This window comes from Dasypus novemcinctus, chromosome 1, assembly GCF_030445035.2.
Source record: "Dasypus novemcinctus isolate mDasNov1 chromosome 1, mDasNov1.1.hap2, whole genome shotgun sequence".
Taxonomy (NCBI): Eukaryota; Metazoa; Chordata; class Mammalia; order Cingulata; family Dasypodidae; genus Dasypus; species Dasypus novemcinctus.
In genome coordinates, this window is record NC_080673.1 from 18,704,739 (window position 1) to 18,848,917 (window position 144,179).

Here is a 144,179-nt window from a genome sequence, read left to right on the forward strand (position 1 = left end):
TCACAGTATGGGTGGAGTACATGATTTGTATTTCCATCCATTCCAGTTAAAAGATGTTTTCTAATCTTGTCCAAGAAACTCTTCATAAATTGTGCCTGTTCTTAAAATATCTAAAGAGCCTATATTGACACTTTCTATTTGCCAGTCAATGATAAATACCAAGTATGTCAAGTTTCATAAATGGTGGTAATCAATACTATCATGAAGAAATTACCAACAATAAATTTTAAAATGTGAATTAAATATCTAATTTTAATGTCTCATAATGATTTCATCATGGCCAATTTTCTATCGGTCTAATACAGGTTTTCAGTTCTTGATAGAATTATATCTTTAGTGTCTTTATATGGCAAAGACAATTCCAACCAAAAGTTATTTATTTTTATTATCTTATGGATAAAGGCTTCATAAAATATAATTTTTCATATTTAAATATGTATATATTTGGCTTGATTTTTTCCATGTACTGTTTGATTTTTTATTACCATATTTTAATGTTTTAATTCTTGTTTCTTGCTTGACCTTGTTGAGAAAACTAAACTGAATAAGTAAAAGGTTGATGCTTGTTTCCTTATAAAGAACACTTTTATTAAATAAGTAAATAGAAATAAAATTTCTAAACACCTAATTTCTCTAAATATGATTAAAATTAAATTTTATTATTTGATTGATATAATTTAAAAACAAGTTTTATAAATAACAGAACTTCCACTATTCCTAACCAAATAAAGATCTCTTGAATACCATTGTTTTTGACTTCAGTAGCGTCTATTATTCATACTTTGCTAATATGTTTATTTTATGTAAAGTAGCAAAGGAAAGCAGACTTATTTAACTCTACATCCAATTAAGGTGATGATTAAGAATTCTTTATAAACATTCATCAATTAAGATATAGATTTTGAAATTAAAATCAAAATTTTCAAAGTTTGTGACTCACTTTTCATTATTCAAATACAAAATGAAAATAGAAATAGCCTCAGGACCAACTAATTAAAATCTAAGAGTGCTTGGGAAAAATGAGATTCACTTCAAATATATTTCAAGCAATTTGTAATCATTTTCTTTTCTGCATTTTAGATAAATACAAACAAATTAAGATTGACATTTCTGGAGAATGACATTCTCCAGCTGGAAAATAAGCATATAATTTAATAGGAAAAACATTACAAAAGTTCCGCTGATTTGTTTATGTGTTTTGTTTAATTTTCTTTTGGTATTGGATCTCAGCATGAACTAGGAGTTTTACTTGAAGGAGAAGGACTCACATAAGATACTAAAAGAGTTTTTTGTTCATGATAAGTTCACCTTATTTTTTTTTTCAAGGAGGTACTAGGGTTTGAACCCAGGACCTCTTACATGGAAAGCAGGCACTCAACCACCGAGCTACATCTCTTCTCCATCACCTAACTCTTATAGATGCAACTGATCATAGAAGAACTATTTCATAAATTATAATAATCTGTGTGGATATAATATTACTTTAGTGATTTATGAACAATAAGGACAAATGAAACAGGAAACCTCAAAGAATGGTTGAAAGTGGTAGAGTTTATTTTTAATATAAAGGAAAATAAAAACATGCAATCTAGCTGTTTCTTAAAATATGAGATGTTTTGTTGTATTAGTCAGTGTTCCCTAGGGAAACAGAACTGATAGAAGATACTGTCAATATTGTGAGATTTTTGTAAGAATTGTCTCAGGTGACTGTGGAGATGTGCAAGTCCAAATTCCATAAGGCAGGTTGCAAGCTGGGGACTGCGATGAATGTTTTTGATGAACTCCCCAGGAAAAGCTGACTGGCTGAATTAGAGATGGAAATTTCTCTTCTTACTCTGAATTCATTACTTCTCCTTTCAAAGCCTCCTTACTGATCATTTAAGTCCACAAAATGTCCTCACTGTCAGTACTTGTTTGATGAAACAAGTAGGCATATAACCTAGCCAATATGAACTTAGCTATCACATTTGTGAATATAGGTTAATACACATTCAGTTTATATTTTAGAAACTCAAATTTACTAGGTGTTAGGAACAGAAAAAGAGAATAGAATGTAATGGGCCATGCACACGGAAAATTCCAAGTTACAATTGGATTTGTGCACAGTTGGAATCAGGGCCACGAAGGTTGCCTTTATTTTATTGTCTCTGTTGGCTTTATTTTCAAGAAAATGGACGACAAAATGTGTAGCCTAACATCAACGTTGTTCATAACAACACAATATAAGAGTGTAACTGCCCTTCTTAATAGCTCTAGAAACAAAGGTCCAAGGATAATAAACATTTGGCCAGCTCAAGATCAAACACCCTTGAAACAAGTGAGATCACCAAAGGATTAAGAATTCTGATTGGCAAGACCTGAGGCATATAATAAATTCTACAGTTCTGGCTCCAATGGAACTTCATAGGAAGGGAGGCAAAGAAGGTATTTTCTTGAAGAACTTAGGCAATAATAAAATCCACCCCCCTCCATTAGTTGATATAAAAATACTAGACATGCTGACATCATGTTGGAAATTTTATAATAAAGTAGAATTACTGAAATATTAATTGCTTATAGTCATTGAACACTTGAAAAAAACCTGGAAAGAATTATTATTTCCTGATATGGAAACTCAAAATTATCCTTGTAATAAGTGATCAAGTAGAGAATAAGTAGAGAAATCTACTGTTAAAAAAACATCAGGTAAGGAATTTGAGAAAAACTTACTCCACTTTTCCTCATATAATTTTTATTTATTAATATAGCATCAATATCATCTAGAGAACATTTTTCCAAATACCCCACATAAAAACATTCCCTGAATTGTTTAAATGAGGGGTCACAAATTTAAATGATTATAAGAAATAGATAATTGAAATTAATAAAGCATAACATTTATATATTTTGAAGTGTTCTTTGACTATTAAGGCAATAGCATAGACATATATACAACATATGCATATAAAATATGGTCAGCACTTTTATTTTTTCAAAAATCAAGTCAACAAAAATTTTATTGGCCATTTCCCACATTTAAATTATTAACAGATAATCTAAATGTTATAAATATTTTAAAAGCCTTTTACATGCCTCCATTGTACAAATTCTGCTCTAGATGTTTACAAGCTATATCTAAATACCTTATTTTAATTTATGCCTCTTTATATATTTACTCTACAGTATAATGAATCATAAATAAAATGTATATTTGCCTATAAAAATAAATGACCAGGGAAGCGGACTTGGCCCAGTGGTTAGGGTGTCCGTCTACCACATGGGAGGTCTGTGGTTCAAACCCCGGGCCTCCTTGACCCGTGTGGAACTGGCCCATGTGCAGTGCTGATGCACGCAAGGAGTGCGGTGCCACTCAGGAGTGTCCCCCATGTAGGGGAGCCCCATGCACAAAGAGTGCACCCCGTAAGGAGAAGCTGCCTAGAGCGAAAGAAAGTGTAGCCTGCCCAAGAATGGCGCTGCACACACAGAGAGCTGACACAACAAGACAACGCAACAAAAAGAAACACAGATTCCCGGTGTTGCTGATAAGGATAGAAGTGGTCACAGAAGAACACACAGTGAATGGACACAGAGAGCAGACAGCTAGGGGGGCAGGGGGAAGGGGAGAGAAATAAATAAATAAATAAATAAATCTTTAAAATAAATAAATAAATAACCAGCATATATTAATTAAGTGAAGCATTAATTTCTTTAAGTAAATCTATATGATTAGTGATTAATAACTTCGTTCAAATAAATGATCACTTTTGCTTGGTGATAGAAATATTTTTTAAACTTAATTTCAAAAGATAGATCAATGATAAGCATGGAAACATGACTTTGGGGAATATACCTCAGGGTTTAAGGTGAACATAGGCACAGAATGAGAATGTAAGGGGGGGAGTGGGTGTGGCTCAAGCAGTTGAGCTGCTGCCTCCCACATGAGAGTTTCCAAGTTTGGCTCCCAGTGCCTTCTGAAAAAAACAAAACAAACAACAACCAAAACAACAAAAAATCCAATTCAGAGGAGCTGATGTGGCTCAATGGTTGAGTGCCGACTTCCCACACGCAAAAAAGAAGGTCCTGGGCTCAATCCCTGGCCCCAGTACTTAAAAAAGAAACAAACAAACAAAAAGAATGTAAGGGTAAATTTGCCTGGGAAGAAAGGTACTAGCAGGTTTGACTAAAAGAAGGGAGTAAATAGTTGATGTAGGACCTTAGAAAAGAGATATTGATTTTGATACTATTCCAAAGAACATTTGGAACTCCTTGCTATGTGAATTAAGAAAGAGAAGGTTTAAATGTTATGCTGAAATTATATATGAGGAATATAGCAGAAGGAAGCAGTGCAATTTCTGGAAACAAAACTGTTTCAAAATGAGAGAATGTTTTGCATTATCAACATTTCTCAGGTCCTGCAGATGGGAGTGCTTCAGAGGCACTGCAGCTTACACTGCACTGAAACCTTTTTATACACACCTGTTTCATATCTTGAACGCATAATGTACTTGACAGGGACAATCTAATTTATGTTAAATGAACCAAAATCATTCCAAATACAGTGGCATACTAATGCCACATAAGCTCTGTTGGCTTTTGAACAGCACCAATTTTTCAAAAGCATAAAATCCTTACAAATGGCCATCGAGTTTACTGGCAAAAAGAAACATTGTCATTAATTACTGAAATTATCAGTATCATACATCATGAAAATGCTCCTGTGCTCAAAGATCACAATCTTGTATCAAAAAATATGCTGGTATCGTGTTGAAACACATATTCTGAAGATCCTAAAACCTTACATGGGAGATAAATACAGGCATCTCTTAAAGAGGTTGTGGGTTCAGTTTCATAGCACTGCAATAAAATGAACATCACAATAAAGCAATTACGTTACAGGACTTTGTTTTTTTTTTTTTGGTTTCCAAGTGCATCTAAAGTTATGCTTATACTATACGGTAGTTTATTTAGTGTGCAATAGCAATATGTCTACAAAGACAATGTCCCTACCTTAATATAAAAGTACTATATGCTAAAAATGCTATCATTTAAGCCTACAGCTAATTGTGATCTTTTTGCTGGTGGACAGTCTTGCCTCAGTGTTGATGGCTGCTAACTGATTGAAGTGGTGGTTGATGAAGGTCAGGGTAGCTGTGACAAATTCCTAAGACCACGATGTTTGCTGAATAGACAGATTCTTCCTTTCATGAAAGTTTTTCTCTGAAGCCTGGGGTGCTGTTCATGTCATTTTACTCACAGTAGAACTTCTTTCAAAATTTTAGTCAAACTTCTTAAAACTTGACACTGCTTTATCATCTAAGTGATTGTAATCGCCTAAATATTTTGTTGTCATTGCAACAATGCTTCCAGCATCTTCACCAAGAAGAGATTCCATCTCAAGAAAGCACTTACTTTGCTTTTCTATAAGAAGCAACAGCTCATTCGCTGAAGTTTTATCATGAGATTACAATAATTCACTTACATCTTCACACACCACATCTAAATCTAATTCTCTTGCGATTTCTACCACATCTCCAATTACTTCCCCCCCTAAAGTCTTGAACCCCTCAAACTAATCTATGAGGGTTGGATTCAAATTCTTCCAAACACTTGTTAATGTTAATAATTTGTCCCTCTCCCACGAATCACAAATGTTCTTAATGGCATCCAGAAGAGCGAACTCTTTACAGAAGGTTGTCAATTGACATTGCCCAGATCCACCAGAGAAATCACTATCTATGGCAGCTAGAGACCTAAAAAATTTATTTCTTCAATGATAAGACTTGATATCAAAATTGCTCTGTGATTGTGGAGTGCAAAATGGATGTTGTGTTAGCAGGTATGAAAACAACAGTAATCTCATTGTAGCTCCCCATCAAGGCTCTTCAGTGACCAGGTGTGTTGTCAATGAGCAGTAATATTTCGCAAGGAATGCTTTTGGTTTGCTTTTTTTTCCTGTGCAATAGGTCTCAATAGTGGGATTAAAACATTCAGTAAACCATGTTGTAAACAGATGTGCTTCACCCCGGCTTTGGTGTTGCATTTATAAAGCACAGGCAGAGTAGATTGAGCATAATTCTTAAGGTCCATAGGATTTTTGGAATTGTAAAGGAGCATTGGCTGCAACTTAAAGTCACCAGTTGCATTAGTCCCTATCAAGAGACAGCCTGCCCTCTGAAGCTCTGATGCCCAGGCATTGACTTCCCGTCTCTTGCTATGAAAGTCCTAGTTGACTTCTTCCACTATAAGGCTATTTTGTCTACATTAATACTCTATGGCCACCTTAGCATAGCCACCTTCATCAATTATCTTAGCTAGCTCATCTGGATTAACTTGCTGCAACATCTACTTTGGCACTTGCTGAGTCACTTGCACTTTTATGTTATGGGGATGCCTTCTTTTATAAAACCTCATGAATCAACCTCTGTTAGCATTAAACTTTTCTTCTGTAGCTTCCTCACCTCTCTGTCTTCGTAGACTTTAAGAGAGATAGGCATTGCTCTGAATTAGGTTTTGGCTTAAGGAAATGTAGCTGGTTTCATCTTCTATCCAGACCACTGAAAATTTTTCCATATCAGCAATAAGGTTGTTGTGCTTTCTTATCACTTGCACATTCACTGAAGTAGCACTTTTAAAATTTCCTTCAAGAACTTTTCCTTTGCATTCATAATTTGGCTAACTTACTGGTGCAAAAGGCCAAGCTTTGAGCTTATCTTAACTTTCAACATGCCTTCCTCATTAAACTTAATCATTTCCAGAATTTTATTTAAACTAAGAGATGTGGGACTCTTCCTTTCACTTGAACACTTGGAAGACATTGAAGGGTTATTAACTGGTCTAATTTCAATATTGCTGTGTTTCAGGGAATAGGGAGGATAGAGGGAAAGGGGGAAAAAAAGGAATGGCTGATCAGAGGAGCAGTCAGAACATACACAACATTCATCCATTAAGTTCGCTGTCTTATAAGGGCCACAGTTCATGACACCTCAAAACAAAACTGGTCACAGATCCCCACAACACATATAATAATAATGAAAAAAATTTAACTATTGTTAGAATTTTTAGGAAAATGTGATGCAGAGACATAAAGTGAACACATGTTGGAAAAACGGTGCCAAAACACTTCTCAACACATGGTTGCCACAAACTTTCAATTGGTTAAAAAAAAGACTCTGGTAATCTATATTCCAGTTTCTGACTATGAATTTGCTTAGTCTTATGAGTACTTATTTTATGTCAATGAGGTCATACGGTATTTGTCCTTTTGGATCTGATTTATTTCATTCAATATTATGTCATCAAATTCATCAAATTTTATTCATGTTGTTGCAATACTGTCACAATATTGTTGTAGCAATATTGAAATTAAGCCAATTAAGAGCCCTACAATGGCTTCTCAGTATTCATGTGAAAGGAAGAGTTCCCCATCTCTCACTTTAAATGTCACATATATCAGAATCTGACATTTTGTTTATTCACTCATCTGTTGATGGACACTTGGGTTGCTTCCATCTTTTGGCAATAGTGAATAATGTCACTATGAACATTGGTGTGCAAATATCTATCAGGAACCTGCTTTCAATTCTTTTGGGTATAGACCTAGCAGTGGAATTGTTTGGCCTTGTGGTAATTCTATACTTAAATTTCTGAGAGACCACCAAACTGTATTCCATTGAGGCTGCACCACTTTACATTTCCACCAACAATGAACAAGTGTTCTTATTTCTCCACATCTTCCTCCAAACTCATTATTTTCCCTTTTTTAGTGGGTGTGAGATTGAACCTCTTTGGGGTGTTGATTTGCATTTCACTAATTGTAATGATCTTGATCATCTTTGCTGTTCTTATTGGTCAGTTGTATATCTACTATGAAGTCTTTTGCCCATTTTTAAATTGGGTTGTCTTTGTTAAAGGATTTCTTTATATATTCTTGATATTAATCTGTTATTGGATATGTGGTTTCCAAATATTTTCTCCCATTGTGTAGGTTGTCTTTATTTTCATGGTGAAGTCTTTTAACTCAGAAAAGTTTTTAATTTTGATGAAGTCCCATTTATCTAATTTTTCTTTATTGCTGATGCTTTTGATATTAAGTCTATGAAACCAATGTCTTACCCAAGTTCCTGTAGATGCATGTGTTTTCTAGGCATTTTATATTTCTGTTTCTTATATTTAGGTCTTTGATTCATTATGAGTTAATTTTTATATGGTGTGTGGTATAGCACTATCTACATTCTTAGTCATATGAATATCCAGATTTCCCAGCACCATTTCTTGAAGAGACTATACTTACCCATTGAATGGACTTGACATTCTTGTAAAAATAAATTGTCCATGAATATGAGGATTTAATTCTGAACTCTTAATTCAGTTCTTTTGCTTGATATGTCTGTCCTTATGTCAATTCCATGCTGTTTTGATTACTATTGCTTTGTAATAAATTTTTAAATCAGGAATTGTCAGTCCCCCCATTTCATTTTTCTTTTTCAAGATGGTTTTGGCTATTTGAGGGTCACTTGCCCTTACATATAAATCTGATGGCTTGCTATCCATATCTAGAAAGAAATCCATTGGAATTTTGACTTAGATGGCATGGAACTGTAAATTGCGTTTGAAAAAATTGACATCTTAAAAATATTTAGTCATAAAATCCATGAACATGGAATGTCCTTTCATTTATTTAGGACTTTGATTTCTCACAGCACTATTTTGTAGGTTTCCATATACAAGTCCTTTACATCCTTGGTTAAATTTATTCCCACATATTTGACTTAGTTTCTACTGTAAATGGAAGTTTTTTCTTGATTCTCTCTTCAGATTGTTAATTACTAGTGTATAGAAATGCTACTGCATTTAATATGTGCACTGCCACTTTGCCAAATTTTTTATTAGTACGGTTGTTTTGCATTTTTCACGATTTTCTAGATCATGTCTTCTGCAAATGGGTTTTTAGTTCTTCCTTTCCAGTTTGGATGCTTTTTATTACATTTTTTTTTCCTGATTCTTCTGACTAGACCTTTCAAAACAATGTTAATAACAGTGGTGAAAGTAGGTATCTTTGCATTGTTCCAGTTCAAAGGGAGGGGGATTCTTTCAGTTTTTTACCATTGGGTATGATGTTAGATGACAGTTTTTCATATATGTCCTTTATTGTGTTCAGGAAGTTTCCTTCTGTTTCTAGTTTTCCATTTTTTAAATAAAAATGTTTTGCTGGATTTTGTTCAATGCTTCTGCATCAATCAAAATGTACAGGGAGATAATTTTTCTTGGGAGCAGACTTTAAATAATGAGAGACAGGATACTGGACAAACTGATAGAAAAATTACTCTTTCTTCCCCCTCCTCCTTGACAATGTACTGTACTAAGATATAGTTCTTCTTCACGACCTCTCCTGAAATTGCCTCATTGTGAAAAAACAAAACAAAACAAAAACCATTTGTGTGTTTTGAGAAACGATGGGCTTCTTATTAATGCTTCTTTAAATATTTGCTTTTCGTTTTATTCCCTGTCTCTTTCAGTTTCCTTTATTTTTCTTTCTTGGAATATGCCCTCAAATAATACAGTAATGTATTATTTTTGTTTCAGGTTCTATTTTCTAGGGACCTTGAGCCAGAGCGTAAAAGCTAATAAATCAATAGGAAGAAGGCAAAAGGGGAGGTCTAAGAGTCCAAGAGAGAAAAGGATTTTTAGGAGAAAGTGATCAACTAAATCAAATTTGGTTGCTAAGAACTTGAATGATATGATGAGTGGTAACCATTAGATTTGTAAATGTGGAAGTCATTTTTGATCTTCATAAGAACCATTTCAATTAAGGAAGATTGAAATTATATATGACTATAAAATAAAATTGACCTTCAGCTTTCTACGCATAGTAGATATTGTTGGTTTTCATTCAACTCCATTCATATGCAATAGATTAAGATAACAGAACGAAGTAAATTTGCTAGTTCATAATATCTGCAAATGGAAAACAATCCAAATACTCAATTACAGGTGACTAGATCAAGAAGCTGCAGTGTATTTTTATAGTGGGGTAATGCTCAGCCATAAAATTTACAAATTACTGACCTAGTAGACAACATGAAACGCCATTGACTAAAGATACTGAAGATACTCGATACAAATAATACCTAATACTGATAGTTCAATATAGTCAATATATAGGAGGTCCTAGAATATGAAAACTAATGAGTGGTGATTGAAGTCAGTTCACATCCCTCACAAAAGACATGTTTAATTCCTAACCTGGTCCTATGGTCCTATGGATATCAACCCATTTGTAAATAGGAGCTTTGAAGATGCTATTAATTAAGGTGAGGCCAAGATGAAAAAGGTAATTCTTGATCCATGTTACTGGAGTAATTATACGCAGAGGACATTTGGATGCAGTCAGTTAGTAGAAACCAGAAGCAGAGACAGAGACAGACTGCCTTGGGAAAGCCATCACCAGAATGCTACAGGCCTAGGAGAAAGCATGGCCTTACCACCACATTGATTTTGGACTTCTGGTTTTCAAATCTTTGAGACAACAAAATTGTGTTGATAAAGCCAACCAGTTTGCGGTATTTGTCATAGGACCCATGAAAAACTAAGATAGGATGGAAGTAAAAGGGTTACTGGAAAGAAATGTGAGGGGACTCTTCTGGAAAAATGGAGATAGTCTATACCTTGTTTTGGATAATGGTTTCATGGGTATATGCAATTGTCAAAACCATTGAACTGATCACTTGAGAGTCAAACATCTTTTTGCATATTAACTATATCTCGTTAAAAATATGAAACATTTTTTCTCTTTGAATTTTTTTCTCTTTGAATTTCTGAAATCAACAATGTTAATTGTTTTTTGGAAAAGTTCACATTATCTTATTGATTTTGACTCATCCTTTAAGAATGTTTAAGTGACTATTTTTATGTAGACTTCTATTTTTTATTTTAATAACTCAGAGCACTATTATTATTCTGGCTTTCTGACATCTTTCTATTCTCTCTCTACCATGCCAAAGGTAGAGAAATTAACTCTCTGGCTTGTACAGATTTATACAGAGCAGTAGGCCCATATACTAGATTGCACATGTCTGTGTTAATATGTTACAAGATGCCTAGCTGCAATGTATGTGAACTTACACCTAGCTATTTCTTGACTCTTCCACGTGTGGTGGAGATCTCTTCATGTGTTTCAAAGGTCCTGATTCTTCTGGGTTTCCCATGGACCTCTGCTTTATTCTGTCACTTAGGGATCCATTCATCTGTAATTGGACAGGTATGCTTCCTGCCTCAAGATATTATTAAGAAAGATCTAATGTGAAATAAGCACTCTCTCCAACTTAACATTTTTCCAACTCACACTTCAATCCCTCCCTCATCCCTGGAGAATTTAGGAAGAACATATACAATTTCTTTTTGAAAACAATATTCTCTCCTTAGGGATATCTTTTCTTTACAGGATGTATGAAATGAGTATGGAAAGTATATTGCCATTTGAACCCTTATATGAACAATAGATTTTTCTATAGATATTTTATAGTAGCTTGTCTCCATCTTGTCTATCACTTTGTGCACCAATGGCATAAGCAAGAAAGTGTAATTACAGATATTTCATTTCTTTTACCTGAAAGTCTATATCATTATAATTGAATTTAGTCCCCTTCTTTGGTAATCATGAAGGTTGATTCAAATACGTCAGTGTTCCTTCCAGGTACGTAGCAGAATTATAATAACATAATGCTATGAAGTTAGTTATAGATGTGTGACTTCCTTTGGCCAACCAAATATGAATTGGAGTCACGTGAAGTACTTCTAGATATGGTGCTTTCTATCTTTCTACCATGATGAGGGGCAGTATGACCCAGAGTGATCATTTCACAAGCCTGAGTAACCAAAGGAGGATTAAGTGGAACAAACCCTACAGGTGGCACAATAGACATGTACCTGAAATAAAGTAATGCTGTTTAAGCCACTGAGATTTTGCATATTTTGGTTGCCACAGCATAGTCAGGAGACCATCGTGACTAATGAAATTTGTTTTAGTGCTTTGAATCTCAGTCTAGCATTATTTTGTTGCCTTTTTCATTCTATATTGCTCTAGATAATGTCAGTAGCTCATAAGAATCATACTTGCAACTTTTCCCTCTGGCTAGTTGCACACTAATTAGTTTCTTAGTGCCCTACTTCTCTAACCAGCTTGAAGTAGAAATCAATAAATAGCCTTTATCCCTGCTCAAACATCAAGACACAAGAAGAAAAATCTATCTGAATCATGATGTCATAACTGGCAGGCAGCAGGAATTTTGCATACTGAGTCCATTGCTCCCCTTTTCCAGGAAAAAAAGAATCCAGCATATTTAGCAACATTCACTTGGACTCCCGGGTCATTTGGGACCTTTTGAAACAGCTGATACAGTGTTGAATTCTTTCATCTCAGGGGGCTGAAGCTCACACTGTGGCAGAAGTTTGTCTGAAATCTGAGGGATAGTAAAATGTTTGTTGTCAAAATGCTTGAGAAATGGTATATATCTTCTGATCCTATGCCACATATTCCAATGCCTTATCAGTGAACTAACTAGAAACGATCACTATTTCTTCCAGATTTGGGCCTTCAGATTCCAGGGCAGGAAGCTAATGCAGAGTAATCCACAAGATTTACAGCTCTCAATAGTCTTGCAGGAAGCTTCCTTATTCTTGTCAATGCAATGGGCACAGGTTTCAGCTGGGTTTGACAAGTGCATTCCTATGGGACACATAAATGCTTCAGCTCAAATTATTTCTAAAATTCTTTCACAACCCTCATGGCTTATATCAACAAATTTTAATCTCAAAACTGGTCTTCAATAGAAACATTGCAATGCTCAATCCAGCATTAATGAAATCTAGAGAGTTCCTTGGAGAAAAGCTGGCACCTGGGAAATATTTAGTGCTCCCATCCATTGCTTATTTCAACTTCCCAGAGCCGATCATGCAATGGCTATTTGTTGAGTACAGTATAGTTATCAATTATCAGGAATGAGGCCTTGGTATCAGCACAGCATGCTAAATTAAATATCGTCTTACTAGTATTACCTGCCTACAAAGCCCCAACTTTCCTTTACCATTTTAAAAAGAATAGTATTATTTTCTTAAACATAGGCACAGCTGAAAAGGTCCTTTTTATCTTTGCTCTTGATCTACAAATAATATCTTTCTAGCAAAATGGTCATATGTGCTATGTAATATATTATCATCATTGCTGACTTCAAATGATACTCATTGTATTCAGTTCTTGTCAATAATGTCCAACTTTAAAGCCAGAAGTCATCTTTGTGGAAAAATGAATTTCAATAATATTAATAATTATCTAAAGATTACATTCTTATAAAATATTTAACAATACAGAAAAATAAAGTGAAGACAGATAATTCTATCACTTAAGGATAAATATCTATAAATATGTTGACATGTGTTCTTTTATTTCTTTATAGATATATACAGTCACAGATACGCATGAATAAATGAATAGATATAAACAGACACTTTATTTTTAAAGTAATCATTTTTAATGATTATCGTGATAGTAGTCTATGATCTTAGATTTGAATGTGTGTTACCAGAAGAAATCAAAATTAGCAGTGACAATGTGTGTCAGAAACGGCATTCTCCCAAAACTCTTCCTACCATGTGACCTTGGCTATTGGTTCCTGCCCGTTTTCTGAACTGGACTTTTCCTTAACTTCCTAAGGGATTCTGTGAGCCTTAAAATGTTTTCCTGATAATAATGTGTTTTTTTCTGAGCAATTTAATCAAACTGAAACACGATTCGCATCAGTCTTATTGTATTTCCTAAGTTGGCTTCTGTCCTATTCTGACTTCTCAGTTCAGTGTTTAGAGAGTGGGATAAAATTAAAAGGAATGAAAAATACTTAATATTGCTTTCTCCTCAACTATCTTACATTTCTTCCCCATTACTCTCATTTGCTATCATTAAGCACATACTTAGCAGCAACCCAAAATTCTCTTCCCTACTCATTCCTACTAACAACCCTGTCCTTTTTATTACTGTACATGACCCAAACAATGCAATAGTTCATATTATAAAAATACCCAAAAGAAGAAAAGTCATAACACCTACTAAGCATGCATTGTCTTATAATATCCTTACATGATAGAAACTATGGTGCCCACTTTCTAGATGTGAATACAGAGTAAGAAGCGATGATTTGCTGAGATTCACAAATAAATGACAAAGCCAGAAAATGTTCTAGAGTCTTCTGATCTTAATTTAATGTAATTTAAACTTTATCACCACTTTTCCCTTAAATTTTGCATGTTTAACTTTGTCTTCCCTTATAAGGTAAAATCAAAAGGAAAGAGAATATGTGTGAAGAGATAACAGATGGAAATCTTGTAATTCCTTTTCTATTTGCCTGGTATCATTAACATAAAATCATCAGTATATTGTAAAGGTCTGAACCTTATTTTGCTGTTCAACATGTTATGCTCTAAAAGGGACTATGAACAGTAATCCAAGACTGAAAGCTTTCTACAAAGCATGACTCTGAAAGAAAGTCCTTTGTTCCCATACTGTCTCAGCTTATGAAGATCCCTTTTTTTGCAGCCAGTCAATATCTGACTTGCTTGGATTATTATTACAAACCTTGGGGTAGTTCTTAAGTTAAGGCTCTTTTCTTATATCTGGAGAAGTATGGGTGCCTGAACAGGAGTGGCTTTTTATTCTACTAGTGCCGTGGGATTAACACCCCCTCAGAACCGTGAAGTTATTTTCCCTTAGATACATTGCTATAAATAAATGGTGAGCCCCTTCAATATTGTGGAGATATTTTTAAAGTATATTATGGGTTGAAAAGGCTCAGAAATAACATCACCATTAGTTACTGCATCTCTTCTATGGTAAATATAAAGTGAATTCTCACAGTTTTTAAATAAACATTTGGACAGGCTTACCTGTAAATTGGGAACTGAAAATCTATGAGTCCTCTACACATGTAAGGACATTATGGAGGACTTGATGAGTAAAACACTGGTATCATTTTCAGTTACAACACTATGTCAGTGAGTTTCGTGGTACACTGTTAGTGGAAAAATGTAATTCATATTACAACCATTTAAGTGACAGACATTTACAATTTTTATTACAATTTTTCAAAAGATAGAATTTTTCACAATGTTCTGGTTCATTGTGCCTTAATGGTATTTATTTCACATTATGAACACTGAGTGAAAATGCCCATATTTTTATGTAGCAACTAAGTTAATATCAGGCAAAATAGTTAATTTTCAAAAAATATATAAAACTTAGCTTTCTGCAGAAAATGGCAAAAGAAAATTTATTTTCTTCCAGTGCATTCAATTTAAGCCCCCTACCCCCCCCAACAAAACACAAAAGATAAAATATGTGTGCATCCACATAGACAAACACATACACACACACCAGCCACAATTCAACATTTTAAGCTTTCAGGAATACCCAACAAATAAAATAAAATAATAGATGGATTAAAATTAGGCAAGAGAGAAGAGGGGTGTAGGTTAGTAGTTTCTGCTCCTGTTCTCATGTACAATGCCCCAAGTTCAATACCTGATATCTCCTAAGGAAAAAAAAATATTAGGCAAGAAGCTGAAAGCTAATACATTTTTTTAGAGCTGTGAGGATTATATATCCACTAAAACTACATGGTTATGAAACATGCCTGGCAATGTTTTGATAAGAGTTATAACAAAACAGGAAATTCTTCCAGGGATCCAGTTTTTCATTGCATGTTAAACCTGTTTATTATAAATACCCTGAAATATGAGACAATATATGAGGTGGACTATTACAGTGAGAAAGAAGGGGAAATGCAGTATGCATTACTAAAGGGACTTCACTGTGAGCTACATCAAGCTCATAAATACAGATAAGTGGGTACATGAACACATCATTAAAGGCTTAAGAAATTATAGTTTCAAAATACTAAAGAGAACTATAGTTTCAAGTTGTCTCAATTCTCTCAATATTCTCTTAACTCTACATTTTTAGTAAATTTCTGTTTCAGATTAAACTATTTTCATTCAGAACGCATGTAACTAATTAGAAATCAGAATGGGCCTTATGTGTTTACATAGACAAAGGATGGATGAATAAATGAATAGAGGAATGATAGGATAAGTAAGGAAAATCATAAATAAAAGAAAGTAAAACATTAAAAGAAGAATTACCCAGTAACATATGGGTAGAATTCAGTCAAATAGGTAATAGATACTTTCAAAGTAAAACAGCCTCAAATAAAAATATATAAATAAGCAAGTTATGAAACGTTAAAAAATATAAAGGCTAAATGAAGGGATCTCAGGTCCAATGTTTAATTAAAGTTAACATTTAACAATTTCAGAGGTGAAAGCCATTCTCAAGAGCATCAAACCCTAAATATATTTATATGTGCATGTGTGCATGTGTATTATTTAAAACATAACCTATAATATTTGAAAATATTAAAGAATTACACTTATTTAAGTGTGATGATGGCATTTTGGATAGTTAAGAAAACAAAGTTCCCTAAGTTATAGAGATGCATCATGAAATATTTATATATGAAAAGATGGCATCCGGGAATTGCTTCTAAATAACCCAAAATGAGTAGGTGATAATTTAACTGGAAAATATATTTCAGCAATTGATAATTATTAAAGTCTAGAAATAGGGCAGACATTCCTTATATTACCCTCTCTACTTTGAATCTGAAATTTTTTTTCTTTCTTTTTTTTTTTTGGTTAGAAATTTCTTTTTTTTTATTTAACTTTTTTATTTTTAAAGAAGCTTTAGATTACATAAATGTTACATAAAAATATAGGGGATTCCCATATGCCCTATTTTCTCCCCCTCCCACACTTTTCCACATTAACAGCATCCTTCATTAGTGTGGTACATTTGCTACAATTACTGAACACGTATTGAAGCATTGCTACTAACCATGAACTATAGTTTACATTAGAGTTTACACTCTGCCCCACTCAATTTTGCTGGTTATGACAAAATATACAACGTCGTGTATCTGTCACTGCAATGCCATGCAGGATAACGAATGTCCCAAAAATGTCCCATATGATACCTTTTCTTCCTTTCCCCATTCCTCAGAACCTCTGGTGGCCACTGCCTTATACCAATGATAACAGTTGGTTGAAATTTTCTATGACAGAAAAGTTGAAAAGAAAGAACTTTGAAAACTTTGGACTAAAAAATATTCAGGGATACAGAGGACTGACAATGTATACACAAACAAAATGGAAAATAAAAGCAACAAAAATGATGATGCAGAATATGATACATATGAAATACAGGCAAAAATATCTGGCATACACAAAATTATGTTCATTGTATTAAAGCAATAGAAAAGCTATTCAAAATATAAAAGAAAACTCATCTTAAATGTACTGAAACATTGAAATATTTGAAACCATGGATTCAAGGGCACATCCTCTATGAGGGCAAAAAGACACAGAATGATTGACAGCTAAATATTTATCAGCACATTTCCTGCAATATAGTAAGGAAGAACACCTGTGGAAATCCAAGCAGAAAAATAACTACTATAAAGTAATCTATAAATGGGAAAAACTGGCTAGCCTCATATTTTCCCTTATTAAGTTTTTATGAAAGAAAATTGTACAAAAACAAAGTTCTAGATGAAAGTGAATCTGACTCAAGAATGTCTATCAAACACGGTGATAGCAAACATATTTAGGCTTTTCATAATCCTAGGAATGTAGTATCTTTAAGCACATCTTGAAACAACAACAACAAACCCTTCCTGTTAATGAAATCTAGCCAATCAAGAAATAGATCAAAGTAAAGAACTCAGGTATAGAAACATAGTAAAAACACTGGTTATGAGCCCTTGTTTTAGTTTCCTGGGCTACTCAAGAAAATATCATGAAATGAGTCAGGTTAAGCATGGGAATTTATTCTCACACAGTTTGAGGCTGGGATAAAATCCAAATAAAGGGTACACTCAAGGGAATGCTTTCTTCCTGAAAACTATGGTGCTCTGGAATTGACTTCTCCTGACCTCTCACTTCTTTTCCACATTCTGCTGAATTTTAACTTCTACTTCAATGGTTCCCTATGTTTGAATTTCATTCTCTTATAAAAGACTCCAGTAAGACGATTAAGAACAACCTGATTGAGGTGAGACACACCTTAACTGAAATACCCTCATCAAAAGGTTTTACTTATAATAGGCTCACACCCACAAGAATGGAGTAAGTTTAAGAGCATATTTTTCTGAAGAACATATGGCATCAAACCACCACAGCACTGAATACATTAAAATATAGAATGAAGTAAAATAAAATCAATGCATGAGAGTTACAGAAAAGATGGCAAATTAAAATGTTAGTAACTGAAAGTATTTTCTAATAAACAATCAGTGTATACGTTTCAGATGAGAAGGGCAGAAGTTCAAATAACCTCATATTTTGTAGCAGGAAGTTAGAAGTCAATGTCTGGAATTGAAATTTGTCACAGGGGAAAAAAACATATTTCTAAACAACTTATGTTTTCTTCACACTTTGTGTTAGAGGAGTCTTGGAAAGTAATACTTTTGTCTATTAATAAACATATAAACTTCAGCAATTTCTCCAGTTTTACTTCAATATCTGTTGTTTCTGACAATTCCAAATAGAAATATATATTTCATACTTTAATTGCCATGGCTATATTGAGAAATATTCCATTTCAGAGCAATGGCTCCTGCCTCTCTTTTATATACTTCTGTGTTAAAGCAACAACCCTGAGCCGTGTATAATGGAAGGATTGATTGAGATAATATTTATCAAATGTTGTCAAATATTAGTTCTAAGAGGTAGGACATCATGCGATTGAATTTTCAGTTTGTTGACTTTTTAAAAAAATATGCATCAATTATTTACAACTTTTCTTAAAATTTAATCTTCACAAATTTAAAATATTGTTACTAATGATATAACACCAATGTGTTTGATCAAACTGTTGTCTTTATTTTGAGATACAGTTTTTATAAGATAAAAAATTAGTACAGTTACAAAATTTAGCTGCATTTAACTGAGCATCTGAGGCCTTAACCGAAGTGTTGTTGTTTTATTCTTTTTACTGGCTATTTCTTGTGTAGACCTGACGTTTTTCACTGCTATTAAGTCTTGTTGCAAACAATTTTAGTGATTTCAAGGTCCATCATTTAGTCAACTTCCACACCACTCTTCTCTGAAGCTGACCTTCTCATCCTGCATAGCCCTTCGCTGCTGTCAATCAGCTACACTTTATTGTAAGCTTGGATTGTTGTGGTTGACTTTCGAGCCCTTGATTTCACTCCTTCTTAGATGTAAAACTAGATCTAGGTTATCAGTCATGGAAGAAATTGCAGCTTTTTCTAACTCTATCACACTTCTTTAAACACCAAAAGGGATGGAATAGCCAGTCACTCATGCATAATAAAAATTTAGTTGGATGTAGTTGCATATTTCCCTTTTAAAGTCATATTATTAAATATGTGTCTAGCAAAAAGAGACAGTAAAATCTTATGGGTATCTTCTCAAGAATCATCATTCAACAATTTTTTCAAAAGATTGTCAGATATTCCTTTATTTCCCACACTAAACTCACATTTTATCACTTCTTCACTTCCGTATGTGAAACCAAGTAAGTACATGCTCTCTGGTCCATTTCTATTCTGGGGGAAAAAAAATATTTTTAAATATGGATAGAAAGGAAGAAGTATACCATGGTAGGAAACACAACAACATCAAAAAATGAAGAGAGTTGACATAAATTGTAAGCTATATAATGTTCTAGTTTTCTGTACTTATCAAGTTATTCAACTAGAATTTAAATAAGGTATTCAAGTAATGATAATGATATTAGGAGAGGGGAGCTTTCGTATTTAAATTAGCCTGAAGCCTGTCACCTTTTCTGCTTCCCTGGTGATCTGGTTCCTGTGCAGCAATTGATACCCAGGCTCCTGACTTCATTTCTTGCTTTCTTATTCTAACAATTTTTATCCCAATACACTTCCTGGTTCTTTTCTGCTCTAACTCAAAACCACCATAAGACTTTTTTTCCTACTCCCAATTTACAGCGACTCATTTCTGATGGACTTTCAGGTTTTCCTTTACTGCTTGGTCACTCCCTAATCTGTACTATTGGACGTAGATTCATGTTCTCAGTTAACCCCTAGTCCCTATATTAATTATGGTCACTGCGGAAGTAGCTCAGGAGGAAATTAAATTGCAAATATCGATTTTTATTTGTTTGCATTGGAAAAAGTTTTCCCACTGTATATCCTGTTGATACTCTTTATTGATATTGATATTTAATATATATGTGATATGTTAAAATGAAGTAATCATGTATTTAATCAAAAGAGGCCAGTAGACTATAGACAAGAAGGCACTGCATAGACTTTAGTGCTATTGTGCTATTAACATTCAAGAAAGTGAAATGACAACATAGTCAATCTGAGGCCGTGTACTTGATGAGAGACCACCTTGATTCTCTGACAGAAACAAAGGCATGCTGATGTTGGTTGAAATCTCTTCCAAGTGATTTTCCCATGGCACTGAGTTGAGAGAAATGAAAGGATACCAATCCAAGGGCTCTACCAGCAATGAATTATTCAGTGTACATACTGATTCACTTAGAGTTTTTATAAATCATGGGTACAGGTCTTCATACGAACATTTGTCTGGTGAGATGATCTGTAAGATGGAGCTCCTCCAATTTATGTGTTTAATAACCGTCCTTGATTTAGTGAAGATTAATTTTTACAAGTATAGAAAAGTAGTATGATGAGAAGCAGAACTCCCAAACTGCTAAGCAGGTTTTATTTTTGAAGAGAAACATGAAAGCACTTAGAGCACAGTGAATAAGTTCAATAGGTATATTTCAAACTTCATTATTTCACAGAGTTGAGATTGTTTGAACTTTAAAAAGCTGCCACAGGCATGTAACACAAATTCAACATATAATTGCAACAGGCAATATATTTTACAAAATTTAATAATGGGTGAAATTGTTCCAATTAAAACTTAATGAAAGCCCAGGTTTGCATGCAATCCTGAATCAGAGCACTCATATGCAAAAGCCCATATATTATGGATGGCTAAAGCAAAATGGATAAAGGGAAATAATCTGACACTTAATGAGAGTAAGGATATTTTTTACACCTAAATGCAGGTAAAATAGATTTCTAAAAATCCTTCCATTTGATTAGAGGCTTATTGGTAGTTCTTCCCTTTACAGAGAAAATCTGATTTCCTTTCCATATTATTTTATTCAATTTGAAAAGCATCTAAGTGTTAATTTCATAAAAGGAGCCATGCTAGACCCTGAGAATGGAAATGTGAAAGGAAAAATATTGAATTTAATGAGATTTCTATGGTATCACAAGTAATATTTGAGCTATGCTTCTAAGAGTGTATTTTTTGGGTAGTTTCAGATGAAATTTCAAGATGATGGTATAAACAGTGCAAAAGAAGAAATGTAAAATAGAAGGAAAATTTTCAAGAAATGGTGATACGTTCAGTGTAATTGTATTATACAATAGGGGGAGGAGTGATAAGCGAGGCATAGGCAGTATTAAATGGAAGACTCGAAATAACTATACTGAGTGATAAAAAACAAACAATTAAAAAAAGGGTGTATGCTTGTGGCAGTTTGAGGTTATTTATTAATTCTAAGAAGAGAGATTATGTTTGTAAATTGGTCTGTTCCTCTGGGTGTGATATGCTTTGATTGATATTAGAATCAGCTGAGATGCCCCTGATCAAATTATATTAATATTAGGGCTTTGATTTGACCAAGTCAGCAGGATCTAAATCAGGTTGAGCTATATAAATGGACACTCACTCAAGAAGACACACAGAAGTAAATGCATGGGAAGAGAGAACTCCAAAGATGCCAGAGAACTTTGCCATGCATGGAAGAAGACACAGGAGAGGAGAGAACTTCATCGTTTTGGTCCTTCCATGTGACAGAAAAAGAAGAAGGCTGGGGAAGAGAGACATGCCCTATGCTAGTCTGTAGCTGAAAGATAGGAAGGCTGAACACTCACAGAGATTAGCAACCATCTTGCTTCAACAGGTGGCCACTGACTGAGAAGAGAACCTGGAGTTGGACTCTTTAGGGCCTTGTAACTGTAAGCTTTTATGCCAAATAAATACCCTTTATAAAAGCCAACAGATTTCTGATACTTTGCATCACTATCCCTTTGGGTGACTAATATAGAATTTGGTACCAGGAGAGTGGGGTAGAGTCTGATGCAATTACCAAAAATGGTTTTATAAATGGTAAGGGATATTTTTTGAAGGAATTATGAGCTGCTTGATAGAAAAGGCCTAGGCTGCTTTGAAGAGACTGTTGGTAGAAATATGGAGCCTAAAGCCATTTCTGATGAGGCCTTAGAAGGAAATGATGAATCTATTATTGGAAACTTGAAGAAAGTTGATCCATGTTTCAAAGTCGCAGAGAACTGAGCAATATTGACTCCTTGGGTTTTATTGAAGACAGAATTTGAAAATGGTGAGCCTGTACATTTTGTTAAAGAGCTTCACAAAGGAAATCAGAGCTTCTCCTTGCAGCTTATAGTAAAATGTTAGATGAGAGAGATAAGCTGAGAAATGAATTATTGGGCACAATGAAACAAGAAACTGATTCCAGAAATTCCGTGCTTCTGGAAATCAAATCACCAGATGAGAGTGCCCCATTAGATGAATTAATTAAACTTGGAAATTGTAAGCCAGGATGGAAATGCAGTTATTCAAGAGAGATTTGTGTCAAGTCTTGCTGTCTAATGGCTTAGATCCCTGCTTCCTACATGCTTTACCATCAAGCTTTTTGAGAAAACTTCATGAACCAAATCTCTGTCAGCCTGCACTAAAAGGGACATGGAGGGGTGAGATGGAAGACAAAACAGCTTTAAGAGGAAAACTATGGAAGCTGAGGTCTATGATCAAGACATCACCTTGGGCCAAGAGAGGGACTCCACCTAAGTGTATGGAAATTTGAAGAGGGTGGAAGTTCCAGCCTGTTGTTCAGGGACAATTTTCTACCCTAGGCTACAGAGAAGTTGGAGCACATTTCCCAAGGGTTGGGGAGAGTGAGGTTGGCACCTCAGTGCTCTGAGACTGGTGGACTTGTTCCCCATGGATTAGGTCTCCACCTCACTCTTTTGAGAATATTGGGCCTGTATGCCAGAGATTAGGGAGAATGTTGCCACCAACTCACTGTAATAAGATGGTTGAGACTCTACCTAGAGATTGGGTAAAGTGTGGCCACCGACCTAATGTTCTTGGAGGGTTTAGCCACCACACAGATGCTTGATGAGGGTTGGACCAAGAAAATGTCCATTAGGCAAGCCTGTGGAAAAGGTGGGCCCCCTTGAGGCCCCAAGGAAGAGAAGAAACTATCATCTTAAGAATAACTCTCAGTCTTTGAAATCTAATGAAGTATATCCTGCAGGTTTTCATAACAGTTGGGGACCTGTGATGCATGTTTCTCCCTAATTCTCCTAACGGTAATACAAATGTTTATTCTATGTCTGTCCCTTTGAATATTGGAAGCAGATAAATTGTGTTTTAAGTTTCACAAGTCTTCAGCCAGATGGGATTTGCCCCAAGACAAACTGCATTTCTATAAATAACTGTGATGTATTTTTGTACTAACATTGCTAACTAAAAGGATTTTAAGATTTTTGAATATTGTAACGTCTTTTTGGAATTCAGAGGGTGACATGAGGCAGTTTGATATTATTTATGAATTCCAAGAAGAGAGATTATGTTTAATAGTATTAGATTCAACTGAGATGTCTTTGATTAAATTATGTTAAGATTAGGACTTTGATTTGACCACATCAGTAGGGTATAACTCAGGTTAAGTTTCTACCCATTTATGGTCAGTATAAAGAGACAATCACTAAAGAAGACAATAGACACACAGAAGTAGGTACATGGGAAGAGAGAACTCCATAGGTGCCCGAGGAAATAACTTTGTCATGACATGGAAGAAGACATGGAAGAGGAGAGAACCTGATGTGACAAAAAGGAGAAGGCTCAAACAACTAAAGCCCTGGGAAGAGAGACACGCACTATGATAGCCTGTAGCTGAAAGAGAAAGGCTGAACCCTCACAGAGATCAGCAACCATCTTGTTTCAACACGTATCAGCTGACTTCAGTTAGAACAGAAACTTGAATTGAACTCTTTAGGGCCTTGTACCCCAAATAAATATCCTTTATAAACCCAATAGATTTCTGTTACTTTGGATCAGCACCCCTTTGGCTGAAAAATATAGTGCTCTAATAATTGTTTTGATTTTGATATTATAAAAAATGTAAACTAACCTTTAGGGGAATGAAGAAATTTGGGGACAAACTATATATATTCATGTTTGGGGTTGTGATGAGGTTTTCACAGGCATATACATGCATCAAAATGCAACAAATTGCACACTAAATATTGCAGTTTAGCATATATAGTTATGTGTCACTAAACTATTAAATAAAACAATTATGAGGGAAAGAAGTCAAGATTTATCTATTAAAAATTATATCATCTTTCTGGTTTTTATAATGGCATATCATACTGTGGAAGTCCTATTTCTTGTTTGCTGAGAGTTTTTATCACGAATGGGTATTGGATTTTGCCAAATTATTTTTCTGCAAATTTGAAGTGATAATATGTTTGTTTTTTGTTATTTGGTGTTTGTTTTTTTACAAACACAAAATTTCCCTTCCCCCTTCCTATCTCCTCCCCCCTTCCTGATAAACTTTAATCTGCAGATTTGCTATTTCTTATCATTTCTTATAAGTGATACCATACAAGTTTTGTCCTTATTTGTCTTGCTTATTTCACTAAGCATATTTTTTCAAGTTTTTTCCATGTTGTACTTTCTCGTATCTTTTTTTTCTTTCAGTCAAATAATATTCCATGTGTGTATATACTATATTTTGTTTGTCTATCCATTTGTTGATGTTGAGTTGGTTCCAGCTTTGAGCTTCTGTGAGTAATGCTGCCGTAAAGGTTGGTGTACAAGTATCTGTTTGAAACCTTGTTTTCATTTTATATACATATTAATGAGATTGATGGGTCAAATTGTAACACTATTTTAAACTTTCAAGCAATTGCCGTATCAATTTCTGTAATGGCTACATGATTTTGCATTCACAACAATGAACAAGAGTTTCAATTTTTCAAACACTTGTTATTTTCCTTTTTTTTTTTTTTTACTAATAGCTTCCTTGTGTGTATGAAGTGGGTATGAACTCAATGTTTAATTTTCATTTCCCTTATGATTAATGATGCTGAACATTTTTTATGTGTTTATTGGCCATTTGTATATCTTCTCTGTAGAAATGTCAGTTCAAGTCTTTTGTCCATTTTTAAATTGTATGCCTTCTTGTTACTCCATTGTAAAAGTTCTTTGTATATTCTGGATATTAAACCCTTATCCAATATATGTTTTTAAACCATTTTCTTCCATTTTGTAACTGATAATATGGTTTTTACTTCTTAGTAAGTTAACATTAAGTTGTTTCTTTTTTAAGATGTATTTATTTATTTATTTCTCTCCCCTACCCCTTCACCCTAGTTGTCTGTTCTCTGTGTCTATTTGCTGCGTGTTCTTCTTTGTCCGCTTCTGTTGTTGTCAGCGGCATGGGAATCTGTGTCTCTTTTTGTTGTGTCATCTTGTGCGTCAGCTCTTCATTTGTGCAGCGCCAATCTTGGGCAGGCTGCACTTTCTTTTGCACTGGGTGGCTCTCCTTATAGGGCGCACTCCTTGCGCATGGGGCTCCCCTATGTGGGGGACACCCCTGCGTGGCAGGGCACTCCTTGCGTGCATCAGCACTGCGCATGGGCCAGCTTCACACGGGTCAAGGAGATCCCAGGGTTTGAACCGTGGACCTCCCATGTGGTAGATGGATGCCCTAACCACTGGGCTAAGTCCATCACCAACATTAAGTTTTGAATGTTAAAAGAGACTACTTTCCATAGATTGAACTCTGTGTAGTGAGGTAATATATGGATAGATTCAATTTTTTAAAGTTTTGTTATGAATTTTTGTATCAAGTTTCATAAGTGAATCATCTTCAGTTTTCTTGCAATATAGTATCTTGTTACCATTCTGGTACAAGGTTAATGCTGACTTCATAGAATGAGGTAGGAAAATTAAGTTTTTAAAATTTAGTTTTCTGGATGAATTTGGATAGGATTCGTTTTATTTCTTCTTTAAATGTTTGTTAGAATTCACCAGGTAAGTCAACTGGGAGTTTGCAAGTTGTACTTGTCTGATGTTTTATATCTATATATTCTACTTTTTGTAGGTTTACAAGTACTCACAGTATCTATTTCTTTTTTATTAGGGAAGTTGTGAATTTAGAAAACAATCATACATAAAATACAGAATTCCCATATACTACCCAAACAACAACACCTTGTATTGGTATGGAACATTAGCTTTAATCAGTGGTGCACTTTTTTTATATATTGTACGATTTTTAAATAGTAGTTACCTCTGTAAAAATCAATGAAAGTTTATTAAAATAGTTGTATTTATTGTCCATTATTTATATTAGGTGCATTTTCCCCAAATATCATCATATAATTACCACTTTGTATTAGTATCATACATTTGTTATAATTCATGAAAGAACAATCTTATACTTTTACTATTAACTATAGTCCATGGTCTACAATAGGGTTCACTGCATTGTATAGTCCTATGTTTTATCTCTTAATTTTTATTCTAGTAAAATGTGCATCCTAAAGTTTCTTTTAACCACATTCACCTATATAATTTGGTGCTATTAATTGCCCTCACAATAATGTGCTACCATCATATTTTGTCACATGTATCAGGACTTCATTCCTATCTATGGCTAAATAATATTCCGTTATGTATATGACAAATTTCATTTATCTGTTCATCAATTAATGGACACTTGGGTGGCTTCCATCTTTTGGCAATTGTGAATAATGTAACTCCGAACATTGGTGTGCAAATAACTGAGTCCCTGCTTTCAGTTTTTCTGGGTTTAAACTTAGTAGTGGGATTGCTGGGTCACTTGCTATTTCTATACTTGACTTCCTGAGGAACTGCCAAACTATCTTCCACAGTGGCTGCACCATTATACATTCTCACCAACAATGAACGATCCTATTTCATTCCCTTCAACACTTCCAGTTTTCAGATTTTTTTTAATAGTGGCCATTTAGGTAGGTGTCAAATGATATCTCATTGTAGTTTTGACTCTCATTTCCCTAATAGCTAGTGATGTTAAGAAATTATTCATATGCTTTTTAGCTATTTGAATATCCTATTGAGAGAAATGTCTATTTAAGTCTTTTGCCCTTTTTTTAATTGGGCTGTTTATATTGTTGGGTTATAGGATTATTTTGGTGTATTCTAGATATTAAACCCTTAACAGAAAGGTGTTTCCAAATATTTTCTCCCATTGAATAGGTTGTCTTTTCACTTTCTTGCAAAGTCCCTTTGAGGCACAAAAGTTCTTAATTTTGAGGAGATCCCATTAATCTAATTTTTCTTTCACTGCTTGTGTTTGGATGTAAACTCTAGGAAATCATTGCTAACAGTAGGTTTTGAATATGCCTCCCTAAATTTTCTTCTAGTTTTATAGTCCTGTTTCTTACATTTATGTCGTTCATCCATTTTGAGTTAATTTCTGTATAAAGGGTGAGATGGGGTCATCTTTCATTCTTCAGCATATGGCTACCCAGTTTGCTGAGCACCATTTGTTGAAGAGACGATTCTGTCCAAGTTGAGTGAACTTGGCAACTCTATCAATTATCAATTGGTCATAGATGGGAGGGTCTATTTCTGAACTCTCAATCTCATTCCCTTGGTCATTGTATCTATCTTCCTGACAATACCAGCTTTTTTGACCACTGTAGCTTTGTAGCATGCTTTAAAGTCAGGAAATATGACTCCTGCAACTTCATTCTCATTTTACAAGGTATTTATAGCTATTCAGGGGAACTTGCCCTTCCATATAAATTTTTTTTTTAATTTCTCTCCCCTTCCCCCCTCCCCAGTTGTCTGCTCTGTGTCTATTCACTGTGTGTTCTTCTGTGTCTGCTTGTATGGTCAATGGCACTGGGAATCTATGTCTCTTTTTTTGTTGCATCATCTTGCTACGTCAGATCTCCATGTGTGCAGCACCACTACTGGGCAGGCACTCCTTGCTGCGCATCAGTACTGCGAATGGGCCAGCACACCACATGGGAAAGTGAAAGATGTGATGATATGGTTCTTTTTTTTGGACAAGATGTTCCCAAGTAAAAAGCCATACATCCTTTGAGAAGGATTTAGAACTCATTAACAAATATTCTTGCCATGGATATTTGCCATGGATCATTCTTTACATGACCCTGGTGTTGTGGTACCAGGCTTCTCCAAGTCTTGTTCTGAAAAGTCTAGTTTCAGGAACTGACAAAGGTAATGGCTTTTATTTGGGTTGAAGCCCACAGTTTCATGATTGTCCATTCTAGATTTCTTACAAGTATGTTAAATCCCATACCATGGGAAAATGTTCTCATATTGAATTATTCTCCTTTACCAAACTTTATGTCATGTCTGTCCAGTCCATATATGTTTTCCTGGCTCAAACTAGTATATGTTGACATGAACTCATAGATCTGCCAGGGCATTGATTAATCACCTCATCCTTTAATTGTTTCTTTTTTTTTCAATTCATCATTAGCACTAGGAAGTGCCACTGGGTTCTATAACCTTTGTAATTATTTCCCTAGTATTTCTTAAATGCTTGATAAATCTCATTCTTTTCCACCAGTATATCATCAGAGTGCTCCGAAAATATGAAAGTAAATATACTGCATCACTTACATAAATCTATAAGGCCTAGAATAATTCTCTCTATTCTTTATGGATATAATCAAAAGCTTATGAAAATAACAAATTGAATTAGAAGATAAAAACAAAATGGTTGACAGTCCTTGTCATTGGAAAGGGAAACAGAGTGAGTAAACTGGGGAAGGAACCAAAATAATCCCAAATTCCTCTATTTTCACTACGTTTACATGAAAATATTAAGCCAGATAGTGTTAGAACAAAAATTTAAATTTCAGTCTTCCTGAAGGCAAGGTGAATGTTACAATGTTTAGTAGCCTCTCAAAAATATTTTCTAAACTACATCTCCCAAAAAAACCCTTTCCAATTGTCCCTTTAATCTCGTGGCCACCAAATGAAGTCATATCCTATCATGCTTGCTTGAAAGATTTAATATTATCCCTGCTCTATTAGTTACCTGCTCCAATCCACCTTAAACATCAATATATTATGAAAATATAAACAGTCCCCAAACACACAAATTAATAATATCATGCCCCTGTTAAAACCCACCAATCGTCCCTCATTTCTCAATAAATCATGTACAAAAGACAAAAAATATAAGAAAATAGATAATCAACAATCCTGGATATCAAGCATTCATCTAAAGGAACCGGGAAATGCGGTAAAGAGAAAAGAGAGGAAAAAAACAAAACAAATTGCATCTTTAATCTTAAATTATGCTTATTTATTCTCTTTTTAAAAAACTTTGCAATTTGGAGAGATAGCATGCATACGTATTATAATTAGGGCAAACATATGTTCTGTTTTGCTTGGAGCAGTTCTGGTTGACCCTGTTATCCTAGCATAATTATTAATAGAGTTTCTTTTCACCCTCAAAATTTTCCCAGTTTGGACTAAAAATTACATATTCATCTTATATTGAACCTTGTTTTTTGTGACCTAAACCTACTTGAACCCCTAATTATGTGAAACCATTACATTTAAGTCCCAACAGACATTCCCCTCATAAAATTTTTTGTGAAATACAGCACTATGTTAAAGAAACATCCTTGAGACATTCAAAAGAAAAAAAAATGGGTACACTGCAAAATAGTGAGAATAAACAGGTATCAGAATCTCATCATTAGCAGAGAATGTTACAAAATGGAGCAAGATGCTCACAACTCTCATAGAAATTTATTTTCAGCTTAGCAATATATTTCAATAATCAGGTGTAAAAGCAGAATAAAAATGTTAGCAGAAGTGTGAGAAGACAAAATGTATCTTTTTTGTACTGCTCTTTTAGGGAATTATTTAAGGATATTCTCCATAAATCAAAGATTATTCATGGGCTCCCAGAACTATGGATCCATAAAGAGAGAGCTAGAAGACTTCAGATAGCAACTGGGTCACAGAGAACATGCAGCATGGTTTGGACTATAGTGGACAAAGACTTCGAAAAACTCTAAGGAAATTCCGAGATTCAGTAGAATAGACAGTGAGGTTGATATTTCAGAAAATCATGAGAATAGGTTATCCCTTAGCACTGCAGTCATAGACAAAACAAAAACAGAAATGTAATATGTGGATTGACTTTGTACTGATAACTAATGGAGAAACTGAGAATACTATTATTATAACTATTTCAGGGTAAAGAGAAACAGGAGAGGTGCAAGGTTGTATAAATTAAGCTGATCTCACCTACCAAAGAAGGTAATATATATGATGTAAAGTATATAAAAGAGTATAGAGAAGTTTACATATATTATTCCCAGGTATGGAGGTAAGAATTAGATGACAATGCCAGGAAATGAAGTGGTTGTCTCTGAAAAGAGGCACCATACATTGGAAGATTTGGGGAAGGAACTTTTGCACATTGTACAATTTTCTAAATTACATAGATACATTTTCTTGATTAAAAATAAATAAATAAAAGCCAGCTAACAAAACTATTGATAATAAGAGAGAATATTAAATATTGCCAATGCTAACTAGTAATATAGCTTGGTTTTCTGGTTTCTGTAATCTTAGAATGCAATCATATGGTTCAGAAATCATATAAAGCTGTGGCAGAGGGAAGGCTTACAAGATTAATATTAATCTAATTAATTTAAAGACTCAGTAGATTAATATTCATTCATGCATGTATTCATTTGACAAATATACATGGGACATCTTCCATGTGCTAAGCATTGCTCTAGATGACAATTAAAATGGAAAACAAACAGGAAAATCATTTTTTTTTCTTAATTTTGAATACCATACTTTAGTGAGGGTAGTAGACGAGTAAAGGTAAAACAGTAAAAAAGCATGGTGAATGATAGTAGAATATTAGTGAGATGGTAATAAAGGAATAAAAAGAAACATAAAAAAACTAATTTCAGGATCATAAACTATTTTTCTGTGGAAGTAATAATGGCATTGACATATATCACAGTGATATTAGCAAACAAATATATTAATTTCCCTGAATGTACTATAATAATGATATTCTAAAATTAGTCTCACTTATTCATGTACTTTCTACTTTATTAAATGTTCTTCAGTGGGAAAATAAGTGTTTTCTATTTTAATTATGAAATAAACAACTGATTAGTTAAAGTAGTTTTCAAACTAAAAAGTTGAACTTTTATTCAGAAAACAAAATGATAGATTTTAGTTGATTCATTAAAGAAAAGTGACACACACTAGGAAAGGAATGAAGAATTAATCTATTAAAAGAAACATTACTAGCAGAGAAGAAAAGCTACAGTAACAAAACCAAAGGTATAGTGAAACAAAATGAGACAGTATTTGAGTCAAGAGAATATGTGAACCTTTGGGAAGGCAGAAAGGGAGGAAGGGAGGAAGGAAGAAAGAAAGTGAGGAGCGAGGGAAGAAGCCTGCTGGAGCCACAGTGGTTATGGAGTAATATTCTAGGTTAGGAACATGGAGCTGCTAGGACATTCATGTGTAAAATCTCAGATAGTTCAGAGAAGGAATCATTGTAAATAGTTGTGGGATGTAAGCCATCTGAGGCAGGCACAGGCACTGAGAAAGTTTCTGACAGGGACAAAGTAGGCAGGACGTTTTGAGAATTGACAGGAGAGGATAAAATGTAGGTGGGACTGTTAGAGACTTGACCAGCTCAGATTTAGACAGTTCTCTGTACCAGCTGCTATTCTATTAGGGAAAGAACAAGAGCCCTGGCCTTGGAGGTTAAAAGCAGAAGATACACATTGGAGCATAAAAGAACAAAACTTGTGGCTGGGTGAATGCTGACTGGCAGTGAAGGAGGTTGGAGGAATTAGGATGATGATGTGTTTCCCAGCTAGGTGGTATTAAAATTATGTTACCTCTAACAGATACAGAGAAGACAGAACAGGAGGAGCATAATAGGGGGGAAAAAAGAGAAGCAGCAATATAGAGTGATCTTTAAAATTAAGCATCACATCATTTATATCATGTTTATGCTTAAGAAATTGATCAATGCAAGTTTTCCAAATCTAAGAAGTTTCTCAGGACTTCTACTATTGATTTTATTTATTTTTCTTAACTTCAAAGGCAGAATTGAGTTTTAAAGATACTCTAAAAACATATGGGTTTATTTGAGAGTATTATCTTATAATTATCAGTAGAAAATTAATGTAGCCCTTTTACTTTGCTACCTGTCTTATTATTTTGAAAGTTTAATTATAAGTACTCTTAATCTTAACTTTCAGATTTTTTCTCTGGTATTATAGGCCCAAATGAAACTTGCTTTACTTTACTTTGAGGTTTTTCTTTTCATTCTGATGTCATCTGAATTATTGAAAATTGCATCTTGAATGTACATTTAACAGAAGGTTTTAGGGCATCTGAATCTTTACAGATGTGATAAATAATTCATTTTGATTTCCTTTCCCTGGCTATAGAAATAATCCTGGTTATTTACAGTTCACTTAAGAAAGAAGGTAAGGGATAAGTGAATATCCTTGTTCAGAGGAAATGTACATGGAAGTATTATGTGTTCAAGGTGTACAATGTAATCATCCTACTCTCATATGCTCAAAAAAATGGATAGATAGGTGATAGATGAAAGATAGATAAATAGATAATAGATAGCTAGATGGACAGATAGACATTGAATGATGCAGCAAAGGTTAAAATTGGAGGATCTCAGTATCTGGAGGGTGGGGTATGTTGGAGTTCTCTATATTGGGTTTACATTCTACTATTGTTTTTTGTTTCCATTATCTTTATTAAAGAAGTTGTAGGTTTAGAGAAAATCATATAGAAAATGCATATATATTTTCCCTCATTAATATCACTTTGTGTTAGTTGGTAAAGGTGTTACAACTGAGGAAAGAATATTATTATAATTGTACTATTAACTTTAGTACATGGTTTGCATTAGGGTGTGCTCTGTGTGTTATACAGTCCTTTGATTTTGTAAAAAAATTGTATTGTAGTAATGTACATGCAACCTGAAATTCCCTTTTGACCACAGTCAAATCGTTGAGTGCTGCTGATTACGTTCACAGTGCTGCCATCAGCACTGTCCATGACCATAACTTTTGATCACCTGAAATAGAAACTCATTATGATTTGGGAGTTAATGCTTAAAGGTTTGTATGATTTTTGAAACTCTCCTATAAGCTTTGGGCTTATTAAAAAATGAAAATTTATAAGAAGAAAGAAAAATAAAACCTGTCTTATTAATTTTCATATGAAGGAGCAAATTATTTCTACCTTTATCACCCCACCCTCTCCATGGTGACTCACTTGGACTTTTAAAGAAAGGAGCTATAGGTGTGGTATATTTTGGGGGGGGGGAGGGGTTAAAAGCCCTTTTATAAAGCCATTTTTCAACAAAACAAAAGTTTAAAGATTCAGAAAAAGAGTAACTTGCCTCATATGTCCCAAAAGGAGAAAAAAATAAGGGGACAATGCCAATATGCTCAACAATAAAGGGCCCCTTTTCTTATTTTTAATACAAAATACAATAAGAGTATACACATACTTAAAACAGAGCTCAGGAGCAGACATGCAGTCCTGAAAACCCTTCAATAAAAGCAAATCGGGAGTTTGTTTTTACTTTTGTCTATGCAGATACACAGAGACTAGGATTTGTAAAAATTAAGTATCACAAAAGATCACACAATTCTACCAATGCATGTTGCGTCTATAGTTCATGAAAATGGTCAACAAAATCATGTTTACTTTAATACCATTTTATTTCAATTAAAAAAAAAAACTTTGAATAAAGTGGTTCCATTCAAACTTTAACTTCCTTAGTACTGTGCTGCAGATTTCATCAGCATTACTAAGGCATTGCAAGAATAGTCAACCTCCTGGAGGCTGGTCTACATCTAGCAACAGAGCAGAATGACAAAAGGGATGCCCCATCTGAGCCCATGGACTGATTAGTACATTTGAGCAGGTGCCTCTCTTTTATCAGTTCTGTTCAGAATGCGAAAGCTAAGAAGGAAAATCGAGGAAGACTGGAAGTTTCAGAGCTAGCAAAACGAAAAGTCTGAAAGATGAATTCTCAAGGCAAATGACTACTGAGAACTTGGCTGCTGCTTGACCTGACAAGTCTTACCATCTGTCCTTCAATATTGCAGGCATTAGGTACATAAGGTTTACTGCAACATGCCATGGTAAACAAATGATGTAGAGCTTTTATTTACAAATTTTGTAACAAATATTTTTGGAGGATAAAAGAAAAGAATTCACTAATTTCCAAAAGACAAAAGTTTGCCGCACTCCACAAGCTCAAACAAATGTCACATGATCAGTCTTTCCACTTGCAAGGCAACAGGCAGACTTACATAGCTGTGGCATTTTTTATTGCTATTTTTTCATTTTATTACCCAAAGTTTGATATGCTCATTTTGTTTTTTTTATTAAATTATGAAATTTTTCAATGTACAGAACATATGTACACAATACATAAAAAATACATTGAAAATATCCAAGGAAAATTACCAATCCTTTTTATCATTTCTAGATAAAATATATATCACTACTAATTATTATGTGTAAATCTTTGAGGGCAAAGGAAAAAGCTTTAGTGTAACACTTGTATATAAACTGAAGTAAACATACCCTTGAAATTCATTTATAAAACCTTAAGAGAGAAAGTATGAAAAAAGATGTACTTTAAAATTATTCAGGGGAACTGATGTAGCTCAGTGGTTCAAAGCTTGCTTCCCATGTATGAGTTCCTGGGTTCAATCTCTGGTACCCGCTTAAAAAAAAGAATCATTTTTATTGTAATATATCTGGATCTTACTGCTTTTTTGAGAAGACAAATGACTTTGGCAATAAATGATTGAAATATAAGAGGTGATATAAAATTAATATACTTACTAATGTCTGGTTTATATAAACCTGTATTCAAGGGAAATAACTGAAGTGGGTTTTTGAAACATTTACCTTGAGTAAGAACAGAAAAATACTACAATTCAAATGTCTCACTGCCCCAAAGTTAAAAAAAAAAAAAAAAAGATAGAGCTTTGTAATTTTAAATAATACAGTTCTTCTTAGCCTAGGTCTTTTGTTGTTGTTGTTCTTAACATATGTGATAGAAAATACTGGATTTAGTGTTTCTATTTTATGATCTTTGAATAGTAATTAATATTTTACTGTTATAAAACAGGCATTTGCAAAATCACCTGTTCACTCAATTTTGTTTTTAGCATAGTTGCTTTATGTCCTCATTATGAACTTTCATAATTTGTGTAAGAATGGCTTTTGTTTTAACATTTTATTACAGAATTTTCCAAAGACACACGGAAAGAGTAGTCAGTGAAGCACTTTGTGCTCATCTATGAGCTGTAACAATTGTCACAATTTAATCTTGTTTTTCTCCATTTTCACTGTAGATTTTTAAAGAAAACAATTTATCTTACACTTAATTTGTTTCTCTAAAAAGTAAATGATTTTTCTTTTTTAATATAACCATGATGACATTTTTACCTTTTCTATATTAAAAATAGTTCCTCAATATAAAATAATTGCGGTCACCCCTCGGGCTGAAGTGTGGTTTGCTGGCCTGGCAGGGGAGCAACCGCGGCAGGCCAAGCCGCTGCCCCCATAATAGGGTGGCTGGTCGGACTCACCGCCACCCCTGAAGGGAGCTTGGCATGGGCGCAGAGTGCCCTCGGGTCTCCCCTTCTCGGCAGCCATGCTTCCGCGGCTGCCCCTCCTCCCGGATGGTGCCACACAATGCCTGTGGGGTGGCACCCTTCTTCTTCTTTCTCCCTGCGCAGGCGCAGGGCGGAAAATTCCAGTCTGCCCTTTTCCCCTCCCCCGACAGCAGCAACAGCCAGGCGTGGGCGGGAAACTCAAGTCTGCCCTCTACCCCAGGAACAGCAGCCACCAATCACTAAACCCTGCCACTTCCCCCAGCAACAGCAACAGCCAATCCCTAATCACCACCCCTCCCCCGTCCAGTACCGCTCACTGACCTTTCGCTGGCAACCAATCAGAACAGGGCGTGGCTTTGACCAATCAGCCTTCCCCAGCCCCTATAAAACTGTTGCCTCTCCCTTAATAAAGTGGACTTGCGTGTTTACCTTGTCTCCGTGGTAGTTCTTCTGCCGTGCGCCCTCCAGTCCTGAGAGCCCCCGACAAGGGCCTGGCCTCCCTTGTCCTCAGTTCGTCGCCTGCTTCTCCAGGCGACCCCCTTGTCACCGGCTTCGCTGGGCAACCCCGTCAGCCGAACCGCGCAACCCCTGTGAGACCGACCCCTCGTCTGCTGCCGGACCGACCCCTCGTCCCAAGCGGGACCGATCCCTCATCCCAAGCGGGACCAACCCCTCGTCCTGAGCTGGACCGACCCCTCGTCCGCAGCCAGACCCCACCTCTACCGACCGATCAAACCGTCGCATCTGGCGCCCAACGTGGGGCAAGGCAACCCCACCACAGCCTCACTCCATTACCTGGCGGCCCTCCCCCGCTCTTCTCACCGTGGGGCTTCTCTCATGCAACATTGCTGCTACCTGAGCCTTGGCTACCTCATATGATCCACGGTGGTCTGGGAGAATCGCTGGATGGCTTTCTCCTTCCATGTCGGGGGCTTATACAGACCTGCTATGATTAAGAGGAGCCTTGGATTTCTCGGGAGCGCATGATTGCACGTCTGAAGTAACCCTACCACAGCCCTACACCCTCCTCTCTTCTCACTTCTATCTTTTCGCTCTGCATTGCTGCTCCTGAACCTTGGTGACCTCATATGATCCACGGCAGTCTGGGAGAATCGCTGGATGGCTTTCTCCTTCCATGTCAGGGGCTTATACCGACCCGCTATGATTAAGAAGTGCCAATAAAACTCTCAGGAGCGCGTGCCTGAGCACCTCCACCCCTGCCTTCACCTCTGCCTCCTCCCCTCCGCGCTTGCTCCCCTTTGCCTTGCTCCACTGCTCGTCGTTTCGCCCTCCCCTCGTCGGGGCCTTCTCTTGGCCCGCGACCACCGTCGGAGCCCCACCGGCTCTGACCCCTCGTCTCACCGCGCACCTCGGCTCCCATCGCCGCGCTCTCAAGGTAAGGGCCCCTTTTCTTATCGGCTCCAAAAGGCCATTAGCAATGGGTAACATCCTATCTGCTAAGCAAGCCCCACAAGTTCGGGCCCTCGCCGGTCTCCTAGACACTCACTGGTGTAAGATCTCTTTGAAACAGCCCCAAGTCTTCTGTAACCGCGGCCCCCCATGCCGCCATTGCTCTCAAGCAGCTCCAGCTGCCGCAAATAATATCTAACCCATGTTCAAATTTTCCTATATATCAAAAATATAATTTTTGCAGGTGTTTGTTTTGTTATCTATAGCTCTTATTCCAGTTAATGTAAATTATACAATGAATATGGGTGTAAACAGTTGTGCCGTGACGTGATTGGGTTCAGCAGTACTGGTCTGTGTGCTGGGGGTTGGATCCGACTATCCATGGAACTGCGGGGAATGTCGGGGTAAGAAGCAGGTGAACTCTGGAGATTTGTAGGTCTGTGGTTAAGACTATAAATATTGTTTTGGGAATGTTCTTTTGGCAAATATGGCAGGGGAGGGTTACCGATGTAGAGTGTTGGATGTGAGGATGGTAGTAACTAGGGCAGGCTTCTATGGAATGTGTAAGTGTTCATCTTGCCATAGTGTGTTATATCAATGGGTAGAGACCCATGGAATAAACAAGAAGATATAAACTACCATCCCGGGGAGTCCTGCTATGTTCTCAATTAGAGGGAAAAGAATTTCTTGAGAACATAGGCAGTAGCTGACAAAATAAAATAGACAATATGTCAAACCCTCAATATTACTGCAAGTAACTATGACTCTTATTCTTCAAAAATTGAAACTTAGTGGTTGTCATAGGTTCCAAGGGAAGGGGGAAGGAAGAATACAGTAGATGGAACATAGGGTATTTTTAGGGCATCAGAATTGTTCTGCAAGATCTTGCAATAATGGATACAGGCCATTTCAGATTTTGTCAAAACTTACAAATGTGTATGATCCAAAATGTAAACCATAATGTAAACCATTGACCATGGTTAGTAGCAATGCTTCAATATTTGTACATCAATTTTAACAAATGTACCATCTACACATAAAATATTATTATAGGGGAGAGGGAAGAAGGGGAAGGGCATTGGGTATATGGGAACCCCCTATCTTGTCTATGAGACTTTACTGTATCCTAAAGCTTCTTTGAAGATAAAATGAGAAAAATAAGACACTTGGGGAATATATGAAAGAAAATGTCACTGTACGTCACTCAAAATAGAAATTCAATACTCTTTAAGCCTTCCTATGCCCTAATCCCACTTCATCCCCTGGTAACATATTGTTACATTCTGACTGTATGAGTTTGCTCATTCTAATTATTATGTATCAGTGTGATCATGCAATATTTTTCCTTTTGTCTCTGACTTTATTCACTCAACCTGATAACCTCAAGGTTCATCCATGTTGTTGCATGTATCAGAACTTCATAACATTGTATGTCTGAATAATATTGCATTTATAACAAATTTTTTTACCCAATCATCAGTAGATGGACTTTTCTGTTGCTTACTACTTGGCAATTGTGAATAATGACACGATAAACGTGCAATCCTCTGCATGTGTACAAAACATATATAATATTGTTGGTTTTATAATATTATAAAGGAAAAATTTCGCATGTGGAACTAGACACTTTACATCTTGTAATATAAAAAATAATATATTTTTTAAATTTTAATAATTATTTATTTACTAATGGCTCTATAACTAACCTTGGGAATGAAATTATGCAGCTACAGGCCACTTTCTGCTTTCATTTGTAACTTGTACCTGAATTTTCACACATGTGACTGTATAACATACTAATGAGGAGGGTTTCAGCTGTAAATATAAAATGCACTCTAAAATGTCATCTGTAATTAAAAGTATCCTAAGGTCCTTTAAATGTATGGTTTTAACATTTTTATTGGAAATTAATTTAAATTAAATATCTTTATATTAGAAAATATTTGAGTTTTCAAAAATCAATGTAAGAAATTACTCTTTAATTGCATTTAATTGCATTTAAATTGTATTTAATTGTATTTAAATTGCATAATGTGGGTGGGGGTAAATGGGGACTTCATATTTTTTTAATGTAACATTTAAAAGAAAATAAAGAATAAATAAATAAATAAAAGAGGGAATAAATAAATTGCATAATGGTATTTCTCTAAAGTATATTCTGCCCTTAGAGATCAATTCTTTGAGTGATTTACCATGGAATTAGTGGAAGGAAATAAATATATGTTGGCATTACGGTATGTTTAGTTTTAAATTTTTGCTTAGTGATTGGATATTTTTTACCAAATTAGTTTCATATGCCTAAGTTTTGAAGGCCACGTCTTAGGTTGAAAATTTCTTAGTATTTTATTGAATATTAAAGTGTTCAGGAAAACTGTGAATTGAGTGGGAAAGTTGGAAAAACTCAAGACAAACCTGATTTATATGTTCCTCTCTTTTCTCACATCTTGAAATGCTTATCTATCTATCTCTATATATCTATCTATAATTTCCTATTTGAAAAGAACAAATTCTCATTTTCTGTTTCATCAATGCATAATGGGAGAGAGCATTCTCTGGGATTACAAAGGGGTATAGAGTGTTAACTAGGACTTAGAAAATAAGCAAACAATGCAGGGCAGGCTAGATCGTTCATGTACAAGCAGAATATAATGAAAGGAAGCACCAGAATATAAGTGTGACATATCGGTAGAGAGGGTACATGAATAATCAACATTGCTGACTAAACCCCATAAAATCTTTGAGAACTCATCTAATTTTCTCAACAAATACGCACTGAGCATCTGCAAGTGCCAGGCATCTTTATAGATGTTTATCAAGGCCATTTACTGCTTTGGGAAGAGTATAGTTTATGATACCATCTCTGCATTATCTCCCCTCTTGGGAGGGTTGTTAATTTTAATTTATGCCTAAGTCATGCAGGCAGGCAGCTGCATGCCGAGGATTTAGTGGGGTTCAGGGCCCTGGACCCCACTATCCACCGTTACTCAGCAGCCTAAGTTAACCATAGGACAACATTGCATCCACATTCCATAGCAACAGTGTAAAAGACAATAGAATAATAGGAGTAACATATACACAACACTGAACATTAATGAGGGCACAGTTCCCACTTTGTGACACAGTTAGAATATTAAAAGCCATCCTCTTTTGTAAAACTACCTTTATAGTACTCTCCATCCACTTAAGGAACGTAACCAGAGATGTGGTAGATACCTTTATTATTTTAGGGGTCAGTGACCAACCTAGCCAAAAACTCAAAAGGAGAGGCACTATACAGTGTACTGAAGGCCTGAACACACAAGAGAGTTTGACAAACTGAAGTCTAGCTCTTTTAATTTTCATACACTTTCTAAATAGTTTCAATGTAATCTACTAGTTAAAACTCTTAACTATTTTTAGTACTCTACTTTTTTTAAAAAGGATTTATTTTTATTTTATTTATTTATTTATGTCCCCCTTTGCAGCTTCCTTGCTGTCTGCTCTCTGTCCATTCACTGCATGTTCTTCTGTGTCTGCTTGTCTCCCTTTGTTGGGTCATCTTGCTGCACCAGCTCTCTGTGGGCACAGGCTGTCAGCTCTCTGTGAGCATGGGCCATCAGCTCTCCATAGACTCTGGCCAGTTTGCCTTCACAAGAAGGCCCTGGGACATGAACCCAGGGCCTCCCATATGGTAGACGGGAGCCCAATTGATTGAGCCACAGCTGCTTCCCAGTACTTTACTTTTTACTTCTATAGTTTTACGAAGATTATGCTAATTAACAGGTACTTTACTTTAGCAGTATAGAAACTCCTAGATTTCTACTTAATAATGGTTTCCCAGAATTAGTTGCATTATAATTTTTCAGTTTAGAAAATAATTTTGCAAACTTGCTATTACCAACCATAACCACACAAACTAATTACTTCATCTCAAGACAACTTTCACCTTATAAAAGACATTCCCTTACTTAATGTTACTTTCTGCAATGCCTTCTAAAATTTTCTATGTTTATTCAAGCTTTGTCTTACATGTTTTCACCATGATTTTATGGGAACTAGCCATCTTATCTTAGGACAAAGCACATTCCTTTTAACAAACATTAAATTTTAGTCAGCTTTGACTATGAATTCATTTCAATTTAGGCAAAAACAATTTTTTAAAAGAGGTTTGTAATAATTTCATTAGCCAAAAACTTACAATTTTCATCATCTTAAAGACTCAACACATGTAAAGTTAATTTATTTTATTAGCATCCTATAAACCTAGGGAGATTATACCCAAGCTAAATAAAATTGAAATCATACCTTATGGAATACATGGTGTTTTTTCCTTCCTTCAGAGGAAGCCAAACCCTATTTTCTTTAATAAAATAATAAAAAAGTTAATAACCTTAAAAGCTTACTGACTGCTAGGTTCTGTAATATATTATAATTGTTTAATTTGTTTAATCATAATTTACAAAAATCTTTCCATAGCTTTCAAGGACTTTTTCTTTACTTACTGAAATTTGGCTGTTGGATTATTGGTGTCATCTCAAAAGCTGTTAAAACTTTAATGGGGAATTACAGCACAGACTATACAAAACAAGGTTTATTCTGTAATATCCTTTCTGTCCCTATCATTTGAAATTCCAGGGTAGGTGGGCCAAATTCTAGGCTAAACTCATATCTCCCCTAGATTTCCACACTCAACCCATCCCCTTAGTTTCCTCAATTGGTTTTACTGGAATCCAGTCAAGGTTAAGAGAAGACTCTGGGAGTAGGATAGGCTATTGAAAATTATGGAAGAATTCAGGATAAACTTTTTTGTTTCTTTCCATTAAATAGTTTCTCTATTCAGATTTTATGTAAATTTTTATTTTGTTTGGCTTTTTTTATTTGGACTTCAGGAGTATTCACTTACCAATATAAGCACTTATTTTGGCCATGTGAATAGAGCTTTTATGAGAATTTTCATTTGTTAATTTAATATTACTACCTGGAGACATGAAAATATACACTGAACAGACAAACACAAAAAGTATAAAACACAAGAAGCATAAAACTCACTGATCTGACTCATATTCTCCCTCCTTTGGCATGGCTGTGTCAAGGTTCTCTGTTATTTCACATCTCTGATTTTCACTGCTTTTAAGATCTCTGGAATCAGTGTGGCCTGTAATATGCAAGCTCATTCTTGGAAATGCTTTTATTAGTTACCAGCAACCAGTTAGGAAGTCTTGGACAGTATAAATGCATTTAAGCACTAATTTAGCAGTTTAGTCAGACAGATAATTAACATATATTCTGGATTACTGTACTCCTCAGAAGTACAGTTAGACAAACTCAAAGTTCAGGCGTAAGCTATTGGTTCAAAACTGAAAGTTGCTTTTAACACCTTGACAAAAATTCTGATCAAAATAAAATGTGACTATAATTTAAAACATTGTCAAAATAACAGCCCATTTAAACTCTTTCACAGTTTACACATATTGTAAGCTTTTAGTTTTGTACTATATTTTTAATTGCAGGCTTGCAAAAGCTGCTAGAATTTTTTTAATAGAGTTGTTCTGTTGAAAGTTACTAAACTTTAACAGCACCAATTTCATTAATATGACTATCCAGACCCAATTAGAATTAACATGAAAGCAGAACAGAGAACATTAATGCTAAGGTTTTTTACTTTTCCAGCAGCTAAACTAATTCTATCAGCCCCCACTAGCCCACAGTCACACCATCAGGCAGCAGGAAGTTTGTGGAGTTGCTGCAGAATGTTTTTCCTATCTTAGTTAACTCCAATCAGCATTTTTGGGGCATCCCCATACTCATGTGAAGTCCACAACAGTCAAACAAATGGGCAACCCCGTATTCTCTTAGCAGTCTCCACTCACCCAGGAGGGCATCCACCTCTCCCCACAGTACAAGCCAGTCCTGGAATACCCCCCAGATTCTCCTTTCCCTGAGCTCATGCTCGCTACTGCCAGTAGTCCTTCGGTCTTCTGGCTCATGGCTCACAATTGTTACAATCCAACTCCTGAAGGACACGGTTAGTGAGGCTGCAAGAGCAAACAACACCCCTGGCATTTGGTGAGGCATAAGCCTTATTGGAACTTAGGGACAGGAGAGAATCTTTAATGTCAAGCTGTCAAAGAATGAATGAAGTTAGTGCTCCACAAGAAGACAGGAAAAATGAGGGATGATATAAGGGGCCTTGGAACAAGGACATTCCATAGGGTTATGAGGGGAGAATTCCTGCTAGGGCTCTGTGACAGTGCACATGGGGTTTGGTGATGTTTTCACTACACCCTTAGGAAGGATATTTATCAGGGACACTTACTGCTTCAAGAAGATTATAGTTTATGTTACCATCTCTGCATTCTCGCCCCTCTGGGGAGGGTTGTTAACTTTAACTTATGCCTAGGTCACACAGGTAGCTTCATGCCGAGTGGGGGCCTGGACACTGAACCCTACACTTGGTCTTGGTCCACTGGTGGGTGTGGCTCCACTGTAAATAAGATCTTTTCATGGTGTTACTTTAGTTAAGGTGTGGTTCAACTAACTCAGGCTGGACTTTCATACGGATTCCTGGAGTCCTTTAGAAGCAGAGTGAAAGTCCAAGGAGGGAGAAGACACTGCCCTGAGCACTGCCATGTAACAGAAAAGCCACAGACCAAAGTTCACCAGCAGCCAGCCCCAGCACACTCAGAGTCTTCAGCAAGTAGGCATTGTCTTGCTGACACCTCAATTCTGGAATTCTCCTAGTCTCAACACCAGGAGCCAACAATTTCCCATTGGTTCAGCCAACCCATTGTATGGTATTCCTTAGCAGCTGGGAAATTAAAACAGCAAGTGTAATGGCCATTGCAAAGGAAACAGGAGGCTTGCATTCTTTTACTTTTCTTGTCATGATTAACCAGATAAGCTGTGAACCTCATCATCTCTCTATGTCTTGGTATTCTCATGTTTCAAAAAAGGGAGCTGAAATAAAGGTCATTTACTACGGCTTACACAGGAAGAAAGACGCGAGGGTTGTTACCGGTCCGTGAAGAGAAAGACTTCCGGGGTTCAGCCACCACCACTGATGATCTTGACCTAGGACTGTCTGACACTGTGCAAGATGGCGTAAGCCATTGCTTCCCGTGCCCCAAGGTTGCTACTTCCTGCCAATAAAGGAAAGGAGTCTAAGTCCCAATTATCACAGGAAACAAAAAACCAGTTGCACAATTACGATTTTTCCCCTGATGCTGAGGTTCTGATTGGTAGAGAACATGACAGTGAATCACAATCTTTTATTGAGTTACCAACAGTTCAAAAAGGAAATTAAATAAGACACACAAAAATAGTGAAAACAATGAAGTATTTTCAAGAAGTAACTTAAGAGTTTCATGAAGCCTAAAAACACCAGCCACAGCTGACATTAGTAATGGCTTTTAGAAAGAAAAGAGAGAAATAATTTTCTTACCTGTTGGAGGATAATAAATCTATCTTAGAAACTTTGTCCCCAAACACTTTATTATAATAATATTCAAAGGCAAAGCAAAATTGGTAAGATTTTTACAAAGACACTGTATAATCACCCGCCAGGTTCTACAATTAATGTTTTGCCATTTTACTTTGTTACATATCTCTTCACTATCCATTCCTTATTCATCATTACTCCATCTTATTTTTTGTTACATTTCAAATTACAGGCATTAGTGCATTTCTCCTTTAATACTTCAGCATGCATGTCAACATTTAGAGCTTGATATCTGCTTATATTTTATGTAAAATTTATGCACTATAAAATGTACAGATATTAACTTTCTTTCAATGAGCTTTGACAAATGCAAACAATTGTACATTTAGAGCATATAATGAGAAAATGGGAGAGTAAATCATAGATTTTTTAGTGCTTAGCCAAAAGACTAAAACTAATAAGGGAGTATAAGAAACTGAAGTCCAATATTGAGCTTTTACCAGGAAAATGACTCTGAAGGATTTTTCTTACTGCATCTCTGAAATTATTTAAACGACTTAACATGATCTGGAAAGAAAGCAGTTGGAAGCACAGGAGAATGAACTACAGGTGCACAGAAACCAGATTACCAAAATAGCAACAGTAATGAGAAAAGACACTGAAATTTATGCACTGCATGATTGAAAGGAAGAGCAATTTTTTCAACTTGCAAAACAAAATAAATCATTGAGAGAAATGCTCCAAATAATAGAAAAAACATTCTTTAATTTCAGAAATATGATGCAAATAGTTTAAATTTCCAAGATTTGGTAACTGTGATATGTATCTATGGAGGACGATGAAGAAATTCATCTTATATGCTTTTCCAGATACCATTTTTTTCAGAAATATTTTACAAAGATGTTAGTTTTTAAGGTGATATCACTATTTTATGTGTAACTTATTTTAAAAAGTTCTTTTAGTTTTTAATTGGTTTCAGTAACTGATAGTTAAGAAGTGTATAAAATTTACTGTAATTCCACTTCAGGAGTTTTAAAAAGTAGATAATGTTTTTGAAGAAAGAAAATGCATGTAGGAAAAAATTATTCAGTAGATCATACTAGTTTTATAGAGGATTATTTTAAATAAAGAACCATTATTGAAGACTGATTTTCCCCATAGGTTCTAGTTGAATTTTAGAATATTATATCTGTCATCTATCCAACAATACTGAAAATTTCATGAAACCAGAAATAAATGGCAATTTTAATGTGAATTGAGAAATGTCTATTTGTTACTATGGCTAATAGAAAATTTTTCACGGTTAACATTTGGTCTTTGACAATACACTGTAGCAATTGTTATAAAATAATGTTTCATGAATAACTACTTTTGTAAATATAGCTGTGCATTCATCGATCTATTCTTGAGCTTCTTGGATGCAATTTTAACTTCAAGAATTTAACATGGTGAGGTAAGACGTCCCCTGGAAAAGTATCCCCTCAGAATCAACTGATGAAAGGACAAATCCCACGTGCTTTGTACTCTGGAGGACAAAAGAGACTGGTGAAGAATTCCACAAACACTGAATAGAAGAAAAAGAAAAATAATCACTAAAACGACGTTGGCCATTTTCAACCCTGACATGCTAGTCTGAACCATTCCCCCTGCACTCTTAAAGCTAATCCATTCCTGTGGGGTAAACCTACTACAAGTAGAACCTTTTGAATAGGTTACTTCATTAAGAAGCTGAAAGCAATGAAACCTGGAAGAGAAGGGAGACACCAGCAGACCCTGCCGTGTGCCTTGCCATGTGGCAGAGGAGCCAAGGGTTGCTGGAAGCTTTGGGAAAAAAAGCATTGCCTTGACAATGCCTTGAATTGGACATTTTCTCGGCCTCAAAATGTAAGCTAATAAATTCCTATTGTTTAGGCCAACCCATTTCATATTATGTGCTTTAAGTAGCCTAGGAAACTAAAGTATTATCCTTTTTCTGGCTAAATCATTGTTGTTGTTGTTTTTTAGATTGGCTTGAAAGTTTGAGAGAAATAAAACTATTACTGTGAGTTATATGGCAGTCTTAAAATATATTAAATTAAGCTAAGTGTTGTCTTGTATTTAGATATGGATGGAACTGAGGGCTTTAGAACTTTTTCTAAGATATATTTAAATAGATCAAATAAAATCTGGTAGGTGTTAGGAATATGGCAAAAAGCAGCTAAACAGTAATGTAGTACAGTAATAAAGCATTGCCATAATGACTCAGGGACAAAGGCAAATTTGTGAGTACTGTGAAATTATTAATGTTTTTGTACATTAAATGCAAAAGAATTTGATATTTGAATCATATTGATGATTAGTCTGTAGCTTGACCCAAAGCATAGAATATTTTCTACATCCCAGAACCTCTATACACCTCAAATAAAACAAAAACTATAAAGAAATAATAAAAGAAGTGTTGACAATATAAAAAGCATGGATTATATAGATTTTTTCCTCTTCAAAAGAAAATTTTGAAATAATAAACTGCTAATTGCTTTCACTACAAGTAAAACTGGCTCAGTATTTGTATAAATAGGATATCAAATTAATGAAAACTTGATGTGTTGAACTTATATTCCAAATTCAGTCTCTTGTCTTAAGTGGATAAATGACTCCAGGGCAGAGATTTAGTTATGAGAATGGCATCCTCTGGGCTCTGCGTGCTATCCCTCTTCTATCTGTTCTATCTTCCACAGCCTCTGAGCTGAGACATTAAGATATTTGAAAACCTGATGCTCTCCCATATGAAGCTGAAATGCCCAGGTGGATTTAGCAGTGATCCCTTTCACTGTGAATGTCATAGGTTTGCATGTGCATGTAAGTTTTATTGTTGTTGTTGTTTTTGAGATACTGGGGCCGGGAATTGAACCCAGGACCTATGTGGGAAGCTTGAGCTCAACCACTGAGCCACATCAGCTCACCTGAGATGTGTTTTTTGTCTGCTTGTTGTCTGTTTTTTTTTAGGCAGCACCAGTACCAAACCCAGAACCTCACATGTGTGAAGTAGGTACTCAGCCACTTGAGCCACATCTGCTCCCCGGTCACGGGGTTTTATTTGTGCTCGCTAGGGGTGTGTACAGCTTCTCCTACCTTTTTCTTCTTCTTTTCCAGGTACTCTCTCATTAGCTTCTTATTCAAAGTCAGTGAATGCCAGGCAGTTGAGCAGTAGAGAGATGATTGTTTTTTTTTAAACAAATCAATTTTATTAATACAAATAAAGCATACAATTTAGCCAAAGTGAACAATGCCAGAGGATAGCTTTTTGTTGTACTTTTTATTCTTTAACCTGAATGGTTGGTACTAGCTGGGATTGCTATAGTGCAGTACTTGAAAGCTTCTCTTCCTCCACTATAGTGTCTGTAAAATCATCCTATTACCCTACTCGGTTTCCCTTCAGAAATAACTCCCCCTTTATCTTCTGTCCTTGGAGTCTGCAGGGACATTTGAAAATCTTACATGCAGACCACCTCCAATTACAGAACTTAATTTTGTTTTGTTAGAGGCACTACTTGGGTGGTCCTAATCACGAAGTCATGTACCTTAGAGCTTTCCCTTTGTTTTTCCGTCTTTAACAACTCTTTTACAAGGTCGTGATGGCAATGATCTGTAAAATTTCCTTTTGATTTCCCTCCTCTGTTGTGCTCATTTAGCACTCTTTCCCCTTTGATAATAGATTACTGTGGCCCTGTTTTTCAATTAGAATTTTCTGATTAATTCTTCATGATTTAGAGGATCGTTATCTTTTCAAGGAATCTGATTCAGTTAACCTAGAGTAACCTCAATTTTGTACACAACAGAAGTAATGTTTTCTTTACTTCTACCTTTTAACACAGTCATGCTTAGATGATCTTTTTCTGGTAACCTGAGGGGAACTTTAAAGGGGGATTTAGGTAAAACATTGTAAGAGCAGACAGCTAATTGGAAACTCAATAAAAAAATTTAATTGCCATACCCTACAACAATAAAGAGGTCAAACAAATCCTTAGTGTATTTTGTCCGCAATCCATTTGCATGAGAAAAGATCAATAGGAGGTAATATAACAAATTAATTTAGAAAGGTGAAATTGACTTATTAATCCTCATATTACCATTAGGGCTGGTACTGTTGATGGAACTAAAACTAAACTAAAATTGATAACATAGATCATAAGAAAGTACCTAGTGAGGCTCTCTGTACCACTGACCTCTGTAAAGCTTTTGAAATTGTTTCTTCTCAGGGCCACCTGCAAATTCAGATTTATTTTTGATGATTTTTGGAATAGGGGTCAATACGGTTCTTAGAGGAGAAGAAAGGTTTTACCAAAATGCCAACAGAGCTACGAGTCTCTAGCATCCTTATTATCAGGGTCTTGAAAAATATTATGTCTTATAGATTGAGTGTCCTGCTCAATTACTCTGGTCCTCCTACAGCGCAGCAATTTTACAGATCCACCTGGTCTTGAATTTTAGTTCAGATTTTTGCTGAAAGCTCTCTGTCACAAGGGTAACTCTGGCCTCTACCTCCTTCTAGGCTTCTTTCCCCGGGGTGGCAACAGTAGTGATATCGTGAGCATCCTGTACTGACTTGCCCTCAGGGAGTTTGAAAGTCCACTTCCTACCTCATTAGATGATGCCAGTACACCCGTGAGGTCAAGTATCCCTGTGACTCTTAACAATGGTCTATAATGGCAAATAAGTCCTCCCTGGCATGTTGTCCTTCACCCATAGCCTTTACCTACACAGTTATAGTTAAAGATTCATGAAACCTTGTTTAATCACCTGATAGTTTGGCGTTAACCTCCAAGAAATATCTGCCTTATACACCAGCACAGTAGGGCTATTAAAAAATTAACTAGTGCTATCAAAACTCTGATCTCAATTATTTCTTTCATCAGAGGAGTCCACATCGTGGAGTTCTGTATGACTCGAGGTTTATCATTAGGAAGTGAAGCCGGCTAGTTTAGGGAATGGGAAGATGGCTGGCAGAAATACATGGCCAGAAACACACGGCCTTGGAATTCCACCTGGAAGTCCTCTGAGGGAAAGATCCCCCTACACCAGAAAGTGGCTGCAAGAACCCCTGAGAATTTTCCTTAGTGATTTGGGATCAAGGAAAAGCCTGGATATTCTTAAAGGGCCTTATCCTTGGGCCTCCCCCAGGGGGGAATTGACAGGTGGAGTAATCAAAACAGCAAACAATTGGGACCCCTTCCCGAACATTAGCAAGTGGGAGGAATAATTAATGGTTTAAAAAGCAAGCACAGATATTAAATCATCCCTTTTTTCCCTTCTCTGCTTGGACCAGTCTGCAAGTATGCTTGGGAACCCGTAATCAGTTGTTTTCTCCCCAATCTATTCTCTTCTCTCATTTCCTTAATAAACTTCTGGCCTAACTAAACCTGAACCAGCACATTCTTAAATTCCTTTATGTAACATAGCCACGAACCTAGAGGAAATGCAGCAACAGAAGGACTGAGACCATTCTAAAGGTTCCCATTTAACAAAGGAAACTAAAACTGGGTTATGGGGATCTTAGTATCATCAATGAGAAGAATGAGGCGGCATGCCTGTTCACATAGAGCATCTATCCCAATATGCATCATGCAGGTTAAAGTGACAAGACTACCCAATCATCTTTCCAGTCCCACTTTCCAAATCACAACTTAATTCCTACCTTGGATTTTCCACCACAGCATATTGATATTCATTCCGGTTTTGTCCTTCAGGACTTCTTTTACTCTGCCTCATAAAGATTACTGTACATTGCATTCCATATGTAACAATGAAGAAATTTTTCATACCCTCACTAAAGTCATTTTAACCAAATTTTGCATATCATCTAAGATCAGATTTGGGTGAGCAGATCTCGACCTCTCAGTCAGTCATTTTCAGAGTCTGTGGCTTTAATAGAGAATGCAAATCTACCCCCTTGTTCAAAAATTCTTAAATTATATCATCATACTTGGATTTGAATTTCTCCAGACTAGGGTAGATAGAATTTTGGTTGTTGCTTTAAGGGTTGAGTGTGGGGCTAGAACCCATCTCCCAAATTTTGTTAATGCACTATCAATCCTTTTGTAGATATTCCACCAATTCCCTATTTTTCTTTTTACCCCATTCTTCAAAAGCCATCTCCACAATTCAACCTAGTTAATTTGGCTATTGTTTTCTCACATCCTTACTTTTTTTCCCTCCCTTTTGTACCCTCTTTATTTTGCAAATCAAAGAACCATTTTGCTTTTGGTATGCCAGTACCAGATTTCAAATCAGGGCAGTGTAATTCAAGAATCGGGAAAACTAAAGGTGTCTTTATTAATCCTATCAAAGGAAATTTTCAGAAACAAAAGTGGTGTACCTGAGTACATGGTTTCATTGATCAATGATTCATTCATTCATTCAGGAAAGACCTATTGATAATGTATTCTATGCCAGGCTCTGGGGGAAAAAAAAACTTGAATAAAAATGGTTTCTTATCTAAAGGGTTTTATAGAATTTTTGAGGAGACAAAGAAGTACATTAACATTTATAGTCCAGCAGTATAAATACTGTTGTAGAGGTATTTCTGGTATCTTAGAAGACCGAAGAAGTAAAGCATCCAAATGACTGTCAAGCAGGATATAGTATGTAGTGAACCTGGGACTTCCAAGGATGAATTTCCAAGGATGAATAGAAGCTACATTGAAATAGAGGAATGGGGAAGGCCTATTCTAGACAAAGAACACAGCATGGAATCTTCTAAAAGCAGGGGAATTCTGGGAAAATTAAAATGAGTGAGTATGGCTAAAATGTATTCAGTGTTTGAGGAAGTGGCTGGAAAATTCTAAATATGTAGTCAAGGCATGATCAGATTTATCTCTTAATAAAAAATGTAAAGCATAAATAGTATAGGTAATAGACTTGAATCAGAGAGTTGAAATAGGAGATTATTTTATCAATAAATGAGAAATTTTGGTGACTTGACTTGGAATAACTGTAAGAGTGGAGGAATCCCAACTTATAGAATCTGGTAACTAAGCAGATATGGCAGGGTAAAATATATGGAGGGGGCAAGGATTATCAACAAGTTTCTAGCTTCCTAACTAAAATTGTAGAAAATATAATAAGTTGGCTTCTGAGAAGGAGTTTCGTACATGTTGAGCTTGGAAAACCCATGGGATACACAGTGGAGAAGAACTCATTAAAAAGTTATAAAATAAAGACTAATATCAAAGTCTGATTTGAAGGATAGATTTGGGTCATAAGGAGAAAGCAGTGCACATAACACGAGTTTGGATAAAGTTGCTTAGGAAGACAGTACCCATAAGAAGAGAGGAATATTATTGTTTTCGATTAAGTTTGAACTTGCAAGGAGATTGTAAAGAATGGTTATAGAGACTGGGGAAGAAAAAGGAAAAAATATGTAAGATCAAGGAAGCAGAGGGGAATGAGTATGTCACAAACCTCCTCAAGTTAAGGCAGTGGGAATATGCAAAGCTCTCTGAAAACTGTCAGGCCTTTAACCAGTATTTTAAGTTAGCCATCTTACATGTATGTGTTCAGTTAATTTATAATGGTGAAGAGCTTTAATAATTCTCTCATATTATTAAGAAAAGTAAATGAAAACCAACTGCTGTTGAATTAATGTCTGTTTTAAGATATACGAATTTTTTCCATTGCTTCAAAATTTTATTTGAATAAACTTTAAATTGTATTAATGTTTAAGAAAATAATGTATATCTAAAATACTTTTATTACAAGCAGATAGATCATCTCAGTTATAATTGACTTCAATTTGCATATTTATGACTTGAAAGAATGATAAAATATGTTTATTCAACCTTGAGTATTTGGCACATATTTTCTTAGAGATAAACAAAGTAAGCTTAGGATTTTGAAGAAAGCATCTGACCTATTATATTTTAGCCATCAGTGAAATCTTATCTTTCAAATGAAAATTAATATTTTGGAAAACTTATTTCCTACAACCTTGAACTTGTTATGAGCTTCTTAACACATAATGTCTATTTTTATAAGATTAATGGTGATATTAACAAGTTTGATTTTTAAGTATTATATAATATCAACATTTGAATGATACATAAAATTCAATGAATTAATATTTTCCAAATGGCCAGTGTTTGACATTGTGAACCAAGCAATTACAGGCTGAGCTATAAGGCAATGACAGCATTTTTATGAGGTGGTAGAATTACAATTCTAGGAGCACAAATTCAGGTAGCAACCCAAATTGTTTACCGTTTTGGGGTTTTCAATCAAAAGTTTTTAAAGGAGAAAAGAAGAAGATTAAATATGTTTTTTCTTAAGAATTATGATTGGTGGAAAGTTGAAGCTTTTTAAATGTTCTTTAAGATGGTCAGTTGTTTTAGTTCTTTATCTTGCAGTTGGTTTATCATGTCTAAGTGTGCTTAGAATTCTGAGAAATATTGGGGTTTGTGGTTTTGCTTATTTCAGCAGTTTGTGATATTTGACTATGTGCATAAAAGTAACTTCCTTAATGGACTCCTTTTCCTATTTTAAATCTCTTAGCCAGAGTGACTCTATTTTGTTATATTTCTTTTCACATATCTGCCTTTTGAGCATGCTTATGTTCTGAAAGCATTGCTAATCAACACTTGGTCTTAATTTCTTGGCACCAGAAAGCCTCAACCCTGGGAGTTATGTCTCACATAAGGGTAAAGAAGTAAATTTATTTGCAGAGATTGACTTAGAGAGGGGTCTTGTTGATCAACAAAGAGGTTTTCAGGGACTGACTTTTAGGCATTAATTATAGTTAAGCTTATCTTTTTTGGAATTTTTATAAAAGAAGAAAATGGAAAAAATAGAACAAGTTCTCAGGGAATTGAATGACAATGTGAAATACACAAAAATACACACTATTGGTGTCCCAGAAGGAGAAGAGAATGGTAAAAGGGAAGAAAGAATATTGAGGAAATAATGACCATAAACTTTCCAACTCTTATGAAAGACATAAACATCAATATCCAAGAAGGACAATGCATCCCAAATATTATAAATCTGAATAGACCTACCCCAAGACACCTGCTATTTAGAATGACAAAAACAGAGATAAAGGGAGGATTCTGAAAGCAGCAAGAGAAAAGCAAAGCATCACATATAAGGGAAACTCAATAATAATATGTGCTTACCTCTCACCAGAAACCAAGGAGGGAAGAAAAATGTGGTATGATATATTTAAGGCACCAAAAGGGAAAAACTGTCAGCCAAGAATTCTGTACTTGGCAGAACTGTTCAAAAATGAAGGTGAGTTCAAAGTTTTCACAGACAAAAACAGGTAGAATATGCTACCAAGAGACCAGAATTATGAAAGATAATAAAGGGAGGGCTGCAGCCTGACAGAAAAATATAAAACAAGGACTAGAGACTTGGAGAAGAGTATAGAAATGAAAATGATTAGGAAGGGTAAATTAAAAGCGAAAAAGACAGACAATAGTATAATATGACAATAGAAAGCCAAAGAACAAAATGGGTGAAGTAAGTAATGCCTTTACAGTAATAACATTGAATGTTAAGGGGTTGTATTCCCCAATCAGATGACAAAGAATAATAAATGGATGAAAATATATGATCCATCTATTTATTGCCTACAAGAAACTCACCTCAGAGTTTAAAAGTGAGGTTAAAAGTGAAAGGCTGGAAAAAGATATTCCAGACAAATACTAACCAAAATTGAGCAGGAGTAGCAATACTAAAATCACACAAAATAGATTTTAAATGCAAAACAGTTATAAAAGATGAAAAATGTCATTATGTATTAAAAAAAAGGCAAGTCATTAAGGAGAGTAACTATATTATTTCTTAAATAACTATATATTTAATAACTATATTAAATATTATGCATCTAATCTGAGTGCCCCAAGATAAAAGAGGCACACACTGGCAAAACTGAAGGGAGAAAAAGATGTCTCTATAATGATAATTAGAGATGCCTATACACCACTTTCAATATTGGATAGAACATCTGAACAAAGGACATTGGGTAGAACAAAGAAACAGAGGACTTGAATAATATGATACTACAGACATCTATAAAATATTGCATCCCAAAACAGCAGGATATACATTCTTTTCAAGTGCTCATGGATTCTTCTCTAAGATAGACCATATGATGGGACACAAGACAAGTATCAACAAATTTTAATATACTGAAATTACACAAAACACTTTCTTTGATCATAATGGAATGAAACTGGAATTAATAATGGATGGAAGAAGGGAAAATTTGTAAACATAGGGAGATTAAACAACACACTCTTAAATAATCTGTGACTCAAAGAAGACATTGCAAGAGAATTCAGCAAATATCTTGAGATGAAGGAAAATGAGAACACAACATATCAAAATCAATGGGACACCAGAAAGGCAGTGCTAAGGGGAAAATTTATAGCCTTCAATGCTTACATTAATAAAGAAGAAATACCTAAAATTGAAGAGCAAGCTCGACACCTGGAGGAACTCAGAAAAAAAACAAAACACAACACATTAGTCCTAAAACAAGCTGAAAAAAAGAAATAGTAAAGATTAGAGCAGAAATAAATGAAATTAAAAAACAAAACAGAGAGAGTCAACAAAACCAAAAATTCATACTTTGACAAGATCAATTAAATCAACAAACCCTTAGCTAGACTGACAAAAGATGAGACAATGCAAAAATAAATGAAATAAAAAATGAAGTGGGGACATAACCACTCATGCTGCATAAATAATAGAGATTACAAGAGGACACTATAGACAACTATATGCCAAAAACTAGACAATGTAGACAAGATGGACAAAATCCTAAAAACACACAAACCACCTACACTGACCTTAGAAAAAATAGAAGACCCCAAGAAACTAATCACAAGTGAAAAGATGAAACAGTCATCAAAAACCTCCCAAAGATGAAAAATCTGGGATAAGATGGAGTCATAGGTAAATTCTACCATTCATCCAAAAATGATCTTGTACAAGCTCTTCCAAAAAGGTAAACAGGAAAGAACACTACCAAACTCATTTTGTGAAGCCAGCATCACCCTAATACGAAAACCATAAAAATACTATGAAAAAAGAAAATTACTGACAAATATATATAATGAATATGATGGGAAAATCCTTAACAAAATACTTGCAAACCAAATCCAAAATACTTGCATTAAAATAAAAGAATTATACACCACAGTCAAGTTGGTTTTATCCCAGGTATCCAAGAATGGTTCAAAACAAGAAAATCAATTAATACAATAAACCACATTGATAAATTGAAGAAGAAAAACCACATGATCCTCTTGATTGATTCAGAAAAGGCATTTGACAAAATACAGCACCCTTTCTTGATAAAAGCATTTCAAAAGATAGGAATAGAATAAGTTTTTTCAATATGGTAAAGTGCACATATGAGAAACCTATAGCTAGCATTGTACTCAACAGTGAAAGATTGAAAGCTTTCCTGTTGAGATCAGGAAAAATACAAGGATGTCCACCTTCACCATTGTTATTCAATATCGTGCTAGAGGTTCTAGCTAGAGCAATTAGACTAGACAAATAAGTCTCCCAAATAGAAAAGGAAGAAGTAAAACTTGCCACTAGCCACTGATGATATAATCCTATATCTAGAATCTCCTCATAAATCCACACCAAAGCTACTAGAATTAATAGATGAATTCAGCAAAGTGGGAGAATAGAAGATTGATACGCAAAAGTCATTAATGTTTCTGTATATAACTGATGTGTAATCTGAGGAGGAAATCAGAAAAAAGATTCCATTTATAATGTCGACTAAAATAATCAAATAATTGGACATAAACTTAACCAAGGACATAACCTATATTTAGAAAACTACAAAACATTGTTAAAAGTAACTGAAGAAGGCTTAAATAAACAGAGAGACATTCCGTGTTCGTAGATAGGAAGACTAAATATAGTTAAGATGGCAATTCTACCCAAAGTGATTTACAGATTCAAAGCATACCAATAAAAATCCCAACAGCCTTCTATGGGAGAAATGGAAAAAAAAAAAAAACAATTATCAAATTTATTTGGAAGGGTAAGGGCCCCCAAATAGTCAAAAAGATCTTTAAAAAGAATGAAATTGGAGGACTATCACTTCTGGACTTTAAAACATTACCTAGCTACAGTGGTTAAAAAAAAAAAAAAAAGCATGGTACTGGCATAGGATAGACACATTGACCAATGGAATCAAATCAAGAACTCAGAAATAGACTCAGATCTAAAGACAAGTGATTTTTAAAAATGTATTTACTTTAAAGAAACTTTAGATTATGTAAATATTACATTAAAAATAGAGGGGAGCCCCATACCCCCACTCCCTCCCTTCCCACATTTTCCCGCTTTAACAACATCCTTCATTAGTGTGGTACATTTGTTTCAATTGATGAACACATATTGAAGCATTACCACTAAAGGTGGATTATAGTTTACATTATAGTTTATACTCTGTCTCATGCAATTTTGTATGTTATGACACAATATATAATGGCCTGTACCTTCATTGCAACCTAATACAGTACAATTCAAAAGTCCCCAAAATGCTCCCTTATTACACCTATTTTCCCCTCTCCCTTCCTTTGGAGCCTCCTGTGGCCACTGACTCCACAAAGACTGTCAAGCCCTCTCAACTGGTTCAGAAGAGTATAATCAATGAATGGTGCTGGGAGAACTGGACATCCATTTCCAAAAGAAAGAAAGAAGACCCATATCTCACAAAATATACAAAAATTAACTCAAAATGGATAAGGACCTAAACATAAAAGTGTCAATTATACAACTCCTAGAAAAAAAAGTAGGAAAACATCTTCAAGATCTTGTGGTAGGTGGTAGTTTCTAAAACCTCACACCCAAAGCATGAGCAACAAGAAAGAAAATAGATAAGTTGAACCTTCTCCATTTTAAACACTTTTGCACCTCAGAGGACTTTGGCAAAAGGATGAAAAGGCAGCCAACTCAATGGGAGAAAATATTTGGCAATCACATATCCAATAAAGATTTAATATATATGATGTATAAAGAGATCATACAACTCAAAATAAAAAGACAAACTGTGTGATTAAAAGATGGGCAAAAGACTTGAAAAGACATTGTCCAAAGCAGATAAACAAATGGCAAAAAACACATGCAAAAATGTTCAACATCACTAGCAATTAGGGAAATGCAAATCAAAATTATAATGCGATGTCATTTCATACCTATTAGACTGGTCGCTATTATACAGTTGGAAAAGTGTGACTACTGCCCATCAATAGATGAATGGATAAACGAAATATGGTATAGACATACAATGGAATATTATTCAGCTGTAAGAAGAAACACATTACCATCACACGGGATAACATGGTTGAATCTTGAGGACCTTATGCTGAACGAAGCAAGTCAGGCATTGAAGCTGACTCCAACTTTTGGGAATAGTGAATAATGTCGCTATGAACATTGGTGCGCATATATCTGTTCGTGTCATTACTTTCAGTTCTGCCGGGTATATACCCAACAGTGGAACTGCAGGATCAGATGGCAGCTCTATAGTTAATTTTCTGAAGAACCGCCGAACTGTCCTCTACAATAGCTGGACCATTGTATGTTCCCACCATTCCTCCACATCCTCACCGACATTTATAGTCCTCTCTTTTTAATAGCCACCAGTCTAATTGGCGTAAGATAGTATCTCATTGTAGTTTTGATTTGCATTTCCCTAATAGTTACTGATGATGAGCATCTTTTCATGTGCTTTGTAGCCATTCCCATTTCTTCTTTGGAGAAGTGTCTGTTCAAATCACTTGCCTGTTTTTTAAATGAGTTGTTTGTCTTTTTATTTTCAAGACATAGGATTTCTTTATATATGCTGAATATTAGGCTCCTATCATATATATGGTTACCAAATATTTTCACCCATTGGATAGACTGTCTTTTCACTTTCTTGAAAAACTCCTTTGAAATGCAAATATTCTTAATTTTGAGAAGTTCCCTGTAATCTATTTTTTCCCACTGAAGACACTTTTCACATTTTATTTATATTTCAAGACTAACTTTTACCTCAAAATCACATAATCCATACACCTATTTCCTTTTTGTTGCTTTCACTTAAACTTAAATGCATGGTTTGTTAAACAAAGACTGTAAACAAATATTTACCATGTCTGTTACATATAACACACAAGAACGGCTTTTAACAGAAATTCATCAACACCCCCCTCAACTTTTTTTTATTATAAATACAGGAATGAAAACAATCCTGAACATATTTTTGATATTACTAGTAGTCAGTACCCACACTGCTTCAAAAATTAACACAATTTGCAGCAATATTCATTGTACCTGCTTCTTTAAACTATTTAAACTGCAGCTCTTTCCCTAAGCAAGTGGATAAAGCATGACATTTGTTTTTCCTTCTTGAAATTAGTTTACAGACACATATTCTTCCACAGCACTCTGACACTTCTTGTCATTTCATCTTGCAAATCTGAATTCTACTTTGAGTACTTGAGGTTTAGGCTTAAATGACAGTGCCGTGATAAGAAAAAAGAATTGTGCTGCATTTTTCCTCCTGTTACCTGAAAACATAATGGGTATACATATATTAAATATATTCTTACAAATGTCCAGGTCATTTTTACCAGCTGGAATTTTTTTACTTAATGTGTGGGTATTTTGCATTGTGATACTTAATCAAGATATTAACTTGAGTAGAAAGTTGCTATTTAAGACAAGTTTAAAATCTGCTAAAATTAATTGCTGTATGTTTGTCCTTCTGGTGGCTGTGGAAGCTTCATATTTTCTTTGGACATCATTAGACATCCAAAAAGCTATATGAATTTTGCCACTGTGCTAACACTGGTATGATCCATGCATCCACCATTCCACTGGAATTATTTATTCCATTCATATTAATTTTTGTTATAAATCTAGATTATTATAAATCTAATCCAATTTTGTTAAAAATCATTGTTGACAATGATGTGATGGAGGAGCTTCTGAGTATTTAGGTCCACATTCTAGTTTCAGGCTATATATTCTGTTTTTGTAATTTGTCTGTAGAGACCACCATCTTCTTGTGCAGTCCAATGCCCCAGTTATCTATGGGTTTTTTTGCTGCTCATGCTTTGGGTGTGAATTTCATGGAACTATTTCCTATTACAAGGTCCTATAGATGCTTCCCTACATTATATTCCAAGGTTTTTATGGCTTTGGTTCTTATATTTAGCTCTTCGATCCTTCTTGAGTTGATTTTTTAATAAGGTGTGAGATGTTGTTTCTTTCTCATTCTTTTGGATATGAATATACAGTTCTCCAAGCACCATTTGTTGTAAAGGCCATTTTGTTCCAGCTGAGTGAGTTAGGTGGTTTTGTCAAATATGAGATGACTCTATATGAGAGGATCTATATCAAAACACTCAATTCAGTTTCATTGGTCGGTATGTCTATCCTTGTGCCAATACCATGCAGTTTTGGCCATGGTAGCTTTGCAGTATGTTTTAAAGTCAGGTAGTGAGATTCCTCTGATTTATTTTTATTTTTTTTTCAATATGTCTTTGGCTATTCAGGGTCCTTGCACTTCTAAATAAATTTCATAGTTAGTTTTTCCAATTCAATAAAAAATGCTGTGTTGATTTTTATTGGAATTGCATTATACCTGTAGATAAGTTTGGGCAGGATAGACATCTTAATGATGTTTAATCTTCCTATCCATGAACAGGGAATATTCTTCCATTTATTTAAGTATTCTTTGATTTCCTTTAACAGTGTTGTGTAGTTTTCTGTGTTCAAGTCATTTACATCTTTAATTAAATTTATTCTTAGGTATTTGATTCTTTTAGTTGGCATTGTAAATGGCAATTTTTTCTTGATTTCATCCTCAGATTGCTCATTATTGGTGTACAGAAATGCTACTGATGTTTGTGCATTAATCTTATAACCTGTGACTTTACTGAACTCATTTAAAAGCTCTAGAAGCTTTGTTGTAGATTTCTCAGGGCTTTCTATAAATAGGGTCATGTCATCTGCAAATAGTGAAATTTTGACTTCTTCCTTCCAGTTTGTATGCCTTTATGTCTTTTTCTTGCCTAAGTGCTCAAGCAAGTACTACTAACACGATGTTAAATAGGAGCAGTGATAGTGGGCATCCTCGACTAGTTCCCAATCTTAGACAAAAAGCTTTAATATTTTACCATTGTACGTGATGTTAGCTGTGGGTTTTTCATATACACCCTTATCATTTAAGGAAAGTTCCTTCTATTCTCATTCTTTGCAATGTTTTTATCAGGAAAGGGGCCTGTATTTTGTCAAATGCTTTTTCTGTGACTATAGAGATGATCATGTGATTTTTTTCTTTCAATCTGTTTATGTGGTGTATTATATTGTTTTACTTTCTAATGTTGAACCATCCTTGCATAGCAGGGATGAAACCCACTTGATCATGGTGTATAATTCAGTTGATGTGTCATTGAATATGGTTTGTAAGTATTTTGTTGAGGATTTTAGCATTTATGTTCACTAGAGAGATTTGTCTGTAATTCTCCTTTCTTGTGGCATTTTTGTTTGGCTTTGGTATTAGGGTAATGTTGGCATCATAGAATGAGTTAGGCAATGTTCCTTCTACTTCTATACTTCAGGAGAGTTTAAGCAAGATTGATGTTAGTTCTTTCCAAAATGTTTGGAAGAATTCACCTGTGAAGATGTCTGGTCCAGGGATCTTCTTAGATGGGAGGTTTTTGATGACTAATTCAATCTCATTACTTGTGATTAGTCTGTTGAGTTCATCAATTTCTTCTTTTGTCAATGTAGGCTGCTTGTGTGTTTCTAGGAATTTGCCCATTTCCTCTAAATAATCCTTCTTGTTGGCATATAATTTTTCAAAGTATCCTCTTATGACACTTTTTATTTCTGTTGGGTCAGTGGTGATATACTCTTCTCATTTCTTATTTTTTGTATTTGCATCTTTTCTCTTTTTTTCTTTTTTCTTTTAACTAAGGGATTATCAATTTTATTGATCTTCTCAAATAACCAGCCTTTGGTTTTGTTTGATTTTTCTAGTGCTTTTTTATTTTCTATTTCTTTTACTTCTGCTCTAATCTTTGTTAGTTATTACTTTCTACTGCTTTGGGTGCTAGTTTGCTGTTCTTTTTCTAATTCCTCCAGTGTGTAGTTAGGTTTCAATTTTAGCTTTCTTTATTGATATATGTGTTTATGGCTATGAATTTCCCCCTCAGTATGACTTTTGCTGCATTGCATAGGTTTTGATATGTTGGTGTAATTTTCATTCATTTCAATGTAGTTACTGATTTCTTTTATAATTTCCTCCTTGATCCACTGTTTGTCTGGGAGTGTGTTGTTTAACTTCCATATTTTTGTGCCTAATCTCATTCTCTGGCCCTTATCGATTTCCAGCTTCATTCCATTGTAGTCAGAGAAATTACTTTGTAAAATTTCTATCTTTCTGAGTTCATTGAGAATTTATCTGTGGCCTAGCATGTGGTCTATCATGGAGTATGATCCATTTGCACTTGAGAAGAATTATATCTCACTGTATTTGGGTGTAGTATTCTGTTTATGTCTACTAGGTCCTGATCTTCTAATGTATTATTCAATGTCTTTGTTTCTTTATTGATTCTCCATTGAGATGTTCTGTCTAATGTTGACAATGATGTATTAAAGTCTCCCACTGTAATTGTAGAGGCACCTATTTCTCCACTTAGCCTTTCCAGTGTTTGCCTCATGTATTTTGAGGTGCTCTAGTGAGCTGTGTAAGTATTTATGATTGTTCTTTCTTCTTGAAAGATTGCCCCTTTCACTAATATATAGTGTCTGTCTTTGTCTCTTAAAATAGTTTTGCATTTAAAGTCTATTTTGTCTGATATTAATATAGCTACTCCCACCCTTTTATGGTTGTTGTTTGCTTGTAAGATTGTTTTCTAGCCATTTACTTTCAACCTCCTTGAATTCCTGAGTCTGAGTCTAAGGTGGGTTTCTTGTAGACAGCATATAGATGGGTTATATTTCCTTATCCATTCTGCCAATCTGTTTCTCCTGACTAGTGGGCTTAATCCATTAACATTCAGCATTATTACCATCAAGGAATTACTCTCATTAACCATATTTTCTTTGGATTTATGTATGTCATATGATGTTTTTATTTCTCTTCTTCTCTTTTATTTTTTCTTACACTCTCCTCTAACTCTCTCTCTTTTGTTTTTTTGTTTTTTTTTCCCTTTCAGCCTGCTCTTATGTGCTTCCAGTATATTTTTGATTCCTTGGATTGTGCCTTTCATCACCATCATATCCATTATCTTTTAAGTGTTCTTACAATTTCTTCAGTATGTTCTCCCAGTGTCTTTTTAATATCCTTAATCTCTTCCTCCACTTCATTAAGTTGGTTCATATTTATTTGAACAGCTCTGATTAATTGTTCCATGTTCTGCATCTCCTCCTTGGTTTTAGTTTGTTCATTGTACTGCTCCATGTCTGTCTGTTTCTTAGTATGGTTTATACTTTTCTGTTGATGTTTAGGCATCTCTTTATCTTGATGGCTTTATTTAGTTGATTAGCTTCTCTCTCTACTCTAAGGTTTTATTTAGTTATTTGTGTGTTTGGTAAGTTTTCTCTTTGACATTTTGCTCTTCTTATTCTATTTCCTTGCTGTCATCTATGTTCCTTTGAAAGGAAAGTTTAGCAACACAGGAAGGGAAAGAGGTAAAAAGAGAAAAAGGATAATAGTAATAATAGTAAAAGGTGAAAGAGGAACCATATAAGACACAGGAAACTGAATAATTAACTCATGTAAGAAGTGAAGAGGAATAAGAATATAAAAGTGGGGTACAACAATGAAATGAAAAACTGAATGCATAAAAATATCTAAAATATCTAGAATTAAATTAACAGGCCAAAATGATAAGAAAAGAAGGAAAGAGAAAAGACAATAAGAAAAAAAAGTTAAGAAAAGAAAGAAAAAAATGAATTGAGGAGATAGAAATTAAAACAAGAAAAATTGTAGACTAAACAAGAGAGGTGGAATGCAAGAATAAAAACAGAAAACAGAAGATAGGAAGATGAAGGAAGAAAAACAATTAGCATAGGTAGACAAAACTGGTATATTTTTAAAAAGGCAAAACAATGAATAGGGAAACACAGTGAAGGAGAAACAAGACAGCAACACCTAACTGAAAAAAAAATGGAGAAGGGGAGAAAGAGGGGTAAAAAGGAACAAAAAACAAACAAGCAAGCAAGCAAACAAAAATTTAGGAAAAACAACCTTCCCTGAGGAGCTTCTCAGGGTTCCAGGGTTCATCAATTACCCTGCAACCTGCCCTCTATGGGTTTTGAATCAGGTTTTAGAGAGTAAATTAAGTTAAATTTTTAAAAAAGGAATCTTTTTTTAAAGAAAAATAAGAGCACCAAGAGAAGATAATACAAAAATACTGTGTATATGTTCCCTGTCCTAAAATATCAGCTGGGTGTTTGATAACCCAGTGGATCACTACTCTAAGGAGAGCTGGGAATAAAACCAGGGACCTTGTATATTCAAAGCAGAGACTCCTCCACTGAGCTAAATTTTCTCATTGGGTCAGTTAGCTACAGAGCTATCCAGTCACTTTCCTGTGGCAGGTTTGACTCTTTGGAGTTGCGGAGATTCCTGCTGATTAGGAGCCTGTCTGTCCCTGCACACTTTCTATTCTTATTGCTTTCTCTTCTAGGGCAGCAGGACATGTTAGCCTGTGTGATTGGATCCCATCTCACCTCTCCTGGTCAGGTTGAGTTCCCTTCTGAAATTCAAATGGGACCCTGGTATCTGAACTCACTGCAGAGAAATGATTCTCAACCCTCTTCCAAACCTCCCCCACCTTCCAGAGGACCCTAAATAGGCCCTTGGAAGGCTATTAATTGCTTCCACTGTCCACCTCCCTTAGGGGAGTTGGATTTTAATAGTATTCAGCACCATACTATGCAATTGTCTGCCTCCACCATCTCCCACTCCAAGTCCTCTCTCTCAGCTTGGCTAGGTCAATCAGGCTGTCTGAGAAGATCTGCCTCTCCCTTCTTCCCATGGCCACCTCTTGCCAACTGGTATGCTCCCTGAAGTTCAAAGGGGGTCCAGGTAACCCAACCCACAGAAAGGAAACTCCTCTCTACCCTTCACCAGAACTTTCTTACTTCCAGAGAATGCTCCCCTCCACACGGTGGCTGGTGGGAGTCAGAGGGTTCACAGCAGCTTTTTGCCTTGAGGGTGGGGCTTAGCCACCCTCTATTTCCAGCCACCAGAGTGAGAAACTCACAGTTTTCCCTTGGGTTTTTTATCTCTTTGTCCAGTTCCCTTCAGATCAATGCCCTGAAGCCTCCTGCTCTGTGGGTTCCCAAAACAGCTCAGTCAGGATCTTGCCCCTTCTCATGTTTTTTGTGAGAGAGCTGGTAAGTGCCCACTTAAACCGATGCCATCTTGCTTGATCTCCTGGTATCTGCTTTTGGCAGCTTAGCAAATTAAAACACTCAGAAATGCAGAAAGACAAACCATAGAGATATAAAATGCACTAGTTTATGTAAACCAGTTGACTTCCTCTCTTTGACTGACTTTAATATATATATATATATATTTCTTAATTTTAAATTTTATTTTTAAAGAAGCTTTAGTTTACAAAAATTTATTTTAAAAATATAGGGGATTCTCACATATACCACCCCTTCCTTTTCCCACACTTTCCACCATTGATAACATCTTTCATTAGTGTGGTACATTTGCTACAATTGATGAACACATAGTGAAGCATTGCTACTCACCATAGTCTATAGTTCCCATTATACTTTACACTTTGCAGTGCACATTTTATGGTTTTGAAAAAATATATGATGGCCTGTATCCAGCATTGCAATGTCATACAAGATAATTCCAATGCTAAAAAAATGGCCCATGTTATATCTATTCTTCCCTCTTCCTGCCCTCAGAAACTCTGGTGGCCACTGCCTTTATTATCAATGATACAAGTTCTTCTTTTGCTAGAATAATAGTAAGTCTACTTTAGTCTATAGTTGCATTCCTTCCTTATGTTTGTTCATTCCTCATTCTTGAGGAATTTGGAATGGTGATGCCCTCTGTTTCTGATTGAGACAGGGCTTAGTTTACATGAGGCTGATGGGTGGAACTGCCTTGCTTGCAGTTGTAGATAATTTCTGTTTTTCTGGATGAGTCTTGTCCATCATCATCCTTTTTTTAGGTGTCCTAGATGATTAGTAAATTGGAGATTAGCTGTTACAACTGCTGAGATTCAGGACTCAACTAGACATGAACAGACTGAAGATTTAAGCCTCTGGGACATATATTTAATGAATATAGTGCTAACTGTAAGTTTAAATAAAGGGGCAGAATAGCTCTTTGTAGGGAAATTTTAAGTGAATCTAACTCTGTTATATTGGGGAGCATATATACAAAAAGTATGGCTAAATTCCTGAGATTGTTTGCCCTGCCTTTAGTGTCTAGACAACTCTAGAGTCCTCAGGAGCTCTGCCTTTTGAGGTACTGTTTACTGTGGCAGTCAATGAGATCCTACTCAGACATTTATAAGTGTAACTTTCTGGAATGACCTGCCGACTCGCTTTGCAATCTCTTAGCCATAAAAATTCATTTGGGTTTGATATTTTCCCCTCTTGGTCGAGGTCTTTTTCCAAATGCAATGCTAGTTGACATTTGGTAATAATCCCTTGGTGCCAGGGAGGCTCAGTTCAGGGAGTCATGTCCCACACCAGGGGGAAAGTAATACATTTATATGCTGAGTTTGCCTTAGATAGAGGTCACATTTAAGTAACAAGGGTCATATTACATGCATTAGTACTGAAAGCATGACATATTGGACAGTATTCTTTTATTAGGCACTGCCTATATTCTACAGAGATTCTTGCTGCTCTAATCGAGAATGTAGCTGGACTTCCTAGAATGGGAGTTTAATATTTTCTTGTTTATTGTGTAGCTCTCCACCCTCTGAGAAAACACACTATGACAATATGACAATATGAACACATAGAAGCATGCTCCTGGTAAGCTTTATCCTGCATACCCCCCAACTCCCTGTGCTCTGCACCAGTAACACTCCACTGCCATATTTGCCAAAAGAACATTCCCACTATTATAGTCAAACCACAGACATATAAATCACCAGAGTTCCTTCCTCCAGCCCTCCCCTCAGTTCCATGGATACTCCATCTCAAACTCCGTGCCCCACCTTACTCACCCTCACATTTTAGCACCTCGCTCCCAATCACATCCCTTCACCACTATCACCTCCACCCACTGCCCAACCACCCCCTTCCACCTTATAATAGATTTTACTCTTATTGAACATCAGCTCACTGCCCTCTACTCTCTTTCTGTTTCCTGAACACCTATCTTCCAGACTCTAGCTCTGTGATTCTGCTTAATTTGCTTAAGTCATGTAAGTTAGGCCATGTAATATTTGTCCTTCAGTGACTGACTTACTTCCGTCAAAATCAGGTCTTCAAGATTCATCCATGTTATCCCATGGGTTAAATATTGCATTCCTTCGAAAAGCTGAGTCATATTCCATTGAATGTTTATACCACAATTTGCTTATCCATTCATCTGTTGATGGTACTTGTGTTGCTTCCAACTTTTGTCATTGGTGAATAATGCTGTTAAGAACATTGGTGTGCATATATCTGTTTGTGTCTCTGTTTTCAGTTCTTCTGGTTATAGACTCAAAAGTGGGATTGCTTAATCATATGTCAGTTCTATAGTTAGCTTCCTGAGGAACTGCCAAACTACCACCCACAATGGCTGCACTATTCTACATTCCCACCAGCAGTAGATGAGTGTTCCCTTTCCTCCACATCCTCTCCAACACTTGTAGTTCTGTTTTTTTTTAAATAACTGCTAGTCTAACAGGTGTAAAATGATAACTCATTGTAGTTTTGATTTGCTTTTCCCTACTAGCTAGTGATGTGTGCATCTTTTCATGTGCTTTTTAGCCATTTGAGTTCCTTCTTTGGAAAAGTGTCTATTCAAATCTCTTGACCATTTTTTAAAATGGGTTGTTAGTTTTTTTTTTATTTTTAGGATGGATAATTTCTTTATATTTGTTGAATATTAGGCCCTTACTGGATAAAGGGTTACCAAATATTTTCTCCAGTTGAGTAGGCTGCCTTTTCACTTTCTTGACAAACACCTGTGAGAGGTAAAGTATTTTAATTTCGAAGTGGTCCTCTTTATTTTTTCTTGCATTGCTTGCATTTTGAGTGTAGAGTTACGAAACCATTTCCTCCTATAAGATCTTTCTGTAGATTCTTCTGTAGATTCTTCCCTACATTATCTTCTAGGAGCTTTATGGTCTTGGCTCTTATATTTATGTCTTTGACCTATCTTAAGTTAATTTTTCTATAGTGTGTGAGGTGGTGATCCTCTCTAATTCTTTTGGATATTGATATCCAGTTCTAAAAGTACCATTTGTTGAAGAGGCCATTCTGTCGCAGTTGAGTAGGCTTGGTGGCCTTGTCAAATATCATTTGACAATATATGTGAGCTCAGGGCCAGAGGGCTTAACAACTAAATTCTACTAAAAATTCCTGGATTGAACTAACATCAATCCTACTTAAACTCTTCCCAAAAAATTGATGTGGAGAGAACATTGCCTACCTCATTCTATGATGCCAACATCACCCTAATACCAAAGCTACATAAAGATGCCACAAGAAAAGAATACTATAGACCAATTTCTCTAATGAACCTGGATGCTAAAATCCTCAACAAAATACTTGCTAGTCATGTTCAACAACACATCAAATGGATTATATACTATGACCAAATGTGTTTAATCCCTGGTATGCAAGGATGGTTCTACGTAAGAAAATCAATCCATGTAATATACCACATTAGCTGGTTTATGAAAAAAATCACATGATCCTCTCTATTGAGGCAGAAAAAGCATTTGACAAAAAATAGCATCCTTTCTTGATAAAAACTTTAAAAGATAGGAATAGAAGGAAACTTCCTCAAAATGATAAAAGGCATAGGCGAAAAACCCACAGCTAACATCCTATTCAATGGTGAAATGCTAAAGACTTTCCCTCCAAGATCTAGAACAAGACAAGGATGTCCACTCTCACCACTCTTAGTTAACTTTGTGCTAGAATTACTTGCTCAAGCCCTTAGGCAAATAAAAAGATATAAAAGTCATCCAAATTGGAAAGGAAGAAGTCAAAATTTCACTATTTGCTGACGACCTGATCCTGTACATAGAAAGCCCTGAGAAATCTACAGCAAAGCTTTTAGAGCTGATAAACGAGTTTAGTAAAATGGCAGGGTATAAGATCAATGTGCAAAAGTCTGTAGCATTTCTGTACACCAATAATGAGCTATTTTGAAGTGGAAATCAAGAAAAAGATTCCATTTACAATAGCAACTAAAAGAATCAAATACCTAGGAATAAACTTAAAGGTGTAAAGGACTTATATACAGAAAACTATACAATGTTGTTAAAGGAAATCAGAGAAGACTTAAACAAATGGAAGAATATTCCCTTTTCATGGATTTGAAGACTAAACATTATTAAGATGTCTGTCCTACCCAAATTGATTTACAGATTTAATGTAATCCCAATAAAAATTACAATAGCATTTTTTAGTGAATTGGGAAAACTAACTATGAAATTTATTTGGAAGGGTAACAGGCCCCAAATAGCCAAAGACATATTTAAAAAGAAAAACAAAATTGGAGGAATCACACTACCTGACTTTAAAGCATACTAAAAAGCCACTGTGATCAAAACTGCATGGTATTTGCAAAAGGATTGGCATACTGACCAATGAAACAGAAAGGAAAGAAGTGTTCTATCATGTAAATTTTTTAAAATTTTAATTAGTTTTTTTTTCATGTTTTTATTTTGGTTAAGAAGCTATCATATCTGTTTGAAGTTTTTGAATAATTATTAAAGAATGCTCCCCATTCCTTGGTGGCGTTTGGAAACTTCTTTTTTTCAAGTGCATTCTTAAATGTATGACATTGTCTAAACTAATTCGTCCCCATTGTACCCACTGTAGCTCCAAGCTACTTTCAGTTTAAAAAACCCATTTGTTAAAAAATAAAGAACGACATGAGGAACCTATTTTCAATGGCTCTTTTATGTGTCCAATGCTAATTTTTAAAAATGGGTAATCTCATTTCCAATGTTCCTGTTGCTTGCAATATAGGTAGCTATTCCCATTTATGTCTTTTCCCTGAAGGTACCTTTATTTTTGTATTGATTATCATTAAAGGTGACAATCAGGTACTCTTTTATAATTTTAAAATATGTTTTAGGATTGGGAAAATATTTTACAACAGCCCTGCATTCTGCTCTTGAACAGGGCAGGGGCTAAGAGTTAACACGGGTGCTATTCTGGCCATTTCAGATGTTCTGGCCTTGTAGGGCATTTACCAAATTTTAGTAGTTAGGGAAAAAAAAGATACAAGAAGGAACACAAGATGTTGCCAGAGCTGGGTTTCTGGGTTCTTGGCTACGATGCAAGAAAGAATTCAGCAACGTGGGGGTTAATGAGGCCAGTAAAAGAGTTTCTTGAGAATCCAGAGAAAAGGGATAGTACACACCCAGGGTGTGAGTGTGTGTGTCCTCCAGGCAGAGAGACACACCTGGGTCTGGGGGCAGTCTTTATTAGAGCCATTCTTCCCTCCTCCCCCTTCCCAGTGTGAGGGAGGGATCCCAGCTATTTGCTGTTCTTAGCGGTTGCCTTTCTATCCTCACCTTAAGCTTCCAGGGGACCTATGGGGTGGCTTTCCTGTTTGGAGTTATCTGAGGTTTCTTTTTTTTTTTTTTTTTTTTTTTTTTTTTTTTTTTTTTAATTTTTTTATTTTTTATTGACTTTGTAATAATATTACATTAAAAATATATATGTGAGGTCCCATTCAACCCCACCCCCCCACCCCCCCCTCTCCCCCCCCCCCCAACAACACTCGTTCCCATCATCATGACACATCCATTGGATTTGGTAAGTACATCTTTGGGCACCTCTGCACCTCATATACATTGGTTCACATCATGGCCCATACTCTCCTCTATTCCATCATGTAGGCCCTGTGAGGATTTACAATGTCCGGTGATTACCTCTGAAGCACCATCCAGGGCAGCTCCATGTCCCTAAGACGCCTCCACCTCTCATCTCTTCCTGCCTTTCCCCATACCCTTTGTCCATTATGTCCACTTTTCCCAATCCAATGCCACCTCTTCTATGTGGACACTGAGCCTAGGAGTTTCAAACAGGACCTTGTGGCCAGGGTCTTGGTGCATTTTTATGCTGCAACCATTAACGCTTTGTTTTCAAGCAGCTGCCTTCCCTTAGGGCATTTCCAAGCTGCATCTCCTGGCCCTGTTCTTTGCAGGTCCCGGCTGAGATTGTCAGGGCTTTATTCTATCTAACCAGCCACCTTCCCTCATTCCCTATACTAACCTGCCTCAAAAGGGCAGCAGTAGGGAGAAGTGGCTGTGGCTCAATCAGTTGGGCTCCCGCCTACCATAGGGGAGGCCCTGGGTTCACGTCCCAGGGTCCCAGGGCGTCCTTGTGAAGGCAGCCTGGCCCACCTGCCACAGAAAGCTGGTGCAGCAAGACGACCCAACAAAGGGAGACAGGCAGATACAGAAAAAATGTGCAGCGAACAGACACAAAGAAGAAACAGCAAAGAAAGGAACAAGTGCTGGGGGGTGGGGAGGGAATTAAATAAATAAATAAAACACTTTAAAAGGGGGGGGGCAGTAGGATTTGGAAGCAGAAAGGACAGCATCATCTAGTCCAGTCCTTTCTGCTGCTAAATCCTACTGCTCCCCTTTTGAGGGTTATCAAGGCTAGGTCTCAATTTTTCTTAAGCTCTTTGTAAGAAGTCCTTTAAAGAAGAATTGTTGTAATCAGATACTCTTTTGGCCGATTTGGTGTATCAGTTAAAAAACGCATTCTATTGTTTCTGGGGGATCCTCAGTAGGATTTGGTCTTTCCTGGGTTATGGCTCTGGTTTCCCCTTTAGTCTCAGGTGTCTGGGAGATAGAGGAAGTTCCTGACATGCCTTCCTGAGGTTTGATGATAACAGGGGCTCAGAGGTGTGGGGCTGAAGGAGCGTCAGGGCTCCACCGTAAAAGGTCAGCTCCCTGAGGTTAGGACATATAAGGGGAAAACAGCAAGGCAGAGGACGAGCTGAGGCAGCCTCAGAAGATGCAGAGATTTCAGAGAGTTTCTCTTGTTTACTTAACCATTTAGACCAGTCTTTGTTTTGTTGATTTGGTATTTGTTTCCGAAGAATTTTGGAGTTCGAAATGCATTTGGAAGCTTCCAAGTACCCATTTGAAAAGCTGTCCCATTCAGACGGTTTTGCTTTTGTAGCCCTTATTATCTAATTGTGCGTGCAAATACACTAATTTGGGTATATCAAAAGAACCTCACTGTGGCCATGCTCCTTCAGGATTGTCTCTAGTATGCCAGATCCAAGGAGACAAGAAAAGAGTTCAAGGCCAAAAAGGCAACTTAGTACTCACCCTAGAAGGAAAAGTTCCTTATAAGCCCGAAGGGTGAACAAAAGGACCGCGGGGACCAGCCCAAACCAGAAGGAAAGTTCAAATGTTCTTTACTTGAGGACACCCAAAGAAAGGTCAGAACCAAAAGGGAGCTTCACAGCTGAGAGGACTCAACGAAAGGAACCTGGGGCCACTGGGGAGACAGTGCACCCGGGCTCTAGCAGGTACTGCGCCCGAATCCAACAGATCCCGCGCCCACACCTGGCGAAGTCAACCAAGGAATTACAGGCCGAGCTGTAAGGCAGTGCAAGCACTTAGAATTGCAGTTCAGGGAGCACACATTCCAACAGCAACCCAAACTGTGTGCAAATTTTGGGTTTTCAAGCAAGGAGAAGAGAAGAAGTTTACATAAGTCATTTGTTAAGAATTGCGACTGGTGAATTTTTAAGGCCTTTTAAATATTCTTTGAGCCACACAGTTCTATCAGTTCTTTACCTTGCAGTTCGTTTCTGGTGTCCACGTGTGCTTAGAATTCTAAGAAACGTTACTGCTTATGGTTTTGCTTATTTTGGCAGTTTGCGATATTCGACTAAGACATGCATAAAAGTAACTTCCTTGAAAGCCTCCTGACTCTATTTTAGATCTCTTAGCCATAGGAACTCTATTTTGTCTTATTTCTTTTCACGGTCTTATCACATCGTGCATGGGTTTGAAAAAAATCCATTCAAAGAAAGAAACATCGATAAATTTCAATGTAACAATGTACAAAATTTCATTGCACATTTTAGAATGCACATTGAAAATGGCCCTTAAGAAAATACCACTTGTCAAGTGTTGGTCTGGGACTGAAAATGAATATCAAGAATTATTTTCAAAAAGGTATTATAATACTGTTGCATTTTCCAAAGACATAAATGTGTGAGGTATTTTCATCTCTTCAACAAAACAAAAATAACGTAACACAACAGATTGAATGTAGAAGTAGATGTGAGAATCTGGGTGCATTTTCTTAAAAATGACATAAAAAGATTTGAAAATACAAGACAATGCCACTCTTCTCACTAATTTTTCTTTCTTTGGGGAAAATATTTTCTATGTCATAAAAATAGTTTGTTTATGTTAACATTTAATGAGTTACTCAGTGTTATTTTAAATAAATTTCTAAGTATTTTAATTGACAGTTTTAATTATGAAATGGAAAATATTGATATAAAGGACATAAACAAAAACTCTTTGGGAACCTCGATAAATGTGAAAAAATGAAATAGATTTCTTAACACCCAAGCATTTGAAAACATTTATTTTAGATCAGTGGTTCCTTCTTAAATTTACCTACCTAGAATAAATTTCACTTGGGTGTGTAATTTTTTTTTGCACTGTTGGATACGATTAGCTAATATTTTGTTCAGGATTTTTGCATCTATGTTCATGAGAGATATTGGTCTTTAGTTTTGGTTTGCCTTTCAAAGAATTGGCACATTTCATCTAAGTTATCAAATTTGTGTGCATAGTGTTATTAATAATATTCCTTTACTATCTTTTTAATGAATGTGGGATCAGTAATGATGACCCCTTTCCATTTCTGATATTAAAAATGTGTGCTTTTCTCTCTCTCTTTTTTTTCTTTTGGTTAGATGTTTATCAATTTTATTGCTCTTTTCAAATAACCAGTGTTTGGTTTCTTTGCTCATCTCTATTATTTTCCTCTTTTCAAGATAATTAATTTCTGCTCTGTTTTTTATTATTTCCTTTCATCTGCTTCCATTGGATTTAATTTGCTTTTTTCTTTCTAGTATCCTAATGGGGTAGCCAAGATTATGGATTTGATATCTTTATTTTTTTCTTTATTTTTTAATATATGCAATGTTATAAAATTCACTCTATGTACTACTTTTCTGCATCCCACACATTTTGATAAGCTGTGTTTACATTTTCATTTCATTCAAAATATTTTAAATTTTCTTTTGAGACTTCTTTCATCCAAATAATATTTAGGAGTGTGTTGTTTAATTTACAGGTATTTTGGGGTGGTCCAGAAATCTTTCTATATTGATTTCTAGCTGAACTCCATTGGGGTTTGAGAAAATGCTCAGTATTTATTTTCTTCCAAGTTGGTTAAGGTGTATAATAATATAGCCCATGTTGCAGTCTGTGTTGGTGAATGTTCCATGTACTCTTAAGAAAAATATGTATTCTGATTTTGGTGGACACAGGATACTATAAATGTCAATTAGATCTAGCTGATTGATTGTGCTGTTCACTTCAAATATATCTTTTCTGATTTTCTGCCTGCTGGGTCCATCAGTTTCTGACAGAGAGGCATTGAAGTCTCCAAATTTAATAGTTGTTTGCCTATTTCTCTTTGCAGTTCTATCATTTTTTGCCTTACCTAGGTTGGCACTCTGTTGTTAGGAATACACACAATAAGCATTGTTATGTCTTCTTGAAGAATTATTCCTTTATCATTATATAGTGCCCCTCGTTGTCCCTGATAAATTTCCATACTCCAAAGTCTTCTTGTCTGAAATTAATATAGCTACTCCTGCTTTCATTTGATCATCATTGGCATGGTATATTTTTTCTCCATCCCTTTTCTTTTCACCTTTCTGTCTTTATATTTAAAGTGTATTTCTTATATACAACATAGAGTTAATTCTTTTTCTTTTTATCCATTCTGATAGCCTCTGTCTTTTAATTGATATATTTAGACTATTCATATTTAAAATGATTATGGATACAGTGGAACTCCTCTCTACCATATTTGTAACTGTTTCTATTCATTGCCCTTGTCCTTTATTTCTTTTTTCTATTTTCTATTTTTTTTCTCCCACTTTCTCTGGTTTAAATATAGCATTTCATAAGATTCCATTTCTCTCTTATCTTAGTATTTCAATTTATACCCCTTTTCAACAGTTTTTAATTGTTGCACTAAAAATTTGCAATATACATTTACAACTAATCTAAGTCCATTTTCAAATAACATTATATTACTTCATGGACACTACAGTATAAGTTACCTTATAATAAAATTTTACCACTCCACTCTTAACATTGCTGTAATTTATTTCACTTATCCATAAACTATTATCTACCCAATGCATTGTTGTTATTATTGTTTTGAACAGTTTTCTTTTAAGTCAGTTTTGAGTAAGAAAAATAAAATATTTTATTTTACCTTTATTTATGCTTTCTCTAGTGTTTTTTCTCTATTAACATAGAGCTGTATTTCTGATCGATATGATTATCCTTCCCTTTGAAGAATTGGTTTTTTGGTTTTTTTTTTACATTTCTGGCAGAACAGTCTATTGAAAATAAACTTTCTCATCTTTTGTTTGTGTGAAAGTCTTTATCCTACTTCACATTTAAAGTGAAGGATATGGAATTCTAGATTGGCAGTTTTTTCTTTCAACACCTTAAATATTTCATTCTACCCTCTTCTTGCTTGCATGATTTCTAAAAAGAAAGCCAATTTACTTTTTATCATTGTTACTCTATAGGTCTTTTCTTCACCCACTCCTGTGGCTTCTTTCATGATTTCATCTCTTCAAGCTTACTGATTCTTTTCTCAGCCAGTACATCAATGAATGCCTCAAAGACAGTCTTCATTTCTGTTACTTTGTTTCTCATTTCTAGCATGTCCTTTTGATTCTTTATTAGAGTTTTCATCTCTCTGCTTACATTGCGCAACTAATCCTGCATATTGTCCACTTTTCCCCTTAGACCCCTAAGCATATTAATCACAGCTGTTTTAAATTCCAGGCCAGATAACTTCAAAATCTGTGCCATATCTGAGTCAGTCTGGTTCCAGGGCTTGTTTTGTCTCTTCCGACTGTGCTTTTCTCTCTCTCTCTCTCTTTTTTTTCTTTCCTTTTAGAATGCCTTTGTATTTTTTGTTGAAAGCTACATTATGTTTAGAGTAAAAGGAACTGAGGTAAATAAGCCCTAGTGTGAGATTTTATATTCATCTGACTAAGAGTTAGGTTGTGTTTACTGTTTGCTGTAGCTGTAGGTGTCAGTCTAAAATTTCCTCTGATGCCGTTGTTTTTGTGCCATCGAGCTTCTTTAGGTGTCCTTATCTGAAAGAAGATCTGAGCCCTGTGGTTCTTTTCAGCTATACTCCTCTTTATTATGAAAGAGGCTTACTGACGTAGTAGTGAAGTGGGGGTTGGGTATCAGAGCATTCTATAATTTTTTCTTTTAAATATCAGTCTTCTACTGAGATGTCCCTAGGCTGTAACTTTCACCAGTGTTTTTCAGCTCCACCCCTGCCCCACCCTGAAGTGAGATAGGAAACTACAGGGGGCTGGAGTTAGGTATTCTCCCTCTGATAAAACCCTAAATGGTTAGCCTCTTCTAAAATAGTATCCTTTGAGGGCATGCTTTTGTTGAAGAGAACAGAATATTGAGTGCGTTTCAGACTGGTTCTTTTCCCCATCCCCTGCCAGAAGCACAGGGAAATTTTCCTCTCATCTTTACCCTGAGAACCTGGTTGGGCTCCCGGAGGTAAATCTCAGGAAAGTGCTTCGCTGCTTCTATAGTGGGTGACGAGGAGTTTTTATTCCTCAAGTTAGTCAAAGCTCAATTCCCAACAATTAGCCAATTGCCAATTAAATATTCTTACCAGTTTCTGTCTCTGGTGGTGGCTTCTACTCCTAGGAAGGTGTGATTCTCTGTAGTTTTCCTCTCTCTCCAGTTTTGGGATAGTGGTTTGCCCTATGACCTCAGTTCTCTGCTCGATGTAAAAAGAGAAGTCGATTTTCACTTCACTCAGATTTTTTCTTATTTTGAGACTGAGTTACAGCTGCCAAGCTCTTTCCATGTCAGACAAGACTGCAATGGGATTTGAGCTGCTGTTAAGTCAAAGACTATTTTTTCACTTATTTATATATATTTTTTGTTTTCCTACTTGTTTTCCAGATCCTATTTTGCACTTTTTTCAATACCAAACACTTTTTCTTCAGCTGCTAATTTTATGGACTATATAACAATATATTCTTGCCCATTGACAGTACCTTAAAATATGTGAAATTATTTTCTTAGGAATTAGAAATTCAACAGTCATTGAAATAAATGTTATTCATTCTAAAATTGGGTCTTCCTAATTCTTATAGAAATACTTGTTCTCTTTGTGAGATATTCTAAAGGCAATGAAAAGATTTTCAAATATAGAAGGTAAATAGAGAATAGGGAGCATTTATTACTAGAAATATTGTCAACTCCTCAGACCTTCAGGGAAAAACTTCCTTTCAGTATGAATCAGCAACTTTTGTTCACAATATAATGCAATAAATATTTTTAATGAATAAAAATAGCAGTAGTGCTCTTTCTGTGCTGTGCTTTTTTTTTTTTGACACTAGGTATAGTGTCATTGTGAACTATTATTTATTTATTTATGTTTAAATGTAATTGGGTAAAAAGTTTTATCACATTGATCACATTTATCACATCATCCAAACAACAAGTTGTGCTGGCTGCCTCCTGGTTATATAACCCTTGAAGACTGGAGAACAATTACATGTATGATAGCATCTAAACCTTTGGTGTCAAATTTGTAGTCAGTTGGTTTTGTGCATCTTTGTTGTTTTTTTTCATTTACTTTTTATTGAAGTTGATCATTCATACATGAACATAAATAATAAATGTATAGTAAAAGTTGTGAATCTACAAAATAAACATACATAACATCATGCAGAGATCCCATACATCACCCTTTCACCAACACTTTGTATTGTTGTGATACATTGTATTTACTGTGTAATATCATCTAAAATATGTTGCTCTTAGAGGAATTGTGAAAGAATATTTCTCTTCATAATGATTAAATATAAATTATGTCATAAGAATCTTCTTTCTCTGCCAATTTTATCTAAAAAAAATCTTTTAAATATGAGTACATAATCCCATGGTAATTTTTGAGGCATGTGTTGAATTCTGCTGTAATTCTCATATGCATTGTTCTCAATTTAATGAATGCTAAGCGAGACAGCAAGAACTGCATATAAATAAGTTGTTTCTGTGAATGAGCATTTTAATTATTGAGTTTACTCTCCATACATCCATGAAGTTAATAAAGTACTCTACTTGTCATCAAGTCTGTTAACAAGAAAGCTTCAATAGAAAAAGTACTTCATTTTCACAAATAATGAAAACTTGCTTCCCTGTGTCCCACAGATATATTTTTATGTTTCTGTATATCAATTAAAATTTTCCAGAGTTGAGAATAAAATAAGTAAATCAGTATTCCAATTAAAACTGTGATTTTGCAGATCTTAATAATCATGGCCTGATATATATTTAAATGACAGCAACTGAAATAATGCAATGAACTTCTCATAATCAAGCAAGGAAATTGTTTTCTTAGAGAGTTGAAATTCTGAACACTTAGGAAAAACTCAAATGATGCCATCCTCACTTGAGCTATACAACACACTGCAGCTCATTTTATGGAGTATTCATGAATATAGTCCACTGAAATTCAGGTATGTATTGGTTTTCTCCAATACTGAACCCCACCTGCCTTACTGTATAGTTTATTCTGATTTTTTTTTACTATTTGCAGTCTTTTAAGGTTGCTAAGATATTTAGGGTATTAGATAGTCTTAGTTTGAGACTGTACTGTTTCATAGTAACTATGTGACACTAGGTAAGTTACTGAACCATTTTGTGATGTATCTTCCTTACTTTGAAAATGGGGACAATAGTAGTTTATTTGTGGATTAAAAGATAATGAACTTTAAGCACTTGGCCCAGTGTTTGACACATAGTAGGTCCTGCCAGTCTTCAGCTTCCCTCTTGCTTCACTGACTGGATTAAGTGACATCACTCCATCATGGCCAGAAAAGTTTCTCTCTCTTTGTGAACTCTGAAACAGTGATAATTTTGTAACTTTATCGTAAAGTACTTTTAAATCATGTACATACAAGTTTGTTAATGAAGTCTTTTGGAGAAAGAAATCAGGCTGTACACTATCTTTCATCACACAAGAGCATACCCCTACAAACCCTCCCTGTATCTGAAGCCATCCAGGAGTCACATGTGTTAAAGTCAAACAGCTGAGAACTGCTCAGGAAACGATAGGCTTTACATAGAAGAGACACATGGGTCCCTCACTGTTTCATGCTCGTAACTTTCATGATGTTTTGGTTTTCTTTTTAACATTTCTTTGACCTTTACTTTCCTAGTCAGATTGTCTTTTTAAATTTTTTTTTTAAAGAGGTGCTAGGGATTGAACCCAGGATCTCATACATAAGAAGCAGACACTCAAACCCCTGAGCTTCACCTGCTCTCCAGTGACCTCTTAATAGCTCCAAATAATCTTTAATCTTCCCAACCCTAGTCCTTCTTACCTTCTCTACTCACTGTCTAAACCAAAGTGTGATATTTTCCTAAAATAAAAGTGTCTACCTGTTGTATTAGTCAGGGTTCTCTAGAGAAACAGAATCAACAAGAGATATCTGTCTATAGTATGCGATTCTATAAGAGTCTCTCACGCAGCTGTGGGGATGCACAAGTCCAGGTTCCACAGGCAGGCCACAACCAGTGCTGCAATGAAAGTCCAACGAGGGTTCTTGACGAATTCTGGAGATGTTGGCTGTCCAAAGACCAGCTGGGAAATTCTCTCTCAATGCCGGAATCACTTCCCCTTTTAAGGGATTTAACTGATTGGGTTAAGCATCACTCATTGCTGATGGCAAGCTCCCTGACCAATGTAGTTATAACCAGCTATCTGATTTACCACTGCAGTAAAGTCAATGGTTGACTAAAATCCACAAACGCCCTTGTATTACAGTTAGCCCAGTGCTTGCTTGACCCGGCCCGCAGGTCAAACGAACTGGCACCTGAAAGAGGGAGTGGGAATTGGGGGACAAGAGGCGAGAGAAACGGAGACAAGACAGGATTCTGATCAAGTCTCTGTTTATTGAGGGTAGAGCATCAGAATATATACTAAGGGGAGGGTATTAGCAGGGGGTGACAGGCTGATGAAGCAGCTCTTCTGTATAAGGCAATAAAACGCTGTGACACCACTTGCTATAGGTTGCGAGTCTTCAATGCTGGTCATGGCTTCAACATCTTGTTGCGCAGGCGCGACACTTTTTGCCCGGGAAACTGGGGAAAGGGGAAGAAGAAGGCGGAAGCCCAGGGGTGGAGTAGGCGTCCTTATGAAAACCGCCATGTTGCTGGAGACCGCAAATGACGTAGCTCCGGGCGGCTCCCCACACTTGCTTGGCCAAACAACTGCACAATTTCCTGGCCGAGTTGACACAATAGCCTAACCATCACAGCTGTACTTTCCGCAATTGACTCCACTGAGAAAAAGCTATAATACCGAAATTCGTTGTTTGTAAATTTTCTTCCATGGGTATCCACCACGGCTCCATTAGAATCTACCTTTTCCTTCTTTCTTTGTCCTCAAGGAAGAAATTTATCTTTCATTCAAGTCTAACCTCATTGATAATACTTTTTATCAGTTGTCTTTATAAGGTTATCATATGTAATCCATAAAGGAATTTGGAAAAATTTTGCATCCCCTCCCATATTAGTAAGTTTACATCAAAATATTTTAACATATGTTTAAATGGTTGAAATGTGTGGAATTTCTGAGGCATTGCAAATATTGACATTTTAAAACACCAATGTTTTACAGTCTTTTAAATGCATTATCCAAAATTCAAGTGAAACCAAACCATAAGTCACAATCCTCATCTTTATAAACAGAAATTTGCCATTTTCTCTTTTATCATCATAAACTTTAATTTCCACTACTTAGTTCCCAAAGAATTTTTCCTTGTAGTAACTTATGTTGTCTTAAATTATCTTATTAGTTGTCAATAGTTACATGCTCCTATACACAATACATATTTTTTTTCAAGTTTTCCATGACTGTAGGTTTATGGTATGAAATTTTTCTTATTTATTAAGTTACTATTGCTATTTGCATTAGCACTGAGTTGATCAAATTAACAAAGTTGAAATTAAATATATGGAAAAAATGTTAAAATTTTTAGTTTCCCATTTATTTGGAAGAATGGAGCTTTAAAAATAAATTTATTATTTCTCATGACAGAATGAGCCATTTCATCATCAGTCCTATTACTTTGGTATGTGTGCTAAATAGATGCAAATTCTGAGGTCGCCTAACAAGTTATATGCCAACAATCAATATGGGCTATATTTATTTTTAATGATATATCAGCAGATAACTCTATTAGGAACTCCAATAATTTTTAGAAAGTAAAGATTTGGAAAGCTTCTAATTGAAGCGTAATTTAGCACTCAGACACAAGACTCATTCACTTTTTCGGCACCACAGAAAATAGTGGAATTATTCCTTCATTTAGACATGCATATTCCCTGAGGCAAGGAAATTTGGTGTAAATAGCAGTACTGAACTTCCCTCCAAGCCCCACATTTGGTGCCAATTGCTGAGCTTCCTTTTGTGCCACACATTGGTCTCCAGTTACTGAGATCAGCTCACAATAGGTCTGCACAGAAGGAAAAATGGCCTATAACTTAAAGAGAGACACAACAGGGGAGATAAAGATGGGGCCAGGGGACTCACAGCTTCTGGAACTGTTTGCACGTCTATTTATTTGGAAACTAATGAGCAGCTGTTTGCTACAGAACTGCAACATCATCTACAATAATAGGAAGTAACTGCAACATCAACAATAACAGGAAGCACCTGCAACATCTACAATACTAGGAAGTAACAGCAAAACCTATAATAAGGTAGCATTTACAATAATAGGAAGCAGTTGCATCGTCTACATTATCTACAATAACAGGAAACAACAAATAGGTAAGCCAGTTTCCCACAACATATCCCCCTTTTTGTTTTTATAAAGCAAAAAAGGCAGAGTGGTTTCTAACTGCCTCATACCCTGAAGGGCTCATTGTGCGCTTATCGTTTAAGTAACAATGTCAAATCAGAGAACAGCATTTTATACATAACCCATAACTACAGCAGATTATATAGACTTCCAAAGAACAGATGATTTATTTCTCATGGGCTTAAGATTTCCTACCAGCAAGGCCACACAGGTCAGTACTCAATCAAAAATGACCTCATTTTTCCCAGTTTGTATAGTGCTCTTAGCATTTTCATTGAACCTGGGGCCACATCCAGTTCACAGGCTAAGTCAATATCCACCTTCTCCCTTTTTTCAATTTTTTAAAGCAGTCTGCTGGAGGTCCTCCTACTCCCATGAAGGACCTTTCCTAATTAACATCTTAGTGAGGGATACAAGATTTTCAGTATTCCAGTAATATTACAAATTCTAATAACAAGAGAAAATATTGTACTTTATCAATTACAGCAGAGACTATAGTTTAGTCTTAGCAAACCAAACAACATTTAATAATCTGATAGAGTAGCAGGACCTTACAGCTTGTCCCAATTGTCTATTCCAGGCCCTTAAAATACCATTGTCTCTGATGTTTCTTAGTAGGGTTACTGCCGCAGGTTTCTTCTATGCAGCCAGACTCATTGCCATCAGGCCACAGCAGAAAGCTTTGAGGAAGAACTGCAAAAGCCCATTGCTGACTTTTCCATAGTTTTTGTACTTTTGGTATTCACTCACGTTCACTTTCTTTTTCTTTTTACAAAACACATGAACTCCCTGAATGCTGCCACAATACTTTTACAGCTTGCTATATGCATACTAGTTCTGTCTCACATATCTCCATTTTCTGACTTCATAAAACTATTTTATTTTAGGACCAAATAGACCTCATAACATTTCAGTTAATATTCCCACAAACTTTTTATCTTTTTCAATATTTGCTTATCTTTTACATCTTTCATTTTATCCTTCCTTTCTCTCTTTTTTCCTTTTTCTTTTTTCCTTCCTTTTTCTCTTTTTCTTTTCCTTTTTCTATCTTTTTTTTTTCCCTTCCTTTTTCTCTTTCTTTTTTATTTCTGGACACTTGCCCTTCTCTGGGCACCCACCCTTTTTTGGGCATTTGCCCTTCTCTGGGCACCCACCCTTCTATGGGCACTCACCCTTCTCTGGGCACCCGCCCTTTACTCTTTCTTTCTCTTTTTCTTGTTAACACATACTGAAACAATTGCAACATACACGCTGACATGGAACAGAGAAACACAAAATCAGTTCCAAATCTACTAACGTAGAATTTCTTCATTGATATTAATTTGATTTTTTATACTCTCAAGCCTGTCTTCTGCCTTTTCTGTTTCTTTCCTCTAACATTCTTTTTGTTAACTCTTCTAGGTTTCTTTTATAATCCAACATTTCTTCTCCAGTTTTCCTTCTCTCAATTTTCTTCTTAATCTCTTTCTGTCCCCAAGTCATACTTGCTTTACAATGCCATGCTTGAACAAGTTCTGTAGTTTAGATACTTTGATGTAAAGCCATTCTAGTCTTTGGAATGAGACCCAGCTGTGCAGTTTCCAGCATCTGTCTCTCCATTTGCACCACAAATGGAGTTCCACAGGAACTTTTGGTTCTGGGTTCCACAGGAACTTTTGTCATCTCTTGGTATTCATGGCACAGCTCCATCTGCCAAGCTGGCACCCACACAGCACATTCTCCATCTCCTGGGTAAATACAAGCAAACCCTCAAGGACTTCGAAGGCTTTCCAAACAACTCGGGGCTCTGCGCCATCACATCAACTTTCGTTTCTCTTGAGGTGATCCTTCTTCCCTTCAGGTCCCTGTTTATGACACCAATTGCTGAGCTTCCTTTTGAACCCCACATTGGGTGCCAGTTGCTGCAAGCTTTCTTTCCTTCGTGCCCTATGTTGGGCACCGGTTGCTGTGATCAGCTCACAATAGATCTGCACGAAGGGAAGGTGGCATCTAACTTAAAGAAATAAGGACAGAGAGAGAAACACAAGAGAGGAAATAAAAATGGGACCAGGGGACTCACAGCTTCTGGAACTGGGAGCCTCAACCCTAGTTGCCACATTATATTTATTTGGAAACTAATGAGCAGCTGTTTGCTATCAGAAGTGCAACATCATCTACAATAACAGGAATTAACAGCAACATCTACAATAACAGGAAGCAACTGCAGCATTTACAATAACAGGAAACAATGGCAACATCATGTACAATAACAGGAAACAACAAATAGGTAAGCCAGTTTCCCATAACCTAGGAGGGAAGTGATTAAGTAAAAAGGTCGTGGGAAATTTGATCAGGCAAATCAACTTTAGTACTAGAAGGTGAGGATCTGAAAACGGATTCCTTTAAAGCCATCTCTGTCCCCATCCCAGTGTACACTTAGGGATGTACACATTCCAGTGTCAAGGCTGTGGCTGTGTGTCCCATAGTCCTTCTCATGCCTCACACTCTTCTCTATATTCAGTTTTTCTGTGCTCTCCTGGATTTTCCAAGATATAAAATTGTTTGGCTCCAACCATTTCAAGAATAAAGCATTCTCTTGGCCCTCATATTCCTCTCTCATTGCATTCCTAACTCTCTTCTTAAATAGCACCACAGTTGTTAAAAATACCAATCCAAATTTGATTTGGTCACATCACATCTACTTCACCTTTTTCCTTGTTTCTGCTCTCTCCAGGAAACTGGCATTATGCTTATTGGCATCACCAATTACTTCCATATTGTAGGGGTCTCCGAAGTAATGTGCAGGACTCAAGCCACGTTGCTAGGGAGGGTCAGTGTGTGCAGAGAGGTGAGGGTGTGGTCAGCTGTGTCTGTTCCTGCAAGTCAGCAGAAAGGAGCTGATGTCCTGATAAGAAGAAACTCAAAACCCTCCTCAAAGAACTTCATGCCTGACAGCCCCTGCTCTGAGAACAAGGGCCTAGTTAACTACATTAAATAAAGCTTGTGGTGCCAGCTCGGGGCTTTGCCATCAGCTAGCCCTGGCCCGCCTGGCCCCCTCTAATCTTGTCTGTCTCTATGTGTCTTTCTTCAGGTCCCATCACCTCCACTCAGGTTCTGAGTTCACCTGCGCAGGTCGCCGCACATATTTTCTTTCCCTTACTGAATTATCTTCATTTGTCCAGCCATCCACTCCACAGATATTTATTGAACCATTACTATTTGATTAATACTACATTTGGTTCTGCAGAAACAGAAATGAAGAAGTTAAATATCCAACGGAGTGTCATTATTGACCATTTTCTCCCTTTGATACAGTTAATATTAATCAATTCTACATCTTAGGAGAGACTGAGACACACAAAGGCTATGTAAATTGCCCAAGGACACATAACTAATAATGGCTGGAGCTGGTGTATACGCCCAGACAGGTATGACTCCAGAATCTGGACCATTCCCATCACTCTACAGGGTCTCTCAAACTGCTACTCAGTCATTCACATGTTTCAAAGAATAGATTACCTCTAAGTCTGATAACAAATCAGAGGTCTTGTAAAATTCTAAAGGAATGTTCTGCTTATCCTGGTGATAATCACTTCACTGAACCTGTTTCCTTTAGTGAGGGCAGCGGGCTTCACGGATAACTTAAAAGCCACCTTTCACAGTTGGAAAGATAAAAAGCATCTTCAAATCCTGACCACCTTGCTCACTCTTGGGAACAGAGTTCACATCTTCTTCTTTAGCGTTTGCAATGTCTAGACAAAGCAGGTCTTTATTTGTTTGCATTTGGAGCCTGAGGTGCTAGACACAGGGGTTCAAATTTTCTTTCCATACAACTTCCAAAGTGAAGTGGCAAGGTTTGCTTCATGGAGACAAAGAAAGGAGAACCCTCTCCTACCTGGGAGATAAATCAGTGGCTAAATAGATGGAGAACACATCAGGAAGAACGCATTCCAAAATATGAATGAAAATTATCTTTGGGTGGAGGAATAATTTTATTTGGTTATTTTTACTTATATACTGCTTTTATAATGAAAGTGTATAAAACACTTGTATGATATATGCCCACTCCTATAAAACAAGAACTTCCATGTTATGGAAAAGCTGGGAAGAGATGTCCCCCTCTGCTTTCTACTTGGCTTACTGGTTCTTCTGCATTAAATCATTTGCATGATTGGGGAGGCTGCAAATTTTGTCATCCTTTTCCTCCATTTCTTCATTGCTCTTATTTAAAGTATTTAATGGTCCCTGCCCTTATGAATACTGTGTCTTTCTCCCTTCTGAATTTTGCCTACCATAAAGTGGGATTCAGGCCATGAGTAACAGTCAGCTGGCTGGATAAATGCCTTCTCTTTTGGAAACGTTATATTCTCACTCACAAAGCTCCTGGTCTTGACTTGGAGTCAATCAGAAAGGTGGGGCATATCATAAGTTGACGTACCTCAAAACATATAAAACAACTTTCAACTGATCAATAGCACTTCTAATGATCTGTATCGAAGTTGTGTGGTGTAAAGATCAATAGAACTCCATACGCATTCAATTTACAGGCTCATGATACTAGCAAAGGAGAAACACAAAAATAAAACAATAATTAAGTAAAAGAGAGGTGAAGTAAATGAAATCAGAAATACTCATTTTAATTGTATATTTAATGGAATCATTTGAAAATAAACATAAATTTTAAAGTTTAATATTATTAAAGTTTTAAAATATGCTGGGGAGACAACAAGGTTTTAGAAACATCTCTTGCTCTTTTTTTTGATTTGCCTCTATTTCTTCACTTCTACTCTGGAATACTTTTCCCTGGTCTTGTTTTCATTTGTTTTCAAATATTAATAGGACAAGTGTCAGAGAGTAACTCTTTGTAAGTTGCATTTTGACAGTGTGTGAATAGAAAAACACGTTAATCCTCTGCCCACCTTTGTGTAGATGATGATTCCTTACTTTAAAAGTGATAAGCATGGTGGGGAGATAAGTCAGATAGAATGAGGCATAACAAGCAGTGAAGCTATTATTCTAAGAAGCTACTTATTCTTTTTAAAAACATAAACCTGGGGCTATTTAGCACACTGTTTAGTGTACACTATTAAGCTACTGTAGTATATCATCACCTCAACTAGATAGAATATTAGATATTATGGGAGAAGCTGATTCCTAGAAGATTTTACATACTATTTTGTATTAATTGAGTTAAAACAATTTGGTGATCAGCAATCTGGAATTATTCAGGAGGAAGAAGGTTCTTTGACAGTCAAGGTCCGAATTGCAGCAATTTGAAAGTACCGTATGGCTGCAAGTAAAGGGGTGAACTAGGAAAAAGTATAAGAAAGATGTCTCTTAGGAAGTGTTTTCTGATAATGAGCAGCAGGGATTAAGAGCTAGTAAATGAGCACAAGATGGATATGAAGATTGGATTAAGTTAGTTGAGTAGGTTGCCAAGCTAATTTATAAGTCCAACTAGGGTTTTGCTTCTTCTTTGTGGTTAGTTTGCTCTAGCGTAACCATATTATTTATCTTCCACACAGAGACACTTTGGAGAGTGAAAGGAGAAATTAATGATTAAATCAGGGAAAGAGACATAAATGAGGATAATCTTAGCCAAATGGAAACTCACATGCACAGACTAGTTAATGAAGAACTGATACAGACGGCCTCCTTCCTCAGGCAGCCGCCATTCCAGATGACTGACTAGACGCTATCGGAGCTCGATATATATTTTGCTTGTTCAATTTTTATGTTATCCCTTTGTTGAGGTATTTACATACATCCAAATGAACAAATCATAAACCCAATCAGCATTGACAAATGCCAACTCTCATTTAGCCCACACTCCTAACAAGATACAGAATATTTTGACTACCCCGAAAAGTGGCTTCATGCCCCTTTCTAATCAGTCTTCCTCCTCAGGGAAGAAATGTTCTGATTTCTGTCGCCATAGATTGGCTTGGCTTATTTAGGACTTCATATAAATGGAATCATATAGTATTTAATTGTATTGAGTGTGACTTCTCTCATGAAGGATTATGCCTGGGAAATGGATCTTTATTGTAAATATGTAGTAGTTCTTTTTGAATGCGGAGCTGGGCCTAACTCAAATTTAGGCTATTAATTCTCACAAAACAAATGTTATTCTTATAAATTGCTTTCTCTGCCTAAATAAGGTATTTATAAAAACAAAAGAAGCCTAAGAGATATGCGGAAAAACAGATTGTAAACTCTTTTAAATAATTATTGATATATATGAGTCTCAACAAATTAGCTCATCTGAGTAATTCCTGGATTCTGTATCACAGAGAAGAAGGGCTGTGTCACGGATAAATTTAAACCAGCCTGAAGGGTGAATTAGCTTTTTATTTTAGTGCCTGTTCTTACCACTTTCTATGCCTTCTCAAGTCTATTTAAAACCTATTCTTCAGGTAAAAGCATAGAGAGATATACCAGCATAAGGTATAGCAGTATATTCACATTGATTTGATGAGGGAAATTAGGATCATCTTGGCAGTCTATCTCTGAGAGGCAAGGTATATTCATACTTGGCTTCTATTAGCTCATTATTGATTTAACTCTCATGCTTATATTTCTTCTATAGCAGAAAACCAACCACAAGCACATAGGTCAATGACAAATGTATGCTTACCCTTTTAATGTACATGATATGCTGAATTAGCAAGTTCTTACAGGATTTATTTTTAGATTTAAAGAATTTACTTGTTTTATTTAATTGATCGATAAAACTAGAAATGTAACTGAACATCAGAGCTTCCAGGAATTCTGGTTTTTCCATCATTAAGCTCATATTCTTCTTTAACTTATATAGTTGACCTTATGATAAGTAAATTTAATTCTCTCATGGTAAGGAATCTTACTATGGTATTTATTTGCTTTTGGGAGAATTGCAAATAAACAAATTATGACGTTTCATTAAAATATATATTTCAGTCTTTACTTTCATTGTTTAATTCTACCACATCTTTTACCTAGTGATTTTCCTGGATACTAAGAGTATGAAAGTAAACAGACTACATGAGAACTCTGACTTCATGAAGATTACCTTCTACTGGACAAGAAATGTGAAATAATTAAAATAATTATCAATTATATTCTATGAAGATAATAGGTGACTCAGAGAACAATATATAGGGTGGAGATGAGGTAGACATACCATAGATATGAAGGTCTGAAACATTCTCTGTGAGTAGGTAATCTTCAAGATGAGACTTAAAGAAATAGGAATAGTCGGACTTGAAACAAACTGGTGAACAGAAGTCCAGGCATAAGAAGTATCATATGAAAAATCCTTAAGGCAGGAAAGAATTGGCATATTTAAAAATCAGATCTTAGGCAACCAGGAGGAAACTGGTATAAAATTAATTAAAAAATATAGGTAATATGTTATTATGGTCATGTAGAAGAGAGGTCATTGTAAAATTATATGCAAGAAGACTAAAGAATGATTCTCAACACTTGAGAAAGAGATGATTTTCTACACAGCTATATTCCCTACTTTGTCAAATGTTGATCTAGAAAACTCTTAACTATGTTCTCTTATTCTAAATATATATCAGAGATATTTTCCTGGGATGAAAGTGCCAAATGATAAATATATGGTATGTTTGTGCCTTAGCTTGGATTTGGAAAAAGCCAAAGAAGAGCATTTGTTGTACAAGGACACATGATCACACACCTGTTGCTTAATTGAAAGAGATTTCAGTATTCTTTCAGACTAGAAGAGACAATTCATATTAAGACTAAGAGAACAAATCCTGGATTGAAAATAAGTGGGTAGATTAGAATAAGAGCTAACAAACTTACATACACAAGCTTTCTGTCTCTCAGGCTTTATTTATTTATTTTAATTTTATTGAAGTAGATCATTCATTGATGAACATACATAAACAATAAGTGTATGGTAGAAGTTGTAAACTTATAAAACAAACATGCATAACATCATACAAGGGTTCCATACATCACCCCACTATCACCACCTTGCATTGCTGTGAACTATTTGTTACAAATTATGAAAGAATATCATCAAAGCATTACTACTAACTACATTCCCCCCACCCAGTCCACCCTACTATTATTTTTAAAATAGATATTTTATTAGAGAAGTTGTGATCTTACGAAACTATCATGCACATTTGTAGAATTCACAAACAATACCCCTTCACCAACACACCACACCGAGGTGGAAAATTTGTTACGATTATGAGATAGTATCATCAGACTATTACCACCAACCATGGTCCATGGCATACATTTGGCATGCTTTTTCCACATCCCCCCATCATCAACACAGTACATCTTTGGCAATGATGCAAGAATATTACAATACTGCTGTTAGCCACAACCATAGGAACACCAATGTTATTTTACCCATGTTTTTGCACATTCCCACCACCCTGCAATAGCGACGTACATCCATGCTGGCTCACAGAAGGACACTCTTGCATCTGTACCATTCAATACAATTCTCATCCACCTCTATTCATTTTTAAAATGGACAAAAACATATATTTGCATAATAGGGTTATTACAGAGATTAAAATAGCTAATACATGCAAATAACTTATACGAATGCCTGGGACATAGGTACACTTTAAGAACGTTACGTTGTTGCTAATTTTTTATTATTAGGCTGTAGAGAACTTCTGTGTCACTTATTATTATTTTATTGTGTAAAGGAAAACTGCTGACAAACACCTTAACCACTAACTACTTAGGTAATGAGACTTATGGTCTCTTTTTTTTTTGTCTTTATTTTTAAAATATTATATTCAAAAAATATGAGGTAGCCATATATCCCCCACACCCCTCACCCCACTCCTCCCCCTATAGCAACAACCTCCTCTATCATCATGAAACATTCGCTGCATTTGGTGAATACATCTCTGAGCACCGCTGCACCTCATGGTCAATGGTATACACCATAGCCCACACTCTCCCACATTCCACCCGGTGGTCCATGGGAGGACATACAGTGTCCAGTAACTGTTCCTGCAGCACCACCTAGGACAACTCCAAGTCCCAAAAACGCCCCCACACTTAGTCCAAAGGGGAAAAGAATCTGTAAAGTTTATGAGTGTGGCATATAAAGGACAATTCTAGATCCTGTATTGTTTGAGAATGAACTTTTATCAGAGTCTTAGGATAACTAGGTGCCAATTTCCTGGGGTTGCCTGCCCTGCCTATAGTGTCTAGATGTGTCTGGAAGCCTTAGGAGCTCCCTGCATGAGACGGTGTTTACTGTGACAGTCAGTGAGATCCTCCTGAGACATGCATGAGGCACCCCCTCAGTGGGCCTACCTTGGAATGTATGATAGCCTGGTTACCCACTGTATCAGAGTTAGACTCAATTATAATTTTCCTACACATGGTTCTTCTGCCCCTTTTATTTGAACCTATAATTAGCACTATACCCATTGAATATATATCTCAGAGACTTAAATCTTCCAGCTGTTAATATGCCATTGAGTCCTGAATCTCAGCAGAGTTGCAGCCAGTACCTAAACTCCAGTTCATTGGACTTGCCCAGGACAACTAAGAAAATGGTGATGATGGCAATGCCAATCTCAAGAAACAAAGACTATCTACAAGTGCAAGCAAGACAGTTCCATCCATCTGCCCCATGGAATCTAAGCTCCCTTGCAATCAGAAACAGAGTGGACATCCCCATCCTATAATCCTCAAGATTGAGAAATGAACAAACACAAGGGGGGAGTGCAACTATGGACTGCAGTAGACATATTATTGTAACAATGGAGGAACTTGAAACATTGATATAAAGGCAGTGGTCACCGGAGATTCTGAGGAGAGGGAGAAGGAAGACTAGGTGTAATGGGGCATTTTTGGGACATTGGAATTGTCCTGCATGATATCACAATGATGGATCCAGACCATTATACATTTCGTCAAAACCTGTAAAATTGTGCGGTGCAAAGTATAAACTATGATATAAACTATAGACCATGGTTAGTAGCAATGCTTCAATATGTGTTTATCAATTGTAACAAATGTACCACATTAATGAAAGATGTTGTTAATGGGGAAAAGTGGGGGAGGAGAAGGGTTAGGGGATATGGGTATCCCCTATATTTTAATATAACATTTATGTAATTTAAAGCTTCTTTAAAAATAAAGAGAGAAAAAAAATAACTAGGGATTACTAACTTTGAGCGTTAGCTATCAAGATTATATATTGCCCTGAAATAATGGAAATCACCTTTCATCTTTTCAGAAAGAAGAGACTTTCTAAGAAAAGAACCTAGCATTATGTTTTTGAAAAATAGTCACCAGGAGATAGACTCAATGCATGATTGCTGTAATTTCAAGAATCCCAGGAATAATTTCAAGAATCCCAGGAATAATTGTCTCATTTTAAAAAAATTCTGTTGAAAAATACTCTTATAACATAAAATATACTTAGGGCTAAATTATGTAATATACCACATGATTCTTATCATCATCTGTTCTTCATTTACATACACCCACATAGCACATACACACATAAATCCCCACTCTTTATTTCCTAATACAAATTCATTTAGACTAGTGGCACCCCATTTTCTGTTAAATTGCACTCCACATTTGTTATTGTAACTAACCTTCCTCTTTAGGACAATGTTGCATTGCTATACCCTGCTCTTAAGAATTGTTTTGGATTTTTTTCTATTTTTTTAATGTAACTCTGATGATTACAATTGTGTTATCGTCATACAAGTTTCAGAATTACTGGATAAAAGTTTGGTGTAAAATTGCAGCATGGATTTAAAACACTTTTTTTTTTAATTAGGTAGATCCCAGGTTAATTCCTATCTTGATCAATTTGAGTGGTTCTTATATCAACACAAGCCACAGATTGCTCCAGTCCCATTTCCCCTACGCAAAGAGAGTGTCCTAGAGCATTTTAATTATATGGACATCCCAAACTTCATGCAATATGCAGTCCAGTAATGGTTCATATTTTGGCCATGTCCTCCTGTACCCATGGTTAGTCCTCTTCTTACTTTGGGCTAGGTTATGTGACTCACTTTGGCCAATGAGATGATAGAAAGGTGATATAAAGAGTCTAGACAAATATTTGAGTGCTGGTGACATCTCTTGTTTACTATTTTCCTGACTGCTATCACTCTTTCTTGTGAAGAAGCCTGAGCTAGCCTCTGGTGGCTCAGACACTGTCACTTTCTCATAAGAAAGGCAACCAGATCCCAGAAGCAGAGCCACCCAGGTGACCAGCAACTGACCAAAGGTACATGAGTGAGCCCATCCAAGCCCAGAAGAAGAGCTGCTTAATTGAAACAAATCCAAATTACCAACACACACAATCATTGGCTAAATAGTTTTTATTTATACTACTAGTTTTGGGATGTTTTGTTTTATATCAAAAGCTGAATGGTACACTCATAATTTCATTTTGAAGATATGCTTCTTGAGTCTTCCACTGATGTCAATTACTCTTTCATTACCACCAGATAAGATATGGCACTCTTATATAGTTCATAAAAAGTTTAATAAAAGAACTATATATGTAGGTAAAGATCAAATCTAAGTAAAACACAGGATTAATGCAGTATCCCAAGATTTGCAATAGTGGGAAGATTTTATCACCCAAGAGATGACAAATCTAAGGCTAGAAAGTTGTTGCTAAATTTCAGTGACAGTGGGATGAGACCGTTTAATCGAGGAATACAATAAGATGATAGGGACTCAAATGGCACCCTGGCCTGATATCCCTGTCTCCTGTTAATATACTTACCTAAGATAATTGCCACTGCAACACACAGGTATATTCATTTCATAGCAAACACACTTAAAATCTGTATCATTCATAGCATGTAAATTTTTAAAATGTTAACAAATATTAAACTCTTTTTAAAGATAATATACTATGTTCAGTGGAGTGTTTAAATGACTGCAACTTCTTTAAAATGCTTAAAAATTAATAGAGGCTAGTAATCAGATAGAGAATTAAATAAATGAATATACATGTGGTAAAGCCTATATAACATGATATTAATTGTTGAATCTATATGTGGGCATAAAGGTATAGACTGGATAATTCTTTTAACCTTTCTGTATATATAAAATTTATAATAAATTGTTAGGATAAATCAAAAGAAAAAGATGATATATATGCCAATATGAGCCAGGCAACTGTTCTAATATTAGAGAATGTAAACTTTATTTTACTATCAGAGAAAGCAAGAAAAATTGCTAGAAATAAAGACGGTCACCACATAACAATAAGGCCCTGTTTAGTAGGAAAATGTTACAAATTTAAACTTATATGCACAAAATAGCTTACAATAATCATAAAAATAAGATAAATGATAGAGGTAGGAGACAGTTATTAAAATAACTATTATACATGTTTTAAAGTAATTTAAAAATGTGGAGGAAAATTTAAAGTATAAAAATGAACCAAAGGGACTTTTTGAAATGAAAAGTGGGAGTGGATGTGGCACAAGGGGTTGAGCGCCCACCTCCCATGTGGGAGGTCCTGGATTTTGTTCCGGTGCCTCCTGAATAAACAAAGACAAACAACAAGCAGAAGAGATAAGAGGGCCAACTCAGGGAAGCTGATGTGGTTCAGTGGTTGAGCACTGGCTTCCCATATGCAAGATCCCAGATTCAGTTCCCAGCCCCTAGTACCTCAAAAAAATAAAATAAAATAAAAAATAAATAAGGAAATGGAGAGTACAAGGTCAGAAAGAAAATATTCACTGGAAAAAATTAACAGTAGTTTAAGATGTTAATATGGCAGCAATAGAAACATTCCAAATTGAAACAGTGAGAAAGAAAAAAGAAAAACAAGCTCAGCAAATTAGCACAGCTTCAGTCATATGTTGGTTAATATAAAATTCTAACATATGAGTAACTGGTATCTCAGAAGGAGAGGAGAACAGAGTAGAGCAGAACAAAAATCTAGGAAGAAAACATGGCTAAAAATTATCCAAATTTGATGAAAACTTTAAGTATGCAGATCCAAATAGGATAAACACCAAGAAAACACTATGCTAAGGGGCATTATAATCAAATTGGTGAAAATCTCCATTTTCCAAGAGAAAATCTTAAAAGTAGCTAGAGGCAAAAGATGCATTAAGTAACTTCAGAGGAAAAACTATAAGAATGACAGAAGACCTTGTCAGAAACTTGCAAACAACAAAACAATAGAATACATCTTTAAAGTGCTGAATGAAAAAGAAAAAAAAAATCCACAAGCCAGAATTTTATACACAGCAAGCATACCTTTTTAAAGAAGAGGGGAAATAAAAACTTTTTCAAACAAATACAAGTTGAGATGATTTTTTAACAGTAGACCTGCACTACAAGAAGAAATCTATACAAAGGAATTAAGATTTATGCAAATGATAAACATGTGGGTATATATAAAAGACAGTTTTGCAATTTTTTTCTCTTAACTAATCAATTTTTTAACTATATATTTTTAAACCAAAGTTGTTTTCTTTCAACCCCCTCCCCTTGTTTGCACTCTCTATCTGCTCTCTCTGTCTATTTGCTGTGTGTTCTTTTGTGTCTGCTTGTCTTCTCTTTAGGTGGCACTGGGAACCGATCCTGGAACCTTCCAGAGTGGGAGAGAGGTGCTCAATTGCTTGCACCTCTTCAGCTCCCTGGTCTGCTGTGTCTCTCATTGTCTCTCCTCTGTGTTTCTTCTTGTTGTGTCATCTTGCTGTGCCAGCTCCCTGTGCAGGCCAGCACTCACTGTGGGCCAGCTCTCTGCTAAGGCCAGCTTGCCTTCACCAGGTGGCCCTAGGAATCAAATCCTGGACTTCCCCTGTAGGAGATGGGAGCCCAATTGCTTGAGCCATATCCACTTCCCTTAAATAACCAATTTTATTGATACATGTTAATAAAGCCAAAATCCATCCAAAGTGTACAATCAGTGTAATCATATGTTTGTTAATTCATCACTTCACTTATTCATAGAGCACTTTCATTATTCCAGTTATAATAATAATAAACAAAAACAACCAAACCTTATTACCTTTCAATCTCTCTATGCTCCCCTGCTGTAATAGCTGTTATTCTTTTTCCTTCTCTCTAAAATATTTGTAATTATGTTTTATAAAAACAACAATCTTATATATGCAATATCACCCATATTGGTGTTTTACATTAGGTTTTATTATATTATACAGTCCCATGTTACAGTCTTTTGCTTTCTTTCTAGTAATTACATAACCTTAGACCTTCCCTTTAAACCACTGTCATACCCATACAATAGTCCTACTGGTTACAAACACCATGATATAATTTAACCATGTCTATTCACTTCCAAAGATTTTTTTAAAAATTGTTATTAACTCTGCACAGATCAACACTTAGCTTCCATTCTCTACCCTCCTTCTACTTTCTGGTGACTTATATTCTAATTGTTAACTCTGTGAGTTTACACAATATATTTAGTTCCTAATAGCACAATCATACAGTATTTGTCCTTTTGTGCCTGGCTTGTTTCACTCAATTCCAGTGTCCTCCAGGTTTATGCATGCTGTCATATGCTTCACAACTTCATTTCTTCTTACCACTGCATAATATTCCATTGTATGTATACACCACAATTTGTTTACCCATTCTTCAGTTGATGGACACATGGGTTTTTTTCCAAATTTTGGCTATTGTGAATAATGCCAGTATGAACATCAGTGTGCAAATGTCTGTTTGAGTCTCTGTTCTCAGTTCTTCTGGGAATATACCTAGTAATGGTATTGCCAGATCACATGGTAAATCTATATTCAACTTCCTTAGGAACTGCCAAACAGTCCTCCACAGTGGCTGTACCATTCTACATTTCCACCAACAGTGAATAAGTGTTCCTATCTCTCCACATCCTCTCCAACAATTACAGTTTTCCGACTTTTTAAGGGCTGCCAGTCAAATAGGTATAAAGTGATTTCTTCTTGTATTTTTGGTTTGCATATCCTAATCACTAGTAATTCTGAACATTTTTTTCATGTGTTTCTTCACCCATTTGTATTTCTTCTTTGAGCAACCGTCATTTCAAGTCTTTTGTCCATTTTTTAATCAGGTAATTTGTCTTTGAATTGTTGAGTTGTATGATCTCTTTGTTTATCATGAATATTAAACCTTTATCAGATAGTGATTGCCAAATATTTTCTCCCATTAAGTCAGCTGCCTTTTCACCCTTTTGACAAAGTCCTTCGAGGTGAAAAAGTATTTAATTTTAAGGAGGTTCCATTTATCTATTTTTTCTTTTGTTATTTGTGTTTTGGGTGTAAGGTTTAAAGAAACTACCACATACCACAAGATCTTGAAGATTTTTTCCTACATTTTCTTCTAGGAATTTTATGGTTGCTGTTTTCATATTTAGGTCTTTGATTCACTTGGAGTTAATTTTTGTATAAGGTGTGAGACAGGTGTCTTCTTTCTTCCTTTTGGATATGGTTATCTAGTTCTCCCAGCATCATTTGTCGAACAGACTCTTCCAGTCCAGCTGGGAGGGCTTGATAACTTTGTCAAAAATCATTTGATTATAGATGAGAGAGTCTATTTTTGAGTTCTCATTTGGTGTCATTGGTCAATGTGTCTGTCTTTATGCCAGTTCCATGCTGTTTTTTATCACTGTAGCTAAGTAATATGCTTTAAAGTCAGGAAGTGAGAGTCTCCCAACTTCGTTCTTCTTTTTTAAGATCTTTTTGTTTATGTGGGGCCTCTTACTCTTCCAAATAAATTTGATAATTGGTTTTTCCACTTCTGCAAATAAGGCTGTTGGGATTTTTATTGGGATTATGCTGAATCTGTAAATCAGTTTAGATAGAATTGATATCTTAATGATATTTAATCTTCCAATCCATGAACACAGAACATTCTTCCATTTATTTAAGTCTTCTTCAGTTTCTTTTAGCAATGTTTTGAAGTTTCTGAAAACAGGTCCATTATGTCATTGGTTGTTTATTCCTAAATATTTGATTGTTTTAGTTGCTATTATAAATGGAACTTATTTTCTGATTTCCTCCATAGATTGCACATTAGTAATGTATAGAAATGTTATTGATTTTTTCATATTAATCTGTATCCCACTGCTTTGTTGAACTCGTCTATTAGTTCTAATCACTTTGTGGTGGATTTTTCTGGCACTTCCAGATATAGGTTCATATCATCAGTGAATAGTGTAAGTTTTACTTTTTCCTTTCCTATTTGGTGCCTTTTATTTCCTTATCTAGTCTAATTGCTCTAGCTAGAACTTATAGCACAATACCGAATAGCTATGGTGACAGTGGGCATTCTTGTCTTGTTTCTGATCTCAGTGGGAAAGCTTTCATTCTTTCACTACCAAGTACAATGCTAGCTGTAGGTTTTCCATATGTGCAGTTTACCATATTGAGAAAGCTTCCTTCTATTCCTATATTTTGGAGTGTTTTTATCAAGAAGGGATGGTGCATTTTGTTAAATGCCCTTTCTGCATTAATTGAGAGGATCATATGGTTTTTCTTGTGCAACTTCTCAATATTGTTTATTATACTAATTGATTTTTTTGTGTTGAACAACCCTTGCATATTTTGGATAAAACCCACTTGATCATGGTGTATAATTCTTTTAATGTGCTTTTGGATTCTGTTTGCAAGTATTTTTTTGAGCATTTTCCATCTATATTCATTAGAGATAGTGGTCTATAATTTTCTTTTTTGTAGTACCTTTATCTGGTTTTGGCTTTAGGGTGATGTTGATTTCATAAAATAAGTTTGGTAGTATTCTCTCCTGTTTAATTTTTTGGAAGAGCTAGAGCCTGTTTGGTATTAGATCACCTTTGAATCATTGGTAGAATTCATCTGTGAAGCCTCTGATCCTCGGCTTTTCATTTCTGGAAGTCTTTTTTTTTTTTTAAGATTTATTTTTTATTGATTTCTCTCCCCTTCCCCCCTTCCCCCCAAGTTGTCTGCTTTCTGTGTCCATTCGCTGTGTGTTCTTCTGTGTCTGCTTGTATTCTTATCAGCGGCATGGGGAATCTGTCTCTTTTTGTTGCGTCATCTTGCTGCATCAGCTCTCTGTGTGTGCAGCATCACTCCTGGGCAGGCTGAGCTTTTTTTACACTGGGCAGCTCTCGATAAGGGGCAAAATCCTTGCATGTGGGACTCCCCTACGTGGGGGACATCCTTGTGCAGCAGGGCACTCCTTGCACATCAGCACTGCATGTGGGCTGGCTCATCACATGGGTCAGGAGGCCCTGGGTTTGAACCCTGGACCTCCCATGTGGTAGGTGGATGCTCCATCCATTGAGCCAAATCTGCTTCCCTTTGGAGGTTTTTCTTGATCATTTCAATCTCTTCATTTGTGATTTGTTTGTTGAGGTCTTCTAGTTCTTCTAGTTAGTTGTCCCAGAATAAAAGAGGGTTCTAAGTGAAGTTAATCATGGGGTTCCTCAGAGTGTGGGGAAAGTTCTACGTTACCAAACAGCTGAGAGAGTTATATAGCCAAACGCAGTATTTCCAGGAAGCATTCATTATATCTGATGTGCAATATTTACTACAGATAATCTTTAAGTAGAAATACAAAACTAAGGATATTTCAGAGACCAGATGTCATCCTCTTAGCATTATCATTGGTCTATTTGAGGTCCAGTTAACTACTAGGCTTTTCCAGAATACTTATCTCCTTTCCTTTTTTCTAGGGACTTTTTCCACATAAAAGGAGTGAATGGATCACAGTCCATCTGCTTTAACTCCTTCATCCAACTTTCCAAAGTTAAATTAATAATCATTAATATTGGGTTTTAAAACATAGGTAGCAGTAAAATATGCAACAAATCTAACAAAAAGATGGGTTGTGGGGAAAAGATGTCTACTATATTAAGATTGCTGCATTATACCTGAAATAATATAATCACTTGAAATTTGACTGTGATAATTTAAAGATGTATATTACAAACCTATGCCACTGCTAAAAGATATAAAAAGATGTGCCAAATAAACCAATAGTGAAGGCAAAATAGAATCAAAAAGTACACAATTCAAAATAAGGCAGACAATAGGAAAAATGAATAAAGGAAATACGGAAAAATAGAAAAGAGATATCAAAATGGTAGCTGTAAACAAAATAATATCAATAATTATATTGAATATAAATGTTCTAAAAAATTCTATAAAAAGAAATGGTTTTCAGATGTTATAGAAAAAGGGCCCAACTATGTGTTGTCTATAAGAAACATGATTAAATATAAATACACATGGGTTAAAGGTAAAGAGTGACAAAAGATATGGAATGTACACTATGAGTGAGTGGCTATATTTATTCAGTCAGAAAAATTAAACTTCAGAAGAGAGAATACAGAAGGGCATTTCACAAATGATAAAGGATTCAATTTATCAAGAAAACATAAAAAAACTGGGTATTCACCTTATATCACCACTTTAAAAATGCATGAAGTAAAAACTGAAAGGACTGAAATTGTAAAGAAAGGATAATCTTCAATTTTAGCTGGAGATATCACACTTCTTAGTTGATAGAACTAACACTTTGTAGTTGATAGAACAAATAAGCAGAAAACTTTTAAAGAGAGAGAAGACTGAACAACATTATATAAAGACCCAAGTGCTCAACAAGTGAAATAATACAGTACAGCAATTGAAATGAATTTGCTACTGATAAATGCTGAAACATGGATGAATCTCAAATATATGATTCTGATTTTTTAAAAAGCTAGACAAAAGAACACATACCATAAGACTTCATGTATACAAAATTTTAAAAAAGGAAAACTAAGTTGTAGTGACAGAAAGCAGATCGTTGATGCCTAAAGCTTGTAGTGGATGAGGCTAACTATACAGGCATATAAGGCATTTGGAGGATGATTGGAAATATTCTCTTCTTACTATGTGGGTATCTATTTAATTAAAACCATTTAACTCTACATTTAAAATGGGTTCATTTTATTGCATGTAAATAGGGAAACGGACTTTGGCCCAGTGGTTAGGGCGTCCGTCTACCATATGGGAGGTCCGCGGTTCAAACCCCGGGCCTCCTTGACCCGTGTGGAGCTGGCCATACGCAGCGCTGATGCACGCAAGGAGTGCTGTGCCACGCAAGGGTGTCCCCCGCGTGGGGGAGCCCCACCCGCAAGGAGTGCGCCCGTGAGGAAAGCCGCCCAGCGTGAGAAAGAAAGAGCAGCCTGCCCAGGAATGGCGCCGCCCACACTTCCCGTGCCGCTGACGACAACAGAAGTGGACAAAGAAACAAGACGCAGCAAATAGACACCAAGAACAGACAACCAGGGGAGGGGGCGGAATTAAATAAATAAATAAATCTTTAAAAAAAAAAAAAATTTTGTTAGAAATCCATGATACTATAGATAAAAATGTAAAAGGTAAGAAAATAATTCATCTAGAATAAAATAGAGAAAAATACTTTTGAGCTTTGGTTAAACAAATATTTGTACTTTGAATAGCATAGAATATGTTAAAATAAAGAAAAATTAATAATTTTAGCCGAGTTAAAATTTTAAAAATTAGGCCATGAAATAAGATAATAGAGGCAATATACATTTCTGAGAAAGTTGTATGTATAATGTATAAAGAATTCCCACAATTCAATAAAAACAAGGAAGATAGCACAAAAGAAAAACAGGAATGAGATTTGAACAGGCATCTAACAAAAGGATGACAAACAGTGAAAAATGGGTCTGGGTCACCTTCATTATTCATCAGCAAAATGCAAAGCCACAATGTAATACAATACATAAATTTAAGAATGGCTAAAATCTAAGCATGAGGATGTGGGAAAAGTAGGAATCTCATGTACTGCAAAATTGGTGCAATGACATTAGAAAAATGTCAGCCTCTACTGAAACTCAACACCGCTTTCTTGATGTAGAAATCTAATTCCTAGGAGTATATCAAGAAGAAATATTTGTGTGTGTATATATGTATAACAAAAAGCACACAAAAGAATGCTTATCATTCATTTAAAAGCCAAATAAATGCTGGAATCAACTGAAATGTCTGTTAGGATTTTATTGGATAAATAAGTTGTAATATTTTCATAAAATAAAATACTGTATAGCAATGACAGTTAATTATCTGTAGTTACAGTTACACACAATAATGTATGAATCTTGAAGATGTTGGTTTAAAAAAGATAGATACAAAAAATGTACATATTAAATTATTCCTGTTTATATGAAGTTCTAAAACAGAAAATAAAGTAATCTATTCTGTTAGTCCTCATGATAGTGATCTACTCTGGGGATTCAGTGATTGTGGGATAAAACCAAGGTTTTCTCAGATGCTAATAATTTTTTTTTTATGTGGTGCTGATTAAGCACATATATTCAATTTGTGAAAATGTTTTGATCTGTGTACTTGATTTGGGTCCATTTCTCTAAGTGTCTTAAACTTCAATAAGCTTTAATAAAGAATAAAGAAATAAAAAACAGATGCTGGGGCATGTAAATCTGCTTATGACCAAAGAAATATCAAGATAAAAGTACGGGCTGGGAGAAAGAAACCTGGTTAGGGTTTAAACCTAAGCCTTTAATTGAATGTGTAATTTTAGGGCAATCAATTTCTCTTGGTTTAATCTTTCTTCTTGTCAATGACTAATTTGGGCAGGATAACATGTAAAGTACTATTTAATTTACATGCTACTTATCCTGATAGTAAAGTACTATTTAATTTAAATGCTATATAATATAATTGTAGTACAAATATGATAGGCAAAATACTGACATAATGCAGGCCTGGAAATGTAAAGAACAATTGGATTGGAGGCTTATTTGTTTAAGTAAAATTTTGAAGTAAAGGAAAAACAAAATGCCAGAAATTTCTTTTATTTTTCTGTATCCACTTATGTGTAATTCAAAGTCTTTAACACATTTCCTTTTCAGGATTAAAAAATCTGTTTGCAGACAGATTGGTAATGTATTTGGCTTGGAAACTTAAAATCACATATGTTATACAATATGCATAAAATCATCCTTCTGTTTTTCAAACAGATATAATACAAATGCCAAGAGCAGAACTTATATCTCATCTATGATTTTAATTTGCATTATTTTATTCCAGCAATGCTACATATTCTTTTAATATGCTTTTTAAAAAATGGTCATCTGTTGAAGCACTGAATAATTCAATTCTGCAGATATATTTTGAAATGTTTGCATTTTCAAAATACTGCTATCCCAATAATCTGACATTTGCATTGTGATTATTCTCCACTGCCCTCAGAATCTGATGCTCAAAAAATGCAAACTTTCTTGGAAAACTTAACCATGTAGAAGATGTGAATTTAAGCATTATCTATCACAACTCCACTGGGCATTTTACATGCTTGCCTAATTTTTTACAACTTTTACTCCAAAAGAGAACTGTCCAAATTCCATTCTATTTCATTAGATTTTCATATACCGAAGAAAATATCTTGTATCTCCCTCCCTTTGTTTGATTGCTAAAATGATATTAGTTGTTTCTTTAATTCAGGAAGTTGTAACAAGAAATATCCACCAAATGGGCCATAATCACCATATCCAAATAATCCCTATTAATCTTAAATATTTATATATATATGCACACTTATATAAATGCAGACACATAAATTATGTGTGTACACACATAGTATGTACATATAGGAAAATATATATGCATACGTTTATGCACATATATGCAAATTTATTATGCATAGACATACAAACATATTAAAAGGATGACACAAAATTAAAACAACCCCCTGCTTCTCCAAGAAAGCAACATATTTTAACTATTTTTCATGATTACTTCAGGAAAAAAAATCACATACCTATCTATATTTTTTAAATATCTAGATATGAATGTATCTCATATATAGTATATTGTATATAACCTATACATGAAATGATAAAATAACTAGTCAGACTCCTAGAGTACAATCATTAAACTCCTTTATTTCTTTTCTACTCTTGTTACAAACATTATCTGTGAAATTACTTCCTTCCCTTCTTCCATTGGAATCTTATATAAAACTCATGAATTTTCTAGTCACTTTCAGATAGTAAAATGTCTTCTAGAAACCTCCAATCCCCAAAGAGTCTCATTTCAGTGTTATTTTATTTCAGTTTAAAACTTCTCTTATTCCTTGGTAGGGGCTTTCTGGAGGCTGGTTATTAGCAGTGGGATAGGGGCTGGGTGGGAGCAGTTATCTTTATTTCTCACCTTTTCCTTCTTCCTCCTTTCCCATCTTGTTCAGTGTGGTTTCCAGACCCCACAAGTTCAAAACAGTAAAGAAAGTAGGAGAATTAAGGCAGCCAGAAAAGACTTACTTGACAGACATTCCCAGGAACTAGTAGGTACATTTTCTGAGGTTAGCAGATGTTTTAATTGACAATCATACGAATACATTTGTTAGGCAGAGTCCTCCTCATCCCCAGACATTTCTTGTCTATAATTTCACTTGAGGCAGATGAATGCATTTTTTAAAATTTCTTTGTCTTTGTTTTTTTTAATGTTACATTAAAAAAATATGAGGTCCCCATATACCCCCCACTCTCCTCACACCACTCCTCCCCCCATAACAACAACCTCCTCCATCATCATGAGACATTCATTGCACTTGGTGAATACATCTCTGAGCACTGCTGAACCTCATGGTCAATGGTCCACACCATAGCCCACACTCTCCCACAGTCCACCCAGTGGGCTATGGGAGGACATACAATGTCCGGTAACTGTCCCTGCAGCACCACCTAGGACAACTCCAACCCCCGAAAATGCCCCCACATCACATCTCTTCCTCCTGCTCCCTACCCCCAGCAGCCACCATGGCCACTTTCTCCACACCAATGCCACATTTTCTTCAATTACTAATCACAATAGTTCATGAATAGAACTTTCTAACCTCTTTCAGCTGAGTCCTCTTCCCTTTCCAGATGAGACTCTTTAGCCATTTCTAAGACAATACCTTGCCAACACTCATCTTTGATTCCTTGATCAAAGGGATTCAGAGCCTTCTACTCTTCTTCTTTTTACTCTTTGGCCTCAGGTCATTTATTCCAGGATATACTCTATATCAGGTCTGAGTAAGACATTCATTTATTCCTTTCAATGTCTAGATAGTAGCCCATAAAATAGAATGTGTAATCTTATTATCTCCTGTTTGTTGCTATCACCAACTACCTTTATTTCTCATATTGACATTTGTTTCATTTTCAGTTTTTAAAATATTGGCAGTGTTGTAGCTTGAGGCTTTCGTGGACCCCCAAAAAGATTATATCCTTAGAGCTAATCCATTCCAGTGGATATGAGCCTATTGTAAGGGGGATATTTTTATTAAATTATTTCATTTATGAGTCTTTTGGTTAGAATGCATCAGATAGGCATGGCCCAGGGTGGGTCTTAATCCTCTTGAGTCCTTTATCAGTGGGATTAATAAGAAGAGAAAAAGACACAGGAACTCAGAGAGGAACCCACAGAAGCTATGAGAGAAAGATAGATGGAGCAGCCAGAAGCTGCGAACAATGGAGCCCAGAGATGGCAGAGATTGGCAGATGCAGTCATGTGCCTTCCAGTGTGACAGAGAAGTCCAGGGTTGCCCGCAGCTAGTCTTGAATTGGACACTTTTCTCAGCTTCTGAATTGTAAGCTTGCAAACCAGTAAACTCCCATTGTAAAAGCCACCCATTTCTGGTATATTGCTTTCCGCAGCTTTTAACAAACTAAAACTGTCTTCTGAGATTTTACACTCCATCTAACAAATAGTTGATGACTATATTTGTTTATCCATACTCTAACTGACTTTGGTGTAGGAGACGATGCTGTCTACCTTATTATTTAAAAGACGTTCTCTCATTTCTCCTTGGTTTACAGAATCCCAATGTGCTCGGTGTAATATGATGAAATCATGGCTAGCCTAATCCAATTGTTGCAGTTTTATACTCTTTTTCCAGTTAACATATATGTGACTAAGTTAGCCAAGAGGAGATGCCTGCTGGTAAGTCTCAGGGAAAGATTGCACTTTGTCCTTTTGAATATTACTGTATAAAAATGTGATAATTAGATCTGAAGTAATCATGATGCTATCATGCATCAGCAAGTCTAAGGATCAATACCCTATGAATTACAGATGGCAGAGCAAAAATTAGGACATGTGCAGATTCCGGATGTCATTGCTGAACCAACATGCCCATAATAGAATTATCTGTAATTGAGTCTTATTATATAATATAAGAGAATAAATTTATTGCTTCACCACTCTTGGCAGGTAATCTGCTACTTGCATTCAAAAGTAACTAATTGATTAAACTTGGTATCATTAAACATAACTTTATACACATTTATTCTTCAAAATAACCTTTATCTCTTGGAAGCTGATAACTGGAATATGAAAAATGACATCCAGTTTTTGACATTTAAAAAACTGATCCAGTTTGTCTCTCTTCTGAATTAAAAGTAACATGTTGGGCAGCGGGTGGCGCTCTGTGGTTTGAATGCCTGCATCCCATGTACAAGGTCCCGCGTTTAATCCCTGGCACTGCCTAAGAAAAAAGAAAAAAAGTAACATGCAAACTGATAAGAACAGATATTATGCTTGATCTTAGCCAAAAGACAAAAATCTATGGAACTACACAATCGGTGAACTGTAAGTTAAACCATGGACTATAGTTAATAGCATAATCACAAAACTGTGCTATCATCAACTGTAAAAATGTTCCACACCAATATACTGTGTTAATAAAGGGGTGGTATATGGAGATCCTGCATTTTATGCATGATTTTTCTGTAAAACTACAACTTCGCTAATGAAGAAAAAAAAGTAATATGTTGTGTGGATTTTATGAAACATAGCCGTAGTATATGTATTTATCCCTTTAAGTTGTAGAAACTAAAATTGTTAGTTGTTTTTGAGCTGGCACTAGATCAGGTTTCACTCTGGGTAAACCCATTGAATTTAACCCATACTTTGGGGAAATAGAATTTCCCCGAAATTCTTTGTACTACTGTAAAAAAAGTTCTAGTCTCCTGAGGTATGTAAATGTGTTCCATAGGCAATGTTGACTTTGACTAGTCTAGAAACATTTTACTCTTTATTTACTATGAGAAATAAATCTATAGTTATTTGTCTAATATTTTGTCCAATATAAAAGGATAATATATTTTCTCTTATGTCTCCAATAGGTCTAAATGATGACAACCAGGACTAAGGTTAAATTTCAGAGCTGTAAGGAAAACTGGAGTGCTCTTTCTCTAGGTATTTACATTTTAAAAGAGATGAAACCCAAGCTTAGAGACATCACTGGGTCCTAAAAGCCAGAGATTTGGAAAGATATACTTAACACTGAAAAGGGTTAAGGTGATAATCCAGGGTCCTTTCCATCCCATTTCAAAAGAACATAGGTTTTCTCTCTTATCTCTGGACAGGAGGAGACAACTGCTTCTCTCTTGTATATTAATTGAGTGTTGGTAATCCTGAAAAGACTGGAGGTTATAGTACTGCCACTTCAGGGTAATTCTTATCAAAATAATCAGGACCAAGATCAATCAATCCATTGACTGCCAATAACCAGTCAGGCTTTTTCTCAATAATTTGACTTAAAATTCAGTGGTAAGTAGGAGTTAGGTCCTATTCAGGAAAAGAATGGAAGAAAAATTAGAAGAAGGAAAGATGGAAGAAGGGAGAGAGACAGAGAAAGAGGGAGAGAGAGACTATCAGGCATGCAAGCAGAAGCAGAGGAAGGAGAATCCAGGGCACTCCAGAAACCCTGAGAGATCAACCTTGACTCCTGACTTTTCACTTATAATCTCCTTTAAAGTTCAACTGTTTTGTTTCCGACTCTTCCATTTCTGTGAGAGATTGTCTCATTTGTTTGCAATAATATCACTGCCCACACTCCACCTCTGACTTTAGTTGCTTTGAGTGGATTTCTTAAATTCTTAAAATCTTCCTTAAACTAAATTAACTTCTTCTCCAGCATTTAATTTGAGAAAATGGTCTGTAGAGAGAGACATTGGTAATAGCATGTTCTTTTTAGCAAAGCTTTTACTACCTATGCCCTAACATTCTATTTTGCTTCCTTGGGACCATGGATGCACAGGAATTTGTTGATCAGATTTAATACTTGTTCCCTTGTTATACGTGAGTAGTTCCTAAATCATCCTGAATAGTAGAATTATCAGGAGAGCCTTTAAAATACCTATTATTGAGTCCAATTCCAGATAAACTGAATCTGTAACTCCAGGGATAGGGCTGAGAAATTTCCATTTCGTTTAAATAACTCCAAAATACTCTAACAAAAAGTCATATTTAGGAGCCGCTATTGTAGTTCTCAAAATGGGCTGCCTAATAGTATTACATGGGAAACATTAGGGAAAAAATGGTGGCCAATTCCTACCATCAGATCTTCTGAATTAAATGCTCTGAAGTGATGTCTGGACATTTCTAGCTTTCAAAGCTCCCCAGGTGTTCCAAATGTGCAGCTATAGCTAAGATGCTTTACTCAGGTGTGCTTAGGGACTCTCATGCTTAGAATGATCCTTTAGAAAACAAACAAACTTTCCCTGAAGAATTTAGTAACCTTGTCCTCTTCAGAGCTCTATCTCTGTTGCAATCTCTGCACTATTCCGAAATCTTTGGTGCACAGAAAGATGGGAAGTCCTCAATCAACACCTCACAGCGTCCTGTTACAGAATCACATAGCTTGGCCTTGGGAAAAGGGAGAAGACCTGGGTGGTACTGAGCATGAGGGGAAGACGTGAACCTTTTTAGCAAGCATGAGGTTTCAAGGTGCACCTGGCAACTCTATTTTTTTGTTCATCAGTTATAATCCCATAACTATTAATAGAACATCTAGTATTTATCAGATTGTATTCTATATTTGGGGGATACAGATATAAATTTGGGTAGGGAAAGAGTCATTTAACAATTTTAATTAGCTCGATAAAAGAAGCAAAGGGTGACACATCAATATTGAGGATAAATAGACCAGATTGGAGGATTAGGGAAGACTTTTTAAAGTAATATTTAAGGAATTGAAGAATGAGCTTTCCAAATATTGTTAGAAAACACCTTTTTAATGGCTCAAGCCAAAGACACAGTTGAAACCAGCATAGCTTATATGTGAGCAAAGAAAAATACACGATTAGGCAAGAGAGTTGGGTATTTGAATTGCAGAGCTATGTCAGTCAGGTCAAGGATTTTAAAAAACACTTGATTCTAAGTTTATTTTCAAGTCTTTGAGTGGTTAAATCAAGGAAATTAGAACCTGTAGTGATTTGTACCACAGTAGTGAAAGATGAATTGGAAAACAGTTGACACGTTTGAAACATATTTGATATAATTGTCAGGGCCAGATGATTTGATAGAGGGGCTGTAAGACAGCTGTCAGTTGGGACTCCTGAATGGTGTGGCTGAAGGGCAATCGCTACCAGTATAGGGAGGAAATGAAGGTTTGGGAAGAATCATGAGTTCCATTTTGCTCAAATTTGGTTATAAATGCATGTGAGAAATTCAAATGGAAGATGCTGAACAGGAAATGGATAAGTTACTAGAGCTCAAGTAAGTAGCAGAAGTAGAGATAAATTTTAGGAAGACTAGAGCCTTTGAAGTGCTGGAAGTTGATGACATATTATAAGAGGCAAACCGTGATAATCTACAACATTGAAAGATCATAGAGGAGAAAAAGAACCACTAGAGAAGTAAAAGTAAAACATGAAATTGTCACATTTTTACAGTCTATGGAAGACAGTGTTTCAAGCAGGAGAAGGTAGAGTTGGAAAATCTCCGTAAGGGGGTGTTTGTTTATTTTTAGCAGAACTCTACAATCAGATAGGATAGAAACAGCTGAGGAGACCATTAGACATCCAATATTCCTGCTTAGGAAGACAATTTTATAGATATTTTAAACTGTTGCCTTGATTTCTTATACTAGGGGAAGGCACTTGTGAAACAGTGGACTAAATGTAGTATACCATTTGTTACCGTTGGGCATTTTCATAGCTGGAACAACTTTGGAAAATATGAATCACTAACCTATAAATGACTTGGAAAGGGCTTCCTGAGGCAATATTCCTCTCTCTGGGCCTTTGAATGCCTGATCAAATTCTGCTTTGCAACAAAATATTCTTTTGTCAATGGGTTGAGTTATATGGAATATTATCGTCCCTGGACTTTATGAGTAGAGGTGGCTGAGGCAATTTGATTATAATTTGCAGTTTGAGTTTAGTCACCAAATTATTTATGAAATGTAAGTATGTAATTGGATCTTAGCTACTTGTTTTAGAAATGTTGCCTAGCAATTTTGCCTGGGTAGCCCAGATCTGTCAATAATACCTTGTCCAACTTAGATATGATTAGATAGTCCATTTCCTAACCCCTGGAAGTTCTAAATCAGGGGCACCTAGGACCCCACTTTGGGATAGGGAAACAGAACATGCAATTGATATGTGCTGTTGATGTAGTAACTGCTAAAATGAACTGGCAAAATGGATTTTGCTTTATCCAGATGAAAAAACTCTCCTTTCCTTGAGTACCTTTGGGCTGCTGAAGGAAGACTCTGCTCAGTTCTCTTTATTTTGAAAGTTCATTAGTCATTACCTAAAGTTGTTCTAGACTATAACTTTTCAGTCATGTTTGGGGCTAGAAATTCTTTCCTTTCTTTCCCATTAGGTCATGTGTAGTTGAAAGTAATCCATTCCTTTGTTTTGTTTCTATCCATTCTTTAAAAAACTGATGTGAACTTAACTTCCCATAACATTTAAAAATGCATGAAGTGTGCATTTCATTGGCATTTAGTGCATTTGAAACATTATGCAACCACTTCCCGTATCAAGTTACAAAACATTTTTACCATCCCAGGAGAAAAACCCACAATCATTAAACAGTCACTACACACACTTACACCACCACCCACCCCAGCCTCATAGCCCTTGGTAACCACCAGTCTGCTTTTGGCTTCTCTGGACTTATTCTATTTCCTGTGTAAAAGGAGGCAAGCCATATGTGACCTTTTGTGTCTCGCTCCTTTCACGTAGCATAATGTTTTGAGGTCCATCCATGCCTCAGCATGGATCAAAATTTTATGAATAACGTTCAATTGTATGGACATGCTATGTTTTGTTTATTCATCTGCCAATGGATATATGGGTTGTTTCCACATTTTGGCTAATATGAATAGAGCTGCTATGGATATTTACAGACAGGTATCCTGTTGGCGCATCTGTTTTCAATTTGGGGGGACGCTACATATCGATGACTGGAACTGCTGGGTCATATGGCAGTTCTATGCTTAATTTTTTGAGGAATCACCAACTTGTTTTCCACAGAGACTGCACAATTTTACATTACCATGATAAACTTATGAAGGTTCCAATTTCTCTACATAATTGCCAACAGTCATTATTATCCTTTTTTGTTCGTTTTTATAGGTATTCTAGTTGGGGTGAAGTAGAATCTCATTGTGATTTTGATATGCATTTTCCTAATGGCTTATAATTTTGAGCATGCTTTTGTGTGTTTGTAGGTCATTTGTATATCTTCTTTGGAGAAATATCTTTTCAAGTCCTTTCTAATTTCTTAATTGGGTTGTTTGTCTTTTTTGTTTTTGAGTTGTAAGAGTTCTTTATACATTCTATATCCTAGGCCATTATCATAATATAAATCTCAAATATTTTCTTCCATTCTGTGGGTCATCCTTATACCGTCATGTTAATGATTAGTTTCCTAGGCTGCTCAAGCAAATACCATGAAATGGGTCTGGTGTAAACAATGGGAAGTTATTTGTTTATGGTTGTAAGGCTAAAAGAAAGTCCAAATGAAGGCATTGTCAAGGCAACGCTTTCTCCCCGAAGGCTGTGGAATTTGGGGCTGGCTGTTGGGGATCTTGAGGTCCAAGCTTGTCACATAAACATGACATTATCACCTGGTCTCTCATTTCCGTTCTGGGTCAGCTTCTGGCTTCCTGAGGCTTTCTCTCTGTCTGAATTTCACTCTGCTTATGAAAGACTGTGGTAATAGGTTTAAGACCCATCCTAATTGCGCTCGGCCACATTTTATCTGAAGTAACCTCATAAAAAGGTCCAGTTTACCATGGGTTTACACCCGAAGGAATGGGTTAGATTTAAGCACGTGTTTTTCTGGGATATATACAACTTCAAGCCACTACAATGAGCTTTACACAAATGGTTTTAATTTTTATTAAGTCCAATTTATCTATTTTTTCTTTTGTTGCACATGCTTTTAGTGCCATATCTAAGAATGCATTGCCAAGTTCAGGTCATAAAGATTTATTTCTGTGTTTTCTTCTGAAAGTGTCAAGTTTAGCTCTTACATTTAGGTCATTGTTACATTTTTTTGGGGGGGGGAGGGGTCGCTCGTTTATTGGGCTGGTCCCAGGAAGCCCTAGAGGAAGGTGCTGGGCCGCTCGCTCGGTGGCGAAGCGCGGCGCTCAGGTCCCGGTACTCCCGGTACAGTGAGTCCCGCTGCGCGAGTCGAAGCGCAGCCGCAGCCGGATGCCCAAGTTCTTCACCGCAGCGGGGACTTCTCGAGCACCTGCCCGCAGGACACGCTTTCCTCGGGGACTTCTGCACCTGCTTCAGCTGAGACACGAAGTCGCAGAAGCGGGCCTTGGGGGTGGGCGGGCGGCGCGCACCACCCTGCGCTCTCGCTGTGCCCGAGGCCTTCCTGGCGCCGTGCGCGCTCGCCGCCACCTACGAAAGGGGCATTTTCTACTCATTTTTGCTTATGATACAAGGCAGGAGTTCAAATTTATTCTTTCGCACGTGATTCTCAAGTTGTCCCAGGCCACTGATTTTTTTTTTTTTTTTTTTTTTTTTTTGATTCAAATATGGCTCATGAGATTGTGGTGACTCTCAAGCCTGAACTCCTTAGGACAGGATGGAGGGGGAAGTGCTGGTAAGATTGATTTTGTAGTCTTGAATCTGAACTCCATAGGGAGGCCAGAAGTCGGGAATCTATATGAAGAGTAGATGGTATAGTCTTGAGTTAGAATTTCTTTTTCTGGAAGCCAGAATTCTTGCTCTAGAGGCCTTCAAATGTTGAGTGAAACCTAGCCCCATTATTGACTGTATTCTCCTTTACTTTAAGTCAGTTAATTATTGATTCTAATCACAGCTACAAAATATCTCCACAGCAAAATTTAGGACATTGTTTGACCAAGCAGCTGGATGCCATAACCATGCCAAGAAGACACATGAAATTATGCATTACAAATCTCTAATTAAATTAGTACAAAAAAAGTGTAAAGGAATAATAAGAGAGGTAAAACAAAATGAAATCCCTTGACTATATGGTCAAACTACATTAAACATTGATGAGAAATGAAAAATGATCGAGCCTATGATAACTCAACTGATATTGGTTAGTGAGATTCAAAAGAGGAGGTAAAGTTTAAGTAAGACCTGATAGGAAATGATAGTTATTTTGTTTTCTTTATTCTTTATGAAAATACTTTGAGTTAAAAATTCAAATACTACATAAAGATATATCAGAAAGATTAAATCTATAATTAGTAATAAATCACAGATTCATTGCATTATTTCAAAAATATATCATAAAAATAATAAAATTTGTGTCTGGATTCAAGGAATCGTATTAATTAAATTATAGATAACTAAGATAATCTTATTGATGTAAAAAATTATGTGTATACATTCAATTATTGTTTCTTCCTTTCTTAGTTTCCCCATATTTACAAAAGAAAGCAGATGTCTTAAATGTTTATTTTTCTCCTCCATATCAATACCTGCAAATATTCCCAAAATGCAAGTAAAACACTACTATAAGTATTAGTTTGTCTTACAGATGATTAAGGTAGTAGATTTTGAGTAATTTTTTCTGTAGGAAAAATCAATTAACATAATGTTACAGATATTGGCCATTGCCTTTTCTTACATTTCGACTATTTTGATTTCTCCTTTCCTTGCTTTCCACTTGAAAATATGATCCCTTCTAGTGTAGCATGCTTTGGAACTATGGGTTAGAATTGAGCATTCTTGTTTACACGGGTTCAACTTTTAAAATTTTTTCTCATTTGTCTTTTGTACAATTTAAAAAATATTATTTCTTTGGTTCTAAAACAGAACACAATATAGTTTAAAAAGCAAGAGAAAAAACCCATAAAGCAAAACAAAATTAAATTAAATTTTTAAAAAAGCAAATAAATGCTTCCATAATATCAGTTATATAGAATAATGTAGAAAATGTCAGATAATATGATTGTATCTCAGTTCCTATAAAATTCATTTCAAATAAAACTCAAAATGGAAAATATAGCATTTTTTAAAAAGTTCATTTATGCTTTATTGACATATTTATTTTGTTAGTAAAGCTATTAACTCCTCAGGTCTTTGGTTTCTGAACAACTCTTGATTTGCTTAAATTGTAGTGCTGCTGAAGTTGACTTTGTAGCTTTCAAATTCATATTTCCATATGTTGACATTACATAAAATATAAATAATAGTATTCATAAATATTTCTATAAATGCTAATACTATTTTACAAATATTATTTATAAGTACAAATACTGCATAGTCTTTCTGTCTGGCCTCTAAACTCACTGAAAACAGTAAGGCTTACTCATACTTATCACCAGTACCTAGCATAGTTGAATGAATTTATGAATAAATGGATGTATGAATGAATTCCAATATCCAATTATTTATGGTGAAAATGTTAAATAAAAAGCCTTACATAAAAGAAAAACTTGAGACAATAGTATATTCTTTTTATTTTTAACACATCAGTTTTATTGATACATATTAATAAACAATTCATCCCAAATGAACAATCAATGATATTTGCTATAATCATATAGTTGTGCATTCATCACTTCAATCATTATTACAGCATTTTCATTATTTCAGTAATACTAAATATAAACAAGAAAAAACAAACAAGAAAAATTCCTCACCTCTCAATATAGTACATTCTTTTAATCCCTGTGGTTTTCATTGATTGTAGTAAGAAAGTACTGATATAATACTAGTAACAAACTTGAAAAATTTGAGTTTCACAATGTGTTGCTATTTTCTGGACATACAATGCCTCATATACCATTTGTTACTTCTCTATTTTTATAAGCTCATTTCAATTGTCTCCTTCCCTGTGGTCTCTGTGGATTCTTTTATTTATCTCAACAAAAGTCCTTGCCCAGAAACAGATCACATAGATGATAACGGGAACTCAGAAAGGGCTTTAGAATAAATGACTAATTCAGGACCCATCTACAACATATTGCTAAATCTCAACCATGCCTACTTTATCAGTCTTCAAACATTTTTGATAGTGTACTCCATCAGAGGGAAAAAACGATGCACCCATGTAAGTATATTTTTTTCTTTTATAAACTATACATGTGTATTGTGCATTAATGCATCATTTAATTATAAGTACTTCAAAATTGATAGTTCCAAATGACATTTTCTTTCTGCAACCACAAGATAGTTTTTGTGCACTTTCTGGAGTGTGAAAACCTTACTTTAAATTCCACCACCCACCCCATTTCCATATTTAGTTGACTCCCTTTCAGAAACAAACAGTAAATGGGGCTGGGGGTATTTCATAGTTAGGGAAAGGAAGGGAGGGAGGGAGGGAGGGGGCGAGAGAGAGAGGGGGATTTTCAGTGTGGAGTGATTCTCTTCAGTTTTAAATAACTGATTATATGAATTTTATCCCTATAATTCCACAGAAATGGCAATATGTACCTGGTAAGAGTTATTAGAAAAGAAATAAGGCTGTATCAAATATAATATGTTGTTTATATTATCCAATTCTGTTTTATTGGGCTTTGGGCTTTTATGTACTGCTTATTCATTAATCCTGACGTGTTTTTAATGACATCAAATGCTCTTGGTCAGGACAGGTTCCAGCTTCTTGCTATAACTGCCATAAAAATGCATTAAGAAATAAATTAGTATGTCTATATGCACAATCTTCAAGATTAATTGGTGTCTGGTTGTTAAAATATAGAGAAACCATTTAAGTTTTAACTCCAGCTAGTAGACTGGTGTAAGCCCAGTGTAAGATTTACCAGCTCATCTAAGCAAAATCAGGAGCCCTAATCTAGGAATCCCCAAAAGACCTAAATATAGGAAGACCTCAGTTATCTGAAGACTGACTTTTTAGACTTTTTGTAGCATTCTAAGATAAATTTCATAGCCTTCTTTTTTTTGCTATTGATAATTATTTTTGCTAGATAATCTCATACAAATCTAATGGCATTTGAAAGCTTATATACAATGATGACTCTAAAATTTATATCTAATGCTTTGACTTTGCCACTGAGTTCTAAATGTTTTTCAATCTGACTTCACACTTGAGATGTCTAACTATCCAAATACTGCATATGAAAATACATATTATGTGAAAAAATAAAATTTTATTTCTCCTCCATTTGTGTAAATTCCAAAATTTCCTATCATAGTAAATTTTCAAAAACAAATATTTAGTTGTTATTTTTGAATCCTCAATTTACTTTATAGTTTATATCCTATTAATCAAGAAGTTTTCAAAATAAATTTCAAATTTGTCTACTTCACCATGTTCAAACTCTACTATTCTCTTTTAAGACATTATCATCATGTGCCTATATTACTGCAATTTCTCCCTAATTGCCCCTCTACTTAGACTCCTAATTTCTGCCTTTAGTTTTAGTCTTCCATATAGCTAACAAAATGAACTTTATTTTAATTTGTAAATTTGGTCAAAATCATCCAATGGCTCTTTATTGCTTATAGAATAAGTAGAAGTAGTTACAGAGTATATAATCTTACAAGGTATATAATGTTCTATGTGACCTGGCCTTTGTTTGAATTCATGTCCTTCTATGCTCTCATCTTGTAACTCTGTTTTATACATAACAGACTGTCATTGTTTTTGTTTTTGCTGCTGCTACTGTTATATTGATTTTTTAAATTTATATTAGGAAGTGTATTTCTATTTCATGGCATTACATATAGTGTTTCTTCTGTCAGGAACACTAGATCCCCATATCTTCATTGTTTTCATTCCTTTATTATGTTCAAGTTTCTGATCAAATATCTCCCATAATTGCCATACCTAAAAACTCTTCTTCATCATGCTCTATCATTTTGCACTATTTTATTTATCTTTAATTTATTATATCTAACTTATTTGTAATATTATTTACTTTTTTCTTCTATGCCATTACAATAGAAATTCTATAATGCAGGGTACTGTGCATATATTACACAGTACCCTGAAGACTAGAACAGTTTTTGGCACATATATGACATTGAATATTGAATGAATGAATGAATGATTGCTCAGGATAGTCCAAAACACATACACAAAACTTCTTTCAACTTTAGTAATATATGGGTTTTCAAATGTGCAATTATGAGAGTTTATCACCCATCAGATTAGCAATTTCACTGGTAATATTCAATGCTGACAATGGTTTTCTAAGGTGGGAACTCAAATGGATTTCAGAAATTAGGATAAATTGTTACAGTCTATGTTTTTGGCACTACATATTTAGAAACATTAAAATGTTTATACCCTTGTACTTTGTCATTTTATACTTAACAGGGTATCTTGAGGAAATAAATCCATAAACAGATTCATGGCCACAAATAATTTAACACTATTTTAATTCCAGTCATAAGAAAGCATGAAACAAATATCTAAAAATAAATGGTCTCATTTATAACTTCATTCAGTTCTTTGCAATAGATAATCCTACTACTTTGGCTTAAGCAAATAGGAATTATTTTCTAAAATCCACTAAAAATCCAAAGGTAAGAATTTCAACAATCCTGTAAGGGACTGAAGCTCTATATATTTCTGCTCTCAATCTAATGCTATTTGCATCCTGACTGCTAATGGCATCTTCCCCTTCCAGGTGATGAGGCATCATTACAGACAAGAAACGAAAGAAGATAGTATGAGAAGTATGGTAACATCTCTCTCAAGAAAACAATCTTCTATTTGCTCATTGTTCTGCCATCACTCTGCACCTAGTGTATGTGGGAGACATCAGAGGCATCACATACTTGAGAGATTTGCAGGATAAATACATATTTGGTAATCAACTCTCCATATCTTCCATATAGGGGAAAGGTCGTTTTCTTAGGTTGAGTTTGGGAAACAGATCCTGAAACATGGATTTATGTACAGGAAGTTGGTTGGATAATGCCCTCAGGATGAACACCTGTGAGGAAGGTGAAACTAAGGAAGTAGAACTGGGAGTTTTTGTAAAAAGTTGTAATGAAATACCAGCTCCTTCCACAGTGTTTGGGAGCTGGAATGACTCCTTTTAATTGGTCTACCTCAAAGAAAGCGTCCTGGCACTTTATATAAGGAAAAGTCTTTAGATGCAAACTACACCCAGAGAGGGAGTGTTGTTTAGGCAAAACAGCTGTCTTGTGTTGAATGGCCTTTCCAGAAATGGACACAGCTAAGAGCAATCACTTACCAACATGCCCAGCAGCAGGGGCCTAAGTTTCTTGTCTTAAAGGGATTCACCACAGTATACTCTACTTTGCTAAATAAATTATGAATATCGAATAGGAAAATGCAGATATTAAAAATACTTTTGAGGAATTTTAAATAGCATAGAGAAATGCCCATAAAAAGAAAAGAATTCTATAAAACTACATGTGGTATGATTATAGATATGTGGCAAATTCAGGTGTCTGTGCACTTGACAATGAGAGATTGGTTGAACATTGCCCAAATCCATTTTTTTGAAAGTTGTCTACCACTGTGCATAGGTTACCCATGCTTAACAACAGTGGTTTGGAATTCACATTTACAAGTTCTTTGGTTGCCATAAAATGGAATTTCCTTGGCTCTAGAATAGATTTGTTCATACTTGATGCACTTTATTATCTCTTTACTGCTCTTTGAATTCAATGTCTTTAAAATAAATAAGGCATATAGGGAAATGGACTTGGCCCAGTGGTTAGGGTGTCCGTCTACCACATGGGAGGTCCGCAGTTCAAACCCCGGGCCTCCTTGACCTGTGTGCAGCTGGCCCATGCACAGTGCTGATGCACTCAAGGAGTGCTGTGCCACGCAGGGGTGCCCTCGCATAGGGGAGCCCCACGCGCAAGGAGTTCACCCGTAAGGAGTGCCGCCCAGTGCGACAGAAAGTGCAGCCTGCACAGAAATGGCGCCGCACACACTTCCCCTGCTGCTGACGACAACAGACGCGGACAAAGAAACAAGACGCAGCAAATAGACACAGAGAACAGACAACCAGGGGAGGGGAGGGAATTGAAGAAAATAAATAAATCTTTAAACAAAATAAAAAATAAAATAAATATGGCATATAATTCCTAGTTTAAAAAGTTATTATCTTTCACAGAGAAGAAAAAAATAACATTTTAATATTTTATTATTATGTATTATATAATTTACAGTATAATATTATTAGACTATTTTAACACTCTTTTTTAACTCATGACTTCACATAATTCAGAATGCTGTTTTTTTAAGTATTGCTGTTTTATGATATTCTGAAGTCCTCAGTTATGTATTTATTTTAGTGTTCTGTCTGTCTTTATGGATGTTCAATTATCATTGTTTGATCATGGTAGTGAGGTCTTTTTTGTCTCCTATAACTATTTTTAAAATATATGTTCCACTGAATTGCTTTCTAGGTAACCATATTGATTTATTCTTTCTCATTGGGACTAATTATGACTACAATGTCAATGTATTTTGAGGGTTCCCTAACTCTACTAAAGCTGGCCTTGTTCCTGTTGCTTTTTTTTCTTTTCTAATTTCTGATCACATAAATGTTCTAAATGTTATTACTTGTTCTTAACATTATCACTGATCCATTTTTTCTCTTTTCTTTTGAAAAGCTTCTTCACCATGGTTCTACTCTCAAAGATATGCATTTTTTTTACATTTTAAAAATTTATTGAAATATATCACTCATACATAAACATACATAAACAATAACATCTCACCCTACCACCGATAACTCGCATTGTTTTTAAACCTTTTTAACTAATGATTAAAGAGCATTGTCAAAATATTACTACTAAACAAATTAACCAACATAAACATATATAAACAATTAAGTGTATAGTAAAAGTTGTGAACTTACAAAGCAAACATGCATAACATCATACAGGGGTCCCATACATCAACCCTCCCCCAACACCTTGAGACATTTGTTACAAACTATGAAAAAACATTGTCAAACTCTCACTACTAGTCATAGTTCCTATCTTACATTTGATGTGTTTTTCCCCCAACCCACCCTATTATTATTTTTTAAATGTATTTTTATGACAGAAGTTGTAAACTTATGAAACAATCATGCACATGTGCAGAATTTCCAAATAACACCCCTCCATCATTTTCTACAGATAAAATAATATCATCTGATTATTGCCATGTCCATAGTGTATATTTGGCTCACATTTTCCATACTGCCTCAGTATCAACACAGTACATCTTTTGCGTAGATAAAAGAGTATTATATTATTACTACTAACCACAGTCCATAGGTTACTCCAGCTGTATTTTTCCCATGCTTCTCCACATTCCCAACACCCTGCAGTAGTGATATACATTTGTTCTAGCTCACAAAGGACACTCTTGCATCTGTACCGTCAACCACAATTCTCATCCACCTCTTGGTTTACTGTGCTATCCAGTTCCTAGATTATTCTCAAGCATTCTGTCAATTGGCGTTTACGTAACTAGACTACCATTTTCAGTCGCATCCCCATTTATAAACTAGCTGTTACTCACTGTGTTACCATCCACTCTATACATTTCCACACTTTTACAGGAAAGCTAATTAAAACTTCACATACATTAAACATCGGTAGTCCACTCATCCTTCTCTCCTTTAAGAATCCACCACCTACCACCAGTCTTGAAGATATTTTCCAATAATTTCTTCTAGAAGTTTTGTGATTCTTGCTTTTATTTTTAGTTTTTTGATCCACTTTGAGTTAGTTTTTGGATAAGTTGTGAGACAGGGGTTCTCTTTCGTTCTTTCGGCTATGAATGTCCAATTTTTTCAGCACCATTTGTTGAATGGATTGTTCTGCCCAAGCTGTGTGAGTTTGACAGGCTAGTCAAAAACCATTTGACCATACCTATGAAGGTCTGTTTCTGAATCACCAGTTTGGTTCCATTGGTCTATTGTGTCTGTCTTTAGGCCAGTACCATGTTGTTTGTACCATTATAGGTAGTTTAATGATTGCAAGTCTGGAGATGAGGGTTCACTTTTCCTTTTTATGATGTTTCTGGCTCTTCAGGACTCCTTACCCTTTCGAATAAATTTAATTGATATCAAGCATTTTGAATAATGTATTTTTCTCTTAATAAGCAGTGTTATTCCTCTTCTACTTCTTACTCTTTTGATCAAAATTTAACATTTATTATGTTATGCACTTTTATGCCCTTTCTATAAAATATTACTAAGAAAGTTATCATTTTAATGTGACAAAATTTATTGTTTATATTTCCAATATGTGTGCATTGTAAGGAAGACAGAAAGTTACCATGTAAAATTCAAGAACTCTCCTTCAATTATTAATTATAACAGAAATTAAATTTATTAGTTAGAACTAAGTTTGATTTCAATGATTGTAAAAATAAAGAATAATAATGACAACAGAAATGAGTAATATAATCAGATCAAAGAAAGAATCAGAAGATATGCTAGACTTCAAAAACACAATAACTGAATTAAAGAATGCCGTCCACCTTTGGACAATTTCAAAAGGTGTTAATATATGTATAATTGGAATACCAGACGAAGAAAGAACAGACAAGAAAAATATTTGAAGTAATAATGGCCTAGAAATTTCCAAATAATGACAAAGAGAAAATCACAGTTCCAGGAAGCTCAGAGAACAACCAAATAGGATTTTAAAAACACACACACATCCAAACATACTAAACCAAAACAAAAATCTCAGCATATCATATTCAAACAAAAGAAAACCAAAGACAAAGAAAAAATCTTGAAAGCTGGAGGTGGATGGAGGAAGCACCTTATGTGTAGTGGAACAAGGATAAGAGTTACAGCAGACTTATAGTTGTAAACCATGCAAGCTAGAAGAAAAAGGAGGGATATAAAGTATGGGAAGAAAAAAAATATCACAGAAAATATCCTTCAAAAATAAAGGAAAAACAATGTCATAGTTTTCTCTTAGACTCTTCCTGGCTCGGTTCCTTTCCCCAACTTTTACCATACCTTCCTGCCTACACACCTCCCCACCCCTGAATTAGTCAGCCAAAGGGGTGCTGATGCAAAATACCAGAAACTGCTGAATTTTATAAAGGGAATTTATTTGGGATAGAAGCTTACAGTAAAGCATAAGTTACTTCCCTCACCAAAGTCTCCTGCCACATGTTAGGGCAAGATGGCTGCCCACATCTGCCTGGGTTCAGTCTTCCTGGGTTTCACTCTTCCAGGGGCTCCATTTCCCTCTGGGCTCAGCTCTGTTTTCTCCACAAGGTCAGCTACAGATTATGGCATTCTCTAGGCTTTGTTTCTCTCCACAAGACCAGCTGTAGACTATCAGGCAAATGGCTTGTTTCTCTTCCCTGGGCCTTCTCTCTTTCCTCACAACCAACCTCCTCTGTGAGCTTACTTCCTAGGGCTCCAGCTCAAGACTCCCTTGTGTCCTCCTTCTCCATGTCTTTACTTCCCCAGGCTCCCCATCAAAACAGAAGCATGAAAACTCCAACAAACACCTCTGCTCTGCTGTGTAGTTTTATCTGCCCACCAAGGAGGTAGGGATTCAATGTCCTACTGATGTGGCCCAATCAAAGCCCTAATCATAATTTAATCATGCCCAGAGGCAGACAAATTTACAAACATAATCCAATATCTATTTTTGGAATTCATAAACAATGTCAAACTATACCCCCTTTGTCTCTTTAGCCCACATCCTGTTAAATTTGGATTCTATTCCCTAAAGTTCTCATCATTATGAGGCTTCTCTGGCAGGAAGCTTAGGTTGATTTTGAGTGTCATTGGCAAGAGATAGTTTAGATTTTACTGTTGATCTCTTATACTTGCCTGCTACTACATTATGTTTCCCTCTATTTGGTAATAGCTGCTGTTACCAAATTTGCTTGTGGAGCTTTGGAGTTCATAACCTGTTTATTTTTGTTTGGTTAGTTGTTTTTGGTTCTCAGGACTACCAAATTCTCTCCTGCTTATCTCTGACTCTTCCTGTGCAGATATCATGCCATGAAGTCTTGAAACTGAAGTCAAGGCCCTGGAAGTCTAATAACTTTTGGTTCATGCCATAAACTCATATTTGAAGGTTTTTGAGGAAATTTTGCCACATGATTATTTGTAGATATTTTATATGGGTTTTTGTTGCCCAGTTTGCTTTTTCTGTTTTATGCTGGAATTTAAGAAGATTAAAAAGCTACAAGACCATGACCGTCTTTCTAGAACGCAATTTATGCTCTCTTCCTTTAAGACACTGTCAAAGTTGCACGAAACACACATACTTTTATCTCTTGTGAACAATGTAATCATACTGTCAAACCTAGCTATAAAAGAATCTGGAAAATTTAGGTTTTATTTTGCTGTGCTGTGTGCCCAGCTTTTAAAGCTATGGTTCTTTTCTAAGAAAGAATGGAAATTAGAGAAACCCGAGGACCTTTGCTTTAGAAGTTTCAGAATGCAATACAAAATCCCTCATTGTATAGCTTGAAAAAATGTACGAAGATTGATTTGGTTTGCCAAAAGCTGCTGGGAGCAAAATAGCAGAAATGAGTTGACTTTTACGATGGGAACTTATTTGGTTAAAAACCATGAAAGTGTCCAAATCAAACATCATCAGGAGATCCTTTCTTCATGAGCTGCACCTGCGGGTGATTGTGCATATGGCAGCATCTGCTAGTCTCTCCCATCTCTTTCAGGCCACTTGCTTCCAGCTTCTGGCTAAAGTAGCTTCCACTCAGCTTATTCATTTGTAGATTTCAGCTTCTGGCTCCTGGGGCCTTCTCTGCAGCTTTTTTTCAGTCTCAGCAGCTTTTTATCCTCCCTTCACATAAGACTCATAAGAAGATTAAGAACCACCGTAGGTCCCACAATCTAATCAAAGGTGCTTAACTAATTTAACCAAAAGTTCCCAACTACAATAGGTGTGTGGATAGGAATGGATTACCCACAAGGACAAGATTTTCTGAGGTCCATAAGAGATTCAAACTGCCACAGAGATGAATTCACCAGATTGTCTATACCAAAATGAGTCTCAAAAATGAAAATGAGTCTTATTATTCATTGATAATAAATCTTTCTCTTACTGTTTTACCATGCTTTTCTCCTAACATTTTTCTCAACTCCCTAATTAAAATTCTCCTGATAAAGATGCTCTTTCCTTACAAATGGTTTCTCATTGTCATAAAATGTTCTCTTTTCCATATGAGATGTGACAACATTGTTATAGGAAATATTTTAATAAATATACTTTTAAAAACTTGAATATTATTCTTACACTATCTATATTTTATACCTTTATTTTCCACATCCTTCTTTCCATTACAAATAAGATAGCTATTACCTAAAATAGGAAATTAAAATGAGATAAATACTCTCAATTTCTCTAGATTGTTTCTCAGTTAGTCAGGGACATTAAAGTTACATTTGATCTCTTTCTTATAGATCATTTATTCCCATCATTTGTAATTGGTTAATTTGTAGCTCATTTATTTTCCTTACTATTTGAAGTTCTCACCATATAAATCATAAAATTTGAAAGTTTCCAATGGATTTTATAAATTTTGGTTATATAATGCTTCAGGATAACAACACACCACCAAATTATACAGTTTGTAATTTTATAATAATTTTAGTGTAGCTAAAATTGTTGAAATGTTATAAATGACCATTATGGAGTGGAAAGGACCATAAACAAGCAGAGTTAAATATTTAGTTCTAGTCCAAGACAAATCAATATCTTGTAATGAATAAGGTACCTTTGCAGACATTTTACATCAGTGTACATTTGTAAATACTTTATTGGTTCATACAGGATTTAATATTCTGGAAGATATTGATAAACTATTCGTCTGTGACTTACAATCACTGATCTAGTCATTGGATTCCAATCTTTTCAAATGAAAAATCAATGCCACTATTAGGAGTAACACATCCTCCTTCTGGATGGTTGTCCTTTCATATTTTTTTAGCTCAATTAGTGCATTGTTTTGACCATCTCATGGCCTTTTCAATACTTCTAGCCTAGAAGAAGTGCACGTCTCTAATGAGTAAACTTGGGGAAAATAGTCTGGCTTAGCTCAGATCCTCTACTTTCTTTCTCCAAAGGATATTCCTGCTTTCAGAACTAGACAATCTCTATATTGGGGTGGACATATACGATTGCTGGAGAGTCATCCTTCCTTTCTCTTTTGGGATCAGGGTGGCCATAAGAAAGCATGCACAATAACTTGATTGCTCTCATCAGTAAATTTTACAGTAGTAGTAGTTGTAGTAGAATGCTCTGAGACTTGGAGTTTTTGGGTGTAATAACAGGGGTCCCAACATCTGGTTGATTGATAATACAAGAAGTTTTATTACTTGATCGCTATTTTGCTTCCCCAAATTTTACTCCTTATTTTCTTAAAGATTGATGATCAGAGTTAAATTTTTGTGGCTCTTTACCACATATTGAGTAATACAGATTATACCAGGTAATGCCACCTGATTTTTATCATTCAAGGCCTTGTGCCTCAGTGAATGCTGAGGGTATAAGTCCAAGTAAAGAGGAGTAACAGATAAGTTACAAATATGGGAAAAAGTGAGACTTTCTGCATCTGTGTTACATTCCTTGCCTGAAATAGGTTGAGTTAAACAATGAGAATTTATTAGCTTATGGTTTTGAGGCTAAAAGAAAATCCAAATTTAGGCATCAAGGCAATGCTTTCTCCCCAAAGACTGGTATTCTGAGGCTGGCTAGTGTTGCTCTCTGGTCCTTAGTTTGTCACATATTTAGGCACATGGCAATGTCTTCTGGTATCTCCCTTCTCTTGTGGGCTCCATTGATTTCAGCTTCTGCCTCCTTCCTCGGTGCCTTCCTCTCTCTCCTGTCTGAATGCGTTCTGCTTATAAAGAACTACAATAGTAGGATTAAGACCCGTCCTTATTGGGCTGGGCCACACACACCTTAACTAAAGAAACCTTGTCAAAAGGTCCTACTTAGGGCAAAAATACACTTAAGGCAAACTATGAACTGTCAGTAATAGTAATGTACCACTATTATTCCACCTATTATTTCAAAAAAGAAACCGAAGACAAAATTTATTATTTGACTCCATATATAAAAAAGATAAATATAAAGAAATATATAGGGGTGGAAATAGAAAAGCAGTTATGTATGGCAGGGGAAGGAAAGAAGTTTTGAGAAGTGACTGCTAAAGGGTGGCGTTTTATCTTATGGAGTAGTGGAAATGTTTTATAACTGATTGTGGTGATGAATGCACAACTCTGTGATTATAGCAAATGCTATTCTACACTTTGATTGAATTGTATGGTAGTGAATATATCTAAATAAAATTGCTTTTAAAATTAATAACAAAACAATCATACATGAACAGGTGGGTTATTTCCCTGCTGATTGTATAAACAGAATTTTGGGCAACAGCAGATTATTTTTCCAGTTTGGATCATAAGAAATATTAAGAAATATTATTTAAATTAAATCATTGAATTTCTTACAGTTGTGGGGTAAAGCTAAAGCAGAACTTGGAGTAAAAACTATGTCACTCACTAAAGGATTATTTGGAAAGGAAGAAAGCAATGCACTTAATTCCATAATATTTTTAAAAGAACAAATGAAATGCAAAGTAAGTGACGTAGAGGAATAAATAAAGATATCAGTATAAGTAAATGAAATAGAAAACATGGTAAAATAGAAACTTGAAAACAAACAAAAGATGGCTTCTAAAGAACACCATTAGAGTTGATAAACCTCAATATCCAGAAAATACCAATGAAGAAGACCAGACTGTGGGCATACCAGGCAAAGGCTTTAAACATGATCTTCAGTATGCTCAAAGAGATGAAGAAAAATACAGAGAAAGAACTAAATGATATCAGAACTGCAATGAATGAACAATATAAGAATATCTGTAAAGAGATAGAAATTTAAAAAGGCACCAAAGATGCCTTGTAGATGAAGACTAAAATAACCAAAATTAAAAATTCCCAAAAGGGTTTCAACAGCAGATTGGAACTTGCAAAATAAAGAATCCGTGAACTTGTAGAAAACATAGTTTAAATTAGTCAGGCTGAGGAGCAGAAGTGAAAAAGAATTATAAAAAATTGAATACAGCCTAAGAGACTTCTGGTATGCCATCAAGCATGCATTGTGAGATACACAGAAGAAAGAATATTTAAAGAAATAATGAGAAAAACTACACAAACTTAGCAAAAGATCAGAATATGCACATCAAGGAAGTCCTGAGGAAACCAAACAGGATAAACTTGAAGAGAAATATGTCCTATCACATAATGTTCAAACTGTCAAGTGCAAAGGATGAGAGACTTTTGAAAGCTGCAAAGAAAAACCTGTTATGTATAAGGGGATTTTGAGTTGAATGCCAATTTCCCATCAGAAACCATGGAGGCAAGAAGGAAGTGTGTTGAAATATTTTAAGTGCTGAGAGAAAACAATTGCCAATCAAGAATTTTATATTCAGCCAGACTTTCTTTCAAATATTGATGAGAGATTAAGACATTTCCAGATAAACAAAACCTTATGGAATTCATTACTACTAGGCCTGCACTACAAACAATGCTAAAAGGAATTTTCCAGAGACTGAAAGGGTAGGGCACTAGACAGTGGTTCAGAGTGCATAAAGAAATTAATATCTGCAGTAAATGTAATCATTTAGGTAATTATAAATCATGGTGTTGTATTTTTGGTAAGTAGCTCCATTTCTTACTCCCTACAGATGTTAAAATGTAAATATAAAAAGTAATGATAATTATGTACTTTTTAACATACAATGTAAAAAGATATGATTTGGATTATGGCAGGATATATAATGTCTAGCATTAGTCCCTGCAATATCATTTAGGACAACTCCAAGTCCTGAAAATGCCCCCACATCACATCTCTTCTTCCCTCTCCCTATCCTCAGCAACTACCTGGCCACTTTCTCTACATCAATGCTGCAGTTTCTTCCATTACTATAGTAGTATAAAAGTAAGTCCACTCTAATCCGTATTTTATTCCTCCATTCTCTGGATCTGGGATGGTGATGTCCACTCCATCTCTATAGACTGACATGGTTGATGGATGTAATTCTCCTACTTGGAGTTGTAGGCACTCACAGTTCCCTGGTGTGTTGGTTGACCATCTTCAACTCCCTGTTAGCTGACCTGGGTAAGTCATGAGTACAAAAAGCGTGGGTGACATAGGCTAAGAGGAACAGGGTATCAAATATAATATAAAATCAAATATAATTGTTATAAAATCAAGATATTAAATTTTAACCCCACAATACCACAAGGAAAATGTATGAAAAATACATCAAGACAGAAACGAGAGGGAATTCAATCTAGTACAAAATTTAAAATTCAAATAAATTTGAAAGCAGACAGTAATGGAAGAATTGAGGAACCAAAAAAAGATATAAAACTTCTGAAGAATAAATACAAAATGGCAAAAGAAAATACTTCATTATCAGTAGGGATTTTAAATGTAGCTAGATTAAACTCTCCTTTCAAAAAGGCAGAAATTAGCACATGGATAAAACAGTGTGACCCAACTGCATATTGTTTACAAGAGACTCACCTTAAATTCAGATATACATGGGTTGAAAGTAAAATAATGGAGAAAATATACTATGCCAATAGTAAGAGAGCTGGGATAGCTATAATAATATCAGATAAAATAGGCTTTATAAAAACTGTAAAGAGGCACAAATATTGAAATTGTGTGTGGATAAAGGTGTCAATTCAACAAGAAGTAACAATTATGAATATACATGCAACTAACAGCAGAGCCCCAAAGTATATGAAGCAAACACTAACAGATTTGAGGGAGATGGTTTTACATAAATAGTAGAATGTTTTAATACACCACTTTCAATAATGGATAGAACATCTAGACAGACAGTCAATCATGAAATGGAAGACTTGAATAATATTACAAAACAACTAGATCTAATAGATAAATGTAGAACACTTCACCCCAAAAGGATAGAATACACATTATTCTCAAGTGTGCTTGGATTATTTTCCAGGATAGACCATATGCTAACGTTCAAAACAAGTCTCAACAAATCAAAGAATATTGTATTGTGCAATACATCTTCTCTGAACACAATGAAATGAAAGCTATAAAACAATGACAGAGGGAGAAATGAATAAATCACAAATATGTGGAAATTAAACAAGGTCTCTTAAGAAGACAATGAGTTAAAGAAAAAAATCACAAGGAAAATTAGAAAATATCATGAGGAGAATGAAAACAAAAATACAAAATATTCAAAATGTATGGGATACAGCAAAGGCAGTGTGGCATGAGACATTTATAGCTCTAATAACTCCCATTTAAAAAGAGGCTGGTTCCTGGAAGATGACATCAGAGTAGGCAGGCAGGGCTAAGCTCTGTCACAAAAACAATGGGGAAAGAGCCAAAAGTTGTCCAAGGGATCTGCTTTGGGGGTCAGCAGATCAGAACAGTGTTATACAACTCCCAGGAGGGTGAGGGATAGAGAGACAAAGAACCTGAAACAATAAATGTGAGTTACCAAACTCTTGTGGTGATGGGATGGGATCCTCTTCACAACTCCCAGAATCTTAGGCTGGGGTAAAACCGCTGGCTAACAATGGTCAACTGAAAGGAGAACAGACATCTTCCTCCCTGTCATCTGATACAAGGAAAAAGGAAGGGGAAGTTGGGGGCCTTCTCTTCAGTGAATTTGGCTACAGAGACCATTTTGAATTTTGGCTCTGGCCAGACCAAACAAGGAAAGTGGAGACTGAAAGAAAGCACTCCATGGAAAGATGCACTGGTGGGACTTCAAAACATGACTCTCAGTATTGGACAGAAAATCTGAATGAAGGATAGATAAATAAATAGAGCTTGAATAATATGCTAAATGAACTAGACCTAACAGACATCATTTTGGGGAGTATTGCACCCAAAAGCAGCAGGATAAACATTATTCAAGCACTCATGGATCCTTCTTCCAGGATAGACCACATGTTGAGCCACAAAACAAGACTCAATAAAATGTGAAAAGATTGAACTTATGCAAAACACTTCCTCTGGTTATAATGGAGTGAACCCACAAATCAATAATAGATGGAAAAAGAGAAAATTCATAAACATATGGAGATTAAACAATACACTCTTAAATAACTACTTGGTCAAAGAAAAAAATACAAGAGAATTCAGCAACTGTCTTGCAATGAATGAAAATGAGCCACAGCATATCAAAACCTATGAGTCACCACAAATGCAGTGTGGAGAGGGAAATGGTTACATCAAAAGAAGAAAGAGGGAAGTGACTGTGGCTCAACCAATTGAAGTCCTGGTTACCATATCGAGGATCCCAGTTCGACCCTGGGGCCTCCACGTAAAAAGAAAAAAAAAGAAAAAGGACATCCCAGCATTGCACTATGAGGCACAAGGCCCCCATGTGGCATGGACTGGCATAGGCCCTGGAGCAGTGAAAGTGACACAACAAAAAGATGATGACCCAACCAGACAGGAAATAAAATGAGAAAGAAGAGCTAAAATTGAAGAGCTAACTGCATATCTGGAGGAACTAGAGAAAGAACAACAATCTTACCCCAAACCAAGCTGAAAGGAAAGAAATAGTAAAGAGCAGAAATAAATGAAATTGAGAACAACAAAAAAACAAACAACAACAACAAAACCAAAAGTCAGCTGAGATCAACAAAATCAACAAACCCTTAGATAGATTGACAAGAGGAAAAAAGAGAGAAGACACAAATAAAATCAGAAATGAGAGGGAGCACATTACCACTGACCCCTCAGAAATAAGAGAGATCATAAGAGGATACTATGAACAACTGTATGCCAAAAAACTAGACAATGTAGATGAGATGGTCAAATTCCTAGAAACACATGAACTACCTACACTGACCCTAGAAGAAATAGAAGATCTCAACAAACAAATCATAAGTGAAGAGATTGAAACAGTCATCAAAATCCTCCCAAAGATGAAAAGCCCAGGACCTTTACAGGTGAATTCTATCAATCATTCAAAGGTAAGCTAATACCAATCTGGCTTAAACTCTTCCAAAACTTTGAACAAGAAAGAATGCTATTGAATCCATTCTATGAAGCCAACATCACCCTAATGCTAAAATCAGATAAAGATACTATGAAAAAAGAAAAATATACATAACTCTAATGAATATAGATGCAAAAATCCTCAACAAAATACTTGCAAACCATTCCAAAAGCACATTAAAGAATTATACACCACAATCAAGTGAGTTTTATCCCTGATAAGCAAGGGTGGTTCAACACAAGAAAATAAATTAGTGTAATAAACAAAATTGATAAATTGAAGAAGAAAACTCATGTGATACTCTTGATTGATTCAGGAAAGAATTTGACCAAATTCAGTACCCTTTTATGTTAAAAACAATCCAAAAGATAAGAATAGATGGAAGTTTTTAAAAATATGGTAAACTGCATATGTGAAGAACTTATAGCTAGCATTGTTCTCAATGGTGAAAGAATGAAAGATTTTCTGCTGAGATCAGGAACAATGCAAGGATGCCCATTGTCATCACTATTATTTAATGTTGTGCTAGAAGTTCTAGTTAGAGAAATTAGGCTAGATAAAGAATAAAAAGCACCCAAATAAGAAAGGAAGAAGTAAAACTTTCATTATTCATTAATGATATGATCCTATATCTTGAAAATTCTGAGAAATCCACAACAAAGTAACTAGAACAAATAGACAAGTTCTACAAATTGACAGGATACAAGACTAATATGCAAAAATCAATAGTGTTTCTATACACTGCTGATGAGCAATCTGAAGAAGAAATCAGAAAAAAAATTCCACTTAAAATAGTGGCTAAATGAATCAAATATTCAAGAATAAATTTCACCAAGGACATCAAGGACTTGTATTCAGAAAACTATAAAACATCTCTAAAAGAAAAAAAGAAGACTGAAATAAATGCAAGTACATTCATGTTCATTGATTAGAACACTACATATCATTAAGATGGCAATTCTACCTAAACTGATTTACATATTCAATGCAATCTCAATAAAAATCCCAATAGCCCTTTTTGCAGAAAGGTAAAAGCCAATATCAAATTTATTTGGAAGGGTAAAGGGGCCTGAATAGCCAAAAATATCTTAAAAATTAAGAGCGAAGTTGGAGGACTCTCATTTCCTGAACTGTAAAGCATATTACTTAGCTACAGTGGTAAAAACAGTATGGTACTGCATAAAGACTGACAAATTAACCAATGGAACCATATTGTGACCCAGTGGGAGAAAATATTTGCCAATCACATACCCTATAAGAGTTTAATTCCATGATATAAAGAGTTCATACAATTCAGCAATAAAAAGACACACTACCCAATTTAAAATGGACAAAACACTTGAAAAGACTATTGTCCACAGAAGAAATAGAAATGGCAAAGAAACACATGGAAAAATATTCAACATCAATAGTGAATGTGGCAGGGATTCTTAACCTTTTCTGTTCCATGGACCCCTTTGCCAGTCAGGTGAACACCATGAACCCCTTCTCAGAATGTAGTGGCAGAGAGTTTTATGACACTCAACTAGTGTTGGGTCTAACAACTACCGTAATTTTGAAGTATGAATGACAGTTAGTGATTTTTTTAGATATGCAACAACTGTAATGTAATATGAAATGAGTACTACTGTAATTTATTGTATACATTCATAAGTGAAAGAAATGTTTGATTTCAGTTAGTGGTCAGAGAAAATAAAAATACTTTGATTTTTTTTCAATTCAAGCTCACAGACACCCTGAAATCTTTCACCTGGCTAAGAACACCTGGATTAGGGAAATAAAAATCAAAACTATAATGAGATATCATTTTACACCTATTAGACTTTAGACAGAATACTATTAAAAAGTCAGAAAACTGTAAATGTTGGAGAGTAAGTGGAAAGATAAGAATGCTTAGTAACTGTTTGTGGGAAAGTAGAATGGTACAGCCCCTGTTGAGGACTATTTGGCAGTTCCTAAAGAAGTTGAAAATGGACTTACCATGTGATCTGGCAATACCATTTGCTAGGTATATACCCAGAACAACTGAGAACAGTGACTCGAATAGACATCTGCACACAGATTTCATAGTGGCATTATTCATGATTGTTGAAAGTTAAAAACAGCCCAGGTGTCTATTAACTGATGAAAAGATAAACAAACTGTGGTGTATACACATGATGAAATATTATGCAGCAATAAGAAGAAGTAAAGTTGTGACGCATATGACAACATGTATGAACTTGGAGGACATTATGCTGAATGAAGCAAGCCAGACACATATGGAAAAATATTGTATGATTGCACTATTATGAACTAAGTGTATTATGTAACATCATGGAATTAATAATTAGAATATAGGTCACCAGAAAATAGATTGAAGTAGAAAATGGAAAGCTAATGATTAATATGTACAGAATTGGTAAAAAGTTGTTTGCAAATCTTTGGAAATGAATAGAAATGGTGAAAGCACATCATAATGTGTGATTAGCAGAACTACTATATAGCTGTGGCAGTTGTGAAGGAGTTAAGTCTCAGGTCATGTATTTATTAGAAGGAAAGCCAAGAAAATGTAACATGAGACTGTATAACATAGTGAAATTTCATTTAAAATATGAATATGGCTGATATTGTATATATGGCTCTTTTTATAAAATATAAATACTAATATAGTAGAAAGAAGGGAACAGAATAGCAGCTACGCACAGCAAGGAAAGCGTAGAAATATTGAGAGGTGATGAATTTTAATTATTTGTTTGTTGTTTTTATTTATTCATTATTATTATTATTGGAATAATGAAAATGTTTTAATTATGTGATTATACTGAATATTATTTATTGTACACTTTGGATGGATTTGTGCTTTATTAATATGTATCAATAAAATTGATTCATTAAAAAATAATGGCTACTCCAGCTGTGAATTATTGATAATACCACTTGGAAAAGTATTTTTGAAATCTTAAATATGATTACAAACTCTACCCCATGATAATTCATACACTCCTACAGAAATGCTATGGTGACAAACACTCAATTAACCTTATTCACAATGTTCTCAACTGGAAACAACCCAAATGTCCACCAAGAAATAGCTAAATAAATTGTGACATATACAGTATAAGGACATTTATATGTATAAAATATGAGATCAGAGTTAAAATGCATAGTTTAGGGGTGCATACATGGGTGATAATGGCGTAGGTGGTGAATATATATCAAGAAAAGCAAGGGATTAGCTACCAGGAAAGTCAGGAGAATGGAGGGTAGGGCAAGAATAGCAGGAGCTTCTGGCAGCGTTTCATTTCTTGTCCTGGGTGATGGATAAACTGATGACTCCCTTTAACTCTTTGTTAAACTGTACATAGAAGTTTGATGTGCTTTTCTGTGTTAGCCTTCACAACTGAAATATTTTGAAAATAAAACATATGTAGTAAAAGACCAGAGGAAAATACATACAAGTATCAGGAGTAGTCATAGTGATAGAGTTTGGGTGAAAGAAGTACGGGTCACTTTTTTTTCTTTGGTTTTTCCATTACATTTTCATTTAAAAGGATATTCTTATACAGCTGTAGAAAACAAAGAAAGAGCTCCCATTTATCCTAAACTCCTTCCCTTCTCCACATATTTGAAAGTAGTTTTATTTTTGTCAAACCAATTGCTTTTAATTTTAATGAAAGGCTGTTACATATATGATAAGACAAATACTATTTGTTAAAGAACAAGTTCTTGTTTCTTTCAAAGTGCTCATGTGAAAGGAATCTGGGTGGTTCCTGTTAGTTTCTTCCCCTTGATGTTAGATCTGTTTCTGCTCTAAACCATTGGAAGGACACAAATTTATATCCTCACAAATTTACTAATACACCTGGATTTTTCTGTCGATCAAGATTATTTAAAATATAAATTACTTTGATTTAAAATACAAGAAGAAGAAAGATTTCTTCACCTAACCTCAAAACTGGAAAGAAATGGAAACAGTAGAGTGAATTAAACCCAAAATGAGCAGAAGGGGGAAAATAACAAAGATTAAGGCAGAGCTCTATGAAATAGGCAATAATAAAATATACAAGAGACTAAAAATAAAAACAAAAATTTGTACTTTGAAAAAAATCAATAAAATTGGCAAATCTTAACTAGAGTGATAAAGAAAAAGAGAGGCACCAAATAAATGGAACAAAAAATTAAAAGGGAGAACTACTGCCAAGTCTGCTGAAATAAAAAGGACTATTATAGGATATGATGAACAACTGTACTCCAACAAATTATACACACTAGATGAAATAGATGAATTCCTAGAAATCTACAAACTACTTAAACTGAATCAAGAAGAAATAGAATGTCAACAAACAAATAACTAGTAAAAACCAATTCCAAAAACATTGAAGAGGAGGGAACACTTCGAAACTTATCCTATGAGGCCATCATCTTCATACCAAAGCCAGATAATGATATTACAAGAAAAAATATTTACAGGCCAATATCTCTAATGAATATAGATGCAAAATCCTCAACACAATACTAGCAAACTGAATTCAAAAGCCCACTAAAAGAATTATATACCATGATCAAGTGGGATATATGCCAGGTATGCATAGTTGGTTGGATGATTCAATATAAGTAAATCAATAATATAATACACCACTTTAACAAAATGAAGGAAGAAAGTCCTCAATTAAAGCAGAAGAGTCATTTAACAAAATAGGAACCCCTTCTATTAAAAACACTTAGAAATTAGCAACACAGAAAATTTCATCAGCATATTAAAGGGCATATATGCAAACCACAGATAACAGCATGCCTAATGGTGAAAGACTGAAAGCTTTCCCTCTAAAATTAGGAAGAAGACAAGCATACCTATTATTACTACACTTATTCAGTCTTGTACTGGAAGTTCTTGCCAGAGTAATTCAGCAAGGAAAAGAAACAAAAGGCATTCAAATTAGAAAGGAAGAAGTAAAATTTTCACTATTTTCAGGTGACGTGATGCTATATACAGAATGCCCTAAAAAATCCACAATGAAGTTCTGAGAGCTAATAAAGGAAGTCAGCAAATATTTAGGGTACAAATCAGCAACCCCAAATCAATAGTGTTTCTTTCTGTAGATGCATGTAGCAGTTTGATATGGTTTATGAGTTCAAAAAATAGATATTGGATTATGTTTGTACTGGTCTGTACCTGGGTGTGATTAAATTATGATTAGGGCTTTGATTGGGCCACACTCTATAACAGAGCAGAGGAATTAGTTGGAGTTTTGATGTTGGAGTTTTTGATACTGGAGTTTTAAGCTGGAGCCCAGGAAGTGAACACACAGGAAAAGAACACAGAGGAATAGAGACAGCTGCTTAGACAAAGCAGAAGCCCCAGGGAGAGAGACAGAGCTATTTGCCTGATAGCATACAGCTGGCCTTGTGGAGAGAGCACAGTAGCTGAACCCAGAAAGAAACACAGCAGATAGAGAGGAACCCAAGAAGCCTGAACTCTTGATAGATGTCAGCAGCCATCTTGCCCCAAAATGTGGCAACAGACTTTGATGAAAGAAGTAACTTATGTTTTATGTTTTACAGCCTGTTGACTGTAAGCTTCCTCCTCAAATAAAGATTCTTTATGAGAGTCAACTGATTTCTAGTATTTTGATTCAGCACCCTTTTGGCTGATTAATGCAATGCATAATAAATAATCAGAGGAAGAAGTAAAGAAAATTATTTCATTTACAATAGTCAACTAAACCCACCCTAGGAATAAATCTAACCAAGAATGTACTATAATACATTGCTAAAATAAATAAAAAAGACCTAAATAAATGGAAGGACAGTCAGGTTCATGTATTTTAAGACTAAATATTGTTAAGATGTCAATTCTACTCAAATGTTTTACACATTCAATTCAATCTCTATCCAAATCCAGCAACCTTATTTGCAGAAATGGAAAAGCCAACCATCAAATTTAAAGGCAAGTTTAAAGGACCCAAAATAACCAAAGCCATCTTATTGAATAAGTATGAAGCTGGAGGACGCACACTTTCCAATTTTAAAATGTATTACAAAGCCACAGAAATCAAAACAGCATGGCACACAGACATATAGACCAATGGAATCAAACTGAGAGCTCAGAAATCAACCCTCATATTTATAGCTAACTGAGCATGAACAACAAAAGAAAACAGAAAAATGAAACTTATCCAAAACAAAAATTTTTAATATCAAAGGACTTCATCACGAAATCACAAAGACAACTTACAGAGTGGGAGAAAATATTTGGAAACCATATATCCTTTAGGGAATTAATATCTCAAATATGTAAAGAAATCTTACAACTCAATAACAAAAAGACAAACAACCCTATAAACATGGGCAAAAGACTTGAATAGGTGTTTCTCCCAAAGAAGATATACAAATTACTGAAAAATACATGCAAATATTTTCAACAGCTTTATCCATCAGGGAAATGAAAATCGAAACTACCATGAGACTCCATTTCATGCCCTCTAGAAAGTATACTACAATAAAATGGAAACTAAGTGTTGGGGAGGAGGAAACAGGAACACAGCTCGCTGTGGCTGGAATGTAAAATGATGCAGCTGCTGTGGAAAACAGTTCTGCAGTTCTTCAGAAACTTAAGTATAGAATTACCATATGACTGGGTAATCCCACTTCTACATATATACCCAAAATAATTGAAAGCAGGGGCTCAAAGAGATATTTGTACACCATTATTCTTAGCAGCATTATTCACAATTGCCATAATATGGAATGAACCCATTGTCTATGAAGAGATGAATAGATAAACAAAATGTTGTATACAGATACAACCAAATATTATGCAGCTGAATACCCTTTACCATGATGAAGAAGTTTCTTTTTATTCAGATTTTACTAAGTGTTTTTATCAAGAAAGGATGTTGGATTTTGTCATACGCTCTTTCCATGTCAATTGAGAAAATCATGGTTTTTTAGCCCTTTTGTTCTGTTGATGTGGTTTATTACATTAATTTATCTTCTTATGTTGAAACACCCTTGCATACCTGGGATAAATTCCATTTGATCATGGTGTACATTCTTTTAATATGCTTTTGGACTCAGTTTTCTAGTATTTGTTGAAGATTTTTCCATCTATATTCATAAAAGATATTGGTCTGTAGTTTTCTTTTTCTGGCTTTGGTATGGGGATGATATTGGTCTTACAGAATGAATTAGGGCATGTTCCCTTCTCTTCAACTTTTTTGGAAGAATTTGAGCAGACTTGGCATTAATGTCTTCTTGGAATTTTTGGTAGAATTTCCCTGTGAAGTTGTCTGGTTCTGAGCTTTTCTTTCTTGGGAGGTTTTTGATTACTGATTCAATCTCTTTACTATTTTAGCAATTGGTTTCTTGAGATATTCTATTTCTTTTCAAGTCATTGTAGGCAATTGGTGTGTTTCTAGGAACTTGTCAGTTTCACGTGTATTGTCCAGATTTTATTTAGTTGTTCCCTCTCCCTTTTCTTTCTCTGATTAGCTAAAAGTTCTTCTATTTTATTGATCATTTCAAATAAATATTTTTTAGAATAATGTTCTCTAGTGTTTTTATTCTCTTTTTCATTATTTCCACTCTAATTTTGTCATTTCTTTCCTTCTTCTTGTTTCGGCTTTAATTTGCTGTTCTTTTTCTAGTTCTTCTGGGTGTGCAGGTAGATCTTTAATTTTATCTCTTTCTTTTTGTTTTGTTAATGTGAGCAGTTAGGGTAATACATTTCCCTCTTAGCACCGACTTCTTCAAGCCATTATGTAAGTTTTGATATGCTTTGTTGTTGTTTTCATCCATGTAAATATATTTACTGATTTTCCTGTGATTTCTTCTTTGGCCCATTGGCTAGGACTGTTAACTTCCAGATATTTATTTTTCAGTTCTTTGCCTGTTTTTGATATCCAGGTTCATTCCATTATTGTCAGAGAAAATGCTTTCTATAACTTCATATTTTTAATTTATTGAGATTTGTTTTGTCACCCAACATATCATCTATCCTGGAGAACAACCCATGGGGACTTGATTAGAATGTTTATCCTGCTGTTTTGGGATGCAATGTTCTTTATATGTCTGTTATGTCTAGTTCATTCATCATATTATCCAAGTTCTCTGTTTCCTTATAGATCTTCTGTCTAGTTGTTCTATCTATTGATGAATGTGGTGTATTAAAGTCTCTATCATTGTAGAAGTATGTATTTCTCCCTTCAGTTTTATCAGTGTTTCCCTCATGCGTTTTGGAGCACTGTGGTTATTTGCATAAATATTTATGATTATTTCTTCTTGTGGATTGACCATTTCAATAATATATAGTGTCCTTTTTTGTCTCTTGTAATAGCTTTTGACTTAATGTCTATTTTGCCCAATATTAATATAGCTACCACATCTCTCTTTTGGTTACTATTTGCATGGAATATCTTTTTCAATCCTTTCTCTTTCAACCTATTTGTGTCTTTGGGTCTGAGGTATTGCTCTTGTAAACAGCACAGAGTTAGATCATACCTTATCATCCTTTCTGCCAATCTGTGTCTTCTGATTTGGGATACTTAAACCATTCCTGTAAAAGCAGTACTGACTTCAGTCATTTTACACTGTTTATATGTCTTATCTTCTTATCTCTCTTTTCCTTTATTGCAGCCTCCTTTTCTGCATAGCTGACTTTTGTGATATATCTGACTGAACCCCATTCTCATTTCCATTTCTGTATATTTAAAAAATATTTTCTTTGTGTTTACCCTGAGGTTTGTATTACACGACTTAGATGTAGAACATACTAATTTGGAAAGATTCCAACTTAACTTCAATAGCATCCATGTTCTCTTCTATATTTCTCCATTTCACCTTTTCGTGTTAATTTTCTCCCACATTACCTTTTTATTTTGTGAGTCCATTATCAGGAAATATGACAATTTCTTATTCAGTTGCATTCTAACCCTTATAAAATTTAAAGGTTAGAGTTATTTTTTAAGGATATAGAACCATTGGGTTTTCATTTATCCATTTAGTTACCTTTACTGAAGATCTTCACTTCTTCACAATGCTCTATGCCATTCTCTTCTTCCTTCTATTTAGCAATACTTGGAGGGCAAGACTTTCTATGATGAACTTTCTCAGTTTCTGCTTATCTGTGAATATATTATACTCTCCTTCATTTTTAAAGGACAGATTTGTCAGATGAATAATTTGTGGCTTGAAGATTTTCACTTTCAGTACCTTAAATATATCACACCCCTTCCTTCTGATCAGTTTCTGATGAGAAGTCACACTCGTCTTATTGAGGATTCCTTATATATGATGAATTGCTCTTCTTTTGCTGCTTACAGAATTCTCTCTTCATCTTTGGTTTTTGACATTCTGATTAGTATATCTCTCAGAGGTTACCTATTAGGGTATATTCTATTTGGGATATGTTGTACTTCTTGGATATATATGTTTATGTCTTTTATAAGAGTTGGGAAATTTGGGGACATTATTTCCCCACATCTTTCTACCCCTTTACCCTTCTATTTTCCTTCTAGGATTCCCATGATGCTTATGTTGGAATGCTTCATGAAAGTCACAATATTGTGACTTTCCTCCCAATAAATTCAATATTTCTTTTTAAGCTTTCTAATTCTTCTTTTTTATGATGCTCATTGTCTTCTTTTTTTTATGGTTTACATTATAGTTTACTCTTTGACAAAATGTATAATGGCTTGTGTCTGTCATTGCAGTGTCATGCAGAATAATTCCAATGTCCCCAAAATGTATCCATATTACACTTGCTCTTCCTTCTCCCTCCCCTCAAAGCCTCCAGTGGCCGCTGCCTTCCCATCAATGATACAAACTCTTCCATTGCTAGACTAATAACAGGTCTATAATGGAATAATAATGGAATAATAGTAAGTCTTCTTTAGTCCATTGTTTATTCCCCAGCCTTGAGGATTTAGGGATGGTGATACCTATTCTGTTTCTGATTGAGAGGGAGCTTAGATCTCTTGGGGCAGATGGATGGAACTGTCTTGCTTGCAGTTATAGATACTCTGTTTTATAGGATGGGCATTGTTCATCATCATCCTTTTGTTAGCTATCCTGGGTAAGTCCCATGAACTGGAGAATAGATACTGCAAATCTGTTGAGATTCTGCTCAACTGGCATATGAACAGATCAAAGATTGAAGTCTCTGGGACATATAGCTAACAAGTATGGTGCTAATTATAGGTTTAAATAAAAGGGCAGAAGAGCCATGTGTATGGAACTTCTAAATGAGCTTGACTCCACTATATTAGATAGCATATATTCCAAAGTAAGGCCCACTGACAGGGTGCCAAATTCCTGAGCTTGATGGCCCTACTTACCATGTCCAGATGACTCTGGAGCCCTCAGAAGTCCTGCTGTTTGAGGTACTGTTTACTGTGGCAGCCAATGAGCTCCTGATGAAGTGTGCGTAAGTGTAACCTCTGGAATGACCTCCAAACTCACTTTGAAATTGCTTAGCCATAAACGCTCATTTGTATTTAATATTTCCCCCTTTTGGTCAAGGTCTTTTTCCAGGTGCATCATTAGTTGGGGCTTGGTAATAATCCCTCAGTGCCAGGGAGGTTCATCACCTGGAGTCATGTCCTAAACCAGGAGGGGGTGCGAAAGGTATGCATTTATATACTGAGTTTGGCTTAAAGAGAGGCCACTTTTGAGCAACAAAGAGGCTTCGGGAGGTAAATCTTAAGCAATATATAATACTAGTTAATATCCTTTAGGTCTATACTCACCATTAATTTGTTTCTCTCCATATTTTCCTTCACTTCCTTGAATTGATTCAAGAGATTTGTTTGCACTTCTTTGATTAGTTTTTTCAACATCTGTATCTCCTCTGAAGTTTTACTTTGTTCCCTTTACTGGGCCATATCTTCCTGCTTCTTAGTATGGCTGGTAAATTTTGCTGATGTCTAGGATTCTGATTCTTGTGAAGTGCTAATTCTGCAGTCAGTTTCTCCCTCTTGCTTAGTGTCTTATTGTAGTTTGCCTACATGTTAAGATTCTTCTTGATGCTTTGTCCAACTTATATTAGACCTTTAGAGTAGCTCATATGTAACTTCAAATTTTCTCAGGTCTTCTGTACCTGATTCTTGCCCTGGTTATGTGGTAATACTTTTAAGATTGCCCTTTTATTGCAATTGTTTTGCATCCAGGAGAAATCTTCCTTTCCTCTTTTCCAAGAATCCTGATCTGTCCCATCAGTTTTGTGCAGAATTTTCTCCTCAGCTCCTATATTTGTTTAACTACCCTCCCTTTCTCAGTGCTACCTTTTTATTGCTCTTTCCAATTCTGGAACCTCTCCTGCCTTAGAGCACCTCAGTTCTACCTCCCCTCTTTTGTTCTGTGAGGCTTTTTTTGCCTCTAGTTACTTTCCCATTAGGGTATCCAATCCTAGGTAGTCAGATTGGTTCAATCCAAAAGAGTCCATTTTTTCATTTACATGTTCTAGCAATCAGTGACTGGGTTGAGTGTCTGCATCTCTTACCAACAGCTCAGCTGTGGTCTCTTATTTCCTGGAGACATTTCGTATGTAAGCTCTAGTGGGTCACTTTGTTCTACCCTGGGTCTCTGTGGAGCTGGGTCCCTGTGCTTGGGTGTGTGTGGGGTTCTCACTCACTGCTGAGTGGCTCCGTGGTGTGCATCTGTGGCAGGGGGTATTAAGGCCATGCTGCTTCTGTGTGATTCTTAAATTTCATGGGACCATGTGAGGGGGAGGAGTCCAGATGGTGGGCCCAGGTTGTTGTCCTCTTATTAGCTGTTACTGAAAGGATAATCTTCCAGCGGATGTCTTACATCTCTGTGTTGATGATGTTGATAACATCACCTCTCCTCTTGCATACGTGTGATATTGTTTAACTATCATGTGGCTAGCTATGTTTTTATTTTTATTTTTTCTTACTTGATGTTTGTAGAGCTTGAACCTGTGTTTTTGTGCATTTTTAGTTCTACAACTACATTTTGTTTTTCCTTTTATATGCTGTGGAGCAAAGATACCCCTGAAACACAAGTTCTTAAACTTAATTCATTCCTGTGAGTGTGAAAACATTTTAAATAGGACTGCGGATTAATTTACTTCAGTTAATGTATGGCCCATATCAATTATGAGCCACACATTAACTTAATTAGTATTAAGGACAGGTCTTAATTCTATTACTGGAGTCCTGTATCATCAGGATGAAATTCAGTTGGATAGAGAAAAAGTTAACAGAACTCTCTAAGGAAAGAAAGGCCAGAAGAGTCTGAAGTGTGTATTGCTATTTGACAGAGGTGCCCAGCACCAAAGATTACTGGCAGCCTCAAACCCGTGAGCCAATAAATTCACATTGTTTAAGCCAACCTATTCCATGGTATTTGCTTTAGCAATGAAGAAACTAAAACATAGGTCTATTGTTTGCCAATATTATCAGACTTTTTTTTACATATTTGTGAACATTTTGAGGTCCATATCAACTACTTCCACTTTCTGCCCCCACTTGGTGTCTAATTTGATTGTCTGATGCTTCTTTTTTGGTGGTCACTTTATTATATTTCTTCATATGTCTTTTTATTATTAATTGCAACCCTAATATTATATGTAAAAATACAGACATAATTTGAGGTCTAGTAGAGTGGTACGTTCCTTTTTCAGCATTTACTTTTTCTTCAGGCAGTAAGCTATAATCACTTATGATCCCATATAACTTCCATCCATCAAATGTAAGCCCTTAAGAAAGGATCAGTTTTTAAAAGAAATTTTTATTTAGCCCCCCACCTGGCCCCCTGTCCTCTCTGTCTGCTCTCTGCATCCATTCGCTGTGCATTTGTCTGTGGCTGCTTGTCTCCTCTTCTTGTCTTCTCTTTAGGAGGCACCGGGAACCTATCCTGGGACCTCCATCCTGGAACCTCCAACATGGGAGAGCTGCATTCAATTGCTTGAGCCACCTCAGCTCCCTGGTTTGTTATGTCTCTCATTGTGTTTCATCTGGGAATCT